Source organism: Arvicola amphibius, chromosome 2, assembly GCF_903992535.2.
Source record: "Arvicola amphibius chromosome 2, mArvAmp1.2, whole genome shotgun sequence".
NCBI lineage: Eukaryota > Metazoa > Chordata > Mammalia > Rodentia > Cricetidae > Arvicola > Arvicola amphibius.
This window is the reverse complement of record NC_052048.2, coordinates 106,406,667-106,550,845: the sequence shown is the minus strand read 5'-3', so window position 1 is coordinate 106,550,845 and position 144,179 is coordinate 106,406,667. Positions and strand designations below refer to the sequence as shown.

General features: G+C 39.5%; 2 protein-coding genes and 2 pseudogenes across 2 annotated transcripts; 1 reads left to right on the top strand and 3 right to left on the bottom strand.

Moving 5' to 3' along the window:
* Positions 1 to 13,278: 13,278 nt before the first annotated feature.
* Positions 13,279 to 14,621, top strand: LOC119808000 (annotated as a pseudogene).
* An 11,057-nt stretch (positions 14,622 to 25,678) lies between these two features.
* LOC119806322 (zinc finger protein 709-like) lies at positions 25,679 to 49,789 on the bottom strand. The gene is made up of 4 exons (XM_038317954.1): positions 49,727 to 49,789; positions 33,076 to 33,202; positions 32,817 to 32,874; positions 25,679 to 31,984 (listed from the first exon to the last, which is right to left on the bottom strand). Exons 1-4 carry the CDS (start codon positions 49,727 to 49,729, stop codon positions 30,085 to 30,087), a joined length of 2,088 nt encoding a protein of 695 aa, XP_038173882.1. The 5' UTR covers positions 49,730 to 49,789; the 3' UTR covers positions 25,679 to 30,084.
* Positions 49,790 to 63,356: 13,567 nt separating this feature from the next.
* Positions 63,357 to 114,119, bottom strand: LOC119806323 (zinc finger protein 763-like). Its single transcript, XM_038317955.1, is given in 9 exon segments — positions 63,357 to 64,004; positions 64,006 to 64,881; positions 65,056 to 65,161; positions 66,422 to 66,479; positions 67,064 to 67,190; positions 90,180 to 90,312; positions 91,754 to 91,811; positions 92,753 to 92,879; positions 113,976 to 114,119. Coding segments are annotated over 9 exon segments (1,935 nt in total). The 5' UTR covers positions 113,979 to 114,119; the 3' UTR covers positions 63,357 to 63,557.
* On the bottom strand, positions 93,719 to 98,961 carry LOC119806324 (annotated as a pseudogene).
* Positions 114,120 to 144,179: the final 30,060 nt, after the last annotated feature.

Below are 144,179 nucleotides of genomic sequence, written 5' to 3'. Positions count from 1 at the left end.
TGCTTTCTAGCTTGTGTGAAGTTGTGAGATGCAATCCAGCACAATTGATCTCTTGTCAAGTGACACACAAATACATAGCTAGTAATCTCTACTCTTTCATGCACTGTTTGTCCCTAAATACCCCTGATATCACAATATAAAGTATAACATGACATTAGAAGTCTCCCAATGTTTAAGACACTAACATGCATCTTTTACATTGTTCTCAGCAATCCTGTGCTCTAAGCTCCTGCAAATATTCATTAACCTCTGACCATTCCATGATTTTTTTCTTTCTTTTTATTTTTATTTTTATTTTCGAGACAGGGTTTCTCCATAGCTTTTGGTTTCTGTCCCGGAACTAGCTGTTGTAGACCAGGTTGGTCTTGAACTCACAGAGATCTGCCCTGCCTCTGCCTCCACAGTGCTGGGATTAAAGACCACCACCCGGCTCAATGATTTTTTTTCTTGCCCAGTGTTCTAGGTATTCTCACAGCCCTTGGTACAATGGTAAGCTCAGCTCTGTCAGAAAAATACCCCATGAACCTGGAACACAATTTGTATTTTAGAGTGCTTTTGTTCTTGTGATAAACACAATGACTAATGTCATCTTTGAGGATAATGGGGCTTATTTTGGCTTATACTTTCATGTTACATTCCAGCAAGGAAGGCAGGACAGGAACCTGGAGGCCAGAACTGAATTGGAGACCATGGAGGAATGCTGCTCAGTAGCTTGCTCCTCATGGATCACTAAGGAACCTTTCCTACACAGCTCAAGCCATCCTGCCCAGAGACACACCATGCAACATGGTTTAAGCCCTCTTGTCACTCAGAAATGAACAAATGCTCCCATAGACTGATTACAGACCAATCTGATGAAGCCATTTTCTCAGTTGACGGTTCCTGTTCTTAGATGGCCCTGGCTTGGGTCTAGTTGATCACAAACTAAGAAACACAGGCAGAGTATATAGAATACCAAAATACCATCGTGTTACACAACTTTAAGTCATTTTCATAATTGCCTCATAATGCCAGGACCTTTGCCTGAGTGTTCACTCCTTTGACGTCCATTGATTATGTTATGTGTATGTATGCTTGTGTATATGACCTGTACAAAAAAAGAATTGTGGAGGTCAAAAAATGGCATCAGATCCTTGAGATCAAATACCAAGAATTTGTGAGTCCTTCTCATGGATGCTGGTAAGCAAACTGCAGTCTGCTGGAAGAGATCGAATTGTTCTTAATTTCTGGGCTTTCAGCTACTTTGTAATTCTTATAAAAGTTAAGTAAACATTATACATGTTAATGCATGAAAAAGTCTTTACATACAGTTCATACTGCCCTTAACAATGGAGGCTTTTGTTCTTGCCTGTGGAATAGTATAGTTGTGGTGGACCACAAATTCGACCTTCAACCTTTCCCTTGTTTATACTAATGTGCTCTCTCTCTCTTTCTCTCTCTCTCTCTTTCTCTCTCTCTCTCTTTCTCTCTCTCTTTCTCTTGCAGCACTCAGGTGATTGAGAAAGACTGTGGATATGAATGTGGTAGTCAGTGTGATGAAAATCAGGAACTAGTACGAGAAAATATTGTTAATAAAGACATGCCTTCATCAGTTAGAGCTTATGAAAGCCAATCACATGTAAGAAACATCATTGATCGTTCAACCTCACATGTATGTCCAAGAGACCAAACTGGAGTAAAACAGTCTGAATATATGGAAGCTGTGGCAAAGGTGTTCAAACATGAGAAACATTGGAAAGATATCTATCAGATACTTGAAACTTTTGCAGAGAAGTCCTGTAAAAATCAATGTGATGAAGTCTGTAGGAATCTCCCTTCTGGTAAGTCTCAGGAGAGAACTTACACCAAAGATAAACTCATTGTAGAAGTCTTAAAGAGGTGCAAATATGGCCAGAAAGATGAAGGGATCCATACAGAAGTGAAACCATTTGTGTGTAAGCATTGTGAAGAAGCTTTCATTGATTCAATTGACCTCATCAGCCATGAAAATATTCATATTGGAGATAAAAGTTATATTTGTAAGCAATGTGGGAAAACATTTAAATATGCTTCATGTTTTGAGAAACATAAAGTAAGTCACAAAGGAGGGAAACTTTATTCATGTAAGTACTGTGGGAAAGTCTTCACCCACTCCTATAATCGTAACATTCATGAAAGTATTCACACTGTAAGCATTGTGGAAAAAGCTTCACCAGTCCCACTTATTTTAAAATTCATAAAAGAATTCACACTGGAGAAAAACCCTACACATGTAAATATTGTGATAAAACCTTTGCCATTTTGAGTTCTTGTAACACTCATGAAAGAGTTCACAGGTTTGGGAAGGCTTATATATGTAAGCATTGTGGGAAAGCCTTTACCAGCTCCAGTTGGAGAAATGTTCATGAAAAGGGTCACACTGGAGAGAAGCCTTATGCATGTAAGCATTGTGGAAAAACCTTTTTTGGATCTAGTTCTCGTGACTCTCATGAAAGAAGTCACACCGGGGAGAAATCCTTTGTTTGTAAAACATGTGGGAAAATGTTCCTTCTCTCTCATCATCTTATCAGCCATGAAAGAATTCACTCTGGCAAAAAACCTTATGCATGTAAGCATTGTGGAAAAACCTTCACCAGTTCCAGGTGGCGTGAGACTCATGAAAGAAATCACAATCTAAAGAAGCCTCATTTTGTATGTAAGCATTGTAAGAAGTCTTTCACCAGTTCAAAGCTCTGTGCCATTCATGAAAGAACTCACACCAGAAAGAAACTTTATGCTTGTAAGCATTGTGGGAAAACCTTCACCAGTTCCACTCGCCGTAATATTCATGAAAGAACTCACACTGGAGAGAAGCCTTATCCCTGTCAGCATTGTGGGAAACCTTTGCCAGTTCCACTAGCCGTAATATTCATGTAAAAACTCACACTGGAGAGAAGCCTTATACATGTAAGCATTGTGGAAAAGCATTTACCCATTCCAGTCATCTGGACGTTCATGAAAGAACTCACACTGGAGAGAAGCCTTATGCCTGTAAGCATTGTGAGAAAGCCTTCCCTAATTCTTATAATCGTAATATCCATGAAAGAACTCACACAGGAAAGAAACCTTATACATGCAAGCATTGTGGGAAAACTTTTCAAACTTCTTATCATTGTAACATCCATGAAAGAACTCAGGAGAGAAACCTTATGCATGTAAGCATTGTGAGAAAACCTTCACCAGTTCTGCTTATCGTAACATTCATGAAAGAATTCACAGTGGAGAGAATCTTCCTGCATGCAAGCATTGTGGAAAAACCTTTCAGACTTCTTATAGTTGTAACATCCACGAAAAAACTCACACAGGAGAGAAACCTTATGCATGTAAGCATTGTAGGAAAACCTTCATTAGTTCCACTACTCGTAAAATTCATGAAAGAACTCACACTGGAGAGAAGCCTTATGCATGTAAGCATTGTGGAAAAGTCTTCACTTGTTCCAGTTATCATAATCATGAAAGAGGTCACACTAAAGAGAAGCCTTAAGTGTGTAAGCATTGTGGAAATTTTTATCAATTTCAATTGGTGGAACACTCCTGAAAGAATTCAGACTAGTTAAAAACCCTCTGTGTGAGAGAAACTCTTCAGTATGATGATCTTACCATTCATGGAAGAATTCACATTGGAGAGAAGCTTTATGCATGTAAGCATTGTGGAGGAATCTTCAGTTGCTCTTGTCATAAGAATCATGAAAGCTGTCACTCTAGAAAGTAGTATAATACAAGTAAACATTTGGGTAAATCGCTCACAAGTTCCACTTGCCACAGGAGTCATAAAAACATTCATACTGGAGAAAAACCATTTGTAAACGATGGAAAACTGTTTCTTCGCTCTAATTATTTTACTAAGCATAAAAGATCTCATAGTGGAGAGGGACATTATTAATGTCACTGTTGCGAGAAGCCATTAATGCTTCCAGTTCCTGTAGCATGCAGTGAAGCAACTTACACTGGGGAGAAGCCTAGTGCATGAAAGCATCTTGCAAAAGCTTTCACAAGTTCTGTTTGCTGCAACATTCATAAAGAATTTACCCTGGAGTGAAGCTGTACATGTGTAACCATGTGGAAAAGCCTTTGGCAGTGATGTTTTCTATTATACTCATGAACACACTGTTGAAAAACTTTGTAATAAATGTGTGTTGACTGAGTTTTCTGTCCTGCCTGGTTCCCACAATTGTTAAGTCCCAAAGAAATCACACAGAGGTCTATATTAGTTATAGACTGATTGGCCCATTAGCTCAGGCTTCTTATCAACTCATAACTTATATTAGCCCAATTATTCTAGTATATGTTAGCCACATGGCTTGGTACCTTTTTCAACGAGGCAGTTGCATCTTGCTTCTACTGCGGCTGGGTAAGGGACTGCAGAAAGAACTTCCTTTATCCCAGAATTCTCCTGCTCTCCTTGACCTGCCTCTACTTCCTGTCTGGTTGTCCCACCTATACTTCCTGCCTGGCTACTGGCCAATCAGTATTTATTTAAAATATAATTGACAAAATACAGACCATTGTCCTATACCAAATGTGGAAAATAATTCATAGAGTTTAGAAGCTTCTGAGTAGTGTGTGCCCATATTTCTATTTTTCACAGCCTTTCACAAACCCATAGAATCTCAGAGTGAAAAGGAGTGTACTGGGTAGAACTTATTCCAGTATTAACTGTGGCACTGCTTTGGTCAAGTTGCCTATACTGTGAAATATAAAAGAAGAATGTTGCTGGACATGAGATGTATCAGCTAGTAATGGTCCTTTCCAGAAAACCTGATGATTTCAGTTACCTCTGTGGGTCTTATATGGTGGAAATAGAAAACCAATTACTAAAAGCTGTGTTTTGACAATCACATGCACACTTGTAAATGAACAGAGAAAGAGATACAAATGAGTAAAGTAAAATGTGCAAAGAAGTGGAGACATAAACTAAGAAGTATAATGCTTTAAATATGGAAAGAAACAGATTATGAGACTTCAAAACTGTAATTTTAACTATCAATATGTTAGTATATATAGTCTGAAAACCACTTGCAGTACATGTAATAATATGGATCATTTTTCATTCCCTAGGACAACAGGCTTTGAATACAAGTGTAGTAGTCTGAGTGAGAATGCCCCTATAGGATCATACATTTTAATGCTTTTTTTTCTGAATTTGTGGGACTCTTTGAGCATGTTTAAAGGGTATGGTGTGTTGAAGAATATCTGTTACTCTAGCAAAGTTCTGAGGTTTCAAAACCTGAAACTCCCAGTGTTTTCTCCCTGTCTCCTGATTATGGATTAGGAGGTGACCTCTCAGCTATTCCTGCTGCCATGCCTTTGCTGTGCTATTGTGGACACAAAGCCTCTGTGACTGTAAGGCCAGCGTAACCCTTCCTTTTAAAAGTCACATTAGCATTTGATTTGTCACAGTTATATAAAAGAAACTCTGACAACCAACTTGGGGCTTTAACAAAAACCAAGTTCAATCAAAAGAAACTTTCATTACAAAATTATGAGAAGGTTGGTCTCATTTTAAATGAGATAAAAATTTGTGAAAAAATTTTAAGTAGTTAAATTTTATATCAGAAATAAATATTTTGTACAACTTAGTCCAGATTATTTTAGAAATAAGTAGCTTGGAAGAAGTACAGTTAGATTCTCAGCGCTTTTATTATTCATTCATTCGTACACAGGAGTTTTACATTGCATCATGTCTTTATTAAGAAGGTAAGATGTGGCTTCTCTAGTTACTCTAGGTTATATTTTAACATCTGAATAAAATGGAGCTGGGACCCGTATATGAGCGATCATAAATGGTATTTATTTTTCTGGGTCTGGGTTACCAGTTGGTGGAGCTGCTGAGAAGGACAAAATGATATGGCATAGTTGGAGAGGGTGTGTCACTGGGGTGGCTTTGAGGTTTCCATGCTCTTACTGTTTCAAGTTAGCCCTATCTCAGCTTTGAACTTTGAGATCATGATGGTAGCTCTTCGCTACTGCTTAGAACTATCCTTGCTTGCCTACTGCCATGTTGCCTGCCATGCTAGTCATGGGCTCTAACTTCCAGAAGTGCCAGTAGATGTTTTAAATTGTTTTAGTTGTCAAGTCTCTTCACAGCAATAGGAAAGTTACTAAGAACCCTATGAACCACAACAGCGATCATCATGGCAAGGTATCAGTAATGGTGCAGTGTGGCATTTGTGTCTTACAGGCAATCTGTGACTATATATTTATATTTAAGGTCTGTTCAACAGGTGGGCAATTATACCTGTAACTGGAACACTATTCAACCAATACGGGGCCCACAGAAGTGGGTCCACTCCACCTTAACCGAAGGTCAGAGCGCTTAAGCCTGCTCTTGCTCTTTCAAAGTTGTTGACAAGAAGTCTGACTTAAGGAGTGATTATAAGCAAGATATTTTGACCTAGGGTGTGGTTACTTGGGGCTTGGGGTATTACGATGGCCCATGGAGGTGGGTCCACTCCACCCTAACCAATGGTCAGAGAATTCAAGCCTATTCCTGCTCCTTCATTTTTAAGACAGGAGGTTTGACCCAGGAAGTGGCTGCCTACAGGATACTTGGTCTAAGGTGTTGTTGCTTCATGTCCTGCCTAAAACATCAGAATGCTTAACTCAGGAGATAGTGGTTTGATGTCTCAGTATTTGATGAACGGACCAAGTGATGAGCGGATATATAAAATAAATCTCACACTAGCTCAAAAATGAGAAATAGCTAGTTTATTTAGGGGTAAACTCACAAATCAGAATTCTCTGCTTGAATGGTGGACATAGATCGAATCCAGCAATCCAACAATTGGAACGAGCAGCTGGCAAAAAGGAGAAAGGGTCTGATGCAGGCTCTGCATCAGCATATATGGTCTAAGAGGCCACACCCCAGTAGGTGGGTAAACACAAGCTGTAAGACTTCCTACAGCAAATATTGAAACAAGTAATTGGTGTGTTTGTCCTTTGTGTCATGTTAAAGCAGTCTTTTGCCTTCCCCCCTTTTTGGATTGGTATATATGTATATATATAAACACAGGCATATTCAGGATTCAGTATTCACTGGGTTGCCCTCCGAGTACTATCCTGTGTCTCTGTATTTCTTTCATATCTCTGTCCCTCTTGCCTAACATTCCTAACCCACATGCTTCTACCCTGGAACTTACGAACCCATCGAGGCTGGACCGGGACAGATAGCATCCCAATGTGTGACTATGACAAACCTGCCAGAATAGGTCATGGAATTTAGGGAACCTACATCTGCCTCTACTAAGACAGCATCATTCCTGAGTCATAGAACTCATTTTTTTTATTTGAATTTTTATTGATTGTGGATTTCACATCATGCATCCCGATCCCACTTATCTTCCCATCCCTTCATGTCCACCCTCTGCCCTTGCAAACCTTCCCCCAAAATAATAAAATTTAAAAGAAAAGAGAAAATAAAATCTTATTGTGGAAGCTATAGTGTGGCCCAGTGAGTCACAAAGTACACAAAGTCCATACGTATTTGCTTGGAAGTGTTTATTGCAATGAGACATTGGTCAGACTCGATGCCTCTTGCTTCTTCTACACTATTGATAATGGGCCTCTATTAGGACTCCTCTTGGATATCCTGTTGTTGCCCTGTGTCATCGTGATCCTGCAGCTATGGTTCTGCAGGACCAGCCTGTTCACGTGTTCCAGAAATTCATAGATGGGGTGGATGTTGGGGTAGGCCAACTCTTAGCCCTGGCCCTAGGCCTGGGTAGTAGCTGGGTTGGTCAGCCCACTAGCTCTTCCTCATCCTCTCCACGGTGAGCTCTCCAGTATTGCCCAAGCTATTTCGTCCAATGCAGCAGGCAGCAAGGAGCAGGGCCAGTTCTGCCCGCATGTCCACAGGGAACAGCTCACCTGAACCGACACCACCACAGCCAGCTCTACTGTGTTGCTCTGGTGAGTAGTTTGACCTGCTCTCCTGGGTGCTGCAGCCAGTGCAGGGCAAGCCCAGATCTTCAGCTCCCTTGACCCCAGCGCCAGTGGTACCCATGTAGTACTCTGGAGAGCCCCTTGCATGGGCAATATAGTAGAGATGAACCTGTTGGCATAGGTGTACCAGCCCCAAGTGCATAAGAGTGGGAGAGCTAGCCAGATGGTGTGCATGAGGAATAGATGCCCCCACCCTTTGCCACCTGTGACAACTTAAATATTATTTAGAAATAAAGAAGCAGGAGAAGGGTCATATAGCTACTCATAATATTTATTTTCTATTTTATATACTTAAAATTTTTTAAATTTGGGAAAGGGTGGCCTTACTGCCACAGAATATTATTAGGCCCCTTCAAGTAAATTTACGATCAGGGTTCTTTGGTAAGGTATTATGTTCCATCAATGGAATAGCTCAGATCCAATAATTGACTGGAGCCAAGCCTATATTTGTTTTTTTCTCCAGAGGACTGAAAAGCCACTGTGGATGTCTTGAAGACTGACTTAAACTGTGGAAGATTGATGAAGAGATTCCAAATCTTCTGCAGAAGTTTTAGATTAAGAGGAGAGAGTCGAAGAGCTACCGGGGCAACCTGAACCTGATTCTCAGGTCTACAGGGGCCCTATTCAAGTTGGCCTTTGGGCCAACCCTGACTTGAATCAGCAAGGGACATAGAGGACGTACCCCCAGACTCTTGGGTCTGTGGGGGCCCCATTCATACAGGAACCTCAAACCCTACCTATGGCCCGAATGGGCAATGGCCACAACACAATGGAGCAGGGCATGGGATTCTAACCCTGGCCTGCAGTGATACTCCAGCCAAGACCCCAGAAAAATGCGGCAACCAGGAGCCCACCCTTATGGTGTTAGGCCGTGGGGCACTATAAGGATCTTCTAGTAATGAGTATTCATGGATCAACCTTGCATTACAGTGATCTGAGTGGTACAGGGAGACCCACCATCAAGCCTGGGGCTGCCCATCTCAGGATCCAAAAAGAAAAAAATGGGCACATCTGGTACCTTACAGTATCAGTCAGAAGGCCACTATTAGAGTGAGCAGTGGTATGATATTGCATCTTATAGGAGAGAGAGAGAGAGAGAGAGAGAGAGAGAGAGAGAGAGAGAGAGAGAGAGAGAGAGAGAGAATGGTTCAGTGGTGTGGGTTTCCTCTTTGTATACCATTGGTTAATAAAGAAGCTTCTTTGATCTGTGATAGGGCAGAATAGAGCTAAGTGGAAAAACTAAATTCAATACTTGGAGAAAGGAGGCAGAGGAGAAAGATGCCATGTAGCCGAGGAGGAAACAGATGCTGGAACCTTTTTGGTAGGCCACGACCTCTTGGTGATGTACAGATTAATAAAGATGGGTTAATGTAAGATATAAGAGCTAGCTAGAAATACTCATAAGCTAATAGGCCAAGCAGTGGTTTAAATTATACAGTTTATGTGTGATTATTTCATGTCTGGGAGGCTGGGAATGAACGAACAGCCTCTGTCAACAGATCAGGTCTTGTGGACAAAGGCAAATCTGAAGAGATATGGGAGGAAGGGAGTGGGTTGAGATAGTGAGGGTGCTCAACCCTTGACTAGGCGCAACAACACTCAGGAAAGGGAGCACTTTGTCTGAGCAGCACACCAGAGATGATCCTCTAGATGAGAGTACAGATGAGCCAACTCTGAGGACTGGATCACGAAAGACCTAGCCTCACCCGTCATCTGCAGAATAGCTACATGGGCTGGCAGGGGATGACCCTCCCCTGCTCATCAACACTGAAGCAAGTGGGAGAGTTGGCCCTGGGGTCATAGTGAGCAAAGCCATCCCTGACCCATACCAGCAGAACCACTCAGGAGAGCAAGTCCTGCACCTCATCAGGGCAGCACAATCGATCCAACACTGTTGGCGCAAGTTTGGGAGAATGAATGTTATAAGAATAAACCATCCCTTTCTCACTGGTTTTGTTACCCTCTCCACAGAAATAAAACACATTCCAAGTTCTTATAAATTACTTATTTTACATTTCTACTCATTTGTGTAGATGTGTTTGAGTGTAAATGGGTGTGTGTGCATGTGTGTGTGTGTGTGTGTGTTTGTGCATGTCTCCAAGGGATAGAAAAGAGTCATGATTGCCCTGGAAAAGGAATTACATTAGTGTCACTCACCAGTATGGGTGGTTGGGAATGAACTTGGATATTCTAGAAGACATCCAAGTGCTCTTAGCTCCTTAGTCCTCATTCTAGATCTATTCAACTTGATTCAGAGTCTGTGACTAGAGAGCTATGTAGATGACAAAGAAACTTGTAACCGCCCAAAGTGCCATGCAGATGGAGGGTTGGTTTGGTTTGAAATAGGTCAGTCATATCCTCTACTCCAAGCTTCAGGGAACATCTAAGAAAAAGGGTAGAGATTCTAAGGACCAGTACATGAGAAGAGCTACCAAGGTCTTTTTAGCATATGATATAGTCACTGCACACAAAAACTCTCTGTACATGTGGCAATGTTCAAAAGCTAAATGGGATTGTGCTTGTGAGTGTATTATCTTGGGAAAAGGAGGGGCAAAACTACTGAACTATATCACTCAGGGAGTATTTCTAATGAGCGACTACTGAGTACAGGGGAGTTGTGTTCCTCAATTAATAAATTGCTATCCAGGCTTCAGCAGAAAATCCAAATTAAATTAAGTTGACCACAAATAGATACAAAAGGGGGAGAATGTGCTGAGAAGTAATTGTTGAGGAATAGAAAGAAGGGATTAAAACAGGTAATTGAAAATTTGAAAAACTTTATTATACAAATACTTGAAACTGTTTAAAGATTAAAGGGTCAGTAAAAATTGAAAAATAAAACACTGCAAATGTTTATTTGAAGAACACTGATGAGTATAAAACAGAATTTATATAAATACATGGGTAGAACTAGTACAAAGATTAAAAACACTTACTGCTCTTCCAGAGTACTGGAGTTTGTTTCCTTGTATCATGTTCACAACTCCTTCTAGATCTAGGCCATCCTACACTGTAGGAGAAAATGCGGGTATGATCCAGTGTCCAGCCTACTTGGCATACTGCCCTTCTAAAGAAGAAGCATGGCTCACCATGCTCCTGAGTATTCTCAGAAGTCAGAACACTGAATTCTGAAGTACACATGAGTAGATGGTAGGTGGCCTACAAATGAGTCTGTACTCTTCATGTCTCCTTTAATGTGCTTCTGTATAAAGACCGTGGTGGTACGCGTGCTCAGTAACAACCAACCTGAGCTAATGTGCTAACCCTGCAGAGTGAAAAGGCTTCCAGTAGAAGCAGTTGTTCATGTACAATGGAGCAGATGGTGCTCCTTGAAAGTGTTTATAGAGTGATATATCTCTCTACTCTTTCGTGAGTCACAGGCATTACTGTCTTGTGGAGGAACATCCTGGTACACACACACACACACACACACACACACACCAAATAATTATTATCTGTGTGGAGAAATAACCTATATTTTATTTAGTGGCACAATTATTTCTAAGGGCTCTTTAGCAGTAGGGGATTAAATGCTATGAGCTATCATTTTACTAACACCATTTTTAATAAGACAATAACCACCTTAGCTTAGGTCGTACATGTTTTGTAGAATTTAACTAAAGTCTCCAGAAAACAATTTAAAGAGCAGAGCCAACTCCTTAATAGTGATAAGCAGGTAAGAGTGTATCCAATTGACCTAAGTCAAAAGTATATATTTTGTTATTTTAGTTTGCTTACTATGGAAGCTAAGCATTAATTTACATATTGATTATACATGAAGGAGAAAATGACATCCATATCCCAAATGACCAAGAAGTCTGGAAATTTTATCTGTGTTGGTTCAAGTGCTTAATGTCATAATTGTAATTGTTTCTCTAGGAGAGGTTGGGCTTTTTAGGCTTTTCTTCATGAAGGGACCATTGACAGTCTGTATTTATTATTTCCACTATGACAGAAAAGCAAACAAACAAGAATAAAAATAAATAAACTAAGAGAAATCAATCATTCAAGCAAACAAGCAAAGAAACAACTATTACAGCACGAAATAACCTCAGGTCAGGGGCAGTTAAACTAGCTCATAGTGCAGGCCGTGAACTCCCATCAGCCATTTCTTGGAATTAAGATATTGTAGTGGCCTATCTTGGCATATTTGTGGCAATAAAGGCCAAGAGTTAGAGGGCTTTGATCTCCATTCAGATTGCTTGGGAGGGCCTGGCTGCAGAAAACATTTATTCACCCTGCCCAGAGTAACTGAAATGTGGCCAGTGGAAAACCATCTATCTTCCTTTCTCCCTCTCCCCCACCCATCTCAATTTAAGAAAATAATTGATATGAATTTTAACTCTGCTTTCATGGTCTCTTTTTATATTAGTTCCTCTGCATATAAAGTTGAAAAAAACAGTTAATCTGAGTATTTTGTTCTTTTACATCTTAATATTTCAATGATTGTACAAAATGCATTGTCTCAAAGAACATATCAATTTATCTGGCATACAGATGGTATAAACCAGCCAAGGTCCTCTGGAATAGATATCTGTGGTATCATCGGCTGAGCAATATAGCCACCTCTGATTCACATTAAGATTTTAACAGAAATAAACTGTAACATTCACCAATACTTTCTTTAGATGGCTACCCTGGGGTGCTGAGATAATTCAGCCATTAAAAGCTAGGCTCGAGTCTGTCAGCTGCCCTAGGAGTCTTGGGCTCTTGGCTGCAGTCGCTGTCTTCTCAGGCCTCTCTGTCCCCCGCGCTGCCCCTGAACCCTCAGCATAGGCGCTGAAGCTGACATGGGCGGGGACCATCTCCTCAACGACTCCCAGATTGAAGCGGATTTCCGATGGAATGATTCTCACAAACACAAAGATAAACACGAAAATGGAGAACACTGGCATAAAGAGCACAAGAAGGATAAGGAAAGGGACCGGGAAAAGTCTAAGCACAACAACAGTGAACATAAAGATTCTGAAAAGAAACATAAAGAGAAAGAGAAAACCAAACACAAAGATGGAAGTTCAGAAAAACATAGACAAACATAAAGACAGAGACAAGGAAACACAAAAGGAGGGAAAGATTAGAGCAGCTGGGGCTGCAAAAATAAGGAAGGAGAAGGAAAATGGCTTCTCTAGTCCACCACGAATTAAAGATGAACCTGAAGATGGTAGCCATTTTGCTCCTCCAAAAGAGGATATAAAGCCCCCCAAGAGACCTCGAGACGAGGATGATGCCGATTATAAACCTAAGAAAATTAAGACAGAAGATAGCAAGAAGGAGAAGAAAAAAATTAGAAGAAGAAGAGGATGGCAAATTGAAAAAGTTATGAAGCTGAGTCCCAAAGCAGAAGTAGCTACATTCTTTGCAAAAATGCTTGACCATGAATATGCTACTAAGGAAATATTCAGAAAAAAATTTCTTTAAAGATTGGAGAAAGGAAATGACTAATGACGAGAAAAATACGATTACCAACCTAAGCAAATGCGACTTCACACAGATGAGCCAGTATTTTAAAGTTCAGTCTGAGGCTCGGAAGCAGACGAGCAAGGAAGAAAAATTGAAAGTCAAAGAAAATGAAAAATTATTGAAAGAATATGGCTTTTGTGTTACGGATAATCATAGAGAGTGGATTGCAAACTTCAAGATAAAGCCTCCAGGACTTTTTCGTGGCTGAGGTAACCATTCCAAGATGGGCATGCTGAAGAGAAGGATCATGCCTGACGACATCATTGTCAACTGTAGCAAAGATGCCAAGGTTCCTTCTCCTCCTCCAGGACATAAATGGAAAGAAGTCAGACATGATAACAAGGTTACTTGGCTGGTCTCTTGGACAGAGACTATCCAGGGTTCTATCAAATACATCATGCTGAATCCCAGGTCCCGAATCAAGGGCAGAAATACGAGACTGCTCGGCGGCTGAAGAAGTGTGTGGACAAGATCTGAAATCAGTATCGGGAAGACTGGAAGCCCAAAGAGATGAAAGTTCGGCAGAGAGCTGTAGCACTGTACTTCATTGATAAGATTTTTAAGAACTTACAACTATTTATGGAGAACAAGCAGCCAGAGGATGATCATTTTGATCGACTTAATACTGGTATTCTAAATAAGCATCTTTAGGATCTCATGGAAGGTTTGACTGCTAAGGTTTTCCGTACGTAAAATGCCTCCATCACGCTACAACAGCAGCTTAAAGAGCTCACAGCCCCTGATGAGAATGTACCAGCAAAGATTCTTCTAATCCTGCCAATCGAGCTGTTGCGGTTCTTTGTAACCACCAGAGGGCGCCACCAAGACCTTTGAGAAGTCAATGATGAACTTGCAGTCTAAGATTGCTGCCAAGAAAGACCAGCTAGCAGATGCTTGAAGGGATCTAAAAAGTGCTAAGGCTGATGCCAAAGTCATGAAGGATACAAAGACTAAGAAGGTCAAAAAAGAAGGCTGTTCAGAGACAAGAAGAGGAGCTGATGATGCTGGAAGTTCAAGCCACAGATGGAGGGAAGAATAAACAGATTGCCTTGGGAACTTCCAAACTCAATTATCTGGACCCTAGGATCAAAGTGTTTTGGTGTAACAAGTGGGGGGTCTCAATTGAGAAGATTTACAACAAAACCCAGAGAGAGAAGTTTGCTTGGGCCATTGATATGACCAATGAGGACTACGAGTTTTGACCAGTATTGCCAGGGGTTCTATGAAAAGGTACAGTGTGGTTTGGGGAAGATGGATAAACTGAGCCTTACTTGCCCTCATACCTGAGGGAGAGGCTGCAAGTCTTAACAAACCAACATCTTTGCAAAAAGATAGACCTGGAGATATTATAAGGGACAGCTGAGCCCGTTGTCCTGTGGACAACTTATTTAAAAATATTTCAGATAATCAAAATTCTAGCTGTTTGATTTGGTTTGAATATTATTTTTATTTTCAAGAGAGAAAGTGAATGGGGATTTGTCAGCATCCTTCCAGGCAAATTCAGTTTTGCTGCAATGTTTGAATTCTCTCACCTACTGTATGTGAAGCCTGATTATTTATATTGGTGCGTTTTTACAGTTAGGGTTTTTGCAATAACTTCTATGTTTTAATAAAAACAAATTCCTAAACTTCCTCCTCTCTTCTATTTAAGGAATTTAAAATTAAGTAGAACAAATCAAAAACCCAGCACACCTATTGGAGTTGTCGCTCTATCGCCATGGGAATCAGATTTCATTAAACTTGAAGCAATTGTGACATTGGCTGTGTTTTGGTTCAGGCATGTACTCACGGGAAAGCATGATGGGAAAATATTTCCTGACTTGAGTGTTCCTTTTTAAATGTGAATTTTTATTTCTTTTTTAATTATTTAAAAATATTTAAGCCTTCTTCTTGATCTTAAAGATCGTGTAGCTTGGGGTGAGGAGAGATAAGGGCGAGTGAGTCTAAGGATAATGAAATAATCAGTAAGTGAAACCATTTTCCCGTCATTTTTGGTTTGGAGCGTTCTTGGTACCCTTTAAGAGATCCATATTTTTTGTTGGAGACCGTAATCTTTCATTTGAAAGATTTTATTGCTAAAAACTTCTACAGATCAATAAATTTAGAGGAAAATGAGCATTTGGTCCAAGAAAAAAATAACAAAAAGAAAAACAAAACAACAACAAAAAAACCAAAAAGGAAAAGTAATAAAGATTTTAGCGCTTTTATATTTTCTTTTGTAATTGTGTAAAAAAATGGGGGAAAAACATAAAAAGCAAATTTTTTTTAAAAAAAAAGCAAAAATTTTAATGCGAAGACTTTTTTGCTACAGTAATTAATTTTAAAGGCATTGTTGGCTTAGTGTGTGTGCAGAGGCCATTCCCTCATTTTTCCTCAAGTATCTTCTATTTTTATCATGAATTCCTTTTTAATCAACAGTAGGCTATTTAAAATAAACTCCTATAACTTAACGGGAAAAAAGCTAGGCTCACTAAATTTTAACTAATTTGCATCTCTGAACATGACCATCACAGATGTTCTTCATATGACAGTGACTTTTAATTAATCTTAGTCATGATGTGATTGATTGCTCTCACAGCTAAAGAACCCCCATATTGGTGAGTTCAAAAATGTTCCCTTGAAGAAGATGATCACTTCTGGGCTTATTGACCATGTATAGCACACATGGAGGGATGGAGGAAGGCAGAAACTTCTCAGCTTCTCACCATGTGTCAGTCCACAGATGAATATCTGCTGAGAAAGCCCGTCTCTCAAGAGAGCCTGCTGCCAGGAGCCATGTGACTTCTTGGGGGGGGGGGAGACAAGGCCTGAGAACAGCATGAACAAGTTCTCCTTTTGGTAAGGCCTGGGGGAATTTAACCCATTTTTTGGCAAGGGTGATGGATAGTTTGCTGTATATTTGGGGCATGACCCAAGAGTATATGTGCTACCTGCTCACCTTGCTTTCCTTCCACAAATCATACTGCTGGCTGCCTCTAGATTCACTTTCTTAGAGCCCAATAGATGAGATGGCTATTGCACTTGGAAAAACTTTCCCCGGATGACTCTCTGGATGAGCCAGAGGGGATGTTGTTAAAAATGAACATTGGACCTGATACAGCTGCTAAAGTCTTTGATGCTTCAGGTGTGACTATGAATTCAGGATTCCCAAGAACAGGATGTTGCCTGTCCAGCGAACCCTGTGACTAGACTGAAAGAGCCACAATAGTTCAAGACAGTACAAATTTGCATAATCATCCTGAAAAGATGGATCCTAACCACAAGAGTCTAAGGGAAATGTAATTAAATAGATGATATCAAGAGTTAATGAGAACAGTCTATGAACGGTAATAATGAAGCAAAATCACAGAAACCCAAATGCCCTCATTTCTAATAACCGTGTCAATAATGTAGGGCTCAACACTGTAGGAAGCTGAGAAGACAGGGACTGGAGAACAAGAGATCAGCAATGCCAATTTATTTATTTATTTGTTTTTTGTTTTTTCGAGACAAGGTTTCCCTTTAGTTTCTAGAGCCTGTCCTGGAACTAGCTCTTGTAGACCAGGCTGGCCTCGAACTCAGAAATCCGCCTGCCTCTGCCTCCCGAGTGCTGGGATTAAAGGCGTGCGCCACCACCGCCCGGCAGCAATGCCAATTTAAAATTAAGTTTCTAAGTTATGAAATCTACAGGATGATCAGGGAAAAACCTGGTATATCCTCCAAAGGAGATAAAGAAGTATAGAACATAGAACAAAGTGATTCAGCCTTGGCTGATGAGTTGATTGTGAGAGTTTAGATTTCACTACAGCTAAATATTAACCGCCAAAGCTAAATTTTGTTTTCTCTTTGCATAACACTGTAACTGCAAAGACAGCCGACTGGGCACACTCTTTTCCCTGTAGATGTGCCTTGTTAGAAAACGTCCTTCGTTGCTTGCTTTACTGCTTATGGTTGTGATTTTACTCAATTCTTCAAACTTTTTGTTATTCTTCTCGTCCATTTCCTTAAGGGAGTTTTTCACCTCCTGTTTAAGGGACTCTATTACTTTCATAAAGTCAGTTTTTTCTACTTCTTCTTGATTAGTGTGTTCAAGTCCTCCTGTTGTAAGTTTGCTGGGTTCTGGTGCATTCATGTTGTTTTTCAAGTTGTTGGAGGAATTCTTGCATTGGCGCCTGCCCATTTCTTCCTCTGAATAATCCCCTTTGGGTCTTCTTTTAGAAGTTTAATTTACCCCAATGAATTCAATTCACTCACCACTATGAATGATGGATCTTCTGGTAGACAGTCAGGTCTCCTTGCTGGCCAAACAGCTCACTGACAAAGGGCTTATCTTGCTGCAGGCAGGCTATTGAAGCAGGGGACCTCCCACTGGCCTGGGTGCACTCAATTCCAGGTCCCCGGCGCCCAAACAGGCTGAGCTGTGGGATTTTGTGGCCCCAAAGACGGGAGGATGAGGCGGGGTAGGGGGTTCTGGGTGCAAGCTGGGAAGGGACAGGAAGAGAGAGGCAGTGTCCGGGGAGAATAACCCCTGCAGGAAGAGCAGGAAGTGTGCGGGTGGGGGGGGGAGTTGGGGAATGTTGGTGGTCCCTCTCCGGGCAGCTGCCCCGGTTCAGGCACATGGTTGTGATTTTAAAGTTACAAATCAAGTAGGTAATGATTACCAGTGGGGAAGTTCAGGGATGGAAAGGATGGATGGGAACAAATTGGCAATTATTTTAATTATTATTAGAAACTTAAGGAAACAAATATGAGTGTAACTGTTCATAAAACTATTGAAACTATGAATATAGTTTCATGCTATCCATGAAATGACTCATGCTATCCAGGGCCACGACCACTTGTTTGCAACAGGTGCTCACAGTTTTCTTTCACCGACTTCACACATCCATCCCAGGTCATGGGACCCATTAGGAGCAAGGCTCCTAGCAGCCTGAGTCTCTTTGGCAAATGATTTCCAAATGGAGAGACTGCAGAGCAGGGTTTCCTATAAGAAGTTGGTCCTCATTGCAAAGCTTGCCCCATCAGCCCTATGAAGGATCTCTGCTTGCTTTCTCCCATTGCACATCTTCCCTGCATAGCAGCAAAGTAGGTGCCACTTGATAATGAGCTCTTTGTCTTCTGAGATCAGAATCCACTCTCCTTCCTGTTTTTGTCTTCCGTGCTATGAAATCTAATATTAATGAAAATGTTATTTTTGCCTCCAAAGAAGATTATCCTGAAAATGATTAATTCCTGATTAAATATTCCTTCATGCAATTTCTTCAACTTGAAGAAGCCGAGAGCAAAACAAGCAAACAACAACACAATACCAAGTCCTTGATCCACTCTCAAAGGGCAAGCCTGGGAAAGCTTTTCAAATACCTCAATTTTGCCCCAGAATTAGTCAGTGAAAAGATTTCAGATTTAAAACTTTCTTCCTCCATGACTGGGAATTGTGACAATTGTGACACACTCTTAGAGAGTAAACCATTCGACCCTTGCATATGATTAATGTCATTTCCCTCCATCTTGACTTTCCTCCACTGTGTAAAATGTACATTGCTTAGTTCCAACCAGATTCTTCCTTCTCATGGTCTCTCTGATCTACAGAACAGGAAACTACCAGAGTCAGAGATATTTCATTGTGTCCTGTAATCCCATGGAGTTCAGTTAACCTGGAAATAGGATCCAAAATATTATTCTTCTGTCTACACTGGTTCAGGTTCCCAAACATGAGTCTTGAACATTACAATGGATAGGTGATACAGTATTGAGGAAATCCTACTTAGAAACGTAGCTGTTGAGGCTACAGTGAGGTCCAGTGCTTAAGAGTCCCTATTGCTCTTACAAAGACATGGATTTTATATCCTGAAACTACTTGTTGGCTCCTAATCACCTATAAATTAAATTCCAAGTGATTTGGTTCCCTTTTTTGACTTCCACAGCAAACAATCATAGTGGTTATACAAACATGCAGACAAAACATTCTGACATACAAAATGAGATTCATTCATCTAAGGATTAAAAAATTTTTTAACTGAATATTAATTAATTTGTTTGTTTGTTTATTGTTGTTCTACAAAGATTTATTTTTACTTAGACCAAGGCTTGAGGGACTCCATGGCTGTTATAAAGCTGCCTAATGACTTGAAAGGTGGAGGTCCTCAGGCTGACTGGTACAAAGACAAAGCCACAGCCTCTTGGATGGCAAGGACAACTCCAAATCATGCTTGAGTGCGAAACACTTAAGGACATAGTCACCCAGAGATGGTCAGTCTGCTTGGGTCTGGCCCTGTCAGTCTAGGGAAGTAGGTCAGGTTGTTGCCAATCTTCTTGATTGGCTTCACCTCCTCATCCAGGAGGTGGTTTCTCAAGATGTCATAGAACTGAGTCTTTGCAGGCAGAAGCCAGGGAATAAAGACACAATAGGGCTCACTAAAGGATCTTCTCCTGGGCCAAAACAGGTTTCATGGCTTCTTGAGTTTTACCTCACTCACTTTAAGAGGCTTTCTGTACATCCTAGAAGAGAGTGTGGCCACAGCGACTGTTTTGCAATTTGAAAAGATCCTTGGCACCCTCGAACTTATCCTTGGCCAATTTGTAGAAAAGAGGCCTATACCTTTCAGAGCCACATCAAGCCAATCAAAATAGTAGTCCAGACATAGGTAGGTGTAGGAGGCCTGGCAGTGCAAGACCACCAGGGGGTTCCATGGCAGCTTCCACTTCAGTGGATTCATTCTGAGGAATTCACAAGGTCAATGCTGATCATCAGGATGTACCTAACTGCAAAGAGATGGTGCTGGTTGGTCCTAGGAGCTGAAGGCAGTGAGGCTATAGTCCCAGAGGATGCTGCTAGAGAAACTGTAAGGTGACTGGAAACTAACAAAGAGGGAGAGCCTGGATCTTTTCTGTCCTAACACTGTTGAAACAAGACCCAGATCCACAGGACCTCCAAACTGTTCACATCTAACAGTTTCTAAAGTAAAATATTTTTGTCTGTTGTATGATTCTTGGTTTAAACTTGACAGTGACAGATTTTTAAATAAACTTGACTTAAGACTCAATTTGTAAATTAGAAATCTCTCCCATTTAATGGAAACTATAACAAAAAACCATATAGACTGTTTTGCCTAACTTTTAAAAATGTTTTAATACACTATGAGCCAGGCAGTGATGGTATACGCCTTTAATCCCAGCACTCAGGAGGTAGAGGCTGGTGGATTCTGTGAGTTTGAGATCAGCCTGGTCTACAGAGCAAGTGCCAGGACAGGTTACAAAGCTACAGAGAAACTCTGTCTTGAAACCCCCTCCCCTCCAAAAAATACACTATGAACTAAAAGAAACTTCGGTCAACCTGCAAGTTATAATTAATAGGAACTCTTTATTTGTTTACTTATTATGTATACAATATTCTGTCTGTATGTATGCCTGCAGGCCAGAAGAGGGCACCAGACCTCATTACAGATGGTTGTGAGTCGGCATTGGTTGCTGGGAATTGAACTCAGGACCTTTGGAAGAGCAGGCGATGCTCTTAACTGCTGAGCCATTTCTCCAGCCCAATTAATAGGAAATCTTTTGTGTTTGTGTCTCTCTGTTATTCTTTTTGCTTTTGCTTTTCTTTTCTTTTTTTATACAGTTTTTCTCTGTGTCGTCCTGGCTTTCCAGGAACTTGCTTTGTTGACCAGCCTGGCCTTGCTTTTACAGAAGTACACATGGCTCTGCCTCCCAAGTGCTGTGCCACCGTTGTCCAGCCTAATGTGACCACCTACTTATGAACCAAATAGTACCATATTAGTTTTATAAAACAACGTAAATATAGAGTACCTTTATGTAAAGATTTAATAAAGATAATTTTAAAGCTAAGGAATGGCATTGTTTCTCAGTTTTAAGTTAATCTAAAGCATACTTTAGAGTCCCATGGTGGTGGAGGCACATACCTTCAATTCCAGGACTCAGAAGGAAAGGTCAATAGATTACTGTGAGTTCAAAGCTACCCTAAACTACAAAGCATGTTCCAGGACAGCCAGGTTACTTACAGAGAAATTCTCTCCTGACAAACTAAAAACAAACAAGAAACAAACAAACAAAAGCCATATTTATATTTTACCAGCATTAGCATTTTTAATCTAAAGCTTATTCTTTTAAAGATATGATTGTTATCTAAATAGAAAACCTGACTGGCCAAAACATAGAGCCTAACCTGATTATTGATAAGCCTTTAAGTAGATTGAACAGACATCACCAGCTTAGCATTTAAATCACTTTTTAAAATTTATTTTAATTTGGGAAATTAAATAATCAAAGCTTGGGAAAGTCAGTCTTCTAAGAAGAGAGCATGATCTTGGATAGGTAGGATCAACATAATAAAAATAGCAATCCTACCAAAAGCAATCCCTTCAAAATCCCAACACAATTCTGCACAGACCCTGAAACAAAGACAATCAACTTCATATGGAAAAATAAAAAACTCAGGAGAGCCAAAACAATCCTGTACAATAAACAAACTTCCAGAGGTATCACCATCCTGATATTGAGCTTCATTATACAGCTACAGTAATAGAAACAGTTGGGTACTGGCATAAAAACAGAAAGGTTGATCAAAATTGATAATCTAGCTACCTCAGAACCCAACAATACCACTCTTGGGTATACCCAAAAGATGCTCAATCATATTACAAGGACATTTTCAACTATGTTCATAGCAGTATTATTTGTAATAACCAGAACCTGAAAACAATCTAGATGCCCCTCAACTGAAGACTGAATAAAGAAAATGTGGTACATTTACACAATGGAGTACTACTCAAAGATAAAAAACAATGACATCTTGAAATCTGCATGCAAATAGATGGGACTGGAAATAATTATTTTGAGTGAGGTAACCCCAGAAAGATAAACATGGTATGTAATTGCTCTTAAATGGATACCAACTCTAAAGCAAAAGATATTGAGTCTACAGTTTATGATCCTAGAAAAGCTAAGTAACAAGATGGACCTTAAGAAAAAACATTACGTAGATCCACCTAGCAAGTCAAAATAGACAAGATTACCTAACAAATTGGGAGCATGTGGGTGGGGGGAGTAGGGAGGGCAGAAGGGGAAGAAGAGGGGAGAAAAAGGGGAGGGAGAACTTGAGGAAATATGATAGTTGAGCTGGAGAAAGAGCAGAGATGAGAGGAAGGTAAGATATTTTGATTGAGGGAGCCATTATGGGGCTAGCAAGAAACCTGGCTCTACAGAAATCCCCAGGAATTTACAAGGATGACCCCAGCTAAAACCCTAAGCAACAGAGGATTGGTGACCTAACTGGCCTTGCCCTGTAGTCAGATTGATGATTATCTTAAATATCACCATAGAACCTTCATCCAGCAACTGATGGAAACAAAGGCAGAGACCAGTATTGGAGCACTCGACTGAGGGAACTGAGGGAACAAAGTCCAGTCGAAGAGTGGGAGGAGTGAGAATATGAGCAAAGAGGTCAAGGCCATAATGAGGACACCCACTAAAACAGTTTACTTGAGCTAATGGGAGATCACCAACTCTAGTCAGGCAAAGAAGGAGCCAGCATAGGTCCAAACTAGTACCTCTGAATGTGGGTGACAGATGTATGGCTGGACAGACTGTGGGGACACTGGCAGTGGCAACAGGATATATCCCTACTGCTTTTACTAGCTTTTTTGGAATGGAGGGCCTTGGACCTTCTCCAAAACAATGTGCTTTACCCTCTCTGAGGAGTGGATGGGGAGTGAGCTGGTGATGTAGGTGGAGGAAATGAGAGGAGGGGAAGTAGTGGGAACTGGGATTGGTGTGTTAAATGGAAAAAGATAGTTTTTTTTTTTGAAACAGGGTTTCTTTGTAGCTTTGGAGACTGTCCTGGAGCTAGCTCTTGTAGACCAGGCTGGCCTTGAACTCACAGAGATCCACCTGCCTCTGCCTCCTGAGTGCTGGGATTAAAGGCATGCGCCACCACCACCAGGCCGGAAAAAGATAGTTTATCTTTAAAAATGTAAAGAAATAAAGAGGAGAGCATAATAGACAGGCCATCAGTCCTTCTTTTTAATGTTATAAGTTAAATTTATCTTAGATAAGATGTTTCTTAATCTTAGAAAAATAAAATGAGATATTAATTATTATGATTTTAATACTTATCAAGATAGGCAATATTACTTGTATGGAATAATAATACTTGGACTTTGACTGTGACTCTTTTTTGGTTTTGGATGTTTTTTCATCATCACCATGGAAAGGAAATTTCACACACACACACACACACACACACACACACACACACACACACACACACACACTCAAATACCAAGTTGGCAATGGTGCACAGACATGTACTCACCCATACACATAAAAAATAAAATTAAAACTTTTAGAAATATATTTTTGAAAAGGTATCCATAGCAATTTGTCCAACAATGATTTACAATGAATATTATCCAGAGGCATCCAAAATGCCATAAAACAAAATTAAGATTTATTATTTTTGTTATGCATGAGAATCACCACAAAGGAAATCAAGTTAATATTTTCTGTAAATAGATTATTATTAACATCTCTGTACAAATGTTAGCTCTTCTACTTCATTGGAAGTTATTTTTCATAGTCAAAATGAATAGTTTTAAAGAAATAAATGGCAATATAACATGTTATCAAACATTTAATAGAGCCCTATATATTTCATTTAGATGTTTTAAGAGTTGCTGTGGCAGAGAATTAAATTTTCTCTATTTGATAGCAGGTAAACTTTTGTGTCACTGAGGCTGAGTATTTGAGTGCACTCCATATACTGTAGATATTCCACTGCTCAGTTTGTGAATTTGCCTACAACGTAGGCCTAAATATTTACTGATAATTGGGTAACATGATTTCTGCTCAAATATATATTCACATTAGTCACCCAGCACCAGGTTTTCCAAGTCTGAGAGTTGGGACCTGTGTTATCTGGGATTAACCTTAACTTTTTCCCCAGAAGAATATGTTGTTTGCTCAAGAGGATAGGCTATTAATTTTTTAATCTGGAATGTTGTGGAAAAATGTAAACTTTTTGCCACTGTGTATTTGAGACAGAGGTGAGCTAAATTTCCTTTATAATCCCATGGTAATGTTGTGCAAAATGTCTCTAAAACAAAAGAACCAGCACCAGCGATCTAGTATTCCTTTCTACATTTATTGTACGGGAACTTCATCATTAAATGATTTTAAAATGCTATAAAATTTAGTGCAGTCAGAATAATTACTTTTTAGCTGTGATGTATATTTCCTTTTAAACATTTGTATCTCGAGCCAGTTGATGTTTGATAAAGATTACAAGTCAATATTTATTTAAGAGTGCAATGCCATGTCCGATAAAAGCCCTAAAGGACATCCTTTTAGACCTTACTTCTATGATGCTTTCAGATTTCCTCAATCACAGGAGCACATCTTGGTCATGGTTTATACCAGAGTAAGCAATGGCTGACCTCCAGGGCCCCAACAGAGCAATTAATCTGCATGTTTTCCTAGTCTCCTTGCTTGGTATTACATTCATGTCATCCCTTCCTTCAATAAAAAAAGACTGAAAAATTTAAGATGATGTCAACAAGATTAGAGAAAATACGAGACAATAAATAAGTGGAGAGAACTAGGACTGTGGGAGAGGAGATGTAACCTTTATTCGTTGATGATATTGCAGCAAAGAAAGAAGGTAACCGAATCTACATCGTCCTCTCCTCAAGATGCTAGAGGAAAGGGAAATGAAACAAGGCTGTACAAATCTACCTTCTTATACCAAAGCTAATATTTGGATTATAACAACATCAGACAGTTGGAATTCAATCACTTACACAGTCTTTCCACAATATCTTTGAAGATTAGGACCCTTGATAGAGTTTTCTGAAATTATTTTTCAGAAATTGTGTTTTATTTTGCTTCTAGTTGCTGTGATGAATGCCATGACCAAAAGCAACATAGTGAAGAAAGGTTAATTTGGATTACACATCCATGTCACTGTCCAACACTGAGAAAACCCATGGCAGGAAGATGAGCAGAAACCACGGAAGAACTTGATTAGTGGCTCCACTGTAGACGGAATCATGAACAGATAACTTTCTTATGTAGTACAGGACCACCGGCATGTGATAGTGATGCCCAATATGTACTAGTACTCCAGCCACCAATCAAAAGGATCCCTCATAGACATGGATGGTTACAGGCTCTACTGACCAATACAATTTCTAAATTGAAGTTCACTCTTCCAAGGGAATTTGGAATAAATTTGCAATAAAATTCATTTAGTACACTATGACACCAAACATTCATTTTCTCAAGTTCATTTAATTTTACAATACCAACTGAGTTTGCAACAAATTATTTTGAAAGCATAGAGATGACATTGTTAACAAATTCAGTACTCATTTGCACCACACTGCCATTATCAAAGACTAGTCTACAATACAGGTCTGCTCTGTTGTCTTGTGACCACCATATATACGATATGGGACACATATGCCTAAATTTACATTGACACTCTTTCTCTTCGTCTCCCACTATCTCTCCTTCCCTTCACCTCTCACAATATTAAAGGAAAGGCCTGAATTATCCCTACAGTTGGCTCACAGAAGAGTTAGAGTCTCTTGATCATTTCCTCTCACACATGATCGTTTGCCTCTCTGCCATTGATTATGCAACAAAAAGGATATCAGTAGAAGTAAAGCAATGGGACTTTCTAACATAAAGAAACCATAGGAATTAGACTGCATTCTTTTTAAACATTTATAACTCTCTGTCTCTCTGTCTCTCTCTCTCTCTCTCTGTGTGTGTGTGTGTGTGTGTGTGTGTGTGTGTGCCTGCCACTCAACATGGCTGCTGGGAAAAGAACTCTGTTCATCCACAAGAACACAAGAGCTCTATACTGCTGACACATCTCCACACTTATGTTCTTAGTAAGTTCACTGTTCTGTAGTATCTTCACATGAAATTCTTAGACAAAGTGAAAATTATCATTTCCACATGACTGTGAATAGACATTTCTTCCATTTTAGCACTTGGGAGGCTGAAGCAAGAGGCATCTTCAAGGTAAGCCTTAGCTAAATATCAAATCAAAAACAAAAATCTTCAAAATTTAATTTACTATTGGTATTGAAGATATTTATGGACCTACCTGTCAAAACAAATGGAAATTGAGCAAGACAAAACCTGGCTAGAGATTAATTTTCAAGAGGTGGAATAAGGTAATGAATTAGAAGAATCAAGAGATGGCACAGAGGGATTATTAAGTTTCCAGACTAGATACATATACATGTGCACTTCCAACAAGCTACCATGGTGAGGCTCATCATCAGTTAGGCAACACACAACCCTTGCAGTTGGTGGTGGTGGTCAAATATGTATGGAAACCATTAGGACATTGGGTGGTTTGAAAATCCATTGTGCTTAAAAATCACCTGTTTGTCCAAAGCACACACAGATGACTATCTATGTGTATAATATCCCAGTGTCTATACTGGATGCAAAGTTGAAACTTTGTCAGTCTTGTGAGAGAAATGTTTTCTGATGCCAGCACACATAATGACAAACATTTCCTGAGGAGGCGCAGAAGTCACAGTGCTAATTAGTTTCCCCTCTCTCGTCCTGTGATATTTTTAATTTCTTCGTAGAGCATACCCCAAAGTAACAGATTATAGAACATTTTGTGACTGTGTACCCAGAGTGGGAATTTCTTTTGATTTGTAATTATAAATTCTTATAGAAACATAATCAGCATTTTATTGCCCCCCCCCAAATAGGGAGTACTAATTTGTCCCAGATAAATCTCAAACATGTTGTGCTTTTTCTAATTCACCTTAATAGGACAATAACAAAGGCACATCTTCCAGTTTTCAACAGTGAAAATTGAATGCGTAGTAATGCTATCCTCATTTTTTTCACAACACAGGTGTGAGAAATACTATGTGTAGATACAGAAAATGTGGTAAATATATATAGTGAAAAATTGCTACATGGTTATAAGCATTGAAGTTATTGAATTTGAGGGCAGTTGGATGGGTTTTGGAAAATATCATGGGTGAGTGAACCTGACACAGAAAGAAAAATGCTTAGTGTTTTTCTTGTATGCAGATCCTAGCTACCACATTTTCATGCATAGTTAACCATGTGTATAGGGAAGACCATAAAGATGGGGGTAATTAGAGGGAAGAAGAGTTTGTTAGAACACATCACAAAAATACTGGGAGAGTATAACAGTGGGTTAAAAGGTATAAGCAAAGAGGGCAGTTTTAAGATTTGAAGAATACAGTGTGTGTATGTGGTAAAAAATTACAACATCCATGTCACAGAGAAAGCTAGTTTGAAACCATAGTTAAAAATATAGATGAGTCAATGGATATTTCTCCATTGGTGATCACTGCTGCCCCAAGTGCCATTGGTTACTAATGAGGAATTAGTCCCAAGGTTGGGACACTTTCCTTCTATTTCCTGGCCAAGGAGTAACTAAGATCTCCCTCCCTCAAACTGCAGGTTATTGCCAATATTCATTGTTGCCCATCACAAAGCTTTTTCTAAAGGAAACATATGGTTTGTAAACAGTACATTGAGAAATCAAGTTGTAACTTAGCTAAAATTTTTCTTTTTAATAAGTAGCTCCAAAGTAAAAGCCCTTACTTTACTACCTGGTAGGGAAAAAAAAAACCACTCAATTATTACCAGCAGTAGTTTTACCAGCAATAAACCACAATAACAACCAGTCAAGAAAAATATGTATTTTCAAACACTAGAATGAATATTAGAAGAATAAATCACCCCTCTCTATATAGATTTGTGAAGACATCCAAAGAGAAAACACATATGAAAAGTTTTTAAACTACTCATTTTTATGTAGTGTGAGTGTAAGAGTTGTGTGTTTTTATGTATGTACATGTGTTTGTTTGCCATGTGTATGTACATGACCCTGGGGCAAGAAAAGAATCATAAGTTGTGTGCAAGATGTGCAAAATTACAATGTAACTCACCAAATGCGGGCTGAAAGTAAATGGGTATTTTGGAGGACACGTGCACAAAAGAGATTATGAAATGTGTAAATTTGTAATTTAACTCCTAATATTTAGTATATATAAAATGAAAACCACTTATAGTATAATTCCTGTCATTTTTTTCTTTTTTTATAATTATTGCTAGTGTAGTAGCTTTGAAAACAATTGCAGTAGAGGTTCACTTGAAAATGGCCCAGTTGGTATTTTGAAACTTTGTTCTCATTGGTAGATATGTGTGAGGATGATTAAGAGCTATGGGCTTTTGGTGAATATCTGTCATAATCTCTTTTGTTCCACATTAGAATTTTGTATTTGTTAATTGCATCTCCACCTCTATGAATGTTATTTTTTACTCATTTGTGTGTGTCTCTCTCACTGTGTTTGTGTGTGCGCACACGTGTGTGTATGTGTGTGTGTGGGAGTGTATTCAATAGGAAGTGTACATGTGATTGTTAGAAGACAGCTTCAGAATCGATCCAGGGAGGCAATGCAGATAATCATATTTACTGGGAAGAATCATGACTAGCTGATGTAAAACACAGAAATTCTGGAACACGCTACCAAAGAGGACAAACACTTTTAAGTTTTATTCATTCTAAACCCTTTGACTATTTTCCCACATTTATTCTAAACATAAAGGTTCTCACAAGTGAAAATTTTATTGAGTATAGTAGGAACAGTGGATGCTAAAAGATTTTCCACATGGTCATACATGTAAAGTCTGTCTCCAGAGTGAATTCTTTAGAATGGCAGCAGGAACTCTGAAGGCTTTCAGCAAGACTTAAATTGGATTAGAATTCTTTCCACTGTAAACCTGTGCATGTGGGTTACAGAAACTGGATGTGCTGAAGACTTTCCCACATTACAGACACTGTGTGAGATCTTTATGCTTGTTAAAAATCACAAGAACAAAGAAACAGTTCATATACCAAGTGTACATACAAAAGGTTTCTATCCAGTGAAATGTTTATACTCTTGGACCAAGTGAATCTAGTAAGGGCTTTCTGACAATGGTTACCTGCATTAAGCTACTGACTAGTGTTAAGAGTTTCAGATCTGTTAGATCACAAGAGCAGCTGAAGGCTTTTCCACAATTCTTATGTGCATAAAGCTTTAATTTTAAGTGCACTATTTTATGCCTGTTAAGGTCAATAGAATGAACAGTTTCTACATCTTTTACACACACAGGGCTTTTCCTCAAGTTTCACTGTTTTTTTTTTCACGCAAATCAGGACAAGTTGAAATGTTCAAAGTTTTCCTGTAATGTATACGTGCAAAAGCCTTCTCTCCAATTTGAACCCTTTCATGCATGATCAGCTGACTGGAGTGGACAAATGCTTTTCCACAATGCTTAAATGTATAAGACTTCTCTTTAATGTGAACCCTTTTCATGAGTTACAGGAAGTGAAATTGATGAAGGCTTTTTCACAATACCTATATGAATAAGGTTTCTATGCAGTGTGACTCCTGCCATGTCTGTTATAACTACTGGGGTTGTTGAATGAATTTCCACAATGCCTACTTACATAAGGCTTTTTTCTCCAGTGCGAATTATTTCATGGATGTTCAGATGACCACGCCAGAAAACGGTTTTCCCACAATGCATGCATATTTAAGTCTAATGCTTCTCTGTAGTGTGGCTCCTTTCATGTCTGTTACACCTACTGGGGTTGGAAGGCTTTTCCACAATGGCTCATGCATAAGGTTTCTCTGCAGAGTGGCTTCTTTCATGTCTGCTACGACTACTGGGGTGGTTGAAGGCTTTTCCACAATGCTTACATGCATAAGGCTTTTTTCCAGTGTGAATTAGTTCATGAATATTAAGAAGACTGAGACAAGAAAAGGCTTTTCCACAATGTGTGCATGTATATTGACTCTCAATCCTGTGCATTCTTTCATGAATTCTACAAGCATTGGAACTGGTGAAGGCTTTTCCACAATGCTTACATGCATAAGGTTTTTCTCCAGTGTGAATTCTTTCATGAATCTTTCGATAAGTAGAACTGGTGAACTTTTTCCCACAATGCTTGCAGGCATAAGGCTTCTCTGCAGTGTGGCTCCTTTCGTGCCTGTTACGACTACTGGGATTGTTGAAGGCTGTTCCACAATGCTTACATGCATAAGGCTTTTCTCCAGTGTGAATTATTTCATGTGTATTCAGAAGACTGGGACAGGAAAAGGCTTTTCCACAATACTTGCATGTATAATGCCTCTCTGCCGTGTGCATTCTTTCATGAATACTACAAGTATTAGAATTGGTGAATGCTTTTCCACAATGCTTACATGCATAAGGTTTTTCTCCAGTGTGAATTCTTTCGTGAATGTTTTGATAAGTAGAACTGGTAAACTTTTTTCCACAATGCTTGCAGGCATAAATTTTCTCTGCAGTGTGGCTTCTTTCATGTCTGTTTCGACTACTAGGGTGGTTGAAGGCTTTTCCACAATACTTACATACATAAGGCTTTTTTCCAGTGTGAATTATCTCATGGGTATTCAGAAGACTGGGACAGGAAAAGGTTTTTCCACAATACTTGCATGTATAATGCCTCTCTGCTGTGTGCATTCTTTCATGAATGCTACAAGCATTGGAATTGGTGAAGGCTTTCCCACAATGCTTACATGCATAAGGTTTCTCTACAGTGTGCATTCTTTCATGAATGTTTCGATAAGTAGAACTTGTAAACATTTTTCCACAATGACTGCAGGCATAAGGTTTCTTTGCAATGTGGCTCCTTTCGTGTCTGTTACGACTACTGGGGTGGTTGAAGGCTTTTCCACAATGCTTACATGCATAAGATTTCTCTCCAGTGTGAATTCTTTCATGAATGTTTCGATAAGAAGAACTGGTGAAACTTTTTCCACAATGCTTGCAGGCATAAGGCTTTTGTCCAATGTAACTGCTTTCATGACTATTATGATGACTGAATTTGGTGAAGGCTTTTCCATAATGCATAGAAGTATATGGCTTCTCTCCTATGTGAGTTACTTTATGTTTCTCAAAACATGCTGCATATTTAAATGTTTTGCCACATTCCCTACAAATGTACCATTTCTTTTCAATATGACTTTTTTCATGGTTGGTAAGATCGCTAGAATCAATGAAAGATTCTTCACAGAGATTACATACGAATTGTTTCATTTCTTTATGTGTTCCTTCATCATTCTGGTCATATGTACACCTCATTAAAACATTCTCATTGAGTTTATTTTCAGTATGAGTTCTCTCCTGAGGCTGATCAAAACAGAGACTCCTACAGGCTTCATTACATTGTTGAATTTTACAGGGTTTCTCTTTAGGAGAAGTTTCAAGTACCTGAAGAGATTCAGAATAACTGCTATCTTTCCAATGTTTCTGATGTGTAACAGCTTTTGCCACAACTCCCTTAAACAGTGGTGGTTTTCCTCTAGTATTTTCTCTGAGATGCCCATGCAAGGATAAATGACCAATAATGGTTCTTACATAAAATGAAGTCTCATGAACTTTTACTTTGGTTGGCATGTATTTATTGATCATAGTCTCTAGAATAGATTGCTGGTTTTTATCACACTCAGTATAACATTCATATCCATGGTCTTTTTCAATCCCCTGAATTCTGCAAAAAAAAAAAAAAAATGAGAAAAGCAATACTGTAGCCAAGAGAAATATTGGAGGCTGGCCTGTGTGTAATACGACTATACTATCTCAGAGGGAAGAGAATAATGGTATCAATGTCAAGGACAATATGTATGACGTGGAACAACCCTGCCATGTGTGAAGAAGTAGAGAACTGACTTTCCTTCTCTAAGAATTACGAAGAAGCTGTATCACAGGCTTGGATGTTAAGACCAATTCTTTTTCTTTTTTTTCTTTTCTTTTCTTTTCTTTTTTTTGAGACAGGGTTTCTCTGTGGCTTTGGAGCCTGTCCTGGAACTAGCTCTTGTAGACCAGGCTGGTCTCAAACTCACAGAGATCCGCCTGCCTCTGCCTCCCGAGCGCTGGGATTAAAGGCGTGTGCCACCGCCGCCCGGCTTAAGACCAATTCTTAATCTTTAAGAAAACCAGATTTAATGACAGGGATTCATGACAAGAGTTGATTTTTTTTTTTTTGGCACAGCAAAAGAAAGCAGACAAAGCACAGTACTGATGCTCAAAGCCTTATAAGTATAAACAGAAAGTAAAACCTTTTGCACATGACAGGATGTTTTGTGTAATAATCCCCTGGAAACACTTTTCTGCTCTCCGTCCCACTTGACATATTTGTAATATTAATAGATTAAAGACATGAAATATACAAATATTGAATGTCACAATACAATGCTCCATTACAGGAATTTGTGTAGACTCATTTTTCACTTAGGTATATTTGGAGCACTTGACAAATTCTCAATTGTCCTTTGAATTCTAAATGTATAACATAAATTATTTTCTACTGAATAAAAAATTACCCCATATTCCTGCTGAGATCTTTATAGTCCTCTTCAATATTTTCCTCTAGTGCTTTTTCTAGAAAAAATTCCAAAAAATACATTATGACACATTCATATTCAACATAAAAATTACTGCAGTCTAGTTCTTATGATATGGGTATACACACTAAATTCACCACATTTTTACTTCAAGAATTCAATATCAACATGATACGCATAAGTATGACACAGTTCTTCACTGACTGAATAAGCAATGGGTATATGTAATACTTTTTACCTATGGAGATCAGGTTCAAATATGTTTCCTTCATCACATCTCTGTAGAGCGTCTTTTGACGAGAATCTAGCACCGCCCACTCTTCTGAGGTGAAGTTCACTGCCACATCCTCAAAGTTTACTGGCTCCTATGAGTACATATATTAATTAGGATGATTTATTTTCACTGAAAGACCAATAAGATATATAATCATCTTGTATATGTATTTCTGAAGAAACTTCTAAATTATTATATAAATAGAATTTACTGAAGAATGTCCATGGGATGCTATCTTGATTACCTGATGACCCACTATCTCATTTACTATTCATTAGTGTGTCACTCACTAGCAGCTTCACTTTATGAACTGGACTCTTCAATTGTGACATGAAATAAACTGCTTCTGCCTTAAGTCACTTTTCTCAGAATAATCTGTCACAGCCAGAGAAAAAGGCTGATATAAAGCAGAGAAATGCGGAAATCCAAGCAGCGATAGAGGAAGGAAGAAGGTGGTGTCAAGATGATGCCATGAAGCTACTGAAGGAGAAAAACACCAAAACTCTTCCAGTAAACCACACTTTCATGCTGACTCATAGATTAATAGAAATGGGTTAATTTAAGATGTAGAGTTAGCTAATAAGAAGGCTGAGCTAATAGGTCAAAGAGTAGATAATCAATATTAAAGCAGTTATTTCATAAGCAGCTGTAGGAGGTAATGATCAGGACCCAGTGGGTGGAGAGAAACTGGTCCAGGGCAATCAGAGGAATGGAGAATATCTGTAGCTACATAATGGTGCTCAATATCTGGCAACATACATCTACATAAAGCCTAAAAAAGCTTTTAAAAAGGGTTTCTAGACCCACAAAAACAGGAGTTGAATTGGAGCTTCCTAGTGGCTGAATTTTTTTTCCAGAGAGCCTCTGTTTGCTGGTGGCTCGGAGAGACACTGTTCCTTTAAGACATGGCATCATGCTGATCATGCTGTGTCTGGAATGATTCTGGCTCTTTTAGGAGGTCCCGCTGTTGAGCACTTATGGGGTTTCTGAGCAGCATGCAGCAATTTGTTTGCTGGAGCTGGGGTGGCGAACATGGTTTGCAGAGCTAGTGGTAATTGTACCTCCACCATATTGAAAGGCTGAGAGAGGCAGAGTCAACATCCAGAAACTCAGAATCCATACTGCTTACCATGTAAATAAACTAAACAAAGCAAAATCTCCTTGTTAGAAAAGGATTTCAGATATACAATAGGACAGATTTAGACATAAAACCCCTCTAAAAGAGACATAGTGTGTTTCAAAAATGTGACAGGCTTCGGTGAGAAAGGACAAATATAGACAGCTATAAAAAGAAAGTTTTAAAAATAAATAATTTGAGGAGAAAGTAAAAATAATATAAAACAAATAAGTCACATAAAATGGAAAATACACAGAGAATCCGGATTGTGCATATTATTGTGTTTTCTTTGAATTTTTCACTGCAGAGAGACATTTGATTCTAGGGACTGATAAGCTAAACCAACATATATATGTTAAAAGTATCTTGACTTCAAAATTTGAGTTTAAGGATATGTTACTTTGATAAAGATGTTCTGCTTTTGTTTTCACATATGAAGAGCACCTGTGGATTCCTTCCAGGCCAATGTGGTTTGATGGAACAAGAACCACCCCAAAAGGTCTCCATGAACCCTAAAAATACTTCACCCAACAACAGCAGGAAGTAGTTTGGAAAAACCAATCACAAACACCTGAAATGTTTGTTTATAATTGTTTGCTTTCATTTAAAGAGAGTTGATTATAAGTGGTTAACAGTCACAGTCAATATATTTTTTAAAAAGAGGGTGGGGTGGGATATGATATAGAAATGAATACTTTACATTGGTATGGACTTTGGTTTCTTGGTAAAAAAAATTTAGGTCAATTTTGTTATATGTATATTTCTAGTCTTGTTTAAAGTATTAGATTTATACAGTTCATTTAAAAATTTAATACATAATTAAAGATCACAGATTAATAGATAGTCATTAACAACAGTCAAACTTGTAATTATGTAAGTTATGTTTCCTAGATATACAGAGATAGATAATCTTTCAGTTAGTCTTCAACTCTTCAAAGTCCCAGGGAATATGACATTTAAAAGGCTTTAAGAACTTAGACTTTTTCAAAAGTAAGACATGTCTGCTTCTGGCAGCACCAATTACTTCGCAGAGGTTGATGGGCACTGAAGAAACTCATTACAAAATTTGCCTTCAATGTGACAAGGCGCTAGCCATTTGAGCAAGAAACTGCTCTTCCCTGGACTGATTCACAGTATTCTGTATAAATTGGACATGCAGGACCCACATCTGGCAAGGAGACTACCTCCCACCTGAACCCAGCTTCAGGCATTGTCTAAATTCCCAACAAACCAGGATACCTTTCTCATCAAAGTTGTAAGTGTCCTGAATACCTTCCCTTCCCAGTTGTAGGAAGAAGGTATTGCTGGACTTTCAGACAAGTCAGGATACTTTTCTCCTCATAGCTGTAGATATTCAGCATATTGTCCCTAAACAGCCACAGGTATAAGCCTGACTTCCTTATAAGTCAGTATACTTTTCTCTCCAGAGCTGTAACACTTGCAGGTATAACCTGACTTCCCAACAGTCAGGATACATTTCTGTCCAGAGATGTAATATTTGCAGCTAACACACAACTCTTTCTGAACAATGAACCTAGCAACTTTTGGGCATCCTTCTTGGAACAATGAACTTTATAGGGCTGTACCATTATCTTATTAACAAATTGCAACAATGGCCATCCAGATAGAAACTAAACAGAAAAATAAAGAAACAGATGTTATGACTCAAAAAGATGTAGCAGATATCTATAAATACACAAACACAGAATTTACCTTTTTATACCCCTTCTCCAAAACCGACTATGGAACTGAGTATGGAACCGTCTCCAAAACTGACTATGTAACTGGCCATAAAGCAAGTCTCAACAGATATAAAAAATTGAAATAACCCCTGTATCTTTTAGAACTACCAAGGATTAAAGCTGGATTTCAACAACAACAGAAAGCCTATAAACTCATGGAAACTCAGCAACTTTCTACTGAGTTACCATTTGATCAAGGAAGAAAAAAAAACAGAAAGAAGTTAAGAAATTCCTAGAATTCAATGAAAATAAACGGTCAACATACCTAAATTATGGGACACAATGAAAGCTGTACTAAGAATAAAGTTCATAATACTAAGTTCCTTATGCAGAATTTGGAGAGATCTCATACTCAATACTTAACACATACCAGATTTAACAACACAAAGCTGTAGGACAAAAGGAAGCATATACATCCAAGAGGAGTAGATGGCATGAAATGACCAAATTGAGGACTGAAATCAATAAAACACAAAGGGAACAATGCAAAGAACCAATGAAACAAAGAGTTGGTTCATCAAAAAAAAATCAACAAAATAGATAAACCCTTATCAAAAGTAAAGGCAGAGAGCAAATATTCAAATTAACAAAATCAGAAACAAAAAATGATACATAACAACAGATTCTGAAGAATTCTGTAGGATGATTAGGTTATATTCAACAAGCTTTACTACATAAAATTGAAAAAAGGAATGGACCAGTTTCTTGATGGATACCACTTATCAAAGTTTAAACAAGATCAGATAAAAAGTCTAAATAGACCAATCCCTCCTAAAGAAATAGTAATCAATAATTTTTGATTATTTTATTGCTTTATAAATAATACCATTCAAAATTCCCACTTCCTCCCCTCCTACCATTTCCCTCCTGCTCTCACACTCACTCTCCTCTCTCCTCCTCCAGTCCTAAGAGAGGGCAGGGTACCCTGCCCTGTGGGAAGTCCAAGGCCCTCCCCCCTCCATCCAGGCTTAGGAAGGTGTGCATCCAAATAGACTAGGATCCCAAAAAAGTAGCACATGTAGTAGAGTCAAATCCCAGTGCCATTATCATTGGCTTCTTAGTCGGTACCAATTGTCAGCCACACTCAGAGAGTCCAGTTTGATCACATGCTCATTCAGTCCCAGTCTAGCTGGCTTTGGTGAACTCCCATTAGCTCAGGCACACTGGACCAACCCCTCGCAGTCCTGACTTCCTTGCTCATATTCTCCCTCCTTCTGTTCTTCAACTGGACCTTGGGAGCTCAGTCCAATGCTGCAATGGGGGTCTCTGTCTCTATCTCCATCTGTCGCCAGACGAATGTTCTATGGTGATATTCAACATAGTCATCAGGAACACGCCCCACTGCATGGCCAGAAAAGTTTCTCAATAAAATTTTTCAATCAAAAGACTTTCAGGGACAGATGGTTTGAAGGTAAAATTACCAGCATTTCAAGGAACAGTTAATACCAATACTCTTCAAATTATTTCACAAACTAGAAACAGAAGGAATACAGTCAATTTTTTTCTATGAGCCAACAGTCAGCTAGACACCCAAACCACACAAATACTCAACAAATAAAGAGAATTACAAACCATTTCACTCATGGACATTGACGTGAAAATACTCAATAAAATACTGGCAAACCAAATCCAAGAAGACATCAAAAAGATCCTCTACCATGATCCAGAGATAAACAGATAGTTCAACATAAGAAAATCTGTCAATGTAAGCCTCCATAGAAACAAAATAACTGAAAGAAAAAAACCACACGGTCATTTCATTTCATGTTGAAAATCCTTTGACAAAATCAAAGACCCCTTCACAATGAAAGTCTTGGAGCAATCAGAGATAAAAGGGTCATACTGAAACATAATAAAGGAGTATACAACAAATCAAATGACAACATCAAATTAAATGAAGATAAACTCAAAGCAATTCTATTCAAGAAAAAGACAAGACTGTCTACTCTATCAATACCTATTCAATATAGTACTTTGAGTTCTAGCAAGGGGATACAAAATAGAATGGAACAAGTCAAAGTACCATTATTTAGAGATGATATGACAGTATACACAAGAGACCCCAAAAAGTCTACCAGGGAATTCCTCTGGTGTGGGGGAATAGTCTGTATTCTGTCAATTATATTTTAAATAAATGCTGATTGGTCAGCAGCCAGGCAGGAAGTATAGGCGCAACAACCAGACAGGAAGTAGAGGTGGGTGAGTGAGAACAGGAGAATTCTGGGAAGGAGAAGGCCCATTCCTCCCCAGTCCTGTCCAGACATGGAGAAGCAAGATGTGACCTACCCCACCGGAAAAAGGTACCGAACCATGTGGCTAACATAGATAAGAATAATGGGTTAGTATAAGTTACAAGAGTTAATAAGAAGCCTGAGCTAATGAGCCAATCAATTTATCATTAACATAGACCTCTGTGTGATTTCGTTGGGCTTTAACAACTGCAGGAACTGGGCAGAACAAGGACTGGGCAGGACAAAACCTCAGTCAACACTCCTCCAGCTGCTAAACACCTTTATTCAGGTGGTTGGATAAAAGAGTAACAAAAAAAGGTGCTATCCTATATACAAATGACAAACAGGCTGAGAAAGAAATCTGGGAACTAGCATCCTTTACAACAACATCAAATAATCGTGGTATAACTCTAACCAAGCAAGTGAAAGACCTGTATGACAAGAACTTCACACCTTTGTAGAAAGAAATCGCAGAAGTTATCAGAATATGGCAAGATCTCCCATGCTTTTGAATCAGTAGGATAAACATAGTAAAAATGGCCACCTTACCAAAAGCAATCTATAGATTCAATGTAATCCCCATTAACGTCCCAACACAATTCTTTACATACTATGAAAGAAACATACTCAGTTTCCTTTGAATACAAAAGAAAGAAAACAATACCAACAAAAAACTCCAGCATAACTCAAATAATTCTGTATTATAAAAAATTTCTGGAGATATTTTCCTTTATCCAAGTTAGCCTTCTCATCTTCTATGTAATTATTTTAACTATTATTAGCCAGAATTATCTCAAATGCTGTTAATATTTCCTTCAATTCGAGAAGAGAGATCAGAAAGTGAAGGGGAAGCTGCGACCTGTATGGATCCTAGCAGATGAGAGATGCCAACACCATGATGACTGCCAAGGACAGAAGCAGTTGTGGCCTTGAGGTAGTCTGAGTCTAGGAGTCAAGTGATGTGTGCTGTGGACAGCAGGACAGAAAAGTTGTGTCCCCTTAGCCCTTTGGAGACTAGACTATCATGAGTGAAGCCCAGATGAAGGACACTGAGCTACAGAATGTGATTAACATTGTTGAATTTGGGGTTTGCTTTGAGTGAATTGTACCTGCGCTCTGCATTTTTCCTTTTGAAATAAGATGTACATATCTTATACTTGATTTTATAGGAACCCAGAGAGGAGACATTTTGGATTTAAGACACACTAAATATTTAAAGTGTATAATTTTTTTTTAAGACTGTGGGATTCCTACAGTTATGCTCTGATTCATATTGTGATAATAACATAAGATCATGGAGACAAACAGGAAAGGAAAAGTTATGGTGTAATAGTGGTGAATCTGTATGCCAAGATCACAAGGAGTCAATTGTGCTGGTTAGGGTTTTGTCCACTTGACACAAGCTACAGTCATCTGAGAAGAGAAACTATTTCCATCAGATTTGCCTGTCAACAAATGTGGGGGTATTTTTTTGATTTGTAATTGATGTGTGAGAACCTAGTCTGCTCTGGGTACCATATATTAGCATATGGACCTGAGTTCTATGAGAAATGAAACTGAGAAAGTGTTGAGGAGCAACTCAGTAAGCAGTGTCCTTCTCTAATTCCTGTTTCAGTCCTAGTGTTTATCTCAGCAATAAAAAGCAAATTAAAAATAGCTCTCCTGAGGCTAATGAGGTAACTCAGAAGTTTAGAGGACTGGTGGCTCTTCCAGAGAGACCATGCTTGATTCCCAGCACCATGGGTGGCTCACAACTGTCTGTAACTGCAACTCCAGAGGATGGGGATCTTATACCCTCTTTTTCTTTCTTTCTTTTTTAAAATATCCAACTAAAAGGATTTATTTCAGCCAGCTGAGACTACACTCAATTATTTGGGACCTAAGGGTAGCCCCAAGCATTTAGACCAAATCTCACATCCTGTAATCTTGCTCAACAGTGCAGGGGGAGCTTTTGCCCCAGCAGGCAGTTTAACAGTAGCCAAGATAAGCAGTAGCTGGAGTGGGAGGTCTTATACCCTCTTTTGGCCTTCAAAAGATGTCAAAATGTATTCATGTACTACATGAAAGCTCAACACAGACATACATGCAAATAAAGCATGCATGAAGAACAAATAATTCTAAAAAGCAAGATAACAACAACAAACATCCCTTATACATAAAACCCTCAGAAAACATCATAAAAATACATCAAATACTTCTGAGTATGAGGCAAGTTTTTATGTAATGAACCACTGAAAAATCTCTTACACAGTTAAATATTGCAGCATATTTTGGTGACATTCAGAAATTACAGAGATGGAATAATCAAATTCTGAATGATTATATACAATTGCAGTTTTATAAACATCCATGTTTGAATTAATTTATATTGAGATATATTTGGATAATATACTAGGTTCTCAGTTGTCTTATTATCCCCAAATGTTTGCTGTAAATTCCTCTCTCTTGAGTATAAATTACCCCAGATTTCTCCTGAGACTCTGGTAGTCCTCTTCAACATTTTCTTCATGTGTTTTCTCTAGAAGTAAACCCAAAGAAATCATGACTTAGCCAACATTATAAAAATTTATTACATTCTAAATTTTATGATGTGACCTGGCACATTAAATTCACTACATGTTCCTTTTCGATATTTCAAACCAGTAACCACTCTACACATAAGCAGGAAACAGTTGTCTGAATGAATAAGCTAAGGAATCATAGTGTGTTTTACCTATGGAGATCTGGTTCATAGTTTTCCTTCATTACATCTCTGTAGAGCTTCCTTTGACTAGAATCCAGTAAAGTCCATTCGCCTGATATGAAGTTCACATCCACCACACAGGTTGTGATTTTCATCAATAACCCAGCTGGGTTAGTTTTGTAGGTGGCCCGCAACACCTACTGGTAGGTAATGGTTATTGCACCTAATCCAGCTAACTAAAACACAGGTAAAATTTAATATCCAAAACATAGATCATAAGTTGCTAATTGAAAAGGGCAATATGTCAGAAAACCTAACTATCCAAGGTTTCAATATCTTCTTTACTTACACCATGTACGAGGCTTTACAAGAGATATATGATGTCCCTTCTACATCACTATTTTTGATTCTGGGGATTAGTCTTGTCCTCAATATTTTTTTTCTTAAAAATATGGTTTGACAATAGGATGAAGAATGAGGTGTTTTTAGAAATGGTAAAGTCTTTACAGACTGATATCAAACTTCTCAAGAACGAGTTTGGAAATCTGAAGAAGGATATGACCACTTTAACTAACAAAACTCAGTCAACTTAGATACTTTTAAAAATGGTACAGACTGGTACCAAGCTTCTCAAACAAGAGGTCAGCAATCTGAAGGAGAATATAAACAATTTAACTAACAAAACTTGGTAAACTGAGGTACTTTTGGAATGTTACAGACTGATAGTAATTTATTTAAAGGAAGATTCAGCACTTTGGAGTGGGAAACGGCCAATTTAGCATATAAAACCTAATCAAGGATACTTCCCACTTTCTCTTCTATAAGGTTCAGTGTGCTGGCTTTATGTTGAAGACTTTGATCCATTTAGACTTGAGTTTTGTGCATGGTGATAGATATGGGACTATTTTCATTCTTCTACATGTTGATATCCAGTTATGCCAGCATCATTTGTTAAATATGCATTCTTTTTTCCAATTTGATATTTTTTGCTTCTTTGTCAAAAATCAGGTGTTTGAAGGAATGTGAATTAATATCCAAGTCTTCTATTCGGTTCCATTGGTCCTCATGTCTGTTCTTATGCCAATATCAGACTGTTTTCAGTATTGTAACTCTGTAGTGGGGTTTGAAGTCAGGGATTATGATGCTGTCAGAAGTTCTTTTGTTGTACAGGATTCTTTTGGTTATCTTGGGTTTTTGATTTTCCATATGAAGTTGAGTACTATTCTTTTGAAATCTGTGAAAAATTTTGCTGGGATTTTGATGGGCATTGCATTGAATCTGTAGATTGCTTTCAGTAAGATTGCCAATTTTTACTATGTTAATTCTGCCTACCCCAAAGCATGGGAGATCTTTAACTTTCTGGTGTCTTCTCCAATTTCTTTCTTTAAAGATTTAAAGTTCTTGTCATACAAGACTTTTACTTCTTTGGTTAGAGTTACTTTGAGATATTTTATGTTATTTGTGCCTATTGTGAATGGCATTGTTTCTCTGAATTTGTTTTAGGTCCTTTTATCATCTGTGTACAGGAGGGCTACTGATTTTTTTTTGAGTTAATCTTGTATCCTGCTATATTACTGAAAGTGTTTATAAGTCATAGGAGATCACTTTCTAAGTATAATCCCAGTAGCAAAGACACTGAGAGAAACAATTAATAAATGGGACCTCCTGAAACTGAAAAGTTTCTGTAAAGCAAAGGATATGGTCAACAAGATAAAACAACAGCCTACAGAATGGAAAAAGTTCTTTACTAACTCCACATCAGACAGAGGTCTAATCTCCAAAATATACAAAGAATTGAAGAAATTGGTCATCAAAAGAACACATAATCCAATAAAAAAATTGAGTACAGACCTAAACAGAGAACTAAAATCTAAAATGGCTGAAAGACACTCAAGGAAATGGTCAACATCATTAGTCATCAGAGAATGCAAATCAAAACAATCCTGAGATTCCATCTTACACCTGTAAGAATGGCCAAGATCAAAAAAACTGATGATAACTTAGGCTGTAAAGGTTGTGGGGAAAAGGGAATACTTCTGCATTGCTGGTAGGAATGCATGCTGGATGTCAATGTGGCGATTTCTCAGAAAATTAGGAAACAACCATCCTCAAGACCCAGTAATAGCAATTTTTGGTATATATCCAAAGGATGCTCAATCATGCCACAAGGTCATGTGCTCAACTATGTTAATAGCAGCAATGGAAACTACCTAAATGCCCCTGGACTGAAGAATGGATAATGAAAATGTGGTATATTTACACACTGGAGTACTACACAGCAATAAAAAATAATGACATCTTGAATTTTGTAGAAAAGTGGATAGAGCTAGAAAACATTATTTTTAGTGAGGTAACCCAGACACAGAAAGACAATTATCACATGTACTCACTCACAGGTGGTATTTAGACATAAAGCAAAGGAAACCAGCCTACAAACCACAATCCCAGAGAACTTAGACAACAATGAGGACAGCAGAAGAGACTTACATAGATCTAATCGACATGAGAATTAGAAAAAGACAAGATCTCCTGAGTATATTGAGAGCATGAGGACCTTGGGGGAATGTTGTAGGGGGTTGGGGAGATGCAGGAAGGGGAGCAGAGAAAAATGTAGAGCTCAATAAAAGCCATAAAAAACCCAATCAAGACAGTGTGTGCTGAAACATTATTTGAGAGAATTTACACTGTTGAATGCATTCATCAAACACTGTCAAAGGGGTATGACAGATTGACTGATAAAATGTCTCTCCCAGAAGGTAATATGCATGCTACAAATATTATGTCCAAGGTTGAGACATTATCTCTACTGGACAGACTTCATACCTGGGAATCCTCAATGACGGTATTAGAGCAGAACACTGGACAGGAGATCCAGACATTACAAAAGGCAGTGGTAAGCAGATTTGAAAGGATTCAGCAAATTATTGAATTTGATGACCAGAAACAAAAGGTGAAATGCACAATTTAACCTCATTGATACACAAAAATCTCCAGGATAGCTTTTCCACAGTTCTGTCTGCCTTTCCATTAATAGCATCAGAAAAAGTATCTGGTCTGAAGTAACCTAAGGTTGTCACAGAATGTACATGGAAGCCCATACGTATGACCAACCTAAAGGAAATTAAACAAGCAATTGTAGCTTACAGACTACATTTGTCCTTTGTTAGGGAAATGGTCAAAACGTGGGCTTTCAGTAGCAAAGCAATGCCTCAATACTGAACTCAGTTAATCTCAGCTTTCCTAGAAAGTGGACGGCAATTGCTTTGAAAGGGCCTTTTTAAAGAGAAGGCAAGAATTTTAGAGCAAAAAGAAAAAGAAAAAGGACTTGAGATTTCCCTATATCAAATTCAAGGTGAAGGACTTTACTCTGATCCTCAGGATCAAGCTCTTTATGATGACCACACCTTGTCCCTATGTAGCACAACAGCTTTAAAGGCTTTGGACAGGATTCAGGAACCAGGGAAGATATTTGAATAATACCTTAGGGTTAAACAGGGTCAGAGAGAACCTTTTAATGACTTTTTACAAAGACTAACTAGGGCTGTACAAATAGAGGTAACTGACCCAGAAGCTAAACATTTAATAATTGAATCTTCGCCTATGAGAATGTCAAAACAGAGTGCAAAGGATCCTTGGGCCTTTAAAGATCAGATCAGCACCCATGATGAATGGGTCTTACATACAATGAATGACAAAACACTTGACTATGGTATGGAAGCTTGGGTAGGAGAAGCAATTTCCAATGATAAGAGAAGACATCAAAATACCAAATGTTTTAATTGTGATAGAATGGAACATCTGAGAAGGGATTGTAGACAAGGGATTCCTAGGAATAATGTCTCCTCTGGGAATGGCAGAAATAGGAGGACTCAGCCTTCAGGTATATGTAGGAGGTGTGGCAAAGGCCGACATTGGACGAATTAATGTAGGTCAATGAAAGAAAAGGCAACCTGATAACATTGGAAAATGCAAGGGGGAACCTCTCACAGGCCCCCATGACGAATGTGGTCCAGTCATTCCCAGTTACTGTGCAGAACGTTTCTCACTAGGACTATTAAAAAATCCAATGCCTGCTATAAAAAGTAATACAGGTCCAAATGATGGATTAAATGTGGAGGATGAGTCAAAAACTTCAGTAGGAGAGAGGAAACATATATTGTGGCAGACTTCTATAAATGATCAAAGACCAAAGCTAAGAGTGTGTATAAATGGCGTTTTTATTGTAGGCTTACTAGACATAGGTGTGGATGTATCGTTACTCTAGAATCTTGGGTTCCAAATCAGCCTCTTCAAGAGGTAGATGTTCAGTTGCTGGGAATTAGAACCCTATCTTGGGTAAAACAAAGCACAAGACGGGTTGAATGCATAGGACCAAATGGGCAAATAGGAAGACTAAGGCCATATATAGCCAATACTGCAGTGAACTTGTGGGGCTGTGACCTATTGCAGCAATGGAATAACCAGATTAACATTCCTGCAGCCCCCAAATCTTATGTTTCTGAGAAAGTCTTAGATATTATAGATGACAGACACAAGCCATTCAGGCTGTATAAAAACACAAAGCAATTGATAAACCTTCAGAGGTACCAACAGCCCTACCTTTAAAATGGTTAGCTGAGAAATCCATATGGGTTAAGCAGTGGCCTGTAGCTGAGGAAAAGTTGCAGGCTTTAGAACAGCTGGTACAAGAGCAACTAGATGTTTGACATATAGAAGAATATACCAGCCTTTGGAATTCTCCTGTATTTGTTGTTAAAAAGAAATCTGGAAAATGAAGAATGGTGATAGATCTAAGGGCTATCAACAAGGTTATTGAACCTATGGACCCTCTACAATCTGTAATTCCTCTGCCTTTTGTTACCAAAGGGATGGCCTCTCATAGTTATGGATTTAAAGGATTGTTTCTTCACCATACCTTTACAAGAAAAGGATAAGAGAAAAGTTTGCCTTCACAGTGCCTACTTATAACTCTCAGCCTACTAGGAGATATCAATGATTTATCCTCCCACAGAGAATGCTCAATAGCCCCACCATGTGTCAATACTTTGTCAGTCAGCCATTGGAAATAATACATAAGCAATTTCCTAAGTCTATAATGTACCATTATATAAATGACATTTTGTGATGATTCAAATACAGATACTTTAGTAAAGGATGTTTGCCCAAATGGGGATTACAACTTGATCCTGAAAAGATTCAAAGAGGAGATTCTGTTAATTACCTAGGTTACAGAATACGTTTACAAAAAATTAGAACACAAAAGGCACAAATTAGGAGAGACCAGCTGCGGGCTCTTAATGACTTTCAAAGATTATTAAGAGACATTTCTAGTCTACAACTGGCTGTTGGGATAACACCTGATCTAATAATTCATTTAAACAAAACCTTACGTGGTGATAAAAACTTGAATAGTCCCAGAGAATTAACAGCTGAAGCAGAAAAGGAATTAATGACTGTTGAGGACAAATTACAGGAGGCACATGTGGATAGGGTGAATCCAAATCTTAATTGTATTCTTGTCATACTGCCTTCCAGAATTTCTCCTACAGGAATTTTAATGCAGCGGGATATTATTATCATAAAATAGAATTTTTTTTTTTACCACATAAACCAAGTAAAAAAATTAAAAACTTAATTATAAAAGGTAAACTGAGACTTCATCAATTAGCAGGTATGGACCCAGCAGAAATTACAGTGCCTTTTACTGCTTTAGAAATAAAAGGTTATTGGAAGACAATGAACCCTGACTAACGGCTTGTGCTAATTTTTTGCGTGAAAGACCAGTTTAAATTTCTTCTACCCTAAAATTGCATTCATTGACAGTAAGGTAGGAATTAAGATTTTTTCCCCCAAGACATAGTTTCTCTGTGTAGAACTAACTCTGCTGGAACTCACTGTGTAGATAAGGCAGACTTTAAACCCAAAGATCTGATAGTCTCTCTCCCTCCCAGAGCTGGGATTAAAGGACTGTGCTACTACCGCTTGGCAGGAATTAAGACATTAATATTAAGGGCTATTAATAATCTGATATAATGGTGCATATCTTTAATCCAAGCAATTAGGAGGCAGAGACAGGTAGATCAAGGTCATTCTGGAACATAGTGATTAGCAGAACAGTCAAAGCTACACAGTGAGACACTGTCTCAAAAGAGAGATATTTCCAGACAACAGCTCTCAGACCAGCTGAGCTGCCTGGAAGAGATTCAAACCAGCATGTTATGGGGTCTCCTCAGATGCAACATAATTCAAACACCAAGTAAATACAGAAAACTAATATTTATTGTAATCAAGGTGCTGCTGATATATCAGGGATGCAGAACAGATTCGGGAGCAGAAATGTGACCCTGAAGCAGGAAGTTACAGAGCTTTGAAAGCATAAAACACACAAACATCTGTGCCAAGTTACAGTTACATTTTCCACCAATCAGTATTCAGGGAACAGGAGCTTTCCTAGGGATATTTCTTCTCATTGGTTGTCTTATTCTTGTGGCTGGGCAGTTTGCCCATCATTCATGCCTCAACTTGCCAACCAGGATGTGGGTCACCCAGGAAGGTCTTGGAAAGTTAAACTCCATTTGACCTTTATTCAAAATGGAAGTTCTATACAAACTGGCTTCAGTTTGGTTCCTTCTTACAAGCAGAGCAGCCTGGAAAAAGCAGAGACCAGCCAACCTGCTTGGTAAAGGGTCAGACCAGTTGAACTATCAGCAAAGAGCAGTGCCCAACCTGCTGAACTGCCCACAGGCTTGCAAGGCTCTCTAGCTGACTGGCTTGCAAGGCTCTCTAGCTGACTGGCATTCCTGAGCTTTCACCCATGCTACAGTTGGCTTTGGTAATACAGCTGTCTTTAATTCATTTCTGACACTGTAAGTAACTCCTCACTTATATTTCTATAATCTCCCCAATGAAACTCACTGGTTCACCAAGCTGGACTTTGGTAGTAGCAATACTTTTGCCTATTGTTGGTTTCCTGTCTGGCTTGAAAAGGTCACACCTCCAATAGAATGTCATCACAAAACAACTACATACAAAGACACAGATTGGAAATTCAAATTCAGTAATACTCAGTGATACCCAACTCACCAGTCAACTAATGAACTAGGCAAGAAATAAACAGAGAAAATCTGTAATTAATGACACAATGAGGTCAGCTGCGGTGGGGTATGCCTTTAATCCCAGCACTCAGAAGCCAGATACGGGTAGATCTCTATGAATTTCAGGCCACCCCGGTCTACATAGCAAGTTTGAGGCCAGCTGGAGTTACATAATTGAGACTGAGTCTCAAAAGGACAATAAACAAACAAGCAAACAGAATGAATGACACCATAAAACAGATTGAACAGCTAAATGCACAAAGGATATTCTACTCAAACACAAGAGAATACACACACTTCTAAGCATCTAACAGAAAGTCTCTAGATGAGGATACAAAGCAAGTTTCATCAAATAGAGGAAACCTAAAACGATGTCTCATATTCTATCTCATCACAATGCAATAGGACTGAAAGCCAATAGCAACAGAAATTATAGAAAATCCACAAACTCATAGAAATTAAATAACACAGTACTGAATGATGAATGTGTCAATGAAGAAATAAGAAGATAAAGTATTTCCTTATATTAAATGAAAATGGAGGCATGATGTGAGAAGACAGATAAAATTCAATGAAGGCAGTACTAAGAGGTTCATTTATAACTCATTTTCCTATCCTAAAAAAGTTATGCAAGAGAGGATGGATGGTGGTGGTGCACACCTTTAATCTCAGCACTGGGGAGGCAGAGGTCAGCCTGGTCTAGAGTTGAGTTGCAGGGCAGCCAGGTGTACACAGAGAAACCATGTCTTGGAAAAAACCAACCAACCAAACAAACAACCAAACCAAAGAAAATAACAATAGCAAAATCACACAAGAGGGATTCCCTCCCTTCCCTCCAAGGTCTGCCCTGTGGAGATCTCAGAGCATGGCCCACTGAAAACATTCTATTTGATGCTGATGTTTTCTGTACTTACCAGGAAAGTCTTCATAACACTAGCTTTGAAATACATGCACACACACACACACACACACACACACACACACACGTGAGCACAAACGTGAGCACACTAAACAAAATGTACGTGGTAGTGTTTGCTTAATATGCAGAGACTCCCACCTTCTGTTTCCTCCAAAGCACCACATTAAATCAAGTGTGCTGACTCAGTTTTTGCAAGCCCAAAACTTGGGAGATGAACCGGGGATCACAACTTCAAGGTCATCGACAGCTACCATGGAGTTCCAGAACAGAAAAACCGAAAAAGTAAAATAAAAATAAACTCGCAGTACAGGCCCCTTCTGTTTGGAAAAGCAACCTCGAGCAAAACCAATACAAAACCAAAGAGATTACATAAAACCATAAACCAGGTCGGAAACGAGTGTGCCAGGGCAGACAGGCAGCAACGTTCACCACCTGAGTCCCTTCCCTGCACAGTCCGAACTCAGCGACTCCAGCACCAAAGAGATTACAGAAAACCATAAAACAGGTCGGAAACGAGTGTGCCAGGGCAGACAGGCAGCAACGTTCACCACCCGCGTCTCTTCCCTGCACAGTCCGAACTCCCAGACTCCAGCCCTGCAGGCTGCGTGGTCGGCGGAGGCGGAGAATCATCGAAAATTCCCCACGACAGCCTGGGGACTGAGATGAAGCAGTTTCACAGCAGCCACAGGACAGGAGCGGACTCTCGACTGCCAGCTGCCGGCTCCGCCTGTGCCAGTCTCCACCCCAGAGTCTGCAGCACAGCGTCAGAGACCGTCCGGTCGGCGGCGCCAGGCTGCACCAACGACTCCAGGAGCCACCGCGCACTCACCATGTCCTGCTCCGGATGCACGCAGAGGTCCTCTCGGAGGGGCCTGCCGACAGAATAGGTGACAACGACAAAAATCAGCTATCACACACCACACAAAATCTACACGGGATTCAAAAATGGAGCCAGGGGCGGAAACCGCGGAACATTCTTGTTCCGCATTCGACATTTTCATCAAGGAAGTAACAGCGTCCCTCATTGGCGAAAGCTGCTGGACCCGCCTTCTTATTCATGAGTAGCAGGACCAACATCCTTTCACAACACAGGGAAAGAAAATAAAATCAACATCCTATCACAACCCACGCTTTCCCCTTGGAATAAGCCTGAGGGATAATTGCACCTACGGGAACACCGTTTGAGATTTTAGCGCAGACTCGCTTCCCCGTGTACTCAGTGGGCTCCAACTTTTATTCCACATAAAATAGTGCACAGATTGGCTCTGAACAGCCCAGAATCAGTTCCCTTAAAGAAAACCCGTGACCGTAACAGAAAGGGCCCCGGGTCAGTGGAAGCAGAGTACGAAGAACAAGGGCCAAATGTGCAACTAAAGAATTTGTCACGAATGCAGTTCTTGACTGAGTGCGGGAAAACAGAATTACCCGGAAGCAATGGTCCACAAAGAATAACGGGTGAGGCGCGGGAACAGATCTTGAACAGGAGACAGAGACCTTACTACTTTGCCCAGGTCAAGAAGATAAGCCACAGTATCAAGTGTCAACGTATTCTCAGTCCTCAGGACCGCACACTGTGCTGGACAGGAAGCCTCACAGAGGAACGTTTCCTAGTGATGAGGAACAGATACCAAATAAGTTAACCCCGGGAGTATCCTATGAAGATCCTTCTACCATAAAATCGCTCCTTCAACACTTTAACATTCATAAGACGGGCAAGGGCTTCTGCAATCATATTACAGTTTCAACCAATGTAAACTATCAAATTCCAAATACTTCTCTAAGGCTCTATCTTCTAAAGTGTGTCATTAAACATGATTGGTTTGCAATGCAATAAGAATCTGAAAAAAATCTAAAGAAACCAACAAAAAAAACCCACAGTTAAATAGCACCATATACCAAATGGACATAATAGACATCTTCCGAACAATCCACACAGCATACGGAAGGCAGTATTTTTTGTGGAAAAGGCAAGTGGCGAGTACTGAGTAGCCCTGAATAGATTTGAATTGTCAGAAGACCAGCTTCCTTAAGTGTATTGGCAATAAGGGTTCATACCAGAACTTCCTTAAAGTGTTTTGTTTGATAATGCAGAGAAGGCAGAGTGAGAACAGTCCATCACTGAGAGACCTTATTAATAAAAAGGAGAAATTGTCCAAAGTGAGCATATTCATAGGCTGCTACCCATGTACCATGCTTCTTTAGGCTTTGTGGTACAGAGGGAGGCAATATCAAGTCAAAGTTTGTGTGGCTGTGTTCAGAGGGCAACAGGCTTCTTTGTTGGGACAACTAGAATCATCAGAAGTACAGAATGGTGAATGTACATTGGGCTTCTGTGTTCCTGAGTAGGAGCAGTGGAAAACTAACTACTTTAGGGATATACAGAGACCTCAACAGAAAGTTCTCCTGGTGTTATTTGGTCCAGGGGATGATAGAGTCTGGAACAGCAATGGATATCCTCAATTGCACCTGAAGCGTGCACCCCACAGGCATCCTTGAGGCCCATGTTCCCTACTTTTCTGCCTCATGAAACTCCCTTCTTACAATTTTCAACACTCTTTGGTGAGTACTTGCCATAAAACTACACCTATACAGATTTTAAAGATCTGGCAAGTTGAGGATGCTGACTGAGTCCATAATGTGATATAAAGGGATTTCTCCACTATGGGCAACCTACTAGTGGATATCCTCCTCAAAAAAGTGACTCTCATTGCCCCCATAGTCATCAGTGCCAATATCTATTTAGCTACACTGACCTTGCCCTCCTTTAAATTTTGAGACAGTGTTTCTCTGTGTGATCATGGCTGTCCTATAATTAGCTCTGTACTCTGGAGTGGTTTCAAAATCAGATATTTTCCAGTTTCTGCCTCCAAGTGTTGGGATTAAAGGTGTGGACAACAGTGTCCTGCTAGGGGTGACCTTCTTAAGGATCAAACACTTTCTTTTCAAATTTTTGACTGACATGATCAAACTGTGAAATTTACAGATAAAGCTCAATACTATAGGAGCACTCTATACTCCAAGTGTTACCAAATGATGTGCCATTGGACATAAACTTAAATATCATTGAAATTAATAATATCATAATTGGGCATTACAGCAATCTACATACAGTTTACAAGAACAATGAAGAGTACACATTCTTCTGAGAAGGGCAGTTCATCTTTCTTGAAAACTGACCATATATTAGGTCCCAATGTAAGTGTTAACAAGTAAAGAAACACAGAAATAATTTTCATCCTCTTTGATCACAATGGAGTACAGGTGGGTATCTTTAGCAGTAGACAGGAGAATGTACACAGACTCGGGGAAACTAAGCACCACACTTCTGAATGACTCTTGAGAAAGAAAATATTCAAAGGTCATCTAGAAATCCGACATTTCAGTAAACAACATAACATCATGTTGCTGGGCCCTAACATCTTCCTTGGGAGACTAGGTGAAAGGCACCGTGTCAATGTCTCAGATGCTGGGAATCCGATAGAAGGCATGCAGCAGACTCATTTATTTAACAACTGGGAAAAAGTTACATACTCTTCCAGCACAAAGGTGTTCTCATCCATTGGCAGTCATCATCGCTCATTGACTAGGCACAATCAGTACCTCTGAAAATGCCAGGAAGACTCCTTTTGGCATGCTAGGCTTTAACTTCCTACATATACACCCATTTTATTTATTATTGGGTGCTCTCAGGAACACAAGTTCTTTGCTCATGCTTGTGGACTTGTCCACAAAAAGGCTCAGCAAGTGGACTGTGCCTGTCTTAAGTTGACTTGCCAAACAAGCTCTTACTTATCATTGACTACTATCCCTGGAAGAGTATTCATTATGAGAGAGTCCAGGTTTGGGGGACTAGACAGTAGATTTTTGAACTAAAAATAACCAGGCATGTATAACATCCTGTGGAGGACAGCAAGTAGGATGGCTAAGAATTATTAAAACCTGAAAAGTCACCTTAGTTGCTGTCTGATGATGTTGAATCTACTGCACAAGACATTTAAAGAGATTAAAGATTAACACCCCACCAATTAAGGCATATGTGAGTATCCATGAGGGATCCAATAGTCCTTTTATATTATGCCAAACGTTTTTTTTTTTTAAAATGAGTAATCAAAGGCCATAACCTCAGCCCTTGATAAACCAGTGAGAGCAAGAATGAGGAATACATACATTATCCATCTTGGGTTTTTCCCTCCTTAGTGGAAGCATGCTGATTCATGCCTGGGTTTACATCTCTTACTGGAACTCATATTGGCTTTGTGGCAGTCTGAGGAAAAACACAAGCATTCACTTCTCCCATGGCTTAGCAGGGAGGTGGCATCTGCCACTAGAGGGAGATAGGATCTCTCCATCTGAATAGGGGCATTGGTGTGATCCTTCACAGGAATACACAATGCTTGTTAGCTGGCCTGAGCCCCTTGTTATCAAATCTGAGAAAGTTCATATGGAAAAGGCCATATGAGGATCTCTCCTAGCCTCTGATGAGAGAATCCTGGAGAACAGTCTCTTAAGAGCTCTGTTGGTCCTCTCCACAATGGCTTATCCATGTGGATTGCAGGTGATGCCAGTGGTATGGGAAAAATTCCAAGAGCCCATAAAGTTATTGAATCATTGAGAGGCACAGTCAGGGCCATCATAGACCTCAAGGTTATCAAAGAAAACTCTATCATCAGTAGTTAGAACAACACCCATATTCTCCAGGATGTCTCTGCCCCAGATGTTTCTAGGTACCACAGAAATGATAAGGTGAATGGCTTCCTTGTTGCCATCAGCGTCTCTCCAATGGATAGGATTAGTGGAAACTTTTGAAACTTGCTGACTTCCTACTTTACTAAAGGGAAGCACACGTCTAAATTTCCAATGGGGGAAGTGGAGTGCTTCCATTTATTTATATGGTGACATCACACTCATGTTCACCAAACCTGTGAGGGCTTGTTAAAAAAAAATAGACAGTTAACATTGGGTATCATGAAAAAACTGAGCAATGCCCAATTGATTTTTAGATTACCAGAGCCTCCTCTTACTGGTGCAGTGAGGAGTGCCCTGCCTAGAGTTTAAAGGGTCAGGTACACCAGCAGATTGTGATGTGCAATCCTTTGCCCAATGAAATCTGTTATTGCATCTGGTGCATCATGTGCTAGGTTTGGACCTGGTGCAGTCATGCCATAGATGGTCTGGTTTGCTGCATCCCCAGCAAGATCTATCTACTCGAGGAGCCTTGGATGTGTTGTGGACACGCTGCCTGTCTTCAAGGAGGGCATCCAGGAAAGTGGTATGGACAGCCATGGGACCACTACTGGAGACAAGATTCCTTGTGGCCAATACCCACTTGTGAAAGTCCTTATTGCAGACCACTGTGACCACATTATGGGCTGGACATTCCCAAACCATGACTGATGGATGGGATGAAAAAGGTTCCTCATCCAGTGAGCATGTCAAGGGTCACTAGAACATTAAGAACATGAGCTTTCTCTCGCTCCCTGTAAACTGATTTTAAGCTAAGAAACATGAGCAGTCCCTGCACAGCATTGAGAACAGTATAGCACCCACAGTAAATCTGTAGTTGAATTGTCCATTGAGTGATGACCTGTCCATTAGTCATGGATTGGCCTTCAAGCCTATTACCACCAGGTTTCTAACCTGGCCTTCAGAGCTCTTAACATATGTAGGCTGTGGGACTCTTCAGCATACTTCTGCGATCTTATTCAAAAGCCAGGGAAACATTTTATTGATTTTCTCACATGTGTCAATGAGGAAGCAGAGTGGAGAGTAGACCTGGGCCCTGCTAGGGAAATGTTAATCAAACACTTGGTTTGAGGACAAGGCTGTAAAGCAGCTTTATCCATGTCTATCTTGTCCTTAGGAATAATTCTATTGCAAACTGATGATGAGTTTAACATTTGAGTCACAAAAGGTGAATTTATGCCATGTAAGAGTATCGCTTCCTGCTGGCATAACTGGATATCAACATGTAGAAAAATGAAAATAGACCCATATCTATCTTCATGCACAAAACTCAAGTCCAAATGGATCAAATACCTTAACATAAAGCCAGCCACACTGAACCATATAGAAGAGAACGTGAGAAGTACACTTGAACGCATTGGCACAGGGAACCACTTCCTAAATAGAACCCCAGCAGCACAGACACTGAGAGAAGCAATTAATAAATGGGACTTCCTGAAACTTAAAAGCTTCTGTAAAGCAAAGGAAATGGTCAACAAGACAAAACGACAGACTACAGAATGGCAAAAGATCTTTACCAACCCCACATCAGACAGACGTCTGATCTCCAAAATATACAAAGAACTCAAGAAATTGGACACCTAATCACATAATCCAATAAAATTGGAGTAGAGACCTAAAAAGGGAACTCTCAACAGAGGAATCTAAAATGGCTGAAACACACTTAAGGAAATGTTCAACATCATTAGTCATCAGAGAAATGCAAATCAAAACAACTCTGAGATTCCATCTTACACCTGCAAGAATGGCCAAGATCAGAAACACTGATGACAACTTATGCTGGAGAGGTTGTGGGGAAAGGGGAACACTCCTGCATTGCTGGTGAGAATGCAAGCTGGTACAACCCCTTTGAATGTCAGTGTGGTGATTTCTCAGAAAATTAGGAAACAACCTTCATCAAGACCCAATAATATCACTTTTGGGTATATATCCAAAGGATGTCCAATCTTGCCACAAGGACATGTGCTCAACTATGTTCATAGCAGCTTTGTTTATCATAGCCAAAACCTGGAAACCTTCCCCTCGATCAAAGAATGGATAAGAAAAATGTGGTACATTTACACAATGGAGTACTACACAGCAGAAAAAAATAATGACAGCTTGAATTTTGCAGGAAAATGGATGAAGCTAGAAAACATTATTTTGAGTGAGGTAACGTAGACACAGAAAGACAATTATCACATGTACTCACTCATAGGTGGTTTTTAAACATAAAGCAAAGAAAGCCAGCCTACAAACCACAATCCCAGAGAACTTACTCAATAATGCAGACACTAAGAGAGACTTACATAGATCTAATCTACATGGGGAGTAGAAAGTATAAAATGACAAGATCTCCTGAGTAAATTGGGAGCATGTGGACCATGGGAGAGGATTGAAGGGAGGAGGGGAGAGGCAGGGAAGGGAGCTCAAAAAAAGTAGAGCTCGATAAATATCCATAAAAAACTGTATCACTTCCTTGAATCTCCTTAACGCTAACATTTGCACAGGCATCCAATTAGCTCTTTTAGAGCCCCTATCATTTGTCAATTCCTTTTAGGTTACTGGATATATTAAAACTGGGTCTTGAGAACCTTAGGCTGTTCTTCCCTAAACGTATAATTCAATGTTGAAATTGGTTCTCCCTTAAATTTCTCATCTGTACATGAATATCTCGATGATTTGTTTTATTTTTTCCTATACTTGTATCTTGATAATCAAACCAAACATCTGTTTAAGAGATCAACCAAGATTTATCAAAACAACATCAAGTTAATCATAATGGTAACTAGTAGTTTGTTTATCCAATTTAAGTTGATTATCCCTTCATTTAGTTGTTTCATTTTAAAAACATACATTACAGAGACATAACTTTCTCTACTGTAATGTTGCTTTGTATACTTTAACATGGAAAAACTCTCCCTTTTAACTAATTCCTACCTTTAAAATTTCAAATTTTCTCACCAAATCTGCTACTGATGAGGATGGATGATTAAGAGGTGAGGTTTATTGCTTCTCCACATAGCAGTAATATCTTGACAGAACTTCAAGGCAGCTACCTAGCTTGGCAGCAGCCCAACAAGGAGCTTCCTGGAAAGTCCACCAGGACAGAAGAAAGGATAATCTAACCGATAGTGTGATGACTCCAGCAACATGTTGCTCTGGCTTATACCAGTGGTGCAAAGCCACAGGCAAATAGGCTTTTCATTAATTCATACCTCCAAATGTTGGGCCCCAGATGTCACATGAATAATAAAAACCCAGAGACAATATTGAGGTTCAAGCTGAAGATCAGAAAAGCAAAGCAGTCAAGCCACTAAGGAGTTTTTACCTCTATCAAGGCTCAGACAAAGGGGGTGAACCTATTCTCAGCATGCCTGTAGACTGCAATGCTCCCCTCCAAACCTCAGACTACAATGACCTCTTGTCTTCCCTGCCTCACATGCCTCTCTCCATCCAGTCATACCACTCGTGTCTCCACCTCCCTAGTTCTGGGATTAAAAGCATTAGAGTCCCAAGTGCTGGGAGCATCATTATGGGAGTTCTATTTATCTTTTAGACTAACTCAGTCTTGTTTAGTCCAGGGTGGCATTGAGCCATTGGATTGAAGGTGTGTGCCACTACTTTCTGGCCTCTAGCAGCATAGATTTGCACCCTGATCTTCAGGCAAGCTTTATTTATAAAAACAGAAATAAAATATAACTACAACTATGAACACCTGATTTTTGACATGGAGGCAAAAATTGTACAATGGATAAAAGAAAACATGTTCAACAAATGGTGCTGGCATAACTAGATATCAACACATAGAGGAATGTGCGTAGATCCATATCAATCCCCATGAACAAAACCAACATCCAAATGGATGAAAGATCTCAACATGAATTCAGTTATACCGAACAGTATCGAAGAGAGAGTCACGAGTAGCCTTGAATACATGTAAATAGGAGATTCCTTTCCTAAATATTACAGTAGTAGCACAGACACTGAGAACAACAATTAATAAATGAGACCTCCTGAAACTGAGAAGCTACTGTAAGGCAAAGGACATGGTGAATAAGACAAAAGGACAGTGAACAGAATGAGAAAATATCTTCACCAACCCTGTATCGGATAAGTGTTGATACCCAAAATATGTAAGGAACTCAAGACACTAGACATCAAAATACCAAATAATCTAATTAAATATGGGGTATGGATTTAATCAGAAAATTCTCAACTGAAGAATTCCAAATGACCAAAAGACACTTATGAAATTATTCAACATCCTGAGCCATCAGGGAAATGCAAATCAAAATAACTTTTATATATAACATCTTATACCTGTCAGAATGGCTAAGATCATGAACACTGATAACAGTTCATGCTGGAGAAAATGTAAAGTAAGAGGATCACTCCTCCAATGCTGATGGGACTGCAAACTTGTACAGCACTTTAGAAATCTGTATGGTGGTTTTTCATAAAATTGGGATCAATATACACCAAGACCCCACAATATAACCTTTGGGCATATACCCAAAGATTGCACATTCATACCACAAAGATATTTGCTTAACTATATTCATAGACCCAGAAAGATACCATGGTATGTGGATATTAAACGTAAGGCAAAGGATAACCAGGTTACAATTTACAACCCCAATGAAATTAGATTAAAAAACATAAGAGGGATATACATGGAAGGTCCCAGGAAAGGAAAATAGTTAAGATCTTCTTACTGGACATGGAAGGGAAAAAGGAAAGGAATGGGGGATGGCCATATGAGGACTTGAGATGGCTGAGTTGGGGAAGCGATGGAGAGAGGGAGCAATGAAAGAGTTATCTTGAAAGAGCAAGCCATTAGGAGGTGAGGAAGAAACCAGGTGTTAGGGAAATTGCCAGGAATTCACAAAAATGACCCCAGCTAAGACTCCTAAAAATAGTGGAGATGGTACCTGAACTGACCTTCTCCTATAATCCAATTGGTGACTACCATAATTGTCATAGTTGAACCTGCACCCACTAATGGATGGAAGCAGAAGCACAGACCCAGAGTGGAGCACTCGGCTGAGCTCCTGGAAATTAGGTGAAGAGGAGGAGGGATCATCTGAGCAAGGGGCAACAAGATCATCACTGATAAAACCACAAAGACAGGTGACCCAACTAGTCATAGCTCGTGGACTCAAGATTGACAGTTAGGATTCTACATGGGACCAAACTAAGACTTCTGAATGTGTGTGACAGTTGTGTCCTGTTCTGTTTGGGGAACCCATGGCAGTGGGACCAAGACTTACCCTGGGTACATGAGTGGGCCATTTGTAGCCCATTCCCTATGGTGGAACAACTTGCTCAGACTTATATAGGGGAAGGGTCTTGGTTCTGTCTAAATTGGTATACCAGACATCGTTTTCTCCCAAAGAGAGGCTTACAAACTCTGAGGAGGGGATGGGGGATGGGATGGGCAGAGGTAGGAGGTGGAAAAAGGGAGGAAGTGGGCACTGGAAATGGTATGTAAAATGAAAAAAACATTTATGATTGAGGAGAATTAGATACATTTATCCATCAATTAAATCACTCTAAATTTAGAAAGTCTCTGAATCTTCATCCCCCTCTTCTCAAACTGTAAGCAGAAAAAAAGAATGAACAAGGGCTTTACAAATGTTCCTTCTTATACCAAACCTCTCATTTTGGTTCTTCTCTATTAAACTGGTATTTGATCATTTTAAATGCTCTGACAATATTGTTGAATATTGTGTGATGTAGTATATGTCTATGAATTACTATGTATTTTTTCTTTTTGTTCCTGTAATAAGTATCATGAATAAAAGCAACTGAGTGCAAGGAAGTATTCATTTAACTTATTGTTTCAGGTCACAAACCGTCATTGATGGAAGACATGGCAGGAAGTATGGATTAACTGATGATTAGTTAATATTCTTACATAAGCCAGATCCACATTTATAGTGATGGTGTTGACCATTCTGGACTAGGCCCTTCAAGATCAATTAAAAGTATCCCTCACGAACATGGCCACAGGCCCATCTGTGCAATATAGTTCCTAAATTAAAGCTCCTTCTTCCAAGGATATGACTTTGAATCAAGTTGACAATTAAAATGTATCAGCACATTATCAGAGTTAACAGATTGTGTTTTCTGAAGTCTAGAGGAAACATTGAATGCCTTTGACCTGCAATCAAAGAGATTTATGTACCACCATGAGCCTATGGGGGCCATTCTTAATCAAACCACAAAAGAGTTAAAAATTAATGAGGAATATTGACTGCTTCTCTCACTGAGCAACTTTCTATGGAAGTTAGAATAAATGAAGGTGGGTTTAGTTTTATCTCGAGCTCAACTGTTTCACTCTGGATTCAAAATGTGCAGTGGTTTTAGTTAACATAACTCACATTCAGCCTCACAGAGATGACCAGAAGAAAAAACATTACCCTAAATTTCTTAGGGAATTAAATAACTATCATGGACGACTCAAATGAAGATTTATTCTGCCTGATATTGATGGTTTGTTTGTTATGAATGTGAGTTTCTTTGGTTTAGGAACTGTCAAGCCAAGTGGCATAACTTCACTTTGTGTGTGTATATATATACATATACACACATACCTATGTATGTATAAATTTATAATTGTGTACACATTATTTACCACGATTATAATGTAGACAGGTTTTGTTTCCAATAAGCCCACTCCTAAATAACCACACTTATAAATTTTAAATTCTTGTCTTATAGCTCAGGCTTATTAGTAGCTAGCTCTTACAACCCATTTTTGCCACACCAGTGCAGCTAGCACCAAGTCTGAGTGAAGGATGTCAGGATCAATGGAAAATGCACTTTGGATGTTGCAGAATCAGAAGCCTTTATTGTGCACCACCAAGGGGGTTTTCTACCTAACCCAGACAGGTAGGCCAACAGGACGGAGACCTCATTGCCAGATCCTCAAAGCAGGGTTGGTACATAACTCTGAGAGCAGGGAACTTGCAAGTGTTTCAGAAACCCAGAAGAACAAGGGCAAGAAAGGTCATCTACAGGGGAGGTGAGTAGGAAGGCCAGGACTCCATTAGGTTCCAACACATTTCTATTAATTTATATATTGCCATATGGCATGTGGCTTTACCTCTCCTTCAGCATGTCTCACTCCCTCTGTATCCTAGTGACTCTCTGACTCCACCTTTCTTCCCAGTGTCCTTAGTTTGGTTGTTATGCCTACATTTCCTACCTGGCTACTGGCCAATCAAGTTTCTACTAAACCAATCTGAGTGAAAAATCATCACAGTGTACAGCATCTCTAATTTTTTTGTCTCATTAAAAAGGAAGGTTTTAACTTTAGCATAGTAAGATTATATACAACAAAATGTTATTAGGAAAGAATTACATTTACAATGTCCAGTCCATTTGCATTTGACAAAATTAGAGAATGTATTTAATTATCTATCGTTGGGAGTCTAAAATTTTATATTTAATTTAGCTTTACCATAAAAAATTAATTCTAATTATTAATCTTTAACTCGATTAAGATCCAAAAAAGGGTGAAATTTACCTAAAAACAGGGAGATAAGGCTACCTGGAAAAGCATTCAAAGTTCTTCTGTAATGCTGGGGCATCCATCTTTGGCCTATAGGCTAGTATATATGACAGAAATTTTTGTGAGGAAGGGCATTTTGAATGACTGTCATATCTTGGGGAAGTTTGGCAGTTGATTTTATTTGTATCCTACTGATCCAGTCTGGACAGTATATTGCCAGCAATTGAGGTAAGGGCAGTTTTTTCTCCAAAGCTTTTGGCACAAAGAAAGTAAACTCCATACTCCTCTCTCTCATCCTTTTTCTCTTTCTATCTGTGTGATCATTAGGAACACATGTGATTCTTAGAAGACAGCATCTGAAATTGATACATTATTTCCACCACATAAGATCCAGAGAGACAATGCAGATAATCTCATTTACTGGGAAGAACCATGACTAGCTGATACATCTTATGTTCCTAGAACATTCTTCTTCCATTACTCACAATAGAAGTGATTTTACCAATACAGCATTACAGAGTTATTACTGGTATTTGTTCTACACACCGTACCTCTTTTCACTGTGAGATCACTATGGACTTCAGCAGGGAAGTAAAACACAAAAATTCTAGAAAACACTACAAAAAATATAAAACTTTTAAGTTAAAAATATAAAACTTTTAAGTTTTCTTCATTTTAAACATTTTGAACATTTTCCCCACATTTATTCTAAACATACAGGTTCTCAAAAGTGAAAAAGTAATGGAGTATAGTAGGAACTGTGATTGCTAAAAAAATTTCCACATGGTTATACATGTAAAGTCTATCTTCAGAGTGACTTCTTTAGAACATCAAGGCAACAGGAACTGCTGAAGACTTTGAACAATACTTAAATAGGTATATGCTTTAGAATTCTTTCCAGTGTAGATCTGTGCATGAGGGTTACAGAAACTGGATGTGCTGAAGACTTTCCCATATTACAGACACTGTGTGAGATCTTTATGCTTGTTAAAATCACAAGAAGAAAGAGTTTTATACCATGTGTACATACATGTGTTTCTATCCAGTGTGAATGTTTTTGCTCTTGGATCAAGTGAATCTAGTAAGGGCTTTCTGTCAATGGCTACACGCATTAAACTACTGACTAGTGTGAAGAGTTTCAGATCTGTTATGATCACAAGAGCAGCTGAAGGCTTTTCCACAATTCTTATGTGCATAAGGCTTTACTATCAAGTGAACTCTTTTATGTCTGTTACAGTCTGCAGAATGAACAGTTTCCACATCTTTTACACACCAAGAGTTCCTGTCCAGTATGATTGTTTTTCTTACAAATCAGGACAATCTGAAGTGTTGAAAATTTTCGTGTAATGTTTACATGCAAGAGCCTTCTCTCCAATTTGAACCCTTTCCTGGATGTTCAGCTGACTGGAGCGGGTAAATGCTTTTCCACAATGTGTACATGCATAGCACTTCTCTTCAGTATGACCTCTTTCATGAAACTTACATGAATAGAAATTGGTGAAGGGTTTTATGCAATACTTACATGAATAGGGTTTCTCTAAAGTGTGACTTCATTTATGTATTTTATGACGACTGATGTCACTGAAGGCTTTTCCAAGATTTTTACATGTTCAATACTTTTCCCGTGTGAATCTTTTCATGAATGTTTAGGTGATTGGAGCAGGTAAACACTTTTTCACACTGCTTAAATCTATACAAATTCTCTTTAATGTGAACTCTTTTCATGAGTCTTAAAAAAACTGAAACTGGTATAGGCATTCTCACAATGCCTACATGAAAAAGGTTTCTCTGCAGTGTGATTCCTTCCACATCTATTACAACTACTGGGGTTGTTGAATGATTTTCCACAATGCTTACATAATAAGGCTTTTGTCAGTGTGAATTATTTCATGAATGTTTGATTGGGAGGTTCTTCTGTTTGAGTTGATTTCATTGGTTAATGAAGAAACTGCCTGGCCCATTTGATTGGCCAGCCCTTAGGTGGGCGGAGAGGACAGAAGAAAATGCTGGGAAGGGAAGTTAATAAATCACCATGCCTCTGCTCTCTGAGCCAGACCGCCATGCCTCTCCTCAGTGAGACAGTCGCCATGAAGCCAGCCACCAGGACAGACAGGCTGAATCTTTCCTGGTAAGACACCACTCGTGGTGTTACAAAGATTATTAGATATGGGTTAAAGCAAGAGATGTGAGAATTAGCTAGTAGGAGGCTGAAACTAATGGGTCAGGCAGTATTTAAAAGAATACAGTTTCCGAGTAATTATTTCGGGGTATAAGCTAGCCGGTGGCTGAGAGCCGGGCAGGACGAAAAGCAGGCCTGCCCAGAGCTCCTCACTACAAATGTTCAGATGCCTACACCAGAAACAGTTTTTCCACAATGTTTGCATTTATAAGTCTTCAGTTCCTTTGTAGTGTGGCTCCTTTAATGTTTGTTACACCTACTCGATTTGTTGAAGGCTTTTCCAAAATGCTCATGCATAAGGTTTCTCTGCAGTGTGCCCACTTTCATGTTTGTTACGACTATTGGGATTGTTGAAGGCTTTTCCACAATGCTTACATGCATAAGGTTTCTCTCCAGTGTGAATTCTTTCATGAATGTTTCGATAAAAAGAACTGGTGAACTTTGTTCCACAATGCTTACATGCATAAGGTTTTTCGGCAGTGTGGTTCCTCTCATGTCTGCTACAACTACTGGGGTGGTTGAATTCTTTTCCACAAAGCTTACAAGCATAAGTTTTCTCTCCAGTGTGAACTCTTTCATGAAGGTTTCGATAAGAAGAACGGGTGAAGTTTTTTCCACAATGCTTACATGTATAATTTCTCTCTGCTGTGTGCATTCTTTCATGAATACTACAAGCACGGGAAGTGTTGAAGGCTTTTCCACAATTCTTACATGCATAAGGTTTCTCTCCATTATGAATTCTTTCATGAATGTTTCTATAAGAAGAACTGGTAAAGTTTTTTCCACAATGCTTACATGCATAAGGTTTCTCTGCAGTGTGCCTACTTTCATGTTTGTTACGACAATTGGGATTGTTGAAGGCTTTTCCACAATGCTTACATGCATAAGGTTTTTCTCCAGTATGAATTCTTTCATGAATGTTTCGATAAAAAGAACGGGTAAAGTTTTTTCCACAATGCTTACATGCATAAGGTTTCTCTGCAGTGTGGCTCCGCTCATGTGTGTTATGACTACTGCGGTTGTTGAAGGCTTTTCCACAAAGCTTACATGCATAAGGTTTCTCTCCAGTGTGAATTCTTTCATGAATGTTTCGATAAGAAGAACTGGTGAAGCTTTTTCCACAATGCTTGCAGGCATAAGGCTTTTGCCCAATGTAACTGCTTTCCAGACTGTGATGATGATTGAATTGGGTAAAGGCTTTTCCATAATGCATAGAAGTATATGGCTTCTCTCCTTTGTGAGTTACTTTTTGTTTCTCAAAACATGTTTTATATTTAAATGTTTTGCCACATTGCCCACAAATGTACCTTTTCTCTTCACTATGACTTTTTTCTTGGTTGGTAAGCTCACTGGAATCAATGAAGGATTCTTCACAGAAACTACATACAAATTGTTTCACTTCTTTATGGTTTTGTTCTTCATTCTGTCCATGTGTGTATCTCATGAAGACATCCTCATTGAGTTTATCTGAACCTCTCTCCTGAGACTGATCTAAACACAGACTCCTATAGGCTTCTTTACTTTGTTTTTTCCTGGGTTTCTCTTCAGAAGAAGTTTCAAGTACCTGAAGAGATTCAGAATAACTGATTACTTTCCAGTGTTTCTGATGTTTAAAAGCTTTTGCCACAGCTCCCTTATACAGTGGTGGTTTCCCTCTACCTTTTTCTCTGAGATACCCATGTAAGGCTAAATCACCAATGATATTTGTTACAAGCAAAGGAGTCTTATGAGCTCTTACTCTGGAACACATATCTTTTATGATCATACTCTCTGGACTAGCTTGCTGGTTTTTATCACACTCATTATGACATTCATTTCCATGGTCTTTCTCAATCCTCTGAATTCTGCAAAAAAATGAGAAAATCAATACTTTAGACAAGAGAAATATTGAAGGTTAGCCTGTCTGGAACACAACTATAGAATCTCATAGGGAATAGAATAATGGTATCAACGTCAAGACAACATGTATTTCATGGTGAGACCCTGCTATGTGTAAAGAAGTAGAGGACTAATGTTACTTTTGTAAGAATTAAAAGGAGCTGTATCACAGGCTTGGAGGTTAAGAACAATTCTCAATTTTTCAGCAAACCAGATTTAATGACACGGATTCATATGAAGAGTTCACAAATTGTGATACAGTTGATATGAAGAATTTCTTGCATTTTCTGCCTTCCACAAAAGATTTTGTATAAAAACACAACTCAGATACAAAGATACATAAAATAATCGTACAAAACGAGTGAACAGGAAGGAAAAATGGTCATGGCAGATAGGGTCTGTCAATTGATAAATGACTCAATCAGATTGGTCTGGAAACAAGTCTGTGAAACCATTTTCACATTCCCAATTAAGGGGGGCTTACTATGTTGCGTAGTGTGCCAATGGGCCGGATTTCAGGCTCTGTGTATGAAATGTATCTGTTAATTAGCTTTGATCTACTTGTCACAAACTAGGACTCACTTTTGGGAATGAAATAGACAGCAAAAATGACTTTATCAGATTAACATTTAAACATGTCTCTGGCCGCTTTGTCTTGATCACTGTATGAGGTGGAGTGGCCCAGTTCACTATGGGTGGTATCCCTTAGAGGGCAGGTAGCTGATTAAGGGATGAAGATCACTCCAGGAAACAGGATTTCCCCATCAATTCTGATTCAGTGCCTGTTTCCAGATTCCTGTCATACTTGAGTTCCTGCCCTGCCTTCCCTTTATGATGGTATTCTGACAAGGAATCTGAAACTGTCCTCTACCCCAGAATTCTTTTTTTTGTCACAGCAAAAGCAAGCAAACAAAGCACAGTACTAATGCTCAAAGCCTCATAAGTATGAACAGAAAGTAAAACCTTTTGCACATGACTGGATGTTTTGTGTAATAATCCAGTGAAAACCTTTTTTCAGCCTTATTATCACGTGACATATTTGCGATAATAATAGATTATACACATGAAATACTCAAATATTAAATATTAAAATTCAATGCTCCATTATAGGAATTTGTGTAAGATCATTTTTCATTTAGTTATATTTGGAGCACTTGGCATGTTCTCAGTTGTCCCCGGAGTCCCAAATGTATAATACGATTTATTTTCTAGTGAATATAAATTACCCCATATTCCTGCTGAGATTTTTATAGTCCTCTTCAATATTTTCTTCTAGTGCTTCTTCTACAACAAAATCCAGAGAAAACGTTATGACACACTCATATTCAACATAAAAATTATTGCAACCAAAAAATATTGCAACCTAGTTCTTATAATATGCACACTAAATAACCACATTTTTAATTTATGAATTCAATACCAACATAACATGCATAAGCAGGACATGCTGCATGCAGTGAGCTGCTTGTTCATCCAGACCGCCCAGACCCACAATTATCATACAGAAACGATATTAATTAAATCACTGCTTAGCCCATTAGTTCTAGATTCTGATTGGCTAATTCTTACATCTTAATTTAACCCATTTCCATTAATGTGTATATCACCATGAGGTCATGGCCTACCAGCAAAGTTTTAGCACACTACGTCCAGCAGCAGATCTATGGAGTCCACCTGACACCACCCTCCTTTCTCACAGTGTGCATGCAGTCCAGTCCTCACCATCTACCTAAGTTCTGCCCTGTCAACAGGCCAAGGCAGTTTCGTTACTTAGTAACGGTAATCACAGCACACAGAGGGGATGCCCACATCATGGACACAGTTGTTCAATGACTGAAAAAGCAATGGGAGCATGTAGTACTTTTTACCTATGGAGATCAGGTTCAAAAATGTTTCCTTCATCACATTTCTGTAGAGCTTCTTTTGACTAGAATCCAACACAGCCCACTCTTCTGAGGTGAAGTTCACTGCCACATCCTCAAATTTTACTGGCTCCTATGAGTATATATATTAATTAGGATGGTTAATTTTCACTGACAGACCGACTAGATACATAATCATCTTGCATATATGTTTCTGAAGAAACCTCTGGATTATTATATAAATAGGGTTTACTGAAGAATATCCATGGGATGCTATCTTGATTACTTGATGAGCCACTATCTCATTTATTATTTATTAGTGTGTCACTCACGAGCAGCTTCTCATTTCTAAATTTTATGAACTGGACTCTTCAATTTTCATATGAAATAAACTGCTTCTGTCCTAAGTAACTTTTCTCATAATAATCTGTGACAGCCAGAGGAAATGCCTGATATAAGGAATAGCAAGGCAGGAAATCCAAGCAGAGACAGCGGAGGAAAGAAGGTAGAATCAGGGAGGTGCCATGAAGCTGCTGAAGGAGAAAGATGCCAAAACTTTTCCAGTAAACCACACCTTCAGGGGATACACAGATTAATAGAAATAGATTAATTTAAAATATAGAGTATGCTAATAAGAAGGCTGAGCAAATAGGCCAAGGAGTACATAATTAACATTAGGCCTCAGAGTGATTATTTCTTAAGCAGTTGTAGGAGTTACTGAGTGGGACCAGGTGGGTGGAGAGAACCTGGTCCAGGGGACCAGAGGAATGGAGAATGTTTGTAACTACACAATGGTGCCCAGTGTTTGTCCACATACATCTACACGCAGCCTAAGAAAGCTTTAAAAAGCGCTTCTAGACCCACAAATGCAGGAGTCAACTGGAGCTTCTTGGTAGCCACAATGTTTCAGAGAGCCTCTGCTTGCTGGTGGCATCAGAGACACTTCTCCTTTAATACCTTGCTTCCTGGATCACGCTGGTCCTGCTGTGGAGCATTTATGGGGTTTGTGAGAAGCCTGCAGCAAGTGCTTGCTGGAGCTGGGGTGGTGAACATGGTTTGCAGAGCTACTGGTAAATGTGCCTCCACCGTATTGAAAGGCTGAGAGAGGGGAGTCAGCATCCAGGGCTTCGGCAACCATACTCCTTACCATAAAAGAAAACAAAACAATACAAAACACTCCTGCTGTAGGAGCTCCTTCTGCTCCTTCAGCCAATAGCCTTTAAGATACCAGCAGACATGGGTGTGGTCTCATACTATAAATGCAGCTGTAAAGCCTGTGCTTGCTCTCTTGCTTCCAGCTATGGCTTCCACCTGCTAGACTCTGTACCTGTTTCCCATTTATGCAGAGGACTGTGACCTAGGACAGTGATCTGTAGGTCTCCCCTAAATAAATAACCCTTTATTATTCATAATTCTGAACTAGTGTGGGATTATTTTGTGACTTCCACCAACAAACAGTGCCAAACATGGGGAAAGCGCATCTACAGAAAACCTGAGAGAGCCTGAGAATAGAGTTAAGCATGGTTTCTTGGTAGCAGCAATTTCTCGGGTGGGCCCTGTTTGCTAGAGGCAAATGTGTCCCATTTAATAAAAGCCCCTTGATTCAGCTTTAGCTTGAAAACTCTGCAGTTCTGCCAGGAAACACTTAAATTGTGTTGAGGAAAAGCTGACCATATGCTTTGTGGTGGTGGCAGAGACCTTGAAATGCCATAGAGTTGTGGCAATAAACATGACTGATGCTGGGATCTCCTCCATGAGGCTGGAATCTCAGAAAGCTTAGTAATGGCCTGGACCCAGTCATCAAAGTCCAGACTTTCATCCTAGCCACATCACTTAGCTAATTAAAGACAAATGTGTTCAGAAAAAGAGAGATATACAGTAAAGATAGATTTGAAGACTAAGATAACCTCTAAACCATTTACTGTGTGTTTAAAAATATATGTAGGCTTGGGAGAGAAAAGGAAAAAGTCCTTAAAATAAAATGAGAAAAAAAGAGAGTAACTGGGCAGTGGTGGCTCATGACCCTAATGCCAGCCGAGGCAGGCAGATCTCTGTAAGTTTGTTGTCAGCCAGGTATACAAGAGCTAGTTCCTAGACAGGCTCCAAAGCTACAGATAAACCTTGTCTTGAGAAAACAAAACAAACAACGAAACAAACAAAAATACCCTATCCACTACTCAGAGACCATTTGCAATTATACAAAACGGCAATGGTGAAACTTAAATATCATTTTACTTTTACAGGATCCCATAGGAAAAAAAAACATCTCCCCCATGACAGCAGGAAGCAATTCTAGAAAGCAACATCCCTTCTCACAACAGTTTGTTCTCATGGTTAAAGACACCATTTAGGGGTTGAATATTACTTGTATAGGGTTTGGGTTGGAGTGGAAATTATGTATACCTAGAGATAAGGGTAATAGGTAATTTAATGTATACTTATTCACACTAATAATAGTAATAAAAGTGAGTAATAGAGTAAATACTTGTGAGCTATTATTTATTTGCAATTTACACTGGTATAGTTTCTTGTATATTGATATAACTTCAAATTATATTTGTTAGTTCTGTTTACAATATGTGCACACCTATGCAAAGCTATTTTGTCACATTGTAATTGTATGCATGCATGTTTCTACCTGTTGGAGATTTTCTGTATATTGATACAATTTTAGGATATATTTATCATATTGCATTATGTATTTATACCACTGATTAAGGTATTTATATATTATTTACATCTGATGTCATTGTCGTCCCTTACTGCAGTTTAAACATTTTTTAATATTCTGATATGAAGTCTTAACCTTTAAGCTATATAGTTATTAAGTATCATCTGTCATTAGTCATATTTGTTATTCTTTTAGCCAGACTAATTAGGTTCTTACTATACATAGAGATTCTATTCTGCATAGACAGGTAACCTTCAACCACTTCAAAGTTCTGTAGAATACGTCATTTAAATAACTTAGGATTCTGTTGACATGAAGTATGATTGCTCCTGGCAGCACCAATCTACCCCCAAGAGAGTGTTGAGCACCAAAGACACTCTACTAGGAATTTTGTCTTTTTCTCAGCTCAGCTGGCCTTTGGTCAAGGAACTGCGAATCCCTCGAACACTGACGGTGCATGATGTCCAGACTGGACAAGCAGGATACAAGAAAAAAGACTGTCAAATCTTGTCAAGACAGGGTTAGATGGTTTTGCTAATTTTCCTGCCTCTGAAAATGATCTGTCAGTTACTCTAGACCTTAGCCAATGTTGGTGGCTTCAATGTTGCAAATGAGACTTTGGGTGATTGCTTAAGGTAGCCAGTTGTCTCTGTCATCTACTGCACATTTTGGAAGCTGCTTGATTGCACTTCCTGCCTACTCCAGTAATGTAATCTCCCTTCTCAAGCCTTTGATGAGGTTGAAGATTAGATAGCAATAGTTACCACCCTCTTATGATTACCCAAGCCATTTCCAATACAAGACTTAGATTCCTTAGAATACAATGTTTATTAAAACATTTAGCATACATTCCTTGTTTAATATTGTTTATGGTTGTAATTCTAATATTATACATGATATCTCTTCCTGGTGTATATAGTTTTGTATTGGGTTTGGAACTCTCTTATTTAAACAAAAGGCAAATGTTCTGTGTGAGCTCCTTCTGCTCCTTCAGCCAATAGCCTTTAAGATACCAGCCAACTTGGGCATGGTCTCTTATACTATAAATGCAGCTGTAAAGCCTGTGCTTGCCCTCTTACTTCCAAATATAGCTTCTGACTGCTAGACTCTCTACATGTTTCCTATTTGTGCAGAGAACTAGGATTTAGGACAGTGGTCAGCAAATCACCCCTAAATAAATAACCCTTTATTATTTATAATTCTGAACCAGTGTGGAATTATTTGTGACTTCTGCCAACACACTACTAGTCGGAAAAGGAATTCAGATACACAATAGCACAGACTCAGACTTAAAAGACCTCTAAACAAGACACAGTGTGTGTTTAAAAAATTTGCACAGGCTTGGGAAAGAGAGGAAAAAGAGTAGAAGTTCCAACAACAGAAACGGTACAGTCTACATTTTATACATAGATCAAACAGGTTCATTGGGAATGGGAACTTAGTAACTAGAGTAAGGGTCATTCCTGTGGTATTATCATCAAGAACATAACTTCATCCTGTCCTATATGAGAGAAATAAATAAACTTGAATATAAAAACTTTTAAAAATCTTGACTGAGAAAGATTTTTAAATAAACCTAATTTAAGACTCAATTTGTTGCTGGGCGGTGGTGGAGCATGCCTTTAATCCCAGCACTCGGGAGGCAGAGGTAGGCAAATCTCTGAGCTTGAGGCCAGCCTGGTCTACAAGAGCTAGTTCCAGGACAGGCTCTAGAAACTACAGGGAAACCATGTCTCAAAAAAAGAAAACAAACAAACAAAAGACTCAATTTGTTAACTAGCAATCTGACATATTTAGTAGAAACTAGGAGGAAATATTTGATGAAACATAATACTTGGCAGAATATTTTAAGGATATTAATTACTACAGGGAATCTGAAATAATAGGGCAAAGTTATTTTCTCAATATTTGCATTTTAGGAATTGCAGAGACTAAAGGATCATCTCTGAGATGAGGGCCTTGTTCACCATACTGAAATTCTACTCTTCCATCAAGTTGTTGTATCCTGAGAGAAATAGGGATCTTATACTCTTTATAGACTCAGAGCTGAGATGATTAACCAAAAACATAATGATCAATGTTTTATCTAACTTTCATAAAAAGAAGATTTATTTAGACTATTATCTAGAAGAAATTAAGGTCAACCTGGAAATTTAAATTAAATTAAATTTAATATGGTCACTTAATTATCAGACAAAAAGTACTATGGAACCAATAAGAAAAAAGCACATGTAAACAATACCAATTTACTTAGGTAAAATGAAGATCATTTTAAAGACAAAGACATTGTACCAGTTTCCCATTTTATAGTCAGCTGTTCAATAGCTCTTAGATCATATTTTGCCAGTATTTGCCATCCTAAATCTAAAGCCTATCTTTTAGAAAACATGATTTTAACCTAAGAAGAAAATCGTGGTAGCAAAGACATAGAGCTTAATCTGATTATTGGGCAGACATTAAGCAGGCTGAGTAGACACCACAAGCTTGGTATTTCAATGACTTCTTCCTTTTAGTTTAAATTGGACAAGAACAGAACTAGGAAAAACTTGTTAATAAAGAGGTTGGCATGCATAGATGGGCAATTTGTCTTACTTTTTAATGTAGTAAGTTGAAATTTATCATAGCAATGCTAATTATTGTTATGTCAACACATAATAGCATAATTAATTTTATTCAGTTGGAAACATCGCATTTCTGTCTGACTGAATACTCTGTCAGTTACACAAACAATAATTGTCTATGGCAAATAAGATAATTGAAGTTTTGTAGAAGGTAAATGGACAAAGACACAAGGGGGAAAATGCCCTTATTGAGAAGGAGCTCAATTTCACAAAACATTCTAAAATCTGTATATCAAATTCTAAAATGCCTCAAACACTTTAGGTCCTGTCAGTCAAAAATTTAGGCAGAATGGGAGTGTCTTCAAGAAAGTCACCCTTAGTTAAGAAGATATTGGCAACTGGTGGCTTAGGAAGTGGGGGCTGGAAGGGATAAGAAAGTCATTTTTCTGCAGTAAGGCAGCCATGAGTATGTTGCCCATGCCTCTGTGGATGGCCACACACATTTGGACAGCATTAAATGAACTCAGTTATAAAAAAGAAAAGAAGTAAGGAAAGAAGAAGAAAAACAAAATGAAGGAAGAAAGAAAGGAAGGAACAAAAGAAAAAGAAATTATGAGTCAGGTGTGCTGGGAGTATAAAGACTAGATAAAATTAAAGTAAGTTCATTGTAATTAATTCCCTATAATAAACATATACTTAAGAAATTTTGTTGGACTTTTAATGACAAAACAATAAATCAGAGTTATACAGGACTAGGATACAGGTAAACAGGTGAAAATTTATGATGCATGCCTGATGATCTCATACTTGAAGGAAGAAGAGTGGAAAAACTGGGCCGGGCAGGCTTGAAGGTCCCCGCAAGGGAGTGCAGGGCACCTTCAGCTTGTGCTGCAGGGTCTTCTGTGTTCCACTCGAGTGAGCTCTGCGCCCACATTCACCCTTTTGTCTGTGGTGTCCTTGGGCTACCAGGCATCCCTGTTTCAGTGCTGAGGAGTTCCATCTGGATGGGTGAGTGTGTGCTATCCCGGGGTGGCCTGTCCCAGAAGAGAGCACAGCCCCCCCCCTCCCACAAGCTCCTGCTGCAGGGGTTTCTTTGTTACATATGACCCTGCCTCCCCCAAGCCTGCCCTATTGTCTGCAAGGTCCTTGGTTCAGGAACAGCATCCTGCTCCAGCACTAAGGCTATCCACGCAGAGGGGGCTACCAGGCATCACTGTTTCAGTGCTGAGGAGTTCCATCCAGACAGGAACAGTTCCTGCTCCTGAACTGAGGAGATCCACCCAGAGAGTGAGTCACATCAAAGACTGGACCAAGACACCAAGACTCTCCTGGCTCCATTTGAAGGAAGAGATGTGCAGGCGCCAATGCAAGAATTCCTCCAACAACCTCAAAGGCAACATGACAACTCCAGAATCCAGGAATCTCGAAACAAGTAGAATTGAACACCCTACTCCAGAAGAAATAGAGGAAATCAACTTTAAATGGAACTTTATGAAAATAATAGAAGACCTTAAACAGGAGGTAAAAACTGCCATAAAGAAATGGAGATGTCAAACAAAAAGGTAGACAAAATGAATAAATCTCTCAAAGATACCCAAGAAAAACAAGAAACAGTTCAAGACTTGAAAAATGAAATGGAGGTAATGAAGAAAACACAAACCGAGGGTCGGCTGGATGTGGAAAATCTGGGTAAATGAACAGGAACTACAGAGACAAGTATTACCAACAGAATACGATAGAAGAAAGAATCTCAGACACTGAAGATACTATAGAGGAAATGAACTCACTGATTATAGAACAAAATAAATCCAACAAATTCTTACCACAAAACATCCAGGAAATTTGGGAAACCATGAAAAGACCAAACCTAAGAATAATAGGGGTAGAAGAAGGAAAAGAATTACAGCTCAAAGGCCCAGAAAATATATTCAACAAAATTATAGAAGAAAACTTCTGCAACCTAGAGAAGGATATTCCTATGAAGGTACAAGAAGCATACAGAAGACCGAATAGACTGGATCAAAAGAAAGCATCCCCATGCCATATAATAATCAAAACACAAAACATACAGAATAAAGAACAGATATTAAGAGCTGCAAAGGAAAAAGGTCAAGTAACATATAAAGGGAAACTTATCAGAATTACACCTGACTTCTCAATGGAAACCATGAAAGCCAGAAGGTCTTGGATAGATGTGCTACAGACAGTAAGGGAACATGGATGCAAGCCCAGACTACTATACCCAGCAAAGCTTGTATTCACCATCGATGGAGAAAACAAGATATTCCAGGACAAAAACAGATTTAAACAATACGTTGCTACAAACCCAGCCTTACAGAAAATACTAGAAGGAAAATCACAAACCAAGGAAGGCAACAACACCCATAATAACACAACCATCTGACAACCTTCCACCAGGACAACTCAAAGAAGGGAAACACACATACTCTACCACCAGATAAAATAACCGGCGTTAACAACCAATGGTCATTAATATCACCGAATATCAATGGACTCAATTTACCTATAAAAAGGTACAGATTAAGAGAATGGATACAAAATCAGCATCCAACATTCGGCTGTTTACAAGAAACACACCTCAAAGACAGACACTACATCAGAGTAAAGGGATGGGAAAGGTTTCCCAATCAAATGGACCAAAGAAACAAGCGGGTGTTGCTATACTAATATCTAACAAAATTGATTTCAAACTAAAATCAATCAGAAGAGATGGAGATGGACACTTTATACTCATAACAGGAACAATTCATCAGGAGGAAGTCTCTATCCTGAATATCTATGCCCCTAATATAAAAGCACCCACATATGTAAAAGAAACATTACTAGAACTCAAAGCATACATCAAACCCCACACTCTAATAGTAGGAGATTTCAACACTCCGCTCTCACCAATGGACAGGTCAAACAGACAGAAAGTTAACAGAGAAATAAGAGAACTATCAGATGTAATGAACCAAATAGACTTAACAGACATCTATGGAACATTCCACCCAAACAGAAAAGAATATACCTTCTTCTCAGCATCTCACAGAACCTTCTCAAAATTGATCAGATAATTGGTAACAAAGCAAACATCCATAGATACAAAGAAATTGTAGTAACCACCTGTGTACTATCAGATCACCATGGAATAAAGTTAGAATTCAACAACAATTCTAACCCCAGAAAGCCTACAAACTCATGGAAATTGAACAGTCAACTACTGAACCACCCCGGGACAAGGAAGAAATAAAGAAATTAAATTCTTCCTTGAATTCAATAAAAATAGAGACACATCATTCCCAAACCTATGGAACACTATGAAGGCAGTGCTAAGAGGAAAGTTCATAGCACTAAGTGCCCACATAAAGAAAATAGAGAAGTCGGGCGGTGGTGGCGCACGCCTTTAATCCCAGCACTCAGGAGGCAGAGGCAGGCGGATCTCTGTGAGTTCGAGACCAGCCTGGTCTACAAGAGCTAGTTCCAGGACAGGCTCTAAAAAGCTGCAGAGAAACCCTGTCTCGAAAAAACCAAAAAAAAAAAAAAAAAGAAAAAAGAAAATAGAGCAAGCACACATTAGAGACTTAACAGCACAGCTGAAAGCTCTAGAAAAAAAAGAAGCAGACTCACCCAGGAGGAGTAGAAGACTGGAAATAATCAAACTGAGGGCAGAAATCAACAAAATAGAAACACAGAAAACAATCCAAAGAATCAATGAAACAAAAAGCTGGTTCTGGGAGAAAATCAACAAGATTGACAAACCCCTAGCCAAACTAATCAAACTGCAGAGAGAGAACATGCAAATTAACAAGATCAGAAGTGAAAAGGGGGACATAACCACAGACACAGAGCAAATTCAGAGAATCATTAGATCTTACTACAAAAGCCTGTATGCCACAAAATTGGAAAATGAAAGAAATGGACACTTTTTTAGATAAGTACCATATACCAAAATTAAATCAAGACCAGGTGAACAGTTTAAATAGACCTGTAAGTCACGAGGAATTAGAAGCTGTCATCAGAAACATCCCTACCAAAAAAAAAAAAAAAAAAGCCCAGGACCAGATGGTTTCAATTCAGAATTCTACCAAAACTTCCAAGAAGAGCTAATACCTATACTCCTTAATGTGTTTCACAAAATAGAAACAGAAGAGTTATTGCCAAACTCCTTTTATGAATCTACAGTCACCCTGATACCAAAACCACACAAAGACTTAAACAAGAAAGAGAATTACAGACCAATCTCACTCATAAACATCAATGGAAAAATTCTCAATAAAATACTGGCAAACTGAATCCAAGAACACATCCAAAAAATCATACATTATGATCAAGTAGGCTTCATTCCAGAGATGCAGGGTTGTTTCAACATACGAAAATCTATCAATGTAATCCATCATATAAATAAATTGAAGGATAAAAAACCATATGATCATCTCATTAGATACTGAAAAAGCATTTGACAAAATTCAACACCCCTTTATGATAAAGGTCTTGGAGAGATTAGGGATACAAGGGTCATTTCTAAATATAATACAATCAATATACAGCAAGCCAACAGCTAACATTAAATTAAATAGAGAGAAACTCAAAGCCATCCCACCAAAATCAGGAACAAGATAAGGATGTTCACTCTCTCCATATCTCTTCAATATAGTGCTTGAAGTTCTAGCAATAGCAATAAGACAGCATAAAGAGATCAAGGGCATTTGAATTGGAAAGGAAGAAGTCAAACTTTCGTTATTTGCAGATGACATGATAGTGTACATAAATGACCCCAAAAATTCTACCAAAGAAGTCCTACAGCTGAAAAACACCTTTAGCAATGTGGCAGGATATAAGATCAACTCCAAAAAATCAGTTGCCCTCCTATACACAAAGGATAAGGAAGCAGAGCGGGAAATCAGAGAAGCATCACCTTTCACTATAGCCACAAATAGCATAAAATACCTTGGGGTAACTCTAACCAAGGAAGTGAAAGATCTATTTGACAGGAACTTTAAGTCTTTGAAGAAAGAAATTGAAGAGGATACCAAAAAGTGGAAGGATCTCCCTTGCTCTTGGATTGGGACGATCAACATAGTAAAAATGGCAATTCTACCAAAGGCAATCTATAGATTCAATGCAGTCTCCATCAAAATCCCAACAAAATTCTTCACAGACCTTGAGAGAACAATAATCAACGTTATATGGAAAAACAAAAAACCCACAATAGCCAAAATAATCCTATACAATAAAAGTACTTCCAGAGGCATTACCATCTCTCACTTCAAACTCTATTACAGAGCTACAGTACTGAAAACAGCTTGGTATTGGCACAAAAACAGAGATCTTGACCAATGGAATTGAATCAAAGACCCAGATATTAATCCACAAACCTATGAACACTTGATTTTCAACAAAGGAGCTAAAATTATACAATGGAAGAAAGAAAGTGTAGTGGGAAGCAGTGGGCTGTGTCCCGCCACCCGGCCGCCTGCTAGCTTTACACCCGAAATAATTACATGGAAACTGTATTCTTTTAAAACACTGCCTGGCCCATAGTTTCAGCCTCTTATTGGCTAATTCTCACATCTTCCTTTAACCCATATTTAGTAATCTGTATAGCACCATGAGGTGTGGCTTACCAGGAGAGATCTTAACCTGCGTCCATCTCGGAGAGGAGAAGCATGGAGACTCACCATGGCGACTGCCTGAAGCATCTCCCCAACCATGCTACCCAGCATTCTGTTCTGTCTACTCCGCCTACCTAATTTTCTGTTCTCTTAAAGGGCCAAGGCAGTTTTCTTTATTAATTAACCAATGAAAGTAACATAGACAGATAACTCTCCTCCATCAAGAAAGCATCTTTAAAAAATGGTGCTGGCATAACTGGATGTCAACATGTAGAAGAATGAAAATAGAGCCATTTCTATCACCATGCACAAAACTCAAGTCTAAATGGATTAAAGACCTCAATATTAATCTGACCACACTGAACCTGATAGAAGAGAAAGTGACAAGTTCTCTACAACACATGGGCACAGGAGACCACTTCCTATGTAGAACCCCAGTAGCACAGACAATAAGAGCAACAATGAATAAATGGGACCTTCTGAAACTGAGAAGCTTCTATAAAGCAAAGGACACTGTTATTAAGACAAAAAGGCAACCTACTGACTGGGAAAAGATCTTCACCAACCCCGCATCAGACAAAAGTCTGACATCCAAAATATATAAAGAACTCAAGAAACTAGACATTAAAACTCTAATTAACCCAATTAAAAAATGGGGTACTGAACTGAACAGAGAATTCTCAACAGAAGAAGGTCAAATGACCAAAAGACACTTAAGGTCATGCTCAACCTCCTTATCGATCAGGAAAATGCAAATCAAAACAACTCTGAGATACCATCTTACACCTGTCAGAATAGCTAAAATCAAAAACACCAATGATAGCCTTTGCTGGAGAGGATATGGAGTAAGGGGAACACTCATCCACTGTTGGTGGGAATGTAAACTTGTGCAACCAATTTGGAAATCAGTGTGGTGGTTTCTCAGGAAATTGGGAGTCAACCTACCTCAGGATTCAGCAATTCCACTGTTGGGAATTTACCCAAGAGATGCCCAATAATACTAAAAAAGCATTTGTTTAACTATGTTCATAGCGGCACTATTTCTAATAGCCAGAACCTGGAAACAACCAAGGTGCCCCTCAATAGAAGAATGGATAAAGAAGCTGTGGTACATATACACTTTACAGTTCTACTCAGCGGTAAAAAAACAATGACACCTTGAATTTCGCATGCAAATGGATGGAAATAGAAAACACTTTACTGAGTGAGGTAACCCAGACCCAAAAAGAAGAATATGGTATGTACTCATTCACAAGTGGATTCTAGCCATAAATAAAGGGAATTGAGCCTATAATTTGGGATCCTAGAGAAGCTAAATAAGAAGGTAAACCCAAAGAAAAACATATACGTATCCTCCTGGATATTGGAAGTAGACAAGATTGCCGGGCAGGGGTTGGGAGCAAGGGGGCGGGGTTGGGTGGGGATAGGGGAAGATGGGGAGAGAGAAAGGAGAAGGGGAGGATGGGGAGAGCTTGAGGGAATGGGGATGGCTGGGATGGAGGAGGGGTGGATTTGGGAGCAGGGAAGTAGATATCTTAAATAAGGGAGCTATTTTAGGGTTGGCAGGAGACCTGATTCTAGTAGGGTTCCCAGGTGTCCAAGAAGATGTCTTCAGCTTGTTCCTTGGGCATCTGAGGAGAGGGCGCCTGAACTGGCCTTGTCCTATAGCCACACTGATGAATATCTTGCATATTACCATAGAATCTTCATCTGGCGATGGATGGAGATAGAGACAGATACCCACACTGGAGCACTGGACCTAGCTCCCAAGGTCCAAATGAGGAGCAGAAGGAAGGAGAACATGAGCAAAGAAGGCAGGACCACAAGGGTGCGTCCACCCACTGAGATGGTGGGACTGATCTAATGGGAGATCACCAAGGCCAGTTGGAATGGGACTGATGGAGCATGTGATCAAACCAGACTTTCTGAATAAGGCCGACCGTGGAGGCTGACTGAGAAGACAAGGACAATGACACTGGGTTTTGATTCTACTGCATGGACGTGTTTTGTGGGAGCCTGGTTCGTTTGGATGTTTACCTTCCTAGACCTGGATGGAGGGGGGAGGTCCTTGGACTTCCAACAGGGCAGGAAACCCTGACTGCTCTTAGGACTGGAGAGGGACGGGGAGGGGGAGTGGGGGGAGTAGGAGAGAAATGGAAGGTGGGGAGGAGGTGGAAATTTTTAATAAATAAAAAAATTAAAGGTTGAAAAAAAAGAGTGGAAAAAAATACTTCCACACCATTGCTTGGAATTTAACCTGCTGCAATTAGGAAGAAAATCAGGGTGAACTTGCCTCAAAAGTAGGAAAGACAAACACTACTTCACCTGGCATACATCTCTCCACATATAAGGAAAAGAGTCCACACACTATAACAGATACATGCACTCATGGTCATTGCTGCTCTGGTCCCAGTAGCTAGAATAAAATCAGCCTGGATGTTTGTCAGCTGCTGCTGCTGCTAATGAAGATGTGGCTCATGTACACATTAGATTCCCACTTAGCAAGGAAGAATCTGAAATGAAATCTGTGGACAAATTGACTTAACTGGAAATGTAACTATAAAGAGCCAGTTTAATTAATGTAAGGCATGGTGGTTCAAGACTTTACTCCCACCAAGCCAGGGACATCTGCAGGACAGGCCTGAGCCAGTGAGCGCTCCTAGACCAGGCTTAAGGCATGACCTCCACAGGAGCAGGTAAAAGGGAGTGACCACCAAGGGAGCAGACTTATGCCCGAGACCTCTGCAGTACCAGGTGAGAGTCAAGGACCTCCAAGGGACCAGGCCTGAGCCAGCAACCACCTCCAGAGCAAGCCTGAGTCAGCCTCCTCAGTGGGAGCAGCCCCAAGCAAGCAATCTCCTTAGGAGCAGTCCCACACAACCTCCGGGAACACCAAGTGATCTCTGGGTGACTGTGAAGGGTCTGGACACAAGAATGAAAATATAGAAATACCAAATTCTAGAATGTAGAAGCCTGGGATATAGGAAGAAAGACATACAAAGTCATAAACCTAAGTAAACTACCAACAGCTTTCTCATCAGATCAACAACTTTCTCAGCAGATCAAGGATCAATCATTCACAGGGAGTGATTTTCTCAGATGCTTGGGAAGCCTCCATCAGCTTAGGTCATTTCATTTTACAACTAGCTGTTCTATTTACAAGGCCAGAGCTTCTCCCTGCAAACTAAGAAGAGTGTCCTGGCCATCCTTGATAAACTGCAGATGTGAACTGAGTTAACTTTTAGGAGACAGAAATACATGATGTCTGGGTTAGGAATGGTCTCTATTATGGGAAACTGGTGCCATCAAAGGGGAGCCATGGGATTCTGGTATGCACTACCTGGAGGTACCAGGAGAAACAGTGGACAAGTACAAACACTGGTTTAATTAATGAGCACTGATAATAGTCAGAATCTGAGTTTAACCTTGAGATAATGTGAAACCTTTTCTGCTATCTTCTAAATTCTCAGCCTAAAAACCAACTAATCCTAATTTATTAACCTTCTAGTATTACTAGCAGTTCCTTTCCTGACTAATTGCCTTTTTGTTTGTTTGTTTTTCGTTTTTTTTTCGATACAAGGTTTTTCTGTAGCTTTGGTGCCTGTCCTGGAACTAGCTCTTGCAGACCAGGCTGGGATCGAACTCACAGAGATCCGCCTGCCTCTGTCTCCAGAGAGCTAGGATTAAAGGCGTGTGCCACCTGCCCAGCTTCTGTCTAATTACTAAAGACATCTGTTTTCTTGCATTTAGTGCTTTCTCTGTAATCTCAACTGAAACATATTTCATGATAGCTGCCTAGTTACCAATTGACATAAGAATTCACTTCCCTCTTTAGAGTCTCCCTTGAATAACTCACTGGTCAGGGTAAGGTTGATAAATTCCTTTGTCCAGACCTAATGTTTGGTGCCCTTTGTATAAAAGGTAGGTTGAGAAACTAGTCTATGCCACAGTGTCAGAAGCCAGAACTGTCTGTGGTCTCAGCTAGCTGATAAGCTTCTTTGCCCCGTGGTATTTTATTTTTTATTTCTTTTTATTAACTTTGTCCCTGCTTTTCCTGAAATCTGGTTTGTGGAATAAAGTTTGCTTTAGGTTTACTAGACTTGGTGGTGTTCTCATTTTTGAACAACCCCACTGGACCCAACAACTGGAACCTGTAGCCCTGACAGCACCATGAGGATCAACCATCTGAGCCTTGAATCCACTGACACCTGGAAGAATGACCACCAGATACACAGCTGCACCTACAACAGTCAGAGGAACCGATGGGAAGAAAAGGTAAGAACACACTCCACAGCACAAAGAGCGTCATGATACAAACAAAAACTAGTGGCTATAAAACAGCAAGACCTGAACACCCAAACATAGATGAAAGAGAATACTAATATTTTCCCCAAGGGCTGCCACACTCTAAGTTACTTGTTAGAGGACTGACACTCCCAATCCCTTCTATCTAAATCAGCCTACATCCAAACAAGCAGCAGCAACAAAAATACCATGGCATTTCCATGAAACTCTAAAGTCCCGCAGACCTTTCCACATTCTGCAGCTTTACAAAATTCTAATTTGAGGCTAAAAAAAATGCTGCAAAAAATTGAACATGAAGCAAATTTAAATTTCTCTGTCTTCAGACTGATAATTTCTAAAAACTGCAGTCAGAAGAACAAGAAAAAAAATCTCCTACAATATCATCAGGAAAAAAGAAACATGCGAAATCTATGCCCGATATAGTGATATGGAGTTAGACATAGCTTTATGGCAAACTTCATTCACACAGGGAGGCATGCTGATCAATTCTGAGGCAGACTAGAAGAGGGAGGGGAGTGAAGGAGAGAGGAAAGAACGCCAGTGTAATACCCGAAATCCTAAATCAGCCCAAACACAGGCTCAAGAGGAGAATGAAACTATGAAAAACGCACAACCCTACACAGTACAGCCTGGACTCAGCATCACCAATCGGCCAGTGCTGCAAAATCTGTTTGGATGCATGTCCGGCATGAATGCACCCAAGTTGGCTAGCGATGGAGGGGAAGCAGCTTCACCAGGACAGAAAAGCAGGAGACTATGGCCTCAAGGCTGCCTGAGGGCTGCACAATTAAACAGCTTTGGTGTAGGCATTGCTAGGACAGAATACTGCCTTCCACTGGAATGCAAAGCACCAGGAGGAAATCTAGCTGTTGGAGCCACAGAGAAGCTACTGTCCCGAACTCGCCAGGCAGGATTGCAGGAGCCCAATGTGCACTCACCATTTCGTACTTCTGATGGGTCTCAGTTTCCTCCCCAGAGGCCTGCAGTCAGCAGAACACAAAGAAGCCGAAAACGAGTCCTGACAAGGATTTCCTCTGCTAGGCCACGCTTTGAAAATGTTTTCCCGGAAGCATGCTATGACTATCCACTCTGCTCATTGGACAGTTCATTCCATTTAGTGATGCTGTCCCTGATTGGCAAGTTCTACTCACTCCGCCCCGTCAGCCTGAAGTATGTAAACGTTTAGGAAATAGCAGTTTCAAACATTTGTTGCTGGCATGCTTGAGGAAGGCAGAGTTTTAAGAATTTAAAGCCATTCGGTGAGCCGGGCGGTGGTGGCACACGCCTTTAATCCCAGCACACGGGAGGCAGAGGCAGGCAGATCTCTGTGAGTTTGAGGTCAACCTGGTCTACAAGAGCTAGTTCCAGGACAGGCTCCAAAGCAACACAGAGAAACCCTGTCTTGCAAAATCAAACAAAACAACAACCACAAGAAAAAGGAACAAAGAAAGATTAACAGAAATAAACAGTAACATTCACCAATACTTTCTTCAGATTGATATCCTGGGGTGTTGAGATAATTCATCATTAAAAGCTAGACTCACATCTAAATTGCATCTCTGAACATGACCATCACAGATTTTCTTCATATGACAGTGATTGTTTTAACGAATCTTAGTCACGATGTGACTGACTCTCGTCACAGCTAAAGTGAGTTCCAAAATGTTCCCTTGAAAAGGATAATCACGTCTGGGCTTATGGACCATGTATAACACACATGGAGGGATGGAGGAAGGCAGAAACTTCTCAGCTTCTTACCATATGTCAGTCCACAGATGAATATCTGCTGAGAAAGCCTGTCTCCCAAGAGAGTCAGCTGCCAGGTGCCATGTGACTTCTTGGGGGGACAAGGCCTGAGAATAGCATGAACAAGTTCTCCTTTTGGTAAGGCCTGGGGGAATTTAACCCATTTTTGGCAATGGTGATGGATAGTTTGCTGTATATTTGGGGCATGACCCCAGGAGCATATGTGCTACCTGCTCACCTTGCTTTCCTTCCACAAATCATACTGCTGGCTGCCTCTAGATTCACTTTCTTAGAGCCCAATAGATGAGATGGCTATTGCACTTGGAAAAACTTTCCCCTGATGACTTTCTGGATGAGCCAGAGGGGATGTTAAAAATGAACATTGGACCTGATACAGCTGCTAAAGTCTTTGATGCTTCAGGTGTGACTATGAATTCAGGATTCCCAAGAACAGGATGTTGCCTGTCCAGCGAACCCTGTGACTAGACTGAAAGAGCCACAATAGTTCAAGACATTACAAATTTGCATAATCATCCTGAAAAGAAGGATCCTAACCACAAGAGTCTAAGAGAAATGTAATAAAATAGATGATATCAAGAGTTAATGAGAACAGTCTATGAACGGTAATGAAGCAAAATCACAGAAACCCAAATGCCCTCATTTCTAATAACTGTGTCAATAATGTAGGGCTCAACACTGTAGGAAACTGAGAAGACAGGGACTGGAGAACAAGAGATAAGCAATGCCAACTATGAAAATTATGCTTCTAAGTTATATAATCTACAGAATGATAGGGAAAAACCTGGTGTATCCTCCAAAGGAGATAAAGAAGTATAGAACATAGAACAAAGTGATTCAGCCTTGGCTGATGAGTTGATTGTGAGAGTTTAGATTTCACTACAGCTAAATATTAACCACCAAAGCTAAATTTTGTTTTCACTTTGCATAACACTGTAACTGCAAAGACAGCCAACTGTGCACACTCTTCTCCCTGTAGATGTGCCTAGTTAGAAAATGTCCTTCGTTGCTTGCTTTACTGCTTATGCTTGTGATATTACAGTTATAATTCAAGTAGGTAATGATTACCAGTGGGGAAGTTGAGGCACAAAAAGAGAAGGAAATAAGGGAACAAACTGGCAATTATTTTAATTATTATTAGAAACTTAAGGAAACAAATATGAGTGTAAAACTGTTCATGCAAACTATTGAAACTACGAATAAAAATGGCTCACGCCATCTGGGGCCACAGCCACTTGTTTGCTACAGGTGCTCACAGTTTTCTTTCTATCACCGACTTCATAATCCATCCCAGGTCATGGGACCCATTAGGAGCAAGGCTCCTAGCAGCCTGAGTCTCTCTTGGGCAAATGATATCCAAAGGGAGAGACTACATAGCAGGGTTTCCTATAAGAAGTTGGTGCAATGTCCTCATTGCAAAGCCCGTCCCCATCATTCCTATGAAGGATCTCTGCTCGCTTTCTCCCATTGCACACCTTCCCTGCATAGCAGCAAAGTAGGTGCCACTTGATAATGAGCTCTTTGTCTTCTGAGGTCAGAATCTGGTCTCCTTCCTGCTTTTTGTCTTCTGTGCCCTGAAATGTAGTACTAGTGAAAATTCTATTTTTGCCTCCAAAGAAGTTCATCCTGTAAAATGTTTAATTCCTGATTAAATATTCCTTCATGTTGTATCATTAAAAATTAAGTTTCAATTTATTGTAAGAGCTGAGTTGCTCTCTGTGTTCAGGATCCTGACCTTCCGGAACTCATGACCTTGACCTGTTTCTGAGAATACCCTTTCTATCCATGACTCTCCTTGAAACTCCCTAAACATCCCTTCCTCCTCCTCCTCCTCCTCCTCGTTCTTCACCTCCTCCTCTTCCTCCTCCTCTTCCTCCTCCTTCTTCTCCTCTTCTTTTTTCGAGACAGGGTTTCTCTGTGGCTTTGGGTCTGTTCTGGAACTAGCTCTTGCAGACCAGGCTGGCCTCAAACTCACAGAGATCTACCTGCCTCACCCTCCCAAGTGCTGGTATTAAAGACGTGTGCCACCACCGCCCGGCAAGGTTTTTCTGTATTTCTTTATTACCCCATTGCCTATCTTCTGTAAACCTACACTATAACTACTCATAATTTTAACCCTTAAAATGGGCCCAGGAAATGTAAAAAACAAAAGAACCAGCACTGGTCGTCTAGTATTCCCTTCTACATCTATTGTATGGGAAGTTCACCATTAAATGATTTAAAAATAATATAAAATTTAGGGCAGTCAGACTCAGAATGAAAAATCTTTTCTTCTCTCTCATTGAGTTTCCTAACTCGAAATCGTCATATGTGAGAAGACAACCTGGAGTAATCACAGAACCCACATTTTGCCTTCCTAATAAAAACATAATGGGAAGTAAATCCTTTGCACAGGAATGGGACAATAATAAAATTCTCAAATTTTGAATGAACTTCCTTCAAGCAGTTCATTCCTACAAATGTTGAAAGGATTTTCAGAAAGTATTTAATTTATTTCTGATTCAAGTACATCAAAAGTGTCACAACATTAATATCAGTTAAAACAAAAACAGCTTTTTCATAGTTTTGTAATATAAACTTCTTTTGATTACATTTGATTCTCTTTAACGAGTGAGGGTAATTATCTGAGTTTTTTTCTGTATCCGTGACACATCACAATTAGTAAAGCATCTTTGAAAGGGAAGTGTTGTATTGGGATTGGAGATGCAGAGGATTGGAGTGGGTTGTGGAGGAGCAAAGCCATGGCAGCAGCAGCAACTGAGAGCTCACATGAAAATCTACAATCAAGAAGCAGAGAGAATACACTACAAGTCTCAGAACTTACCTAGAATGACAGATATTCACCATGAGCCCAGAGCTTTTAATCATGCTCACACAGATCCACCAAAGAGAACAAAGTTTCAAAAAGCCTAAGGGCCATTTTCAAGTGAACCACTACTGCAATTCTTTTCAAAGCTATTGCACTTGCCATAATTAAAAAAGGAAAAGAAAAAGAAAAAAATGACAGGGATTATTGGACTTACAGTAAATATTAGGAATTAAATTACAAATTTACACATTTCATAATCTCTTTTGCTCCACGTTAAAATTTTTTATTTGTTAATTGTATCTCCACCTCTATGAATATGTTATTCATTACCCATTTTCATCTTTCTCCCCCCTTCTCACTCTGTGTGTGTGTGTGCACGCACAAGTGTGTATGTGTGTGTGTGTTCACTAGGAAGTATACATATGATTGTTAGAAGACAGCTTCAGAAAATGATACACTATTTCCACCACGTAAGATTCATGGAGGGAATGCACATAATCACATTTCTTGGGAAGAATCATTCCTAGCACATATAAAACACAGAAATTCTGGAACAAACTACCAAAACAGACACTTTTAAGTTTTAATCATTCTAAACACTTTGAATATTTTCCCACATTTATTCTAAACATAAGGTTCTCACAAGTGAAAAAGTTATTGAGTATAGTAGGAACTGTGGATGCTAAAAGATTTTCCACATGGTCATACATGTAAAGTCTGTCTCCAGAATTAATTTTTTTTAAAGATTTATTTATTTATTTATTATGTATACAACATTCTGCCTGCATGTACGCCCACATGCCAGAAGAGGGCACCAGATCTCATTACAGATGGTTGTGAGCCACCATATAGTTGCTGGGAATTGAACTCAGGACCTCTTGAAGAGCAGCTGGTACTCTTAACCACTGAGCCATCTCTCCAGCCCCAGAATTAATTCTTTAGAACATCATGGCAACAGGAACTGCTGAGGCTTTGAACAATACTTAAATGGATATATGCATTAGAATTCTTTCCAGTGTAGATCTGTGCATGAGGGTTACAGAAACTGGATGTGCTGAAGACTTTCCCACATTACAGACATTGTGTGGGACCTCTATGGTTGTTAAAATGACAAGAACAAAGAAATAGTTTATATTCAATGTTTACATACAAAAGGTTTGTATCTAGTGTGAATGTTTTTACTCTTGGATCAATTGAATCTAGTAAAGGCTTTCTGACAATGGTTACACGCATTAGGCTACTGACTAGTGTGAAGAGGTTCAGATCTATTATGATCACAAAAGCAGTTGAAGGCTTTTCCACAATTCTTATGTGCAAAAGGCTTTACTTGAAATATTTTATGCCTGCTAAAGTCAATAGAATGAACAGCTTCCAATCTTTTACATACACAGGGTTTCTCGCCTTTGTGATTTATTCATGCAAATCTGGACAAGTTGAAGTGTTTGAAAGTTTTGCTGTAATGTTTACATGCAAAAACCTTCTCTCTAATTTGTACCCTTTCCCTGGATGTTCAGCTGACTGGAGCGGGTAAATGCTTTTCCACAATGTGTACATGCATAGCACTTCTCTTCAGTATGATCTCTTTCATGAACCTTCGTGAATAGAAATTGGTGAAGGGCTTTACACAATGCTTACATGAATAGGGCTTCTCTAAAGTGTGACTTCATTCATAACTGTTTTGATTACTGATGTCACTGAAGACTTTTCCAAGATGTTTACGTGCTCAAGACTTTTCCCCCGTGTGAATCTTTTCATGAATGTTCAAGTGACTGGAGAAGGTAAACTTTTTCACAATGCTTAAATGTATAAGAATTTAATGTAAACTCTTTCATTGAGTCTTTCAGGAATGGAAATTGGTGAAGCCTTTTCTACAATGCCTAAATGAATAAGGTGTCTCTGCAGTGTGATTCCTTCCATGTCTGTTACAACTACTGAGGTTGTTAAATGATTTTCCATAATGCTTACTTATATAAGGGTTTTTTCCAATGTGAATAATTTTATAGATATTCACATGACTATGCCAGAAAAACATTTTTTCACAATGCTTGCATGTATAAGTCTTCTGCATCTCTGTAGTGTGGCTCCTTTCATGTCTGTTACACCTACTGGAATTGTTGAAGGCGGTTCAACAATATCATGCATAAGGTTTCTCTGCAGTGTGGCTCCTTTCATGTCTGTTCCGATTACTGGGGTGCTTGAAGCCTTTTCCACAATGCTTACATGCATAAGGCGTTTTTCCAGTGTGAATTAGTTCATGGATATTCAGATGCCTGGGATAGAAAAAGGCTTTTCCACAATGCTTGCATTTATAATTCCTCTCTGCTGTGTGCATTCTTTCATGAATGCTACAAGCACTGGAATTGGTGAATGCTTTTTCACAATGCTTACATGCATAAGTTTTTTCTCTAGTGTGAATTCTTTCATGAATGTTTCGATGAGAAGAACGGGTGAAGTTTTTTCCACAATGCTTACAGGCATAAGGTTTCTCTGCAGTGTGGCTGCTTTCATGTCTGTTACGACTACTGGGGTGGTTGAAGGCTTTTCCACAATGCTTACATGCATAAGGCTTTTTTCCAGTGTGTATTATTTCATGGTTATTCAGATTACTGGAACAAAAAAAGGTTTTTCCACAATGCTTACATGTATAAGGTTTCTCTGCAGTGTGGCTCCTCTCATGTCTGTTATGACTACTGCAGTTGTTGAAGGCTTTTCCACAATGCTTACACGCATAAGGTTTCTCTCCAGTGTGAATTCTTTCATGAATGTTTCGATAAGAAGAACTGGTGAAATTTTTTCCACAATGCTTGCAGGCATAAGGCTTTTGTCCAGTATAACTGCTTTCCTGACTGTTATAATGACTGACTTGGGTGAAGGCTTTTCCAAAATGTATAGAATCATATAGCTTCTCTCCTTTGTGAGTTACTTTTTGTTTCTCAAAACATGTTGCATATTTTAATGTTTTGCTACGTTGCCTACAAAGGTACCTTTTCTCTTCAATATGACTTTTTTCATGGTTGGTAAGCTCACTGGAATCAATGAAGGATTCTTCACAGAGACTACATACAAATTGTTTTACTTTTTTATGGGTTACTTTATCATTCTGGTCTTGTGTGTATCTCATTAAGACATCGTCTTTGAGTTTAAATACAGTACGAGTTCTCTCCTGAGGCTGATCAAAACAGAGACTCCTACAGGCTTCCTTACATTGTTGAATTTTACAGGGTTTCTCTTTAGGAGAAGTTTCAAGTACCTGAAGAGATTCAGAATAACTGATACCTTTCAAATGTTTCTGATGTGTAAAAGCTTTTGCCACAGATCTCTTATACAGGAGTGGTTTCCCTCTAGTTTTTACTCTGAGATACCCATGTAAGGATAAATGACCAATAATGTTTCTTACATGTAATGGAGTCTCATGAGCTCTTACTCTGGAAGGTGTGTCTTTATTGATTATAATCACAGGAATAGTTTGCTGGTTTTTATCACACTCAGTATGACATTCATATCCATGGTCTTTCTCAATCCTCTGAATTCTGCAAAAAAAATGAGAAAAGCAATACTGAAACCCAGGAGAAATATTGGAGGCTGGCCTGTGTGGAACACAACAATGCTATCTCAGAGGGAACAGATGAATGGTATCAATGTCAACGACAATATGTTTTGCATGAAAAGACTCTGCCATGTGTGAAGAAGTAGAGAACTGACTTTACTTCTTGAAGAATTAAAAGGAACTGTATCATAGGCTTAGAGGTTAAGAACAATTCTCAATTTTTAAGTAAACCAGATATAATGACAAGGATGCATGTGAAGACTTCACAAATTCTGATATACTTGATATGAAGGATTTCTTGCATTTTTTGCTTTCCACAAATGTTTTTGTCAAAGGTGTTGTAACAAAAACATAACTCTGACTGGAAAGATATAAAATAATTAAGAGTTATAAAAAGGAGTAAACAGGAAGGAAAAAGTCCTGGTGTTTGTAGACAAAATAACAGGCACATGAAGTAGTGAACCACTGTGGCATGTCAGCATTCTAAATACTCGGCCAGTGAGAGTTAGTTAATTATAAACTATACCCATCTATGGTCATAGAAGAATAGGGTCTCTTAATTGAAAAATGACTCAATGAGATTGGCCTGGATACAACATCTGTATGAGCATTTTCACATTCCTGATTAAGGAGGGCTTACTGTGTTGGGTAGTGTGCCCATGGGCAGGAGATCAGGCTCTGTGTATGAAATGTATGGGCTAGTTAGTTTTGATCTACTTGACACAAACTAAACCCCACACTTGGGAAGAAGGAACTAGACAGCAGAAAACAGCTTTATCAGATTGACATTTAGACATGTCTCTGATAGCTTTGTCTTGATCACTGTATGAGGTGGAGTGGCCTAGATCACTATGGGTGGTATCCCCCTAGAGATGTGGGCCAAGGTTTAGTAAGGCAGGTAGCTGATTTAGGGATGAAAATCACTCCAGTAAACAGGATTTCTCCTTCACTTCTGCTTCAGTGCCTGCTTCCAGATTTCTGTCATGCTTCAGTTCCTGCCTTGGCTTCCCTTTATGATGGGACTGTGACAAGATAGTACAAAATTGTCCTCTACCACAGAGTTGGTTTTATTCTTTTTTCTTTTTTTTCTTTTAGTCACAGCAAAAGAAAGCAAACAAAGCACAGTACTGATGCTCAAAGCCTCATAAGTATAAACAGAAAGTAAAACCTTTGTATATAACGGGATGTTTTGTGTAATAATCCACTGGAAACCCTTTTTCTGGGCTCAGTCTCATGTGACATATTTGTGATATTAGTAGATTACATACATGAAATACACAAATATTGAATGTCACGATTCAGTGCTCCATTAAAGGAATTTGTGCAAAATCATTTTTCACTTAGGTATATTTGGAGCATTTGGCAGGTTCTCAGTTGTCCCGTGAATCTCAAATATAAATTATTTTCTACTGAATATAAATTACCCCATATTCCTGTTGAGATCTTTAGAGTCCTCTTCAATATGTTCTTCTAGTGCTTTTTCTAGAATAAAATCCAGAGAATATATTATAACACATTCATATTCTGACGTAGGTGGGTCTTCTATCTATCTGTTGTTTCATTGGTTAATTAATAAAGAAACTGCTTGGCCTGATAGGTCAGAACATAGGTGGGTGGAGTAGACAGAACTGAATGCTGGGAAGAAGGGTCAGAGAGAGATGCCATGGAGCCAGCTGCCAGGTCAGACATGCTGAATCTTTCCCAGTTAGCCACCACCTCGTGGTGCTACACAGATTACTAAATATGGGTTAAAGCAAGATGTGAGAATTAGCCAATAAGAGGCTGAAACTAATGGGCTAGGCAGTGTTTAAATGAATATAATTTGTGTGTTGTTATTTCGAGTATAAGCTAGCCGTGCGGGAGCTGGGCGGGATGAAAGGCAGGCCTGCTCGCTTCTTCACTACAATATTCAACATAAAAATTACTGCAACCTAGTTCTTATGATATACTAAATTCACCACATTTTCACTTCAGGAACTCAGTACCAACATAACACACATAAGCAGGACATGTTGAATAGATCAAGCCGCTAGTGGGTCCCGTGTGTCCAGAACCAAAATAATTACACAGAAACTGTATTAATTAAACCACTGCTTGGCCCATTAGCTCTAGCTTCTTATTGGCTAACTCTTACATCTTAATTTAACAGATTTCTATTAATCTGTATTTCACAAGGAGGTCGTGGTCTACCACCAAAGTTTTAGCATATCTATCTCTGGCAGCGGATCCATGGCGTCCCCCTGACTCCACCCTTTTTCTCCCAACATTCAGTCCTGTCCTCAGGGCCTAGCTAAGTAATGCCCTATCAACAGACCAAGGGCCTTCATTTATTAATGGTACTCACAGCACATAGGGAACTCCCACATCAAGGACACAGTTGTTCACTGACTGAATAAGCAATGGGAGCATGTAGTACTTTTTACCTATGGAGATCAGGTTCAAAAATGTTTCCTTCATCACATCTCTGTAGAGCTTCTTTTGACTAGAATCCAACACAGCCCACTCTTCTGAGGTGAAGTTTACTTCCACATCCTCAATATTTACTGGATCCTAAGAGTACATATATTAATTAGAATGGTTGATTTTCACTGATGGACTGAAAGGATACATAATCTTCTTGTATATATGTTTCTTACAAAATGTCTAAATCATCATACAAATAGGATTTACTGAAGAATGTCCATGGGATGGATATTGATTACTTGATGTCCCACTGTCTCATTTACTATTTATTAGTGTGTCATTTAATGACAGCTTCAAACTTCTGAATTTTAAAAATGAGACTCTTCAATTGTGACATGAAATAAACTGCTTCTGCCCTAAGTAACTTTTCTCATAATAATCTGTGATGGCCAGAGGAAAAGCCTGATATAAGGAATAGCAAGGCAGGAAATCCAAGCATAGATAGAGGAGGAAAGAAGGCAGAATCAGGGAGGTGCCATGAAGCTGCTGAAGGAGAAAGATGCCAAAACTTCACACCTTCACACCTTCATGGCGAAACATAGATTAATAGAAATGGGTTAACTGAACATGTAGAGTTAGCTATTAAGAAAGCAGAGCTAATAGGCCAAAGAGCACATAATTAATATTAATATTAAGCCTCAGAGTGGTTATTTCATAAGCAGCTGTAGGAGCTAGTGAGCAGGAAGCAGTGGGTGGAGAGAAACTGGTTCAGGGCAACCAGAGGAATGGAGAATATTTGTAACTACATAATGGTGCCCAATGTTTGGAAACATACATCTATGTAAAGCCTAAGAAAGCGTTAAAAAGGGGCTCCTGGACCCACAAAAACAGGAATCAATTGGAGCTCTTTGGTAGCCATATTTTTTTCAGATAGTGTATGTTTGCTGATGACTAAGAGACACACTTCTGCTTTAATACCTGGCATCCAGGATCATGCTGGTGTCAGGAATGGCTCTGGCTCTTTCGAGAGGTCCTGGTGTGGAGCACTTATGGGGTCTGTGAACAGCATGCAGCAAGTGCTTGCTGGAGCTGGGGTGGTGAACATGGTTTGCAGAGCTAGTGGTAAATTTACCTCCACCATATTGAAAGGCTGAGAGGGGCGGAGTCAGCATCCAGGGCTTCAGCAACCATACTCCTTACCACGTAAAAAAACAAAACAAAACAAAACACTCCTTCTCTGAAAAGGATTTCAGATACACTATTGGACAAATTCAGACATAAAAGACATCTAAACGAGACAAAGTGTGTTTCAAACATGTGCACAGGCTTCATTGAGAGAGCACAAAAAGAGTATAGACAGATAGGTATAAAAAGAAACAGTTTTAAAAAATAAAACAAAGGCTTTAAAGAGTCAGTAAAAATAGTATAAAAGAAATAATTCAATTAAAATTGGAAAATACACAAAGACTCTGACTGTGCATATCATTGTATTTTCTTTGAATCTTTTTTTTTTTTCTGAAGAGACATTTGATTCTAGGGACTGCTAAGCAAAACCATGATACATATGTTTAAGTTATCTTGACTTCAAAATTTGAGTTTAAGGATATGTTACTTTGGTTTTTTTAATTAGCACAATTATTTTTTTCTAAGGCAAAACTGGAGACAATATAGCAATTCCAATTATTGACATACTGCAACCTTACTATATCCTCCAGATTCTTCCAGTTATCCCCACCTCAATCTGAGCCTTTCCAGTCAGAGCTTGTGTCTCTGATTTAACATACCAACTGTTTTCCTCAGGGACCACGTACCATGTTTCCATCAGTTTTTCAGCACAGGATTATTATAGTCTTAATTGGAAACCAGGTGAAAGAAACTCAGTACAACCCAAGACCTGGCTCATATCCAATCATCCATTTACAGCACCAAGTACATCCCTACCAGTTCTTGTTTGGCAGACAACCCCCACCCCCGCCAGGAACAGCACCACTGAAAGTGTGCAAGACAATGGAATTCAGCTAAGTATTTGGAAATAGAAACATAGCACCAGAAGATGAAAGGCTTCCAGCCACATTTGATCACCTCCACATTAGACAGGAAGTGGGTTTCCAACAGCAATGTACAAACTATACACATACACCAAAACAACCTAGTGCCCCAAGGCAAATATTCCGCCAATATTTAAGAAAAAGCCATCAAAGCCTTAGCTGTTGCCTACAATCTTTATTGAAGTTATACAAAAAGAATCCCCAAAACTGAAAAAATACATGATGTACAAAACTGCTTTCCCTTGGAAGAAAGGCTGTGTTCCCTCTTAACACGCAGTGCCTGCAACTGTAGCTGCAGACTCCACTGTCCCCTCTGCTGCTGCTGGGGTTTTAGCCTGATTCTCAGCCTCGGCCTCCATGTTTTCTGAAACTTCGGGTCCGCTGGGGACAGCATCCCCACTGCCTCCATTCAGTTCTGGCTCCTGCTTGGCTTTCTTTGCATCATCTTTCCGGGGGCTCTTTTCTGGTTTCCTCTTCTTTCTGACAAGATGGGAATTATCAGTCACACAATTTGACGAGGAAGCACCATCTGTTGGTTTTCTAATGGCAATCACGGAGACTGATGTGCCTGTTCCACTAACCATGAAGCCTGAAGAGGAGCTCTCTACCAGAGTAGCTTTCAAGGCCAGTTCAGCTCCATTCCCACTGCGCTGAGATTCCTTTGCATCTTCTACCCTTTCTCTACTTTCACGTAGCAGTTCTTTCAGCTCCTCAATTTCTTTCTCATATTCAGTAAATGATCCTTCAGCCTCCTTCATCTGCTCACTTAGTACACCCATTCTCTCCTCAATGACTTCAGGAGATCTGCCATACTGTGCCACTGCCTCATCATACTGAGAGTTATAACCGTAGGCCAAACCCAACTGGTAGTGAGTCTCTGCATTGAGACGGTCATGGGCTTCCAAATATTGTTCCTGGAGGCTTAAGCAAGCCTGGAACTCCTCCATAGCTTGGATATAATTCTCAGATTCAACACTAACTTCTCCCAGTTTAAGATGGGCTTGTACAACATAAAGCTGGGCTTCTTTTGTTTCTTGCCTTTAAAAAATAATCTTTGCTAAATCCAGCATATCCCAGGCAAGCTCTAGGTTCCCAATCTCCTCCTCTTCATTTTCTTGAAGAGACTTGTTTTCAAGAACCGAATCATTTGTGTTTCCTTCAGCCTTGTCATTTTCTTTGTCCTCTTCCTCTGGCCTTCATTATCTTCACCCTCTTTCATCTAGTCGTCTCTCTCTTGTGTCTCTTCATTAGCAGCTATCTTAAACTTGTCTTCAGATGCTTTTTCCGTGGCCCTCTGGGCGACCTTGGTCTCAGCCCCATCTCCAGCTGCCTCAGACTCTTCTACAGGTAGCACAGCTTCCTCCTGTTCAGGAACCAGCTCTGCCTTGACCTCCTCTACACCGGAACCATCTTTAGTCTCTGTCAGTCTTTCTGCAGAAGTCTGCGGTTCCCTAGGAGTCTGATCTCCTACAGCGGATGGTCCATCAACTGAACCATTGTTCAGAAGAACTGAAATCTCCTGCCCTGGCTTCTCAGAGACATCTGATCCAGCCTCTGCAGCCACGGCTGGTGACACTGCGTCATCTTCCCTGACAGTTGCTCAGGAACAGCCATTCCTAGTTCACTCTCAGAGGAAGCTACCTGATCCTTTGGTTTCTCCCCACCCATGCCCACCGACTTGACTGCAGCATCTACTGTTTCAGCTTCTCCCTTCATGGCAGTGCCCTGCTTCTACTGACTTCAGGCCCTTAGGAGGCTGCCTTGATATATGAGGAATGGTGAAGTTTCCCTGGTCTCATGCCGAGGGTCGTGCATTTGTTACAGTGCTGAGAGGTTGTGTCGTTGTGGCCTCATATGTCATACAGGACCGAAACCACAAGCCTCAGAAGGTAAACACAATTCAAAGATGGTGGCAATACTGAGGCTTCCTGAATGAGGAGTCCAAGAATAAGAATATAAAAATGTAGATTCCAGAAATAAGAATGTAGAAATAAAGAAATATAAAGTTGTAAGCATAGGAGAATGAAAGCAGAATGTCAGCAGCTTTCTCAGAAGCTACAGGATTAACTATTAACAGTGGGTTACTCCACTTTACAACCCATAACTCTATTTGTAAGCCTGAAGCAGTCCTCTGCAAACTTAGGGTTGCTCTGAAAACTGAGGATCAACTTTTAGATAACCCTCTTGGCCACCCATGACCAGAAATTGATGTGAGCTGAACTAAGTTTTAAAGGATGGGATGTACATGACTTTTGACTTTTTGATCTTCTACTGTCCCCTACCCTTCCCTGTTCTGCAAAACTGGCAGGGGAGGTACAAAGCCTTGGTATATACTATTAAGGAATGCCAGGGGAAAACAATGGACTAAACACAAACACTATTTTAACTGAGCAATGGAAATTACAAAGAAGGGCCATTTGAATCTGAATTCTACCTTGAGATTGTAAAAATTCTTTAGTTATTGCCTATTCTTGCTATAAAAGGAGGCGTTCAAAAAACAGCCTTTGCCACAGCCTTACCAATGCATCTCTGACTGTGGTCTCAGCTAGCTCATAAGCTTTTGGTATGCCATGGAGATTTACTTTTTAAATTTCTTATTTTTTCCTAGAATAAAGTTTGCTTCCGGTTCATTATACTATGGTGGACTGTCCCCATCTTTGCAGGACCCTGTGAACCTAATGCTGAATATTCATGCAACTCAGTGGACATTTGATGAAGGGAAGTAACAACATTCCTGGTTGATAAAAGAGACGTAAGGACTAGATATTGTGACTCAGGATGCTAGGGCCAAATTCAATAAGTGGATAGAAGGAATCCCTAGGTGTGTCTAGACATAGAAATGAAATGGAGGGCCTGCTGTGTAAACATGAGAGTTTATCTTCAGGGTTTATCTTGGGACATCAATTGAGAAAATGACTCCATTAGATTAGCTTGCAGGTAATTTTAAAGGGAAATCTTGATTAATGAGTTACATGGGACGGCCTAGCTTACTGTGATTGGTGCCTTCCCGGGGAAAGTGAGCCTGAGCTGAATTAAAAAGGTAGCAAGCAAGGCAGTAAGTTCTGCTCCTCCACGGTTTCTGTCTCCAGGTACCTGTGCAGCTTAAGCTTCTGGCCAAAGTAAGCCCTTTCCTGCTCAAGTTGCTTTTGGTCACGATATTTATCACAGGCCTAGACCACAAACTAAAGGAGAAATTGGTGCCCTTTCCATGGGGTACTGCTGTTGCAGACCTTACTGTACTGTTTTTGGTAGGACCATGATAGTGCTTAGAACTTTCAACTAGAAAAGCCAGAGAGTGCTCAAAGTCTAACAATAGGTTTAGGCAGACTGGAATGTAAGAATGGCAAGAGCAATGGAAACAATGAAAGCCTGGCCTTGGCAAGTTTCTGAAGAATGTCTGAGACTGACCTGACTGCAACTTATATCATACCCTTGATCACCATGGCTGATGTGGATGACGAAGGAATGTCCCCTTCCACCCTCACAGCTCCAAGTGGATTGATCCCTCTTGCAGCTGTGTGCTTTGTCAAGGAGGAGAACCTTCCCTGAGTAGAGGAACAGCAGCTGTGCTCCTAAATAAACTCTGAAAGGCACATTTAAGTGTTCCCTGAAGACTCGAATAGAGTGGTTCAAGCAACAGTTTATATTAATAATCTATGCTTTCTGGTCAGCTGGGGCTAAGGAATCAGCTATGATAACAAGCATTGAGGTTACATCTTCAGAGATTTCGGTCAACACGAATACCACAGGGGCCCAAGGCTGCACGCAATGTGTAAGATTCTGTCAGGTGGTATTGACATTGGCAGCATTTTACAGGAATGAAGGGGTCATGGAGAGAAGCTGAGACAGGGTTTAGTGAAAAGCCAGGATCTCCTGTCACTGCAGAAGGTGAAACCCCAGGTGCAGTGGAAACACCAAGAACGAAGGGTTTATTGAGAACAGACGAGATTGTGCACCAAGGCTGGAGCTCCTGGACAGAGATGAGAAAGTGAAGGGGAAGCTGCGACCTGTATGGATCCTAGCAGATGAGAGATGCCAACACCATGATGACTGCCAAGGACAGAAGCAGTTGTGGCCTTGAGGTAGTCTGAGTCTAGGAGTCAAGTGATGTGTGCTGTGGACAGCAGGACAGAAAAGTTGTGTCCCCTTAGCCCTTTGGAGACTAGACTATCATGAGTGAAGCCCAGATGAAGGACACTGAGTTACAGAATGTGATTAACATTGTCGAATTATGGGTTTGCTTTGAGCTAATGGTACCTGTGTTCTGCTTCTTTCCTTTTGAAATTAGAAGTGCCTATCGTATACTTGATTTTACAGGAGCCATTTTAAATTTAAGAGACACTAAATATTTAAAGTGTATAATTTTTTTTAAGACTGTAGGATTCCTACAGTTATGCTCTGATTTATATTGTAATAATAACATGAGTTCATAGGGACAAACAGAACAGGAAAAGTTATGGTGTAATAGTGGTGAATCTGTATGCCAAGATCACAAGGAGTTAATTGTGCTGGTTAGGGTTTTGTCTACTTGACACAAGCTACAGTCATCTGAGAAAGAGGGAGCATCAACTAGGAAAATGGTTCCATCAGATTTGCTGTCGGCAATCTGTGGGGGTGTTTTCTTGATTAATAATTAATGTGTGTGGACCTAGTCTGCTGTGGGTACCACACATTATTATCATATGGGCCTGAGTTCTATGAGAAATGAAGCTGAGGAAGTGTTGAGGAGCAACTCAGTAAGCAGTAAGTTCTATAATCCCTGATTCTGTCCTAGTGTTTATCTCAGCAATAAAAAGAAATTAAAAAGAGCTCTTCTGAGGCTAATGAGGTAACTCAGAAGTTTAGAGGACTGACGGCTCTTCCAGAGAGACCATGCTTGATTCCCAGCAATACATGGTGGCTCACAACTGCCTGTAAATGCAACCCCAGGGGATGGGCATCTTATACCCTCTTTTTCTCTCTCTCTCTTCCTTCCTTCCTTCCTTCCTTCCTTCCTTCCTTCCTTCCTTCCTTCCTTCCTTCTTTCTTTCTTTCTTTCTTTCTTTCTTCTTTCTTTCTTTTTTTAAAATATCCAACTAAAAAAACTTATTTCAGCCAGCTGAAACTACACTCAGTTATTCGGAACCTACATGGTATAGGAGGTTCTTCTGTTTGTGTGCTGCTTTCATTGGTTGAAGAAAGAGACTGCCTTGGTCTTTTGATAGGGCAGCACTTAGGTGCGTGGAGTAGACAAAACAGAGTACTGGGAAGCAATGAAGTGTGGCAAACGCCATGAATCTACGGCCTGAGATGGATGTAGGTTAGAATCTTGCTGGTAAGCACAGTCACGTGGTGATACACAGAATTAATAAAAATGGGTTAATCAAGATGTAAGAGTTAGCCAAAAGAGGCTAAATATAATGGGCCAGATAATAATTTAATTAATACAATTTCTGTGTGGTTATTTTGGGTGTTAAGCTAGCCGCGCAGCGGGACGCAGCATGTCACTCCTCCTACTACACCTAAGGGTTGCCCCAAGCATTTAGACCAAATCCCACATCCTGTAATCTTGCTCAACAGTGCAGGGGGAGCTTCTGCCCCAGCAGGCAGTTTAACAGTAGCCAAGATAAGCAGTAGCTGGAGGGGGGCAGTCTTATACCCTCTTTTGGCCTTCAAAAGAGGTCAAAATGTATTCATGTATGGTGTAGGAGGTCCTTCTGTATTTGTGTTGCTTTTATTGGTTAAATAAAGAAACTGCCTTGGCCTTTTGATAGGGCAGCAATTAGGTAGGCGGAGTAGACGAAACTGGATGCTGGGAAGAAGGAAGACAGAGAGATTGCCGCTATGGAACCAGCTGCTAGGTCAGACATGCTGAATCTTTCCCGGTAAGCCATGACCTCGAGGTGAAATACAGATTATTAGATATGGGTTAAATCAAGATGTGAGAGTTAGCCAATAAGAGGCTAGAGCTAATGGCCAGGCAGTGATTTAAATGAATGCAGTTTCTGTGTGATTACTTCAGGTGTAAGCTAGCTGGGCGGCTGGGACCAAAAGCAGGCGCTCTCTTCTACTACACATGTACTACATAAATGTGGAACACAAACACCTATGCAAACAAAACATGCATTAAAAATGAGTAAATCTAAAAACCAAGATAACAACAACAAACATCCCTAATATATAAAGCCCTGAGAGAACATTATAAAAAATACATCAAATACTTCTGAGTATGAGGAAGTTTTTATGTAATGAACCACTGAAAGATCTCTTACATCATTAAATGATGCAGCACATTTGGTGACATTCAGAAATTACAGAGACAGAATATTCAAATTCTGAATGATCATATACAATTGCAGTTTTATAAACATCTACGTTAGAATTAATTTATACTGAGATATATTTAGATAATATACTAGGTTCTCAGGTATTTTGTCATCCCCAAATGTTTGCTGTAAATTCCTCTCTCATGAGTATAAGTTACCCCAGATTTCTCCTGAGACTCTGGTAGTCCTCTTCAATATTTTCTTCATGTGTTTTCTCTAGAAGTAAACCCAAAGAAATCATGACTTAGTCAACATTACAAAAATTCATTACATTCTAAATTTTATGATGTGACCAGGCATATTATATTCACTACATGTTCCCTTTCGATATTTCAAATCAGAAACCACTATACACATAAGCAGGAAACAGTTGTCTGAATGAATAAGCTAAGGAATCCTAGTGTGTTTTACCTATGGAGATCAGGTTCATAGTTTTCCTTCATTACATCTCTGTAGAGCTTCCTTTGACTAGAATCCAATAAAGTCCACTCACCTGAGGAAAAGTTCACAGACACATCCTCAAAGGTCATGAGCTCCTAAAACAGTGCACATATTAGGATGGGTTGTTTTAACCTGACAGGTTGACAAGATGCAGAACCATCTAGAACATGTGCTTCGGAAGATACTTCTAAGTGGTTATGCAGATAAAGGTTAACATGAGGAATTATAGGGATTACATGAGTTAAAGTGAGAAAAACCACTCATGGTGCATGGAAGCAGTCCCTGACTTGTATGCAGGATTATAATAGAGGAAGAATGAATTGACCACCCAAGCACGCATTCTTGATTGTGGTTATGTACAGAAGTTTCAATATTTTGGTCCTGCAGGTTAAGTCCCAAAGAAGCATACAGAGGCTTATATTAAATATAAACTGCTTGGTCTATTAGCTCAGGTTTATTATTACCTAGCTCTTACAACTCAAATTAACCACAATTCTTGTCTATGTTATGCCATGTGGCTTGGAACCTTCTCTCAGTGAGGCATTCTCATCTTACTTCCTCTGTGCCTGGATGGTGTTTGGCTCTCTGCCTTACCTCTTCCCAGAATTCTCTTAGTCTGGTGGCCCCACCTATACTTCCTGCCTGGCTACTTGACATTCAGCATTTTACTAAACCAAACGAGTGACAAATCTTTACAGTATACAAAAGCATTATCCCACAAGATGATTTGACCATCTGTTTCACACTCTAGCTTTAAGATTTCTATCATGATTTACTGAACCCTTCAACCATGAGAAGAAATAAACTTTTTCTGCCTTAATTCATTTTTGTCAGCTAGTTCATCACAGCTATAGGAAAAGCCTAATATAGAAACAGACACAAAGAAGTCGGGCCATTGTTGAAAATAAGCCTGACCAGGTTCTCTGGGCATTTTGAACATGTGCGTGTGTGTGTTGGAAAAATAGTTTTTTTCTTAATACAAAGAGAAAGACAGTGAGCAAGAGAGAGAGAGATCAGCATACTAGAAAAAGCAAATCTGAGTGAATCATTTTGGTAGATGCTATATATACAAAAATGATGAAAGAAATGCTTACAGAAGAGGCACAGAACAGGAAGGCTCAGAGTAGAACAAGGACTTAGTTTCGAACTAAGGTGGGGGATATTATTTTGTTATTTTGTTCCAGAACTTAGCTTCATTCTGCCCTGGGACCAGGAATGTGAAGGAACTTATGTTGAAAAATAATGAAGGACTTCAGTAAGTGAAAAGAGCATGAGCAAGCTTAAAATTTTAAGACATGAGGTGATAATAAAGCAGCTATAATAGGTATGAAATTAATTCTAGGCCCTGGGAGAATAGTGAGACAGAACAAGAGAAACAACCTGAGACTTTACTTGGGTTTTGCACCCAACACCCTATGAGTATTCTTTGAACAATAATCTGTATATAACCTTGAACCACATCTGCTATCAGGTTTCACGTTTAAAAAAAAAATGGCAATGCGTTAGTCCCTCAGATACCTTATTAATCCCTTATATCTATTCAATTGCATTGAAACACATCTGGGAACAGTGGAAAACTGCCTGAAAGTAATGTGCCATTTTGGGGCTCATGTACCTTAGTCAAACTGTGTTTTCAAAATTAGCATCTAAGGGAAGTCTTTTTACCACTTTGCCTGTGAATGGGGCATATGAATAAAATCAGATGCATGATGGGAAAAGGCATATGCAGCGAGCAAGGCTTTCCAAATGTCCCCCTTTCAGTCAAAATGCAGAACTCTCTGTGCATGCTTAGCCACCAAATCTTCCTTTCAAAGCCCCAAGCAATAATTGGTGTTCCAACCCTGTCCACACCCACAGTTTGGATATTTTAGGAAGGTTATTGAAGAGAGGGATCGAGAAAGAGCTTGAACTAAAATTACTAAAAACAGGAGCAGCAAAGCAGGTCATTTTCAATGGCCTGTGCTCTGATATTGTAGGATGGAACTTGCCGACATATCTGCTGATCCTATACTTGCAACTCATGCACTTTCTGGCCCTCTCTATTGTTCCTTTCCCTTCCCTCACTGGATTCATTGGCTATGATTCAGTGAGCTAACACTTCTCAATAGGGAGTAATGCCTTGCAATGTGAAAAGCTGATGAGCATGGAAAAACCTCAGTCGTCTGTTAAGTTTTAAGCTTTGCTACCATAGCCCTATAATTAGAGGTGGTTAAGCCAAGCATTGAGATGCCTTGATACCTACGATCTTGATAGTCATGAGACTACAGCAAGGGGATCTTCAATTGAGGCCAGCGTGGGCTGCAGTATTTTGTATCAAAATGAATTATTGAAAAAAAGAACGAAAATGAAAGACTGACTCCAAAAAATAAAACATGAAGACGTCCTTTTTTTCTTATTTTTCCAAGAACTTTGGGTGCATCATTAATTTACCAATTTGTGAGATCTCAACTTTCTTTAAATGTTAGCCACCAATACAATAAACCTAAAACTGTCTTCAATCTATCTCATAGACTTGTTTACACAGTGGTATTCCATTAATTTTAGGGACTTAAAATTTTCTTTCTTGATTTATTTATTGATCTAATTATAATTTTATAGAACGTTGCTCAGTTTTCATGAGTCTGTACTTTTTGTAATTCTCTTGCTGATAGTAACCACTTTAATCCTCTTGACAAATAGGCTACCATTTCTCTATATTTGTAGAGATCTCTTCTTGCCCGAATATGGTTGAGTTTGCAGGAGTTTCCATGGGCTCCTGAGAAGATTGTGTATTCTTCAGTGTTTGGTTGGATTGGTCTAGTCCATGTCTACTAGATCAACTGATTTGTTGAGTTTTTCGTCCAGATGAATCAATCAATTGATAAGAGTAGGTTACTGAAGACATATATTACCTGTAATTTTAGATCTAGTAGTATGTCTTTTACAAAATTGGGTACCTGTGCTTGTTGTGCATGTTAATGTTGCAATTTCCTCTTAGGAGTGTTCCTATGAGTATGAAATGATACTATATATCTTTTGACTAGTTTTGGTTTGAAGTTGATTTTATCAGATAAAAATAGCTATGACTGAATAGTTCCCTGCTCCTGCACCAAGGCCATCCACACAGAGGGTTGAGAGGCAGCCCGCCAGGCAGGCCTCAAGATTCACAAGGGAGTGCGGGCACCTTCAGCTTGGGCTGCAAAATCTGCTGTGTGCTACTGGACCCCGCCCTGCCCCCACGTTTGCCCTTTTGTCCGAGGTGTCCTTGGGCTACAAGGTATCCCTGATTCAGTGCTGAGGAGTTCCATCTGGACAGGTGAGTGTGTGCTATCCCGGGGCGGCCTGTCCCGGAAGAGAGCACAGCTCCCCTCCCCCAGCTCCTGATGCAGGGGTGTCTTTGTTACACATGTCCCTGCCTCTCTCAAGGCTGCCCTAGTATATGCAAGGTCCTTGGCTCAGGAACACTTTCCTGCTCCTGCACCAAGGCCATCCACCCAGAGGGGTGAGAGGCAGCCGGCCAGGCAGGCCTCAAGATTCAAGCAAGGGAGTGCAGGCACCTTCAGCTTGTGCTGCAAGGTCTGCTGTGTTCTACTGGACCCCACCCTGCCCTGACGTTCGCCCTTTTATCCGCAGTATCCTTGGGCTACCAGGCATCCCTGATTTAGTGCTGAGGAGTTCCATCCAGTCAGGAAAAGTTCCTGCTCCTGCACTGAGGAGATCCACCCAGAGTCAGTCACAGGAAAGATTAGACCAAGACACCAAGTCTCTCCTGGCTCCATTTGAAGGAAGAGATGGGCAGGCACCAATGCAAGAATTCCTCCAACAACCTGAAAGGCAACATGACATCACCAGAATCCAGGGATCCCGAAACAACAAGAATTGAACACCCTACTCCAGAAGAAATAGAAGAAATCGAATTTAAACAGTATTTTATGAAAATAATAGAGGACCTTAAATAGGAGGTAAAAACTGTTATAAAGAAATGGAGATGACAAACAAAAAGGTAGACAAAATGAATAAATCTCTCAAAGATACCCAAGAAAAACAAGAAAAAGGAATCAGGGGGCTGGAGAGATGGCTCAGTAGTTAAGAGCATTGCCTGCTCTTCCAAAGGTCCTGAGTTCAATTCCCAGCAACCACATGGTGGCTCACAACCATCTGTAATGAGGTCTGGTGCCCTCTTCTGGCCTGCAGACATACAGACAGAATGCTGTATACATAATAATAAAATAAATAAAAAAGAAAAAGGAATCAAACAGCTAAGGGAAACAGTTCAAGACCTGAAAAATGAAATGGAGGTAATGAAGGAAACACAAACCGAGGGTCAGCTGGATGTGGAAAATCTCAGTAAATGAACAGAAACTATAGAGACAAGTATTACCAACAGAATACAAGAGATAGAAGAAAGAATCTCAGACTCTGAAGATACTATAGAGGAAATAAACTCACTGATTAAAGAACAAAACAAATCCAACAAATTCTTAATACAAAACATCCAGGAAATCTGGGACACCATGAAAAGACCAAACCTAAGAATAATTGGGGTAGAAGAAGGAGAAGAATTACAACTCAAAGGCCCAGAAAATATATTCAACAAAATTATAGAAGAAAACTTCCGCAACCAAAAGAAGGATATCCCTATGAAGGTACAAGAAGCCTACAGAACACCAAATAGACTGGATCAAAAGAAAACATCTCCACGCCATATAATAATCAAAACACAAAACACACAGAATAAAGAACAGATATTAAGAGCTGCAAAGGAAAAAGGTCAAGTAACTTATAAAGAGAAACCTATCAGAATTACACCTGACTTCTCAATGGAAACCACGAAAGCCAGAAGGTCTTGGATAGATGTGCTACAGACACTAGGAACATTGATGCAAGTCCAGAGTGTTATACCCAGCAAAGCTTGCATTCACCATCGATCTAGAAAACAAGATATTCTAGGACAAAAACAGATTTAAACAATACATAGCCACAAATCCAGCCTTACAGAAAGCAATAGAAGGAAAATCACAAACCAAGGAGTCCAACAATGCCCACAGTAACTGAGACATCTAGCGACCCTTCACCAGCACAACTCAAAGAAAGGTAACACACAAACTCTACTACCAAAAAAAAAATGACTGGAGTTAATAACCACTGGTCATTAATATCACTGAATATCAATGGATTCAAATCACCTATAAAACATCCCTACCAAAAAAAGCCCAGGACCAGATGGTTTCAATGCATAATTCTACCAGAACTTCCAAGAAGACCTTATACTTATACTCCTTAATGTATTTCACAATATAGAAACAGAAGAGTCATTGCCAAATTCCTTTTATGAAGCTACAGTTACCCTGATACCAAAACCACACACAGACTCAACCAAGAAAGAGAATTACAGGCCAATCTCACTCATGAACATCGATGCAAAAATTCTCAATAAAATACTGGCAAACTCAATCCAAGAACACATTAGAAAAATTATCCATTACGATCAAGTAGGCTTCATCCCAGAGATGCAGGGCTGGTTCAACATACGAAAATCTATCAACATAATCCATCATATAAATAAACTGAAAGAAAAAAAATATGATCATTTCGTTAGATGCTAAAAAATTCAACACCCCTTTATGATAAAGGTCTTGGAGAGATTAGGGATACAAGGGTCATACCTAAATATAATAAAAGCTATTTACAGCAAGCCGACAGCTAACATCAAATTAAACGGAGAGAAACTCAAGGCCATCCCACTAAATTCAGGAACACGACAAGGCTGTCCACTCTCTCCTTATCTCTTCAATATAGTGCTTGAAGTTCTAACAATAGCAATAAGACAACATAAGGGGATCAAGTGCATTCAAATTGGAAAGGAAGAAGTCAAACTTTCGTTATTTTCAGATGATATGACACTGTACATAAGCGACTCCAAAAACTCCACCAAAGAACTACAGCTGATAAACTCCTTTAGTAACGTGGCAGGATACAAGATCAACTCCAAAAAATCAGTTGCCCTCCTATACACAAAGGATAAGGAAGCAGAGAGGGAAATCAGAGAAGCATCACCTTTCACGATAGCCACAAATAGCATAAAATATCTTGGGGTAACTCTAACCAAGGAAGTGAAAGACCTATTTGACAAGAACTTTAAGTCTTTGAAGAAAGAAATTGAAGAGGATACCAAAAAGTGGAAGGATCTCCCTTGCTCATGGATTGGGAGGATCAACATAGTAAAAACAGCAATTCTACCAAAGGCAATCTATAGATTCAATGCAATCCCCATCAAGGTCCCATCAAAATTCTTCACAGATCTTGAGAGAATAATAATCAACTTTATATGGAAAAACAAAAAATCCAGGATAGCCAAAACAATCCGATACAATAAAGGAACTTTTGGAGGAATTACTATCCCTGACTTTAAACTCTATTACAGAGCTACAGTATTGAAAACAGCTTGGTATTGGCATAAAAACAGAGAAGTAGACCTATGGAATCGAATAGAAGACCCAGATCTTAACCCACAAACCTATGAACACCTGATTTTCGACAAAGGAGCTAAAAGTACACAATGGAAGAAAGAAAGCATCTTCAACAAATGGTGCTGACATAACTGGATGTCAACCTGTAGAAGAATGAAAATAGATCCATATCTATCACCATGCACAAAACTCAAGTCCAAATGGATTAAAGACCTCAATATCAATCTGAACACATTGAGCTTGATAGAGGAGAAAGTGGGAAGTACTCTACAACAAATGGGCACAGGGAACCGTTTCCTACGCATAACCCCAGCTGCATAGACTTTAAGGGCAACATTGAATAAATGGGACCTCCTGAAGTTGAGCAGCTTCTGTAAAGCAAAGGACATTGTCACTAAGACATAAAGGCAGCCTACTGACTGGGAAAAGATCTTCACCAACCCCGCAACAGACAAAGGTCTGATCTCCAAAATATATAAAGAACTCAAGAAACTAGACTTTAAAATGCTAATTAACCCAATTAAAAAATGGGGCGCTGAACTGAACAGAGAATTCTCAACAGAAGTTCAAATGGCCAAAAGACACTTAAGGTCATGCTCAACCTCCTTAGCAATCAGGGAAATGCAAATCAAAACAACTTTGAGATACCATCTTACACCTGTCAGAATGGCTAAAATCAAAAACCCTAATGATAGCCATTGCTGGAGAGGTTGTGGAGTAAGGAGTACACTCATCCACTGCTGGTGGGAATGCACACTTGTGCAACCACTTTGGAAATCAGTGTGGAGGTTTCTCAGGAAATTTGGGATCAACCTACCTCAGGACCCAGCAATACCACTCTTGGGAATATATCCAAGAGATGCCCTACCATATTACAAAAGCATTTCTTCAACTATGTTTATAGTAGCATTATTTGTAATAGCCAGAATCTGGAAACAACCTAGATGTCCTTCAATGGAAGAATGGAAGAAGAAACTGTGGAATATATACATATTAGAGTACTACTCAGCGGTAAAAACAATGCATGCAAAAGGATGGAAATAGAAAGCATTATCCTGAGTAAGACAACCTAGACCCAAAAAGATGAACATGGGATGTACTCACTCATAATTGGTTTCTAGCCATAAATAAAGGACATTGAGCCTATAATTCGTGATCCTAGAGAAGCTAAATAAGAAGGTGAACCCAAAGAAAAACATATAGTTATCCTCCTGGATATTGGAAGTAGAAGTAGACAAGATTGCTGGGCAAAAATTGGGAACTTGGGGGTGGGGTGGGATGGGGCTAAGGGGAGATGGGGAGAGAAAAGTGTGAAGGGGAGGATGGGGAGAGCTTGGGGGAATGGGATGGTTGGGATAAAGGAAGGGTGGATATGGGAGCAGGGAAGTATATATCTTAATTAAGAGAGCCATTTTAGGGTTGGCAAGAGACTGGACTCTAGAGGGGTTTCCAGGTGTCCAGGGAGATATTCTTAGGTAGCTCCTTGGGCAGCTGAGGAGAGGAAGCCTGAAATGGCCCGATCCTATAGCCATAATAATGAATATCTTGCATATCACCATAGAACCTTTATCTGACGATGGATGGAGTTAGAGACAGAGCTCCACACTGGAGCACCGTACTGAGCTCCCAAGGTCCAAATGAGGAGCAGAAAGAGGGAGAACATGAGCAAGGAAGTCAGGACTGCAACTGAGAAGGTGAGGCTGATCTAATGGGAGCTCACCAAGGCCAGCTGGACTGGGACTGAAAAAGCTTGGGATAAAACCGGACTCCCTGAACATGGCGGACAATTAGGGCTGCTGAGAATCCAAGGACAATGGCACTGAGTTTTGATCCTACTGCTTGTACTGGCTTTGGAGGGACCTACTTTGGAGGGACCTAGCCTGTTTGGATGCTCACCTTCCTAGACCTGGATGGAGGGGGGAGGACCTTGGACTTCCCACAGGGCAGGGAACCCTTACTGCATTTCGGACTGGAGAGGGAAGGAGAGGGGAGCGGGGGAGAGGGAGGAAAATGGGGAGGAGCCAGGGTGGAGGCGGAAATTTTTAATAAAAAGTAATAATAATAAAAAAAAGCTATGCCTTCTTGGTTCATTTGCATGGAAGACCAGTTTAAATTTCTTTTACCCTAAAATGGTATTGACAGTAAGGTAGGAATTAAGGTTTTTTTCCCCCTGAGACATACTTTTTCTTTGTAGCCCTAACTGTGCTGGAACTCACTATATAGATGAAGCTGGCCTCAAACCCAACGATCTGCTTGTCTCTGCCTCCCAGAGCTGGGATTTAAGATGTGTGATACTACCACCTGGCAGGATTTAAGACATTAACATTAAGAGCTACTAATAATCAGACATAGTGGTGCATGTCTTTAATCCTAGCAATGAGAAGGCAGAGGTAGGTAGATCGAGGCCATTCTGGTCAACATAATGATTAGCAGAACAGTCAAAGCTACACAGTGAGACACTGTCTCAAAAGAGAGATATTTCCAGACAACAGCTCTCAGACCAGCTGAGCTGCCTGGAAGAGGTTTAGACCAGCATGTTATGGGGTCTGGTCAAATGCAACATAATTCAAACACCAAGTAAATGCAGAAAACTAATATTTATTGTAATCAAGCTGCTGCTGATACATCAGGGATGCAGAACAGATTCGGGAGCAGAAATGTGACCCTGAAGCAGAATGTTACAGAGCTTTGAAAGCATAAAACACACAAACATCTGTACCCAGTTACAGTTACATTTTCCACCAATCAGTATTCAGGGAACAGGAGCTTTCCTAGGGATATTTCTTCTCATTGGTTGTCTTACTCCTGCGGCTGGGCAGTTTGCCCATCATTCATGCCTCAACTTGCCAACCAGGATCTGGGTCACCCAGGAAGGTCTTGGAAAGTTAAACTCCATTTGACCTTTACTAAAAGGAAGTTCTATTCAAACTGGCTTCATTTTGGTTCCTTCTGACAAGCAGAACAGCCTGGAAAAAGCAGAGACCAGCCAACCTGCTGGGTAAAGGGTCAGACCAGTTGACTGCAAAGAGCAGTGCCCAACCTGCTGAACTGCCCACAAGCTTGCAAGGCTCTCTAGCTGACTGGCTTGCAAGGCTCTCTAGCTGACTGGCATTCCTGAGCTTTCATCCATGCTACAGTTGGCTTTGGTAACGCAGCTGTCTTTAATTCATTTCTGACCCTGTAAGTAACTCCTCACTTATATTTCTGTAGTCTCCCCAATGAAACGGACTGGTTCACCAAGCAGGACTTTGGTAGTAGCCATACTTTTGCCTATTGTTGGTTTCCTGTCTGGCTTGAAAAGGTGATTGGTCACACCTCCAATAGAATGTCATCACAAAACAATTACATATAAAGTCACAGATTGGAAATTCAAATTCAGTAATACTCAGTGATTCAATACCCAACTCACCAGTCAACTAATGAACTAGGCAAGAAATAAACAGAGAAAATCTGTAATTAATGACACAATGAGGTCAGCTGCGGTGGGGTATGCCTTTAATCCCAGCACTCAGAAGCCAGATACGGGTAGATCTCCATGAATTTCAGGCCACCCCGGTCTACATAGCAAGTTTGAGGCCAGCTGGAGCTACATAATTGAGACTGAGTCTCAAAAGGACAATAAACAAACAAGCAAACAGAATGAATGACACCATAAAACAGGTTGACCAGCTAAATACACAAAGGATATTCCACTCAAACACAAGAGAATACACACACTTCTAAGCATCTCAGAAAGTCTCTAGATGAGGATACAAAGCAAGTTTCAACACATAGAGGAAACCTAAAACGATGTCTCATATTCTATCTCATCACAATGCAATAGGACTGAAAGCCAATAGCAACAGAAATTATAGAAAATCTACAAGCTCATAGAAATTAAATAACACAGTACTGAATGATGAATGTGTCAATGAAGAAATAAGGAGATCAAGTATTTTCTTAAATTAAATGAAAATGAAGGCATGATGTGATAAAACAGATAAAATACAATGAAGGCAGTACTAACGGTTTCATTTATAACTCATTTTCCTATCTTAAAAAAGTCACACAAGAGAGGGTGGATGGTGGTGATGCACACCTTTAATCTCAGCACTAGGGAGGCAGATGTCAGCCTGGTCTAGAGTTGATTTTCAGGGCAGCCAGCTGAACCATGTCTTGGAAAAAACCAAACCGACCCTCCCCCCGAAAAGACAGTAACAACAACAACAAAATCACACAAGAGGGATTCCCTCCCTCCCCTCTTAGGTCTTCACTCTGGACATCTCAGAGCATGGCCTACTGAAAACATCCTATTTGATGCTGCTGTTTTCTGTACTGATCAGGAAAACCTCCATTTCACTAATTTTGGCATGCACACACACACATGAGCACACTAAACAAAATATATGTTTTTCATAACATCAGATCTCAGATGAACAACCAAAAGAAGGATCTTAGCTATTTGGAAAACAAGAACCAAAACTCCAATTCACTAAATGGAAGAAATAATGACTATCAAGGCTGAAATTAATGAAACAAAAGTGAGAATTAAAAAAAATACATCCCACCGAGATGGAAAGATGACTCAGGAGAGCATGTGTTGCGTTTGCAGAGGATCTCAGCTGGGTTCTCAAGACCAAGATAGTGGATCAAAACCACCTATAATTCCATTTCCGGGGGGGGGGGGGTCTAATACTTTCTTCTGACCTCTGTGCATTTGGCAAACATGATCCACATTCTTTCTTGACGGCAAAACACTCATTCATGGTAAGTAAAGCAAACTAAATGTAAAACATAAATTAAAAAATATAATCAACAAAATTACAGGTTGATGTTTGAAAAGATAAACATGGTTGACAGCCCATAGCCAAATTAAACAAGAGAGAAAAAGCCCAATTAATAGAATTAGAGATGAAAAAGGAGACATCACAATACACAGCCCAAAATTTACGATAACATATTTGAACATTTATACCCCAAGTCTGGGTATGGTGACATCCACCACCTTTAATCCTAGCACTTGGGAGACAGAGGTAGGCTGACCTTGGTTAGTCAAAGGCCAGCCTCATCTATATAGCAAATTCCAGACCAGCAAAAGCTACATAGGAAAACACTGTCTCAAAGAAAGTTTTCAATAACCTTATTAGAATGCATTCAGCGTTCGCCACAAGAGGGTTATGCTAAGCAATCAATGACATGGCTGCTGCTCAGGAAACTCAGAAGGGTTTAGGATCTTCCTGCCTCAGTCTGCGGGAGAAAAACGATCAACTTTTAAAATTAAGCAGCAGGGCTCACTTGGTTGTGTTTGCTTAATATGCAGAGACTCCCTCCTTTTGTTTCCTCCCCATCACCACATTAAACCAAGTGTGGTGACTCATTCCTTGCAACCCCAAAACTTGGGAGATGAACCGGGGATCACAACTTCAAGGTCATCGACAGCTACCATGGAGTTCCAGAACAGAAAAACCGAAAAAATAAAATAAAAATAAACTCGCAGTACAGGCCCCTTCTGTTTGGAAAAGCAACCTCGAGCAAAACCAATACAAAACCAAAGAGATTACATAAAACCATAAACCAGGTCGGAAACGAGTGTGCCAGGGCAGACAGGCAGCAACGTTCACCACCTGAGTCCCTTCCCTGCACAGTCCGAACTCAGCGACTCCAGCACCAAAGAGATTACAGAAAACCATAAAACAGGTCGGAAACGAGTGTGCCAGGGCAGACAGGCAGCAACGTTCACCACCCGCGTCCCTTCCCTGCACAGTCCGAACTCCCAGACTCCAGCCCTGCAGGCTGCGTGGTCGGCGGAGGCGGAGAATCATCGAAAATTCCCCACGACAGCCTGGGGACTGAGATGAAGCAGTTTCACAGCAGCCACAGGACAGGAGCGGACTCTCGACTGCCAGCTGCCGGCTCCGCCTGTGCCAGTCTCCACCCCAGAGTCTGCAGCACAGCGTCAGGGACCGTCAGGTCGGAGGCGCCAGGCTGCACCAACGACTCCAGGAGCCACCGCGCACTCACCATGTCCTGCTCCGGATGCACGCAGAGGTCCTCTCGGAGGGGCCTGCCGACAGAATAGGTGACAACGACGGAAACCAGCTGTCACACACCTCACAAAAGCTACAGGGGATTCAAAAATGGAGCCAGGGGCAGAAACCGCGGAACATTCTTGTTCCTCATTCGACATTTCCAGCAAGGAAGTAACAGCGTCCCTGATTGGCTAATGCTGCTGAACCCGCCTTCTTATTCATGAGTAGCAGGACCAACATCCTTTTGCAACGGAGGGGTGGGGAGGAATAAAATAAATCAACATCCGATCATAACCCAGGCTTTCTCCTTGGAATAAGCCTGAAGAATAATTGCACTTAAGGGGAACACCATTTGAGATTTTAGCGCACAGACTCGCTTCCCCGTGCACTCAGTGGGTTCCAACTTTTATTCCACATAAAATAGTGCACAGACTGGCTCTGAACAGCCCACAATCAGTTCCCTTAAAGAAAACCCGGGATCATAACAGAAAGGGTCCCGGGTTGGTGAAAGCAGAGTAAGAACGAGGGTCCAATGTGCCAACTAAAGAGTTTGTCACAAATGCACTTCTTGACTGAGTAAAATAAAATTTCGCGGAAGCAATGGTCCACAAAGGATATCGGGTGAGGCACGGGAAGGGATCTTTAACAGGAGACAGAGACCTTACTTTGCCCAGGTCAAGAAGATAACCCACAGTATCGAGTGTCAACGTATTCTCAGTCCCCAGGACCGCACACTGTGCTGGACAGGAAGCCTCACAGAGGAACGTTTCCTAGTGATGAGGGACAGGCACCAAATAAGTTAACCCCGGGAGCTTCCTATGAAGTTCCTTCTACCGTGAAATCTCTCCTTCAGCACTTTAACATTCATAAGATGGGCAAGGGCTTCCGCAATCATATTACAGTTTCAACCAATGTAAACTATGTCCCTCCTATACATCCTGTTGGCCAATGAGTGTTTATTTAAAACATGATTGACAGACTATAGGCAATTCTACCACACCACATGGATGTTCAGATGACTATACCAGAAAAAAGTTTTCCACAATGCTTGCCTATATAAGTCTCCTGATTCTCTGTAGTGTGGCTCCTTTCAAGTCTGTTGCACCTACTGGATTTGTTGAAGGCTTTGTCCACAATGTTCATGCATAAGGTTTCTCTGCAGTGTAGCTCCTTTCATGTCTGTTCCGATTACTGGGGTGCTTGAAGGCTTTTCCACAATGCTTACATACATAAAGCTTTTATCCAGTGTGGAATATTTCATGGATATACAGATGCCTGTGACAGAAAAAGGCTTTTCCACAATGCTTGTATGTATAATGCCTCTCTGCATTCTTTCATGAATGCTACAAGCACTGGAACTGGTGAATGCTTTTCCACAATACTTACATGAGTAAGGTTTCTCTCCAGCGTGAATTCTTTCATGAATGTTTTGGTGACAAGAACGGGAGAAGGTTTTTCCACAATCCTTACATGCATAAGGCTTTTTTTCCAGTGTGAATTATTTCATGGATGTTCAGATGCCTGGGAGAGGAAAAGGCTTTTCCTCAATGCTTGCAGGCATAAGGTTTCTCTGCAGTGTGAATTCTTTAGGGAATGATTCAAGAAAAAGAACTGCTGAAGTTTTTTTCCACAATGCTTGCAGCCATAGGGCTTTTGTCCAATGTAACTGCCTTCATGACTGTTGATGACTGAACTGGGTGAAGGCTTTTCCAAAGTGTATAGAAGCATAAGGCTTCTCTACTTTGTGAGTTACTTTATGTTTCTCAAAACATGTTGCATATTTAAATGTTTTGCTACGTTGCCTACAAATGTACCTTTTCTTGCATTTTCTGCCTTCCACAATTTTTTTTACAAAGGTGTTGTATAAAAATATAACTCATATACAAAGATATATAAAATAATTAAGAGAAATGAAAGGAGTGAACAGGAAGGAAAAAGTCCTGGTGTTTGTAGAATAATAACAAGCATACGAAGTGGTGAACCACTGTGGCATGTCAGCATTCTAAATATTCAGCCAGAGTGGGTTAGTCATCAACTACACCCATCTATGGTCACAGGAGAATAGGGTCCCTCAACTGAGAAAATCCCTCAATCAGATTGGCCTGGATACAAAATCTGTGGGAACATTTTCACATTCCTGATTAAGGAGGACTTACTATGTTGGGTAGTGTGCCCATGGGCAGGAGATCAGGCTCTTTGCATGAAATGTATGTGCTAGTTAGTTTTGATCTACTTGACACAAGTAGAACCCACATTTGGGAAGAAGGAACCAGAGAGCAGAAAATGGCTTTATCAGACAGACATTTAGACACGTCTCTAGTAGCTTTGTCTTGATCACTGTATGAGGTAGAGTGGCCAAGTTCACTTTTTTTTTTTTTGGTTTTTTGAGACAGGGTTTCCCTGTAGTTTCTAGAGCCTGTCCTGGAACTAGCTCTTATAGACCAGGCTGGCCTTGAACTCAGAGATCCGCCTGCCTCTGCCTCCCGAGTGCTGGGATTAAAGGCGTGCACCACCACCGTCCGGCCCAAGTTCACTATTGGTGGTATCCTGTAGACATGTGGGCCAAGCTTGAATAAGGCAGGTAGCTGATTGACAGATGAAGATCACTCCAGTAAACAGGATTCTGCACCACTGCTACTTTACTGCCTGTTTCCAGATTCTTGTCATGCTTGAGTTCCTGCCCTGGCTCTTCCCCTTATGATGGTACTTACAAGAAAGCAAAAAACTGTCTTCCACCCCACCCCAGAGTTCTTTTTTTATTTTTTAGTCACAGCAAAAGGAAGTAAACAAAACACAGTACTAAAGCCCAAAGCCTCTAAATATAAACATAAAGTAAAACCATTTGACTATGAGGGGATCTTTTGTGTAATAATCCACAAGAAACCTTTTTTCCAGGCTCAATATCACATGACATATTTGTGACATTAATAGATTACACAAAAGAAATACACAAATATTGGATGCCACAGTTCAATGATCCATTAAAGGAATTTGTGTAGACTCATTTTTCACTTAGGTATATTTGGATCACTTGGCATGTTCTCAGTTGTCCTTTAAGTTGCAAAAGTATAACAGAAATTATTTTCTACTGAATATAAATTACCCCATATTCCTGCTGACATCTTTAGAGTCCTCTTCAATATTTTCTTCTAGTGCTTTTTCAAGAATAAAATCCAGAGAATACATTATGACACATTCATATTCAACATAAAACTTATTGCAACATAGTTCTTGTGATATGGGTATAGACACTAAATAACCACATTTTCACATCAAGAATTCAATACTAACATGACATTCATAAGGAGGACACAGTTGTTCACTGACTGAATAAACAATGGGAGCATGTAGTACTTTTTACCTATGGAGATCAGGTTCAAAAATGTTTCCTTCATCACATCTCTGTAGAGCTTCTTTTGACTAGAATCTAACACAGCCTGCTCTCCTGAGGTGAAGTTCACTACAACATACTCAAAGTTTATTGGCTCCTATGAGTACATATATTAATTAGGATGCTTAAATTCACTGACAGACTGACAGGATACATAATCATCTTGCATGTATGTTTCTGAAGAAACCTTGAATTATTATATAAATAGGATTTATTGAAGAATATCCATGGGATGCTATCTTGATTACTTGATGACCTACTGTCTCATTTACTATTCATTAGTGTGTCACTCACTAGCAGTTTCACACTTCTGAATTTTATGAACTGGATTCTTCAATTGTGATAGGAAATAAACTGCTTCTGCCCTAAGTAACTTTTCTTATAGTAATCTGTGACAGACAGAGGAAAACTCTGATATAAGGTATAGGAAGATGGGAAAGCCAAGGAGACCTAGGGGAGGAAAGAAAGCAGAGTCAGGGAAATGCCATGAAGCTGCTGAAGGAGACTCAAAACTTTTCTGGTAAGCCACAGACTTGTGATGATACATAGATTAATAAAAATGGGTTAATTTAAAATGTAGAGTTAGCTGATAAGAACGCTAAGCTAATAGGCCAAAGAGTACAAAATTAATACTAACTCTCAGAGTGGTTATTTTGTAAGCAGCTCTAGGAGCTAGTTAGTGGGACCAGGTGGGTGGAGAGAAACTGGTCCAGGGGAACCAGAGGAATGGAGAATATTTGTAGCTACATAATGGTGCCCAATGTTTGGCAACATAGATCTTCATAAAGAGTAAGAAAGCTTTAAAAAGGGCTTCTAGACTCACAAAACCAGGAGTCAAATTGGAGCTTCTTGGTAGCCACATTTTTTTCCGAGAGCCTCTGTTTGCTGGGGGCTAAAAAGACACTGCTCTTTTAGGACAGTGTCCTGCTGATCATGCTGGTGTCAGGAATGGCTCTGGCTCTTCAGGAGGTCCTGGTGTGGAGCACTTATGGCATTTTTGAGCAGCATGGGCAATTTTTTTTTGCTGGACCTGGGGTGGTAAACACGGCTTGCAGAGCTAGAGAAAAATATACATCCCCACTATGTTGAAAGGCTGAGAGAGGCAGAGTCAACATCCAGGATCTCAGCAAGCATACTACATTCCATGTAAAAACGAAACAAAACAAAACAAAATACTCCTTGTCAGAAAAGAATTTCAGATACACAAAGGACAGAATCAGATGCAAAAGACCTCTGAAGGAGACATAGTGTGTTTCAAAAATGTGCACAAGCTTCGATGAAAGAGGAAAAAAAAGAGTACAGACAGGTATAAAAAGAAGCAGCTATAAAAATAACTAAATAGCCATAGGTATAGCCTGACTTCCTTGTAAGTCAGTATACTTTTCTCTCCAGAGCTGTAACATTTGCAGGTATAATCTGACTTTCAAACAGTCAGGGTACCTTTTACTCCAGAGATGTAATACTTGTAGCTAATACATAACTCTCTCTGAACAATGAACCTAGTAATTTATGGGTATCCTTCTGGGAACAATGAACTTTAGGGGACTGTATCTATATCTTATTAACAAATTGCAACAAGTGTCATCCACAGAGAAACTAAAGAGTGAAATAAATGAACAGATGCTATGATTCAAAAAGATGTGGCAGATATCTATAAAATATTACACAAACACAGAATTTACCTTCTTATCATTCTTCTCCAAAACTGCCTATGCAACCGACTATGGAACCTTCTCCAAAACTGACTATGTTCTTGGCCAAAAACAAGTCTCAACAAATACAAAAAAATGAAATAATTCCTGTATCTTAAGGAACCACAAGGATTAAATCTGGATTTCAATAACAACAGAAAGCATACAAACATATGGAAATTGAGCAGCTCTATACTGAGTTATCAATTGGGCAAGGAATAAAAAACAAAAAAGAAAGAATTCCTATAATTCAATGACCATAAATGGTCAACATACCTAAATAATGGAACACAATGAAATCAGTACTAAGAGGAAAGTTCATAACACTAAGTTCCGTATTCAGAAGTTGGAGAGATCTCATACTCAAGACTTAACACATACCGGATTAAAGAGCACAAAGCTCTAGAACAAAAGGATGCATATACTCACAAAACAAGTAGATAGCTGGAAATGACCAAACTAAGGACAGAAATCAATAAAATACAAACAAATACAATACAAAGAACCAATGAAACAAAAAGTTGATTCATCAAGGAAATCAACAAAACAGATAAATCCTTATTCAAAATGAATAAGGCAGGAAGCAAATATTAAAATCAACAAAATTAGAAACAAAAAGAGGTACATAACAACAGTCGCTGAAGAAATCCTTAGGTCATACTTCAATGTATTTCAGAAAATTGGACAAAGAAATGGACTTTTTTAAATTTTTCCATTCAAAAATTTATGCTTCCTCCCCTAGACAAGTTTCTTGATAGATACCACTTACTGATGTGGGATGGTCTTCTGTTTTATGTTGATTTCATTGGTTGATAATAAAATCAACATAAAACAGAAGACCATCCCACAACTTACCAAAGTTAAAATAAGATCAGATAAAATAATCTAAATAAACCAATAACCCCTAGAGAAATAGAAGTAGTTATTAAAAGTCTCTCAACCTAAAAAGTTTCAGGAATAGGTGGTTTTAAGCATTTCAAAGAAGAGTTAATATCAATACTCTGAGTGGATAGAAATTACATTCTCTGCAAAAAAATTAACTCTCTGAGGTTAAAAGAAAGAGATGAAATATTAGTGTTTTTCTCAGTTACTGCAAGACTGTAATTAGTTATTTACAGAATCGACATTCCAACCCCTTCTGTTTAAAAGAGCGTACAGCAAAACAAGAAGCAGCAACTAAAATGCAATGTCACTGAGACCCAGGCATCTTATTAACTTTATCGAAGGCCTAGTCCTACTCTGGCAGGTGATATGGCTGGAAGTAAAGAACTTCCTTGGGGTGATCTTCCTATCCTTAGCTTATTATGGCTGGCTCCCAAACTACCCAACCAGAATATGGGAATTGAGAACAACAACAACAAAAAACCCTGACAACTGACTAATTTTCTAGAGACCAAATGAATAATAAAACACTACAGCAGATACATGCACTTATGATCATTGCTGCTCTGGAGCCAATAGTTAAGAAAGAAGCAGCCTGGATGTCCATCAGCTGACATCTGGACCGTGGATGTATTGCACATGTCCTCATTTGAATCCCACTCAAGAATGAAGAAAACCGAAAGGAAGTTTGCAGGTGAATGGAAATTACCAGAAATGTAATTATACAGAGCCAGTTCATGCAAAGCTACAACGTGAGACATGGTGGAGCAAGAGTTTAATCCCAGAATGCAAGAGGCAGAGGAGAGTGATCTCTGAGCTCTGGGCTTGCCTGGTCAACACAACAAGTTCCAGGGCTACCCAAAGAAATGCTGTCACCAAAAAGAAATAACAAAATAAAAATGAAAAGAAATATTGATATCTTAACTATAAATTAAAAATAAAATGAAAATTAAACTAATTATGCACACAAGACAAATAAATATATTATAATTATTTCCTTACTCAAGTCAATGTTCAAATAAACATTTTTTTAATCAGGTAGAAAGCATACTTGTTCTCTGAGATGAACATTCCAAAGTTTCCCAAGTAGACAGAAATTACAGTATCTACCAAAACCACCTAACTAGAGGCTAAAGGAAAGAGAAGAAATATTAGTATTTTTCCCAAGGGCTACCACACTCTAAGTTACTTATTAGAGGATTGACACTCCCAATCCCTTCTATCTAAATCAGCCTACATCCAAACAAGCAGCAGCAACAAAAATACCATGCCACTACCATAAAACTCTAAAGTCCTGCCTACCTTTCTTCATTCTGCAGCTTTCCAAAAGTCTAATCTGGGCCTCACAAACAAACAAAAAGAAATGCTGCACACAAATAAAACGTAAAGCAAAGTTAATATTTTCTGTCTTTAGACTGGTAATTTAAAAAACTGCAGTCAGAAGAACAAGAAAAAAAAATCCTACAATATCATCAGAAAAAAGAAACATGCAAAATCTATGCCTGATATGGTGGTAGGGAGTTAGACATAGCTTTATAGCAAACTTCATTCACACGGGGAGTATGGGGATCAATTCTGAGGCAGACTAGAAGAGGGAGGGGAGTGAAGGAGAGAGGAAAGAACGCCAGTGTAATACCCGAAATCCTAAATCAGCCCAAATCCAGGCACAAGAGGAGAACGAAACTATGAAAAACACACAACCCTACACAGTACAGCCTGGACTCAGCATCACCAATCCGCCAGTGCTGCAAAATCTGTTTGGATGCATGTCCGGCATGGATGCCCCCAAGATGGCTGACGACTGAAGGGAAGCAGCTTCTCCAGGACAGAAAAGCGGGAGAGTAGGGCCTCACGGTTGCCTGTGGGCTGCACAGTTCAAGAACATTGTCATAGGCATTGCTGGGCCAGAATATACCACATTCTACTGGACCGCATAGCACCAGGGGGAATTCTCAATGCTGGAGCCACAGAGAAGCTACTGTCCCAAACTTGCCAGGCAGGATTCCAGGAGCCCAATGTGCACTCACCATTTCGTACTTCTAATGGGTCTCAGTTTCCTCCCCAGAGGCCTGCAGTCAGCAAAACACAGGGCCGCCCAAAATGAGTCGTCACAAGGATTCCTTCTGCAAGGACACACTTTGAAAATGTTTTCCGGGAAGCACACTATGACTATCCACGCTACTCATTGGACAGTTCATTCCATTTAGTGAAGCTGTCCCTGACTGGCGACCTCTACTCACTCTACTTACTCCGTCCCTAAAGTATCTAAAACGTTTAAGAAATAGCAGTTTCGAACATTTGATGCCAGCATGCTTGGGGAAGGCAGAGTTCTGTGAATTTAAAGCTATTCGGGTATACATGCTGAGACCATGACTCAAAGCCAAACGAACTTTGCAGACATGGTGGCATGCATTTTTAAATCAAGAAATCCTGAAGCCTAAGCAAGAACTTCACTAGAGACTCACCTAGTCCAGAGCGCTAGTTCTAGGGCAGCGAATACTAACCAACGGGAGCGACTCTCAAAACCAAAACCAAAAACCAACCAATGGACAAAAATAATCAAGCAAAATAAGAAAACAACAACAGAGAATAATTTTTTTTAAAAAAGCAATAAATACCTTAAAATACTTGGTTTGGGGATAAACCTATTTCATTTTGGGATTTCTTGGTATGGCAAGAACCTAGTGTCTAGGGTTCACTCACTCACTTCCTCACATATCTATCCTTCCTCACCTGCATTTTCCTTCCAGTTAGATCCTGAAATTTGTTCTATTGACTCAAGTCTCTTGCCTTTAAGAATAAACTGGACTTCAGTGTAGGAGTAGGGTCCACTGAGATTAGGTGCAGAAACCACATATAGGATTGATAGGAAATCTCAAAATTTAGGGTTGAAGCAAAAGACCAGGACTGACTCACAACCTATGTTTCAATGCATCCATTTCCTACTAATACAATTAAAAGACAACAACAAGGAAATGCAATTGCTCAGTGATAGATGAACTAGACACGCATGCATGAGTACCCCACTAAGGATTCAAAGTTATAAGAAGCAACCACTGAATTTCAGAGAATGTTTTTGTTGATTTTTTGTTTTTGTTTTGTTCAAGGTCATGAAGAAAGCCTTCACTCAATACAGTAAATACTCCCAATTATCAGGGTCAGTATGAGTGCTAAGAAAGAACCCACAATGGTCATTCTCAGAATAATGGTGCAACGACACTGAATGCTTTAACCTTGGAACTTTATCATACCTGCTATTGCTTCCAGGATCATAAAATGATTCCTTCCACACCATGATATTCACTAGAGTAATAATGTCAGTCAAACTCACACTAACTTTTATTTATTTCATTTCATGATAATGGGGGTTTTTCTCACATATACATCAGTGTGTACCATGTGTGCCTGTCACCATGGGAGGACAGAAGATGATTTTATATCCCTTAGAGCTGGACCCACAGATGCTAGAAACCAGGCAAGGTCCTCTGGAATAGATGTCTGTGGTATCATCTACTGAGTCATATATCCACTTCTTATTCACATTAATATTTAAATAGAAATAAACAATAACATTCAACAATACTTCCTTTACATGGCTACCCTTGGGTGTTGAGATAATTTAGCTGTTAAAAGCTAGGCTCACAACTAAATTGCTTCTCAGAACATGACCATCACAGATGTTCTTCATATGACAGCGACTGTTTTAACTAATCTTATTCATGATGTGACTGACTGTCCTCACAGCTAATGAACCCCCATATTGGTGAGTTCAAAAATGTTCCTTTTAAGAAGATGATCACCTCTTGGCTTATTGACCGTGTATAGCACATATAGCACATATGCAGGGATGTAGGAAGACAGAAACTTTTCTATTTCTCATCATGTGTCAGTCCACAGATGAATATCTTGTCTTTTTCTACTTCCCATGTAGATTAGATCTATGTAAGACTCTCTTTGGGTCCTCATTGTTGTCTAGGTTCTCTGGGATTGTGATTTGTAGGCTGGTTTTCATTGTCTTATGTTTAAAAACAACTTATGAATAAGTAAATGTATGAATTGATTTTCTGGATCTGGATTACAACACTCAAAACAATGTTTTCTAGCTCTATCATTTGCCTGCAAAGTTAAAGTTGTCATTATTTTTTTCTGCTGTGTAGTATTCCATTGTGTAAATCTACCACGTTTTCCTTATCTATTATTCGGTCGAGGGGCATCTAAGTTGTTTCCAGGTTCAGGCTATGACAAACAATGCTACTATGAACATAGTTGAGCACATGTCCTCGTGGCACAATTGAACATCTTTTGGATATATACCTAAAAATGGTATTAAACTAAAAAGAACAGTACTCAACTTTATATTGAAAAGAAAAAAATCCAGGATAGCCATAACAGTCTTGTACAATAAAAGAACTTCTGGAGGCATCACAATCCCTGACTTCAAACTCTTCTACAGAGCTACAGTACTGAAAACATTCTGGTATTGGCATAAAAACAGACAGGAGTACCAAGTGAACCGAATTGAATACATGGATATAAATCTACACACTTTCAAACACCTGATTTTGGACAAAGCAGCAAAAAATATCAAATGGAAAAAAGAAAACATGTTTAACAAATGGTGCTGGCATAACTGCATATCAACATGTAGAGGAATGAAAATGACCTATATCTATCACCATGCACAAAACTCAAGTCTAAATGGATCAAAGACCTCAATATAAAGCCAACCACACTGAACCTTATAGAAGAGAAAGTGGGAAGTACACTTGAACACATTGGCACAGGAGACCACTTCCTAAATATAACCCTAGCAGCACAGACACTGGGAGAAACAATAAAAGGAACCATCTGAAACTGAAAAGCTTCTGTAAAGCAAAGGACATGGTAGACAGACAAAACAACAGCCTACAGTATGGGAAAAGACCTTCAGCAACCCCACATCAGACAGAGGGCTGATATACAAAATACACAACTAATTCAAGAAATTGGTCATCAAAAGAACAAATAGCCCAATAAAAATGAAGTACAGACCTAAACAGAGAACTCTCAACAGAGGAATCTAAAATGGCTGAAAAACACTTAAGGAAATGGTCAACATCCTTAGTCATCAGAGAAATGCAAGTCAAAACAACTCTGAGATTCCATCTAATACCTCTAAGAATGGCCAAGATCAAAAACACTGATGACAACTTATGCTGGAGAGGTTGTGGGGGAAAGGGAACACTCCTGCATTGCTGGTGGGAATGCAAGCTGGTACAACCCCTTTGGACGTCAGTGTGGCGATTTCTCAGAAAATTTGGAAACAACCTTTCTCACAAGATCATTTTAAAGGACAGAATACGCATAGAATGATCAAATTAGCTTGGGTGATCCAGCATAACACATAAGCATTTGTTTGCCCAAAGGGCAAGCCTGAGAAAACTTTCCAAATATCCCAGTTTAGCCTCGGAATAAGTCAGTGAAAAGACGTCTGATTTGAAACAATTGTCCTCTGTGACTGGGAATTGTGACACACTCAGAGAAAACCATTCGATCCTCTCACATGATCATTTGAGAGTGATTGAATTTACTTGGGTGATCCAGCCGAACACCCAAGCATTTGTTTGCCTTAAGCCGGATGTACCTTAGGGTTCAATATTAAGAAAAATATAAAATCAAAAGGGTGATGACAGGAAAACTCTAAAGCATCACTGACATAGCTCTTAAGGAGTCTACCAACGGAGCACAGCAGCCACCGACATTCACACCAGTGGAAGCCCACGGAAGTGAATCCATTCCACCTTAACTGAAGTTCAGAGAGTTCAAAGGCTTTCCGGCTCCTTCAAGGTTACACAACAGACAGTTTTGACCTAAGGTGTGGCTACAGGATGTTTTGCCTATACAAAAGGATACTTCATTCTAGGGTGTGGTTACTTGAAGTTCAGAGATGTTAGGAGGTAATTATCCTTGTTTGTTCTCTGTACCATGGTAAAGAAGTCTTTCACTTTCCCCTGCTTTTGGATTGTGTTACATAAGGGACATGAAAAATAAATTTGGGCAGATCACAGTATTCACTGGATGCCTTCCTGATTGTACCTGCTGTCTCTTGTTTATCTTTTTTCTTATACTTCACCTCCCTCAAAGTACTGACAAACACATGAACAAGTGGAGCAGAACATTGAGAGATACCACAGTCTAGAACAAGTGTCACCAACCTGGATAAACTACATATTCTGAGGTGGCACAAGTTCCAGGTGCCTTTTCACTATAGCCAGAAAGTAGCCTGGGACCCAGTAGTTGTCCTGGTACAGAACAGGTATGGAGACCGTGTGCAAAGCAAAGGGAAGTATGAAACCAATATTGGAACCTAGGGCACAGCTCTCTGCACGTGGCCTGATGAACATCTAGGCAGCAGCCCCGCAACATCTGCAATGTCACAAAGAGAATGCACAACTCCAGAAGCTCTAGACACACTCACACTTTCCTGCTTCTGAAGGATCAAGGTGTCCTCCCTATGAGCCTAAAATCAGCAGAAAACAATGTGGTACAGGTCCAATACCACACACCTCAGCATCTACACAGGACTCAAACTCAATGGCAATGGTGAGGCTTTGTGAATATCCAAGCAGCTCAGTGGGTATTTAATAAAGGGAAGTAACTGTATCTCTGCATGATGAAAGAGATGCTAGGTCTGGATATTCCGGATTCAAGATCCTTAGAACTAAACCATCAAGGATGGAATGAGGTAAACCTGTTTGAATCTTTTTCATTTTAGGCTTCAACCTATTCTTTTCCTATTTTGGTTTGTAGGTTTCCTTTTACTAAATCAACTTCTCTCTGTTGTGTAGCGCAGACTTTGATGAATGAAGCTCAGGTGAACTATATATCTCAGTCTCTCAGCTGCCGCTGACTTTTTTATGTTAATCTGCCATGGAATATTCCTGTACACTGTGCAAATTATGCTCTGATTGTTTTAATAATGAAGCTGACTGACCAATAGCCAGGCTGGATAAGGCTAAGCAGAAAAAAAACTTAAGAAGCAAAGGTCAGGAGGCAGAGGCAGGCAGATCTCTGTGAGTTCGAGGCCAGTCTGGTCTATTAGAGCTAGTTCCAGGACAGGCTTCAAAAGCTATAGAGAAATCCTGTCTTGATAAAACCAAAAAAGAAAGAAAAAAAAGAAGAAGCAAAGAAGGGCAGAGTCAGAGGAGATGACTGCCAGTCACCAAGCAAGTTGGACATTTAGAAAACGAGGTTAAAAAGCCGTGAGCCACATGGCAAAACATAGAAACATGGGTTAATTTAAATGTAAGAGTTTTCTAGTAATAAGTCTGAATTATTGACTGAGAGTCTATACTTCAGATAAGCCTCAGAGTGGTTATTTTGGAATGGGCAGTCTGGATAGGAAACTTCTTTCTACATTTAATGCTAGAACTTCCTGCAGTTTCTAATTTTTCTGGCTCAATTTCCCTATGAGTGTTTCGATCCTCACAAGCTTAAGGGGCTGAAAGGTTTATGCTCAATCATTGTGAATAATAATTTAATAATAATAATGGGCATAATCCATGCCTAAGAGGGAGCACAAGATTCCCTATTTTATCAGTTTCAAGAGGAGATTTTGGAGTTTCAGTCTTAGTAGTTGGCTTAAATACCCAAATTTTACAGATTTAAAAACATTATGCTTATATAGAAGAAGCCTAATTATGTGAGTTGATTTTTCTATGAGAAGACAGATGCTACCAGAAAGTCATGGCCCATGTTAACTAATTGAGATACAGAGCTTTCATAAATGGGATAGTGATGATCTGTTGCATTATTATAAAAACAAGACAAAAACCAACTGGAGACAGTATATTAGAAGTGTGGCAAAAAAAGAAAGAATATGGAGAAAGTATCTGGTGGTGGAACAAATGAAAAGGGAGTTTTGGGTTTTAAACATTGAATACCAATAGCATTGGAAGGAAAATAAAATCAGAACAAAGAAAATAATGTAATTCCTGACAGATTTATATAAATTACTGAAAATGGATCAATATAAAGCATATCTTTACATTATACTTAGGGTGCTTTTGATTGCCCTATGCAGTATATTAATTCATCTTACATAGGAATTTACTGAAAGGCAAACTGATGAACTTTCCTGACTCCATTATGAAGGCAGGAGACATTATTCTATATTATTAAAATTAAGATTCAATTTATTGTAAGAGCTGAGTTGCTCTCTGTTTTCAGGAATCTGAACTTCCAGAAGCCATGACCTTGACTTGTTTGTCAAAAGAGAATACCCTTTTCCTCCAGGGTATTCTTTTCTCCAGGTATGAACCTCCCTAAAACCTCTCTGATTACATAGTGATCACATGATTTTTTAAGGTTTTCTGTATTTCTTCATTACCCCATTGCTTGTCTTCTGTAAGCCTACTTTACAACTACTTCTGATAGGGAGAAGATGAGCAAGGAAGTCAGGGCCACGAGGGGTTGGTCCACCAACTGAGGCAGTGTGCCTGTTCTAGTGGGACCTCAATAATCCAGCTGAACCAGGTCTGAAGGAGCATGTGATCAAACCGGACTCTCTGGTTGTGGCTGACAATGGGGGCTGACTGAGAAGCCATTGATAAAGGCAACGGGACTTGTTTTTAGGGCATGTTCTGGCTTTATGGGACCCTAGTCAATATGGATGCGGAGCTCTCTAGGCCTGGATGTAAAGGGGGGAGGGCCTTGGACTTCCCACAGGGCAGGGTTCCCTGCCCTTGTTCAAGCAGCAAGAGAGAGGGAGAGGAAGTGGGGGAGCAGGAGGGGATTGGGAGGAGGGAAGGAAGTGTAAATATTTGAATGGAAAAATTTAAAAAAAAGAAAAGCTCTAATTAACTTGTTTGGGGACTCTTATGGTTTTAAAAAGGCTATATTCACTTCATTTGCTGTGTCTTCAAACTCTATAGACTCAGTACATATAATTTAGTTCAGAAGACAAATACATTTAATGGGATGGGTGCTGTTTTAAAGAAGTGGGTAGGATTTCTGACTAACTGTATTTAATCCAGCCGTGTGAAGTATATGTTCTGAAACTAGTGAGCAAGAGCCAAATGGTATTCCCAAGTTATGTTTACCACATACAACAGTTATAATGAGTCTCTTTGCATTCTTTTCATTTTTTCAAGCTGTTATGTCACACATCTGGTCCTCCAAGGTCTCAGGCTGACTAAGGGGTATTTGAAGAACAGCAGTCACAGCAGGGATTAAGTAGCACTTGGCTTCACCCCAAGTTTCATCAACATGATGATTAAGGAAAATAGATTCAATGACAGTGAAATGATGAGATTGTAATTTGAATGTTTCTAAGTCATCAAATATTTCATAATTGCTTAGTTTTGCATAAAATATATTTTCATGGATTGATAATGCTTACGTAGGAAAAGCTTACAGATAGTGTGACATTTTAATTTCGTTTTATTTATTTTTGTGTGGGGGTGCTTTGCTGCACGTATCTCTATGTCCCACTTGCACATTCATGCCTTCTAGGCCAGTAGAAGACATTAGATTCCCTGGAACTGGAGTTACAGACTGTTATGAGCCACCATTTCCCAGGCATCAATAAGTGAAGCAAGTACTCTTAACTGCTGTGCCATCTCTCTGGCCCCCATATTCAAATTAATAGTCTAATTGATTATTTCATTTGGTCATTCTGTCTCCTAATTTTTAAAGGATCATTTTTAGTTGAACAAAAGATACTGTAATGCTGTAACTGGTTCTGACCATTTGCATAGAAAATAATGTCAGAAGCAAGTGTAATTCATTTGAAAACAAATCCTGGCTGCTTTGCTTGCACTTTGATGGTGTGACTAGATGATTCAAGGTGTTGGTCTGAGAATCAGATGCTTATTGGAGAGATTTGTTTATAACACAACTGGATTGAGAGAATGAGAGAGGACATAACTGGTTTTTTAAAAATAATATGCATCAGCATTACACAATCTAATCCTCCAAGTTACTCTTTAGGTAGCCATCACTTCTTTTTCCATTTGCAATGATGAAATTTTCTAAGACCAGTGGATCATGAGGACATAATGCTTGAATCAGGTGTTTGATTTCTCATCTGAACTGAACATGTTTACTATTCAGGAAATCCTCTATCACCCCATAGATCATCTGGGGTCTGAAGAAAATCCCTTCCTGTGGGGATTATGGTCTGTGTCTGGGCATGTTCTTGGGGGACCTCCCTAGAAGAAAATTAAAAGCTGAATTGGGAGAAACCCTAAGCCTTTTCACTGGGTGCTTGAGACCTTCATGGCTCTTAGGCATATTAGAAATTACAATAAGTGAAGATAACTGTTTCTAAGTAGTTGGAAGTGGGTTTTTCTGACACAAGAGGCAATTGCCTATAGTTTACCAACCTAACTGCTCACTCTCTTTCTTTAGTCAAGGCCAATATCACAACCATGATTCTTTTAGAAAGCCATCACTAAGATCCTCCTGAAAAATAAATGCTCAAGTATGTAGAGTTAAAGAAGCCTGTTAGGTATAATGTAAATATTCTAATGATCAAACCTTATTAAAGTTAAATTGTTTTACTGTACAACTTGGATTCTGTTCCCCTTGTTCTCTGTGTTAAGGGACAGTCCATTAATTCTGTGTTGATACATTTTTTTTCATATCAGCCTTCCCTGGGAAGCTATTCAAAGATTTTGATAGCCTTCTCCATACTATTTCTTGGTCTGAGTCCCCTCCTGTCCTAGATTCATACATTCTCTTTCCATTCCCATTCTATGAGTTATTCTTTAAACAATTGGAAGGATGTTCATCTGATCTCTATGCTGTTCACGCCACCACTTCAATAGACTGTTTCCTTCCTTTAAACTCAGGTTTGCACTCAGTGCAGAACTTACCATAATAGCAGCCCTTTGAGCAAAGTTGCTCAGATTTCTTTTTTCTACTGACAGTGGATGTGTGATGTGACTGCCTTGCAGGCAGGTGGCCCATAAATCATCAGCTGCATTTTTGTGTCTTATTATAGTGCCACTTTGCTTTGGGTTACGGTGATGTTCTGAAGCTCTACTATCAGTAACTGACAAGCTATCCAACAGAGAGGATAACCTGTTCCAATACTCATAGGCTACAATACAATTAAAGTCACTGCTTAATTTATTTACTTTTGAAAATGTAAATAGTCTACCAAAAGCAATAAAGTTCATGGCATTATTCTACTTTTATTATGTTTTTTTCCAGGATGGAAAGAAGGCACAGCATGCACCATATTGTCATCTGCAATAATTTTATTTAGAAAATTTAAGTATTACTAATGATAAATGCTCTGTTCTAAGTACTTTAAAATAAGAATTCTTTGAATAATGACAATAACTTCATACAGATATGATTCACAATTATTCTCGATGCCACATAAAAAGATCAAATATCACTGGAGGTCTCAGAGATAACACAACAGGAAAGGTTTGGAATGCCCAGTCTTCCTTTGAGGTCTAAGCTGCTAACCAAAGCATATGCTGCTTCCATGTTGATCAATCACATTTGTGTGTGAAGTCACAATTGTCAAAACGTCTTAATAAAAATTTCCTAGCTGTCTTTTGGCACCAAGCATGCACTGCATGCTGTTCTTAAACAGAGAAAGCCTGATGTGATTTGCTGAAGACAGCTCTACCTATTTTTTTTATTCTTTTATATTTTAAGACTATACTGTAATCACATTATTCCCTGTTTCTATTTTTTCCCTCCAATAATTTCCATATTCCCCTCATGGCTTTTTTTTCTTTCAGTGTTATGGCCTTTATATATGACCCCACACAACCACAGCCCCAGATGTAGCCAGAATTCCAACAGTGGTGTTGAGGTTTGTGTGCCTTCCAGAACAACAATGAAGTATTCTCCAAATACATTAGGAGCCACAATTATTGGTTGAAAATTAGAATAAAAAATGTGTATGGTGAAACTATAAAAATACAGAGTTGATTTTTAAAAATGATCCATTAAATTGCTTCATTTAAAACAAAACAAAACAAAACCAAAAACAACTACTCCTGATTTTACCAGTTAAAAGGGGGCCCAAGTGATGCATGTGGGTTTGTTCTCTCTCTAAGCCGAGTTAGTCATTAGCTACAAAGATTCACCACAATTAAAAAATTGATCTTATTTCAAATTTGGCTCAAATTTTGGTAATGATCTCACTCACACTGGTTGGGAGAACAAAGTCTGTTTAAGGCCTGAGTTATCATTTGTCCCTTTCAAATTCTAGGTTAGCTTGTTGTGTTCTATGCTAGTCATTTGGATCTTTAGTTTCCTCCTGGGATCATTTCATGTTTCATCAATCATTTATAAAAATTATTTACAAACATCATTGTTATAATTATTGTTAGTGTTACTACAAGTATTGTCATTTCTTGTTCTTATTGCACCTGCTGCTGTCAAGGCCAATTTAGATTCCAGTCCTTGAATTTAGAATTTAGAATTTAGAATTTAGAATTAGTCCCTATCTCCTTAGGAATTTTAGCAGTGATTTATCTAATGAATTGTGTCAGGGTCTATATTGACCATGTTACTTCTTGTGGGAAGATTAATGTCATTTCCCCTTCATCTTGACTCTCCTCCACTGTGCAAAATGTACATTGCTTAGTTCCAACCACTGATTCTTCTTTCTCTTGGCCTCTCTGATCTAGAGAACAGGAAACTACCAGAGTCAGAGATATTTCAGTGTGCCCTGTAATCCCATGGAGCTCAGTTAACCTGGAGACAAGACCCAAAATCTTCTTCTGTCCACACTGGATTAGGTTCCCAAACATGAGTCTTGAACATTACCATGGAAAGGTGATACAGTATTTAGGAAATCCTGCTGAAATATATAGCTGTTGAGGCTACAGTGAGTGTGCAGTGGTGTGGGAGGTCCTTTGGGCTATTTGTTGCTTTTATTGTTTAATTAATAAAGGAACTGCTTTGGGCCTGTAGCAGAGCTATAGAGGAACAGAGCTAGGTTGGCAAAACTAAATAGAATGCAGGAAAGAAGGCAGAAACGCTGCCATTGAGCTGCCAAAGTCAGATATGCTGAAACTTTGCCAGTAAGACACTGTCACCTGCTGATACACAGATTGATGGAGATTGGTTAAATTAATATGTAAGAGTTAGCCAATAAGAAATTAGAACTAATGGGCCAAGTAGTGATGTAATTAATTCAGTTTCTGTGTGATTATTTCAGTTCTGGGTGGCCGGGATGAACAGGCAGCTCCTCCTCCAAAAGTGCAGTGCTTAAGAGAACTTATTGCTCTACCTAAGACATGGATTTTATACCCAGAAGCTGCTCAGTGACTCCTAATGACATATAAATTAAACTCCAAGTGATCTGGTAGCATCTTCCGACTTCGACAGCAAATAATCATGGCGGTTAAACAAACATACAGACAAAACATTCTGACATACAAAATAAGATTTATCAATCTAAAGGACTTTAAATTTTTTAACTGAATTATATTCATTCATTTGTTTGTTTATTGTTATTTTTACTTAGTCCAAGGCTTGAGGGACTCCATGGTGGTTATAAAGCTGCCTAATGTCTTGAAAGGTTGAGGTGGAGGTCCTCAGGCTGACTGGTACAAAGAAGAAGCCACAGCCTCTTGTATGGCAAGGACAACTTCAAGTCATGCTTAAGTGTGAAACACTTAAGGACATAGTCACCCAGAGATGGCCTTGGCATGCCAGTCTGCTTGGGTCTGGCTCAGTCAGTCTAGGAAAGTAGGTCAGGTTGTTGCCCATCTTCTTTATGAGCTTCACCTCCTCATCCAGGAGGTGGTTTTCCAAGATGTCACAGAAATGAGAGTCTTTGCAGGCAGAAGCCAAGGAATGAAGATACAATAAGGCTTACTGAAAGTTACTCTCCTGGGCCAAGACAGGTTCCCTGGCTTCTGAGTTTTATTCCACTCATCTTAGGAGGCTTTCTGTGCATCCTAGAAGAGAGTGTGGCTATAGCGACTGTTTTGCAATTTGAATAGGTCCTTGGCACCCTAGAACTTGGCCAATTCATAGAAAAGGGACCTATACCTTCCAGAGCCACATCAAACCAATCAAAATAGTAGTCCAGACATAGGTAGGTATAGGAGGCCTGGCAGTGCAAGACCACCAGGGGATTCCATGGCAGCTTCCACTTCAGTGGATTCATTCTGAGGAATCCACAAGGTCACAGGATGGATCTAACTGCAAAGAGATCGTGGTAGCTGGTCCTAGGAACTGAAGGCACTGAGGCTATAGTCCCACAGGATGCCAATAGAGAGACTGTAAGGTGACTAGAAGCTAACAAAGAGGGAATTCCTGGGTCTTTTCTGTCCTAACACTGTTGAAACAAGACCCAGATCCACAGGACCTCCAAACTGTTCTCATCTAGCAGTCTTTAAAGTAAAAATATTTTTGGTCTATTGTATAGCTCTTGGTTAAACTTGACATTGGCAGATTTTTTTAATAAACTTGACTTAAGACTCGATTTGTTAATTAGAAATTTGTCCCATTAATGAAAACTATAACCAAAATCTGTACTGACTAATGGTTTACCTAACTTTTATAAATTTAAATACATTATAAACTAAAAGAAATTTAGATCAACCTGAAAGTTATAATAAATATGAACTCTTTTTGAGGTTGTCTTTCTGCTTTATTCTTTTTTGTTTGTCTTTCTTTCCTTCCTTCCTTCCTTCCTTCCTTCCTTCCTTCCTTCCTTCCTTCCTTCCTTTCTTTCTTTCTTTCTTTCTTTCTTTCTTTCTTTCTTTCTTTCTTTCTTTCTTTCTTTCTTTCTTTCTTAATACAGTGCTTCTTTGTGTAGCCCTGGTTTTACAAGAACATGCTCTGTTGGCCAGGCTGGCCTTACTCTCACAGAAATCCACATGGCTCTGCCTCCCAAATGCTGTGCCACTGTTGTCCAGCATATTGTGACATCTTAATTATGAGCCCAATAGTACCATATTAGATTTATAAAACACAAGTAAATATAGAGAGTACTTTTATACAAAGATTTAATAAAGATAAGTTTAAGAGTAAGGAATTGCATTGTTTTTGTATTTTAAGCTAATCTGTTGATTAAATAATATTTCAGAGTCCTATGGTGCTGGTGGCACATACCTTCAATTCCAGGACTCAGAAGGAAGAGCTAGGTAGATCACTATGAGTTCAAAGCTTCCCTGAACTACACAGCATGTTGTAGGACAGCCAGGGTACTTACACAGAAAATTGCTCTTGACAAACTAAAAACAAACAAACAACAACAACAAAAACAATATCAAAAAACAAATTTTCCCAGAATTAGCTATCTTTATTCCAAAGTTTATTCTTATAAAGATATGATTGTAATCTAAGTAGGAAACCTGAATGTCCACAACATAGAGCCTAACCTGATTATTGGTAAGACTTCATGTAGACTCATCAGACACCACAAACTTAGCATTTAAACCACTTTTTTCCCATTTATTTTAATTTAGAAATGTTCAAAGTTTGGGAAAGTCAGTCTTTTAAGAGGAGAGCATGATCTTGGATAGTTAGGATCAACATAATAAAAATTGCATCCCTACCAAAAGCAATATATAGAGTCAATGAATCTCATCAAAACCCCAATAAAACACTTCACAGACATTGAAAGAACAATTATCAACTTCATAAATTATCATATAGAAAAACAAAAACCCAGATAGCCAAAACAATTTTTTACAAAAAACGAACTTCCTCAGGCATCACCATGTATGATATTAAGCTTCATTATACAGCTACGGCAATAAAACCATTTTGGTATTGGCATAAAAGCAGAGAGGTTGACCAAAACTGGGAATCTACCTACGTCAGGACCCAACAATACCACTCTTGGGCACATACCAAAAAAAGTTTCATCATATTACAAGATATTAATGACCAGTGGTTGTTAACTCTGGTTATTTTTTGGTAGTAGTGTTTGTGTGTTTCCCTTCTTTGGATTATGCTGGTCGGGGGTTATCAGATGTCTGAGTTATTGAGGGTGTAGCTTCCTTGGGTTGAGGTTTTCCTTCCAGTACTTTCTGTAAGGCTGGGTTTGTGGGTATGTATCATTTAAATCTGTTTTTGTCATGGAATATCTTGTTTTCTCCATTGATGGTGAGAGAAAGCTTTGCTGGGTAGAGTAGTCTGGGCTTGCATCTATGGTCTCTTAGTGTCTGTAGCATATCTATCCAGGACTGTCTGGCTTTCATGGTTTCCATTGAGAAGTCAGGTGTAAGTCTGATAGATTTACCTTTATATGTAACTTGACCTTTTTCCTTTGCAGCTCTTAATATTCTTTCTTTATTCTGTATGTTTTGTGTTTTGATTATTATATGGCAAGGGGATTTTGTTTTTTGATCCAGTCTATTTGGTGTTCTGTAAGCTTCTTGTACCTTCATAGGGATATCCTTCTTTAGGTTGGGAAAGTTGTCTTCTATAATTATGTTGAATATATTTTCTGTGCCTTTGAGCTGGAGTTCTTCTCCTTCTTCTACCCCTATTATTCTTAAGTTTGGTCTTTTCATGGTGTCCCAGATTTCCTGAATGTTTTGTATTAAGAGTTTGTTGGATTTGTTTTGTTCTTTAATCAGTGAGTTTATTTCCTCTATAGTATCTTCAGTGTCTGAGATTCTTTCTTCTATCTCTTGTATTCTGTTGGTAATACTTGTTTCTGTAGTTCCTGTTCATTTACCCAGATTTTCCATATCCAACCGGCCCTCGGTTTGTGTTTTCTTCATTACCTCCATTTCATTTAATGTTATCTTTGACCAATGAGTTTATTTTTTCTATAGTATCTTCAGTGCCTGAGATTCTTTCTTCTATCTCTTGTATTCTGTTGGTTATACTTGTCTTCATAGTTCTTGTTCATTTACCCAGATGTTCCATATCCAGCCTTCCCTAGTTTGTTTTCTTTATTACCTCCTTTTCATTCTTCAAGTCTTAAACAGTTCCCTTCACATGTTTGATTGCTTTTTCTTTTTTTAGGGGGTATCTTTGAGGGATTTATTAATTTTTTCCATCTTTTTGTTTGTCTTTTTTCCATTTCTTTTTTATTTTTAATAAAAATTTCCACCTCCTCCCATTTCCCCCCTCTCCAGTCCAAAGAGAGGTCAGGGTTCCCTGCCCAGTGGGAAGTCCAAGGTCCTCCCCCCTCCATCCAGGTCTAGGAAGATTAGCATCCAAACAGACTAGGCTCCCACAAAGCCAATACATGCAGCAGAATCAAAACCCAGTGCCATTGTTCTTGGCTTCTCAGTCAGCCCTCATTGTCAGCCACATTCAGAGAGTCCGGTTTGATCACATGCTCCATCAGTCCCAGTCCGGCTGGCCTTGGTGAGCTCCCATTAGATCAACCCCACGGTCTCAGTGGGTTGGAGCACCCCTCGCGGTCCTGACTTTCTTGCTCATGTTCTCCCTCCTTCTGCTCCTCATTTGGAATTTGGGAGCTCAGTCTAGTGCTCCATTGTGGGTCTCTGTCTCTATCTCCATCCATCACCAGATGAAGGTTCTATGGTGATATGCAAGATACTCATCAGTGTGGCTATAGGATAAGGCCAGTTCAGGCACCCTCTCCTCAGCTGCCCAAGAAACAAGCTCAGGACATCTTGAACACCTGGGAACCCCTCTAGAGACAAGTCTCTTGCCATCCCTAAAATGGCTCCCTAAATTATCTTCTTCCCTGCTCCCATATTCACCCTTCCTCCATTCCAACCATCCCATTTCCCCAAGCTCTCTCCATCCTCCTCTTTTCCCGTCTCTTTCCCCATCTCCCCTTATCCCCACCCCCAAGCTCCCAATTTTTGCCTGGCAATCTTGTCTACTTCCAATATCCAGGAGGATAACTATGTTTTTCTTTGGGTTCACCTTCTTATTTAGCTTCTCTAGGATCATGAATTATAGGCTCAATGTCCTTTATTTATGGCTAGAAACCAATTATGAGTGAGTACATACCACATTCATCTTTTGGGGTCTGGGTTACCTCACTCAAGATAGTGTTTTCTATTTTCATCCATTGCATGCGAAATTCAAGATGTCATTGTTTTTTACCGCTGAGTAGTACTCTAATGCATATATATTCCACACTTTCTTTATCCATTCTTTCATTGAGGGGAATCTAGGCTGTTTCCAGGTTCTGACTATTACAAATAACGCTGCTATGAAGATAGTTGAACAAATGCTTTTGTAGTATGATAGGGCATCTCTTGGGTATATTCCCAAGAGTGGAATTGCTGGATCCTGGGGTAGGTTGATCCCGAATTTCAGAGAGGTGAGTTTGTTCCTGACCGGTGGCAGAAGCCCCGGAAAGGGAGCAGACATTCCTCAACCCCCTAAACTTTCAGGTCATTCTGCAGGGGCTTCTCTCCTCGGCTACTGCCTCTCTCTTCCTATCCCATCCCAGCTTGTTCCCAGGCACCCCTTCCCTTCTTTGGGGCCAAAAGATCACCCAGCTTAGCCTTTTTGGGGGGCTGGGATGGGGTGGTGAGTGCAACTGGGAGGGAGTTCCTTTGTTTCACTAAACCTGCAAGCAGCAAGCCAGGCCTTTTGTCTGTGAGATTACTGGCCAGCAAGGAGCCCTGATCTTGTAACAGAAGATCTATTGGAGAGCATTTGAAGGAAGACATGGGCAGGCGCCAATGCAAGAATTCATCCAACAATCTGAAACACAACATGATAACACCAGAACCCAGTGAACATACAACAGGAAGACTTGAACACCCTAATCCAGAAGAAGTAGAAAAAAATAGACATTATGAAAGTGATAGAGTCCCTTAAAGAGAATATGAAAAACTCCCTTAAAGAAATGGATGAGAAGAATAACAAAAAGTTTGAAGAATAACAAAAAATTTGAAGAAATGAATAAATCCCTAAAAGATACCCTAGGAAACCAAGAAAAAACAATCAAATGGATAATGGAAATAGTTCAAGACTTGAAAACTGAAATGGAGGCAATGAAGAAAACACAAACTGAGGGCTAGCTGGATATGGAAAATCTAGGTAAATGAACAGAGACTTCAGAGACAAGCATAAACAACAGAATACAAGAGCTAGAAGAAAGAATCTCAGATGCTGAAGACACCATAGAGAAAATAAACTCACTGATCATAGAAAACAGCAAATCCAACAAATTCTCAACACAAAACATCCAGGAAATTTGGGACACAATAAAAAGACCAAACCTAAGAATAATAGGGGTAGAAGAAGGAGAAGAATTAAAACTCAAAGGCCCAGAAAATATATTCAACAAAATTATAGAAGAAAACTTTTCCAACCTAATGAAGGATATTTCTATGAAGGTTCAAGAAGCATACAGAACACTGAATAGACTGGATCAAAAAAACATTCCCTTGCCATATAATAATCAAAACACAAAACATACAGAATAAAGAAAGAATATTAAGAGCTGCAAAGGAAAAAGGTCAAGTAACTTATAAAGGTAAATCTATCAGACTTACACCTGACTTCTCAATGAAAACCATGAAAGCCAGAAGGTCTTGGATAGATGTGCTGCAGAAACTAAGAGACCATGGATGCAAGCCCAGACTGCTATACCCAGCCAAGCTTTCATTCACCATCAATGGAGAAAACAAAATATTCCAGGATAAAAACAAATTTAAACAATACATACCCACAAACCCAGGCTTACAGAAAGTAATAGAAGGAAAACCACAAACCAAGGAATGCAACAATGCCCACAATAACTCAGACATCTAGCGACCCTTCACCAGCACAACACAAAGAAGGGAAACACACAATCTCTACCACCAAAAAAGAAGAAAAAATAACCAGAGTTAACAACCACTGGTCATTAATATCACTTAATATCAATGGACTCAATTCACCTATAAAAAGGCACAGGCCAAGAGACTGGATATGAAAACAGGACCCAACATTCTGCTGTTTACAAGAAACACATCTCAACCACAAAGACAGACATCTACTCAGAGTAAAGGGTTGGGAAAAGTTTTTTCAATCAAACGGACCTAAGAAACAAGCAGGTATGGCTATACTAATTTCTAACAAAATTGACTTCAAACTAAAATTAATCAGAAGAGATAGAGATGGACACTTTATACTCATAACAGGAACAATTCATCAGGATGATGTCTCAATCCTGAATATCTATGCCCCTAATATAAAAGCACCCACTTATGTAAAAGAAACTTATGTAAAAGAACTCAAGGCAGACATCAAACCCCACACACTAATAGTAGACTTCAACACTCCTCACTCACAAATGGACAGGTCAATCAGACAGAAATCTAACAGAGAAATAAGAGAATTGATGGAAGTAATGAACCAAATGGACTTAACAGACATCTATAGAACATTCCACCCAAATAGGAAAGAATATACCTTCTTCTCAGCATCTCAAGGAACCTTCTCGAAAATTGACCACATACTCAGTAACAAAGCAAACTTCCACAGAAACAAAAAAAAATTAGTAACCACCTGTGTCTTATTGAATCACCATGGAATAAAGTTAGAATTTAACAATAATTCTACCCCAAGAAAGCCTACAAACTCATGGAAGCTGAACAGTCAACTTCTTCCATTTCTTTAAGGGAGTTTTTCACTCCCTGTTTAAAAGTCTCCATCATTTTCATGAGGTTACATTTAAAGTCGTTTCCTTCTACTTCTGGGTTAGGATGCTCAAGTCTTCATGTTGCGTGTTCGTTGGATTCTGGTGTTACCATGTTGCTTTTCAAGATGTTGGAGGAATTCTTGCATTGGCGCCTACCCATCTCTTCCTTCAAATTAGGCTGACAGTGTGACAGTTTCTTGGTGTCTTGGTCCAATCTGCTGTGGCTGTCTGAGTACTTGGGAGTTTTCTTTCTTTCTTTTTTTATTTTAGGTCTGCTCAGTAGTGGAGAAAGCTCTGCTGCAGGGTTCCATGGAGCTTGTAGGCAAAAATGCATGCTTGGGGAGGGATGAATTGGGGAATAGATCAGCAGCAGGAAAATTTCTTGCTGGTTGGCTAGAGAAGTCTAGGGAGTTAGGGAGGGGCCCCTGGGTTTTGTTTCAATGGGGAGGTCCCAGAGAGTGGGGCGTCTAGCTTTCCAGCACTGTCTCACCTCTCAGGTCCCCTCAGCACTTGATCAGGCTGTGTTGCAGGGTTCCAAGGACCTGACACTGAAAAGGAGGGCTTGGGGGCGGGGTGGGTTCGGGAAAAGGCAAGCAGCAGGAACATACCCCCCCACCCCCCACCCCCGCCACTGCTGCCTTGCCAGAAAACCCAAGGGAGTTAAGGAGGGTGCCCCTGAGTTTTGTCCCACTGGAGAGGTCCCAGAGAGGGGCATCCGGCTCTCCGGCCCTGTGGCCACCGACTCACCTCTCAGGTCCCCTCAGAAATGGACCAGGCTGTGTTGCAGGGTTCCAAAACCAAGCAAGCAAAAAGGAGGGCTCGGGGGTGGGGTGGGCCAGGGGGAAATCCCAGCAGCCTGCTGGCTGGCTAGAAAAGCCCAGGGAGAAGAGAAGGTCCCAGAGTGGGGCGTCAGGCTGTCTGGCACTGTTGCCTCTGACTAATCTCTCAGGTCCCCTCAGCACCTGAGCAGGCTGTGTTGCAGGGTTCCATTGACAACCGTCCAATAATGATTTACAATGATTATCATCCAGAGCCATCCAAAATGCCATAAAACAAAATTAAGATTTATTATTTTTGTTATGTATGAGAATCATCACAAATGAAATCAAGTTAAAATTTTCTGTAAATAGATTATTATTAACATCCCTGTACAAATGTTACCTCTTCTACTTGATTGGAAGTTATTTTTAACTGTCAAAATTAAGATTGTTTTCAAGAAATAAACAGCAATTTAACATGTTATCAAACATTTAATAGAGCCCTAAATATTTCATTTAGGTGTTTTAAGAGTTGCTGTGGCAGAGATTTAATTTTCTTTATTTGATAGCAGATAAACTTATGTGTTGCTGAGGCTGAGTATTTGAGTGCACTCCATATACTGTAGATATTTCACTGCTCCATTCCAGTTAATTTGCCTACAATGAAGGCCTAAATATTTACTGATAATTGGATAACGTGATTTCCACTGTAACACATATTCACATTAGTCACCCAGGACCAGGGTTTCGAAGTCTGAGAGTTGGGACCTGTGTTACCTGGGTTTAACCTTAGATTTTTCCCCAAAAATATGAAGCTTGCTCTAAAGGATGGGCTATTAATTTTTTAAAATCTGGAATGTTATGAAAAATGTAAACTTTTTTTTTGTTAATTTGAGACAGAGGTGAACTAAATTCCCTTTATAATCCCATGGTTATGTTGTACAGCATATCTCTAAAACAAAAGAACCAGCACTGGCAGTCTAGTATTCCCTTTATATCTACTGTATGGTAACTTCTTCATTAAGTGATTTAAAAATAATATAAAATTTAGTACAGTCAGAATAATTAATTTTAAGCTGTGATGTATAATTCCATTTGAACATTTATATCACTAGCTAGTTGATATTTGATAAAGATTCTAAGTCGATATTTAAGAGTGCGATGCCATGTCTGGTGAAAGCCCTAAAAGACATCTTTTAAACACTTCCAACAAGCCACCATGGTGAGACTCATCATAATTCGGCAACACACAGCCCTTGCAGTTGGTGTCTATTGGTCAAATATGTATGAAAATCATTAGGACAATGGGTGATTTGAAAATCTATTATGCTTAAAACCACCTGCCCAAAGCACACAAAGATGATTATCTATATGTATAAAATCTCAGTGTCTATATTGTATGCAATTCGAAACTTTGTCAGCTTTGTGAGAGAAATGTATTGTGATACCAGCACACATAATGACAAACATTTCCTGAGGAGGGACAGAAGTCACAGTGCTAATTAGTTTCCCTCTCTTGTCCAGTGATAGTTTCAATTTATTAGTAGAATATGCCCCAAAAGTACCAGATTATAGAACATTATGTGACTGTATACTCCCCGTAGCTGAATTCCTTTTGATTTATAATTATAAATTCTTATATAGCAATGTTAGTGCCACCTCAAAGGGTTTTTACTTTGTCCCAGATGACCTCAAACATGCTGTGCTCTTTCTAATGCATCCTAACAGAATGATAACAAAGGCACATCTTCCAGTTTTCAAGAATTCTTAGTGAAATTTAAATGTGGAGTAAGGCTATCCTCAAGTTTTTTAGAACGCAGGTGTGAAAACACTATGTGTAGATACTGGTAAATATATTCAGGGGGAAATTGTTACATGGTTATAAGCATTGAAGTTATTGAATTTGAGGGCAATTAGATGGGATTTGGAAAGAATCATGGATGAGTGAACCTGACACAGAAAGAAAAATGCTTAGGTTTTTTTTCTTTTTTTTAAATATTTATTTATTTATTATTCTGTCTGCGTGTATGCCTGAAGGCCAGAAGAGGGCACCAGACCTCATTACAGATGGTTGTGAGCCACCATGTGGTTGTTGGGAATTGAACTCAGGACCTTTGGAAGAGCAGGCAATGCTCTTAACCATTGAGCCATCTCTCCAGCCCCAGGTTTTTTTCTTGTATGCATATCCTAGCTACCACATTTTCACATATGTATTTAACAATGTGTGGAGACAATTAGAGGGAAGAAGAGTTTGTTAGAACACATCACATAAAATATAGTCAGAGAGTATAACAGTGGGTTAAAAGGTATAAGCAAAGAGGGCAGTTATAATGTTTGAAGAATAGGGTGTGTGTATGTGGTAAAAAATTACAATGTCTATATCATAGAGAACAGAATGAATATTAGAAGAAAAATTCACCCCATTCTCACAATACTTGCATGTATAACTCTTTTGCTTTTCTTTAGTCTGGCTTCTGTCATGTCTGTTTATATCTACTGGAGTGGTTGAAGGCTTTTCCAAAAAGCTTACATGCATAAGGCTTTTCACAGTGTGAATTTATTTCATGGATATTCAGATGCCTGGACAGGAAAAGGCTTTTCCACAATGCTTACGTGTATAATGACTCTTTGTCATGTGTATTCTTTTGTGAATGTTACAAGCCTTGGAATTGGTGAATGCTTTTCCACAATGTTTACATGCATAAGGTTTCTCTCCACTGTGAATTCTTTCATAAATATTATGATATGCAAAACTGCTGAAGTTATATCCACAATTCTTTCAGGCATTAAGTTTTCTCTGCAGTGTGGCTCCTTTCATGGCTGTTACGATTACTGGATTGGCTGAAGGCTTTTCCACAATGCTTACATGCATAAGGTTTCTCTCCAGTATGGATCCTTTCATGTCTGTTAAGACGACTGGGGTGGTTGA

Coding starts and splice junctions, on each gene's coding strand:
- LOC119806322 (XM_038317954.1), bottom strand. Junction 32,875..33,075: donor TTTGAACCTGATCTCCATAG/GTAAAAAGTATT, acceptor AATTTTTTCTAG/AAAAAGCACTAGAGGAAAAT. Junction 31,985..32,816: donor GATCTCAGCAGGAATATGGG/GTAATTTTTTAT, acceptor TTTTTTTTGCAG/AATTCAGGGGATTGAAAAAG.